The sequence below is a fragment of the Trifolium pratense genome, linkage group LG7 (genome assembly GCF_020283565.1).
Source record: "Trifolium pratense cultivar HEN17-A07 linkage group LG7, ARS_RC_1.1, whole genome shotgun sequence".
NCBI classification, from domain to species: Eukaryota; Viridiplantae; Streptophyta; class Magnoliopsida; order Fabales; family Fabaceae; genus Trifolium; species Trifolium pratense.
Window position 1 is genome coordinate 6,773,173 of NC_060065.1, and position 128,453 is coordinate 6,901,625.

General features: G+C 33.3%; 24 protein-coding genes and 2 non-coding genes across 36 annotated transcripts in view; 14 read left to right on the plus strand and 12 right to left on the minus strand.

Moving 5' to 3' along the window:
* Window positions 1-1,665: 1,665 nt before the first annotated feature.
* On the minus strand, window positions 1,666-11,584 carry LOC123894200 (copper-transporting ATPase PAA2, chloroplastic). Of its 3 annotated transcripts, none has more exons than XM_045944130.1 (17): window positions 10,823-11,584; window positions 10,651-10,728; window positions 10,018-10,115; window positions 9,863-9,916; window positions 9,526-9,612; window positions 8,795-8,959; window positions 8,454-8,564; window positions 8,243-8,311; window positions 7,331-7,440; window positions 6,574-6,679; window positions 6,032-6,098; window positions 5,362-5,441; window positions 4,646-5,097; window positions 3,764-3,938; window positions 2,869-3,000; window positions 2,095-2,245; window positions 1,666-1,928 (listed from the first exon to the last, which is right to left on the minus strand). In XM_045944130.1, exons 1-17 carry the CDS (start codon window positions 11,457-11,459, stop codon window positions 1,834-1,836), a joined length of 2,667 nt encoding a protein of 888 aa, XP_045800086.1. In that variant the 5' UTR covers window positions 11,460-11,584; the 3' UTR covers window positions 1,666-1,833. The 3 variants fall into 3 exon arrangements, with proteins under 3 accessions (XP_045800086.1, XP_045800087.1, XP_045800085.1); XM_045944131.1 differs by having other exon boundaries at window positions 10,829-11,583; XM_045944129.1 differs by having other exon boundaries at window positions 10,817-11,583.
* A 3,950-nt stretch (window positions 11,585-15,534) lies between these two features.
* Window positions 15,535-17,740, plus strand: LOC123894201 (ylmG homolog protein 2, chloroplastic). Its single transcript, XM_045944132.1, has 3 exons — window positions 15,535-15,875; window positions 15,957-16,174; window positions 17,288-17,740. Exons 1-3 carry the CDS (start codon window positions 15,627-15,629, stop codon window positions 17,550-17,552), a joined length of 732 nt encoding a protein of 243 aa, XP_045800088.1. The 5' UTR covers window positions 15,535-15,626; the 3' UTR covers window positions 17,553-17,740.
* A 555-nt stretch (window positions 17,741-18,295) lies between these two features.
* Window positions 18,296-18,637, plus strand: LOC123895751. Its single transcript, XM_045946241.1, has one exon. The coding sequence runs from the start codon at window positions 18,296-18,298 to the stop codon at window positions 18,635-18,637; it is 342 nt and encodes a 113-aa protein (XP_045802197.1).
* Window positions 18,638-19,077: 440 nt separating this feature from the next.
* On the minus strand, window positions 19,078-22,088 carry LOC123894202. The gene is made up of 2 exons (XM_045944133.1): window positions 21,678-22,088; window positions 19,078-19,918 (listed from the first exon to the last, which is right to left on the minus strand). The coding sequence occupies exons 1-2, from the start codon at window positions 21,754-21,756 to the stop codon at window positions 19,314-19,316; spliced, it is 684 nt and encodes a 227-aa protein (XP_045800089.1). The 5' UTR covers window positions 21,757-22,088; the 3' UTR covers window positions 19,078-19,313.
* Window positions 22,089-23,190: 1,102 nt separating this feature from the next.
* On the plus strand, window positions 23,191-26,963 carry LOC123894203. The gene is made up of 7 exons (XM_045944134.1): window positions 23,191-23,448; window positions 23,534-23,576; window positions 25,069-25,139; window positions 25,563-25,657; window positions 26,211-26,278; window positions 26,403-26,513; window positions 26,737-26,963. The coding sequence occupies exons 1-7, from the start codon at window positions 23,277-23,279 to the stop codon at window positions 26,867-26,869; spliced, it is 693 nt and encodes a 230-aa protein (XP_045800090.1). The 5' UTR covers window positions 23,191-23,276; the 3' UTR covers window positions 26,870-26,963.
* A 3,298-nt stretch (window positions 26,964-30,261) lies between these two features.
* On the plus strand, window positions 30,262-31,408 carry LOC123894204 (trihelix transcription factor GT-2-like). The gene is made up of 2 exons (XM_045944135.1): window positions 30,262-30,644; window positions 30,812-31,408. Exons 1-2 carry the CDS (start codon window positions 30,304-30,306, stop codon window positions 31,311-31,313), a joined length of 843 nt encoding a protein of 280 aa, XP_045800091.1. The 5' UTR covers window positions 30,262-30,303; the 3' UTR covers window positions 31,314-31,408.
* A 789-nt stretch (window positions 31,409-32,197) lies between these two features.
* Window positions 32,198-32,269, plus strand: TRNAD-GUC. The gene has a single exon. It is a non-coding gene; the product is annotated as a tRNA-Asp (tRNA).
* A 1,299-nt stretch (window positions 32,270-33,568) lies between these two features.
* Window positions 33,569-37,177, plus strand: LOC123894205 (mechanosensitive ion channel protein 10-like). The gene is made up of 5 exons (XM_045944136.1): window positions 33,569-35,375; window positions 35,714-35,834; window positions 35,919-36,212; window positions 36,291-36,493; window positions 36,664-37,177. The coding sequence occupies exons 1-5, from the start codon at window positions 34,000-34,002 to the stop codon at window positions 36,926-36,928; spliced, it is 2,259 nt and encodes a 752-aa protein (XP_045800092.1). The 5' UTR covers window positions 33,569-33,999; the 3' UTR covers window positions 36,929-37,177.
* Window positions 37,119-38,471, minus strand: LOC123894206 (NAD(P)H-quinone oxidoreductase subunit U, chloroplastic). The gene is made up of 5 exons (XM_045944137.1): window positions 38,143-38,471; window positions 37,955-38,016; window positions 37,681-37,770; window positions 37,448-37,588; window positions 37,119-37,338 (listed from the first exon to the last, which is right to left on the minus strand). The coding sequence occupies exons 1-5, from the start codon at window positions 38,390-38,392 to the stop codon at window positions 37,243-37,245; spliced, it is 639 nt and encodes a 212-aa protein (XP_045800093.1). The 5' UTR covers window positions 38,393-38,471; the 3' UTR covers window positions 37,119-37,242.
* A 113-nt stretch (window positions 38,472-38,584) lies between these two features.
* On the plus strand, window positions 38,585-38,656 carry TRNAD-GUC. The gene has a single exon. It is a non-coding gene; the product is annotated as a tRNA-Asp (tRNA).
* Window positions 38,657-40,974: 2,318 nt separating this feature from the next.
* Window positions 40,975-43,461, plus strand: LOC123894210 (thermospermine synthase ACAULIS5). Its single transcript, XM_045944141.1, has 10 exons — window positions 40,975-41,200; window positions 41,409-41,475; window positions 41,558-41,652; window positions 41,852-41,954; window positions 42,044-42,132; window positions 42,272-42,428; window positions 42,581-42,656; window positions 42,758-42,816; window positions 42,904-43,040; window positions 43,138-43,461. Exons 1-10 carry the CDS (start codon window positions 41,046-41,048, stop codon window positions 43,214-43,216), a joined length of 1,017 nt encoding a protein of 338 aa, XP_045800097.1. The 5' UTR covers window positions 40,975-41,045; the 3' UTR covers window positions 43,217-43,461.
* Window positions 43,462-43,520: 59 nt separating this feature from the next.
* On the minus strand, window positions 43,521-44,133 carry LOC123894209. Its single transcript, XM_045944140.1, has one exon. It carries the CDS (start codon window positions 44,006-44,008, stop codon window positions 43,646-43,648), a length of 363 nt encoding a protein of 120 aa, XP_045800096.1. The 5' UTR covers window positions 44,009-44,133; the 3' UTR covers window positions 43,521-43,645.
* Window positions 44,134-44,686: 553 nt separating this feature from the next.
* Window positions 44,687-48,402, minus strand: LOC123894207 (mechanosensitive ion channel protein 10-like). Of its 2 annotated transcripts, none has more exons than XM_045944138.1 (6): window positions 48,227-48,402; window positions 46,548-47,997; window positions 46,067-46,187; window positions 45,685-45,978; window positions 45,405-45,607; window positions 44,687-45,245 (listed from the first exon to the last, which is right to left on the minus strand). In XM_045944138.1, exons 2-6 carry the CDS (start codon window positions 47,984-47,986, stop codon window positions 44,984-44,986), a joined length of 2,319 nt encoding a protein of 772 aa, XP_045800094.1. In that variant the 5' UTR covers window positions 47,987-47,997; window positions 48,227-48,402; the 3' UTR covers window positions 44,687-44,983. The 2 variants fall into 2 exon arrangements, with proteins under 2 accessions (XP_045800094.1, XP_045800095.1); XM_045944139.1 differs by having other exon boundaries at window positions 48,233-48,356.
* An 8,239-nt stretch (window positions 48,403-56,641) lies between these two features.
* Window positions 56,642-57,651, minus strand: LOC123894211 (L10-interacting MYB domain-containing protein-like). The gene is made up of 2 exons (XM_045944142.1): window positions 57,304-57,651; window positions 56,642-57,214 (listed from the first exon to the last, which is right to left on the minus strand). Exons 1-2 carry the CDS (start codon window positions 57,649-57,651, stop codon window positions 56,642-56,644), a joined length of 921 nt encoding a protein of 306 aa, XP_045800098.1.
* Window positions 57,652-63,572: 5,921 nt separating this feature from the next.
* On the minus strand, window positions 63,573-67,242 carry LOC123894212 (mechanosensitive ion channel protein 10-like). 2 transcript variants are annotated; one of them, XM_045944145.1, is made up of 6 exons: window positions 67,059-67,242; window positions 65,299-66,637; window positions 64,843-64,963; window positions 64,461-64,754; window positions 64,180-64,382; window positions 63,573-64,064 (listed from the first exon to the last, which is right to left on the minus strand). In XM_045944145.1, the coding sequence occupies exons 2-6, from the start codon at window positions 66,627-66,629 to the stop codon at window positions 63,803-63,805; spliced, it is 2,211 nt and encodes a 736-aa protein (XP_045800101.1). In that variant the 5' UTR covers window positions 66,630-66,637; window positions 67,059-67,242; the 3' UTR covers window positions 63,573-63,802. The 2 variants fall into 2 exon arrangements, with proteins under 2 accessions (XP_045800101.1, XP_045800100.1); XM_045944144.1 differs by having other exon boundaries at window positions 65,299-66,642; window positions 67,059-67,218.
* A 4,779-nt stretch (window positions 67,243-72,021) lies between these two features.
* Window positions 72,022-74,625, minus strand: LOC123894213 (serine/threonine-protein kinase STY13-like). Its single transcript, XM_045944146.1, has 6 exons — window positions 74,419-74,625; window positions 73,696-73,998; window positions 72,980-73,263; window positions 72,655-72,881; window positions 72,395-72,537; window positions 72,022-72,278 (listed from the first exon to the last, which is right to left on the minus strand). Exons 1-6 carry the CDS (start codon window positions 74,623-74,625, stop codon window positions 72,087-72,089), a joined length of 1,356 nt encoding a protein of 451 aa, XP_045800102.1. The 3' UTR covers window positions 72,022-72,086.
* Window positions 74,626-86,141: 11,516 nt separating this feature from the next.
* LOC123894214 (protein BIG GRAIN 1-like B) lies at window positions 86,142-87,716 on the minus strand. Its single transcript, XM_045944147.1, has one exon. The coding sequence runs from the start codon at window positions 87,400-87,402 to the stop codon at window positions 86,260-86,262; it is 1,143 nt and encodes a 380-aa protein (XP_045800103.1). The 5' UTR covers window positions 87,403-87,716; the 3' UTR covers window positions 86,142-86,259.
* A 6,237-nt stretch (window positions 87,717-93,953) lies between these two features.
* On the minus strand, window positions 93,954-98,542 carry LOC123894215 (omega-amidase, chloroplastic). The gene is made up of 9 exons (XM_045944148.1): window positions 98,189-98,542; window positions 97,890-98,114; window positions 97,187-97,280; window positions 96,511-96,585; window positions 96,174-96,252; window positions 95,227-95,242; window positions 94,574-94,654; window positions 94,337-94,419; window positions 93,954-94,233 (listed from the first exon to the last, which is right to left on the minus strand). The coding sequence occupies exons 1-9, from the start codon at window positions 98,525-98,527 to the stop codon at window positions 94,155-94,157; spliced, it is 1,071 nt and encodes a 356-aa protein (XP_045800104.1). The 5' UTR covers window positions 98,528-98,542; the 3' UTR covers window positions 93,954-94,154.
* A 2,416-nt stretch (window positions 98,543-100,958) lies between these two features.
* Window positions 100,959-102,894, plus strand: LOC123895752 (putative uncharacterized protein DDB_G0277255). Its single transcript, XM_045946242.1, has 5 exons — window positions 100,959-101,781; window positions 101,885-101,993; window positions 102,086-102,273; window positions 102,390-102,439; window positions 102,553-102,894. Exons 1-5 carry the CDS (start codon window positions 100,959-100,961, stop codon window positions 102,892-102,894), a joined length of 1,512 nt encoding a protein of 503 aa, XP_045802198.1.
* Window positions 102,895-103,640: 746 nt separating this feature from the next.
* LOC123894216 lies at window positions 103,641-105,495 on the plus strand. The gene is made up of 4 exons (XM_045944149.1): window positions 103,641-104,019; window positions 104,476-104,735; window positions 104,855-105,016; window positions 105,154-105,495. Exons 1-4 carry the CDS (start codon window positions 103,641-103,643, stop codon window positions 105,493-105,495), a joined length of 1,143 nt encoding a protein of 380 aa, XP_045800105.1.
* Window positions 105,496-106,427: 932 nt separating this feature from the next.
* LOC123894217 (solute carrier family 25 member 44) lies at window positions 106,428-108,326 on the plus strand. The gene has a single exon (XM_045944150.1). The coding sequence runs from the start codon at window positions 106,759-106,761 to the stop codon at window positions 107,818-107,820; it is 1,062 nt and encodes a 353-aa protein (XP_045800106.1). The 5' UTR covers window positions 106,428-106,758; the 3' UTR covers window positions 107,821-108,326.
* A 2,436-nt stretch (window positions 108,327-110,762) lies between these two features.
* LOC123894219 (17.1 kDa class II heat shock protein) lies at window positions 110,763-111,474 on the plus strand. The gene has a single exon (XM_045944151.1). It carries the CDS (start codon window positions 110,839-110,841, stop codon window positions 111,310-111,312), a length of 474 nt encoding a protein of 157 aa, XP_045800107.1. The 5' UTR covers window positions 110,763-110,838; the 3' UTR covers window positions 111,313-111,474.
* A 433-nt stretch (window positions 111,475-111,907) lies between these two features.
* On the minus strand, window positions 111,908-119,399 carry LOC123894220 (25S rRNA (cytosine-C(5))-methyltransferase NSUN5). The gene is made up of 13 exons (XM_045944152.1): window positions 119,049-119,399; window positions 118,911-118,969; window positions 118,766-118,816; window positions 118,316-118,451; window positions 115,745-115,830; window positions 115,495-115,593; window positions 115,280-115,333; window positions 114,446-114,590; window positions 114,189-114,250; window positions 113,156-113,243; window positions 112,827-112,901; window positions 112,464-112,625; window positions 111,908-112,364 (listed from the first exon to the last, which is right to left on the minus strand). Exons 1-13 carry the CDS (start codon window positions 119,311-119,313, stop codon window positions 112,144-112,146), a joined length of 1,503 nt encoding a protein of 500 aa, XP_045800108.1. The 5' UTR covers window positions 119,314-119,399; the 3' UTR covers window positions 111,908-112,143.
* Window positions 119,400-119,841: 442 nt separating this feature from the next.
* LOC123894222 (probable WRKY transcription factor 50) lies at window positions 119,842-121,443 on the plus strand. Its single transcript, XM_045944155.1, has 3 exons — window positions 119,842-120,358; window positions 120,580-120,721; window positions 120,988-121,443. Exons 1-3 carry the CDS (start codon window positions 120,127-120,129, stop codon window positions 121,109-121,111), a joined length of 498 nt encoding a protein of 165 aa, XP_045800111.1. The 5' UTR covers window positions 119,842-120,126; the 3' UTR covers window positions 121,112-121,443.
* Window positions 121,444-121,551: 108 nt separating this feature from the next.
* On the plus strand, window positions 121,552-125,876 carry LOC123894221 ((S)-coclaurine N-methyltransferase-like). 2 transcript variants are annotated; one of them, XM_045944154.1, is made up of 8 exons: window positions 121,552-122,229; window positions 122,327-122,435; window positions 124,101-124,325; window positions 124,495-124,594; window positions 124,673-124,783; window positions 124,920-125,003; window positions 125,261-125,319; window positions 125,428-125,876. In XM_045944154.1, the coding sequence occupies exons 1-8, from the start codon at window positions 122,043-122,045 to the stop codon at window positions 125,618-125,620; spliced, it is 1,068 nt and encodes a 355-aa protein (XP_045800110.1). In that variant the 5' UTR covers window positions 121,552-122,042; the 3' UTR covers window positions 125,621-125,876. The 2 variants fall into 2 exon arrangements, with proteins under 2 accessions (XP_045800110.1, XP_045800109.1); XM_045944153.1 differs by having other exon boundaries at window positions 125,261-125,876.
* A 658-nt stretch (window positions 125,877-126,534) lies between these two features.
* LOC123894225 (uncharacterized protein At4g33100) overlaps window positions 126,535-128,453 on the minus strand; it is a 3,229-nt gene continuing 1,310 nt past the window's right edge. Inside the window, exons 3-7 of one of the 6 annotated variants that reach the window (XM_045944162.1) lie at window positions 128,002-128,453; window positions 127,713-127,837; window positions 127,509-127,597; window positions 127,187-127,422; window positions 126,535-127,060 (exon numbers count right to left, since the gene is read on the minus strand). The exon at window positions 128,002-128,453 is cut by the window's right edge and continues 874 nt beyond it. The gene's annotated coding sequence lies outside the window, so the exon portion shown is untranslated. Of the gene's footprint in view, window positions 127,636-127,712 lie in introns of all 6 variants that reach the window. The other 5 variants (XM_045944161.1, XM_045944160.1, XM_045944163.1 and 2 more) reach the window with 5 other exon arrangements.

Genomic DNA, 128,453 nt, shown 5'->3' on the forward strand with positions numbered 1-128,453 from the left:
CTAAATTTAATAAAATATCAATAAACAAAAAAAGAATTTGATATTAAATTAAGAAATTAATAATTAACTTATTGAAAGTATAATATTTGAAAATAAAATTACTATTAAAAAATCATACCACATGCATGTACCAAAAAATTACTATTAAAATAAAATTACTATTAAAAAATCATACCACATGCATGTACCAAAAAAATTACTATTTATAAAATAAAATTACTATTAAAAAATCTACCACATGCATGTACCCAAAAATTACTATTTAAATAAAATTACTATTGAGAAATCATACAATATACATGTACCAAAAAAATCCTATTAAAAAGTATGAATATTAATTTAATTATCTTTTAAAAATTTAAATATAATATTAATGATAAAAGATGTACATTCAAATTAAATATAATACATAACAAAAAAATATTAATGATAAAAATTAGACATAAGTATGAAGATTAAAAAATTATAATAAAAGCATAGGGGATTCACATGATGTGGCTATAGCCACACAAGCGGCCATGACCAAAAAAAAAATTTAAAATGCATCGTTTTGTAGAGTGAATAAAGACATATTCATTCGCCACAAAAATGTTTTACACTTTTTGTTTTCCTTTTTTTCACTAGTTTGCTATAAAATTAGTAACGATTCTAGTTAGAATTTATGTGGTTTTTTTGTCTTGAAACATTGAAATTTAAAATGAAATATTTTTATGAAGTCAGCGACCAAAGTGACTAACGGATTGCTAAGTCAGGGACTATTTTGTATTTTTTCTTCAGTCAGAGACTAGAATGACAGCGAGTTGTACAATGAGGGACTAAAATGACTATTTCCCCCTTTTTTTCTTTAACTTGATAAATTAGAAGGATTCATTGAAATTGAAATATTTTAAAAATTCATTATAATTTATGAAGACTAGTAATTGCATTATTGTTGTTTGTCACTTCTAAATGTACTTTTCTTAATGTTGTATTAGTATTCATCTTTATAAACTTACTTGGGTTGACTTGAGACCTTAGAGTATGTTCCTCTAAAGATTTCAAGTTCGATTCCCTTCGATGTCAATTTTGGTAGGCTAATCCATACAGAGCAAAAAAATTTGGCTTTAAATGGAGCCCCTGCAAGTGCACGATGTGATTGGTCTCGTCAAATTAATTGTTTTTAACAAATAAATGACCGGCTAATTTTATTTTTATAAATTTAGTTGCCACGACTATTTTTAATAAATTTAATATATTTTAGTTCTTGAACCAAAAATATTACCACTAAATTTAATATATTTTAGTTCTTGAACCAAAAATATTACCACAGATGATTTATGTTGAGGTTCGCCCCTGCATACAAGCACTCAAAATAAATAGCTCGGTTGTATAGTATTGTGGATGGTAAGTCTAAACAAAGTTGTGTATTAATATATCTCAATGAATTTTTTTTTTTTCAAACACAGCAAAACAAAAATGGATTTCTTGACATTACATAAAGAAACAAGATTTTACATTATACAAATCCATGTCTATTTGAATGGATGGAAGATTTTTATTACTACCTCTATCTTTAACTATATAGAATTCTATCGACTAAAATAATCACGAGAATCTAAAAAATTGATAGCAGTGTTAAATTTATCATCAACTTTTTCAAATTTATCTTTTATGCGAGAGAATTAATTTATCTTTCTATCAAAATATATATATTGCCAGCTATAAAAGAAGATATACAATAATTAGCAGTATTTTTCGTAAACATATAATTAATGCAGATGTTTTTTTACAAAAAGAAGTCCTATAAAACACTATGAGATGACTCTTGTATCTAGGGAAGAAGATACTATGTTACTAGAGTGAACCATTTCCGGAGGTCTTAGACCCATGAAGCTTTAAAAGTAGTGAGTTGCTAACCACCAAAATGGAGCTCATAGCCATTAGGCCACCTGAGATCAAATAAATATCAAAGGTAACAAACAGAAAATAACCATTTTTTCACTGACGATATGGTGGGCGCAGAAAATAAATGAACCAAAATTGCAAGTACAATATAAAAACATGGCCTTATATGCCTCACTGTTATATGAAAACGAGTGGTACAATGTTGCTCACCTGAAAGTGAAGGTGTCATAGCAAAGTCAAATTGGGGAAGCAACAAACCAGCAGCAATGGGAATGGCAACAACATTGTAAGCTACTGCCCAAGACAAATTTTGGTAAACTTTTGCCATTGTTGCCTGTGCTAGGTCTAATGCATCAATAACCTGTCCGTTAAAAAGTCAGGAAACAAGAGGATGGAAAGCCATATGGTGGTCGGTGTCACCAATATGCAATTATTAACAGAACAGCATAGATTTATGTGAAAGTGCCACACTATAAACAAAAGGATGGAAAAGCAATTTAAGTGAAACCACAAGAAGGAAAACTGCAATTTAACCATAAAATACACCATTCGTGCCAAACATATCTTATAACACTACACACTTCGCTTGAATACAGTATTACATAAGGATGAAACATGGCGTATTTACATATCTTCCAATGTAAATGATGAGGACTACCTATCATATTCCCCGCGCCCCTCAAATAAAAAACCATAACCCTTCCATTTCACCATCTATTCACTACTAGATAATAACATACATGCAACATAAAAACAGTTAGAAATGATTTCAGTCACAAAAGAAATATGCATTACATCATTGTTGCACCAGACTGATGATTGTTTAAGCAGATCACTTGTATTGCGGTGTAATCTCAAAACAATATGAAAACATATAGAGTTGCCACAGGCTCACAAGTGCCGAAAATTTCACCTTGTCACCCATTTGGCATCAAGAATGACATGAGAGCAAATTAATGAATCCCAGACATCAGAACAACATACCTGTGAAATTTTGTTGCCCAGAAGTATGATGGATGCTGCATCTGAGGCAGCATTCTCTTGAGCTTCATTCTGCAAAGCGATCCCAACATCCGCTGCAGCCAAAGAGGGTGCATCATTTATCCCATCACCTACCTTAGAGAAGGAGAGAAAAAACAGTTCTTAGCAAGACACTAATATCCATTCAATATTCATTGCTATATGCATTCTAGTAAGAAAATAAATCCAGTGATGCTTATAGCAAAAGCATTTTAGGGTGCAGCTGATCCATTGTCATGCTATTCAATGAAGAGCAAGCATTAATATCATATCATCATAACATAAAAAATAATAGAAAGAAATCTAATTATTTAGTGTAACTGATGCATGTAATTAATGTTTAAGAGCAGATTCATTATTACTTTATGATAGTGTTAGACATATATTATGGACAGAATTGAATGGAACAGTCTGTTTTGCTCTATTTGGTTCAACTTTATTCAGTGAAACCAAAATGTACAATATTTATAATGCAGGTTGGTCCAAGTAGAAAGGAGCTTGGTTTCCATTAAGCAAAGTACTGAGTTTGAGTTTTGTGAATGAAAAAATAGCCATCAGGAGAACTTTCACCCTTGTATGGGTCTACTCAGCCGAACTTGGATTAGCCGGGGTCAAATATGACTTTCAGATGCTGACGGTCTAGACCAACAAAAAAGTGTACTGTGTTTTTTTACATCATGGGCATTTATGTTCTACTTTTAATATGCACCGGCCATAGAGAAAAACTTATATGTAGTACTCTATCTTGTTCTAACCTGTCTACTAAACCCTACTTAAAACCTTTTATCATAACATGATTCTCTATTTAGCTATACAGAATTACAAAGAGAGTTTCTTTTGTGTATAGCTTTCATGATACCATAGCAACATGATGTCCAGCAGCTTTTAGAGATGAAATAAAAGCAGATTTCTGCTGCGGAGACAATGATGCTTTGACGAAATCATTTTCAATTCCAACTGTCTCTGCTATGGTTGCAACTGCCTCTTCCCTGTCTCCTGATAAGAGGACTGTTTTAATCCCCTTATTCTTGAGCCTTGCAATAAAGACAACAAAGTCAGCCAGAAAATGCACCCACCAAGCATTAGAAAACAACAGAACATACTTGATGTTAGCATGTACTTCGAATAAATGTGGTATGAAATCCAGCACAGTGTAGATTTGAATGGTCAAACTTTAGCAAATAGACTTAAGCGTTAAAGGGAAATAATGGTAGCAAGTACAAACCATTTAATACAATACACATGTCATAAGGAGAAATGTAAAACAGTTTTGCTAGGTGGCCTCATTCAACTAAAATATCTAAACAAATGTATTACAAATGAACCAGTCAGAAAAAACCAGATGCACAGATAACAAGAGGGTAGGTACAAAACAATTTATTAATAAAAATCTTTCCAATTTAGGGATAGTTAGTAGTTTATTAACACCAAGAGTACTTACTTATTAACTATATCTTGAACATCATTAACCAATAACCAGTTGGGTGGTTCCAAGATAGTCGAAATATGTTTAGCAGATTTATTTCTTACACTTTTATCAGGAATTAACAAATGGGTAAGAAAAGGGTGCATCGTTAGACATTAGTTTTGAGCTTGAAGTAAAGGCTACTAAAAAATGCACTGCCCTCTTTCTGTAAAAGTGAACCAACTTCACATCTGTCCAGAAAGAAGAAGCAGTAGTATTACTTGCCTAAAACGAGTTATAATATTATGAGGAGTATATAAACAAAAATATAAGCACCTTGTTACAGTAGATTCAGCATCTTCACGCACAATGTCAGATATGGCAATAACACCAATTACGCCTTCTCCCTCACGTCCAACATAGACAACAGTTTTTGAATACTTCGAAGAAGATGTACTCGATGAATGATTCATCAAAGAACGTTCAAGAATCATCAAATCAGATGGGTTCATTTTAGTCTTGAACCGTTCATGAACCCATTCTAAAGACCCAACTGCAACCAAACGCCCATCTACTTCTGCCAAGGTTCCAAAACCCGGTTCAACTATCGGTCCTTTTGTGAGTGGAAGGACCAACTCTAATGATTCGGCTTTATTAATGATAGCCTTTGCTATAGGATGTGATGCAGTTTTCTCCACTGCCGCAGCAATCTGAAGAATTTCCGACTCTCCATAATGAATAGAGCCTGTGGCAGAAACAACTGGTTTTCCTCTGGTAAGGGTTCCTGTCTGAAATTTTGGTGTTAGAAAATCTTCTTGCCTTTTGTTTTTGAGAAAAATGTTAGTCAATGTTCAAAGTTGGAGGAGGATTCAGATTATCTTTTAATAGTCAATGTCCAACAGTGCTTTCTTTAAGAAACCCATGCTATTAAATTCATAAAATAGATGTAAGATTGATTTTGATTATCATTCGTGTCAAACACATCTACACAGCAGCATATATATGTATGAAGGGGAGAGAACCAGATATTAGTCTATGAACATTGAATTAACCTTGTCTAGAGCAATATAATTTACACCAGCCAAGCGTTCTAGCACATCCCCTCCTCTGATAAGAAGTCCTTTTCTTGCCCCTGGTCATTGCAAAGACGGTTTATGCCTAGAGTGTGAAATAGTAAAAAAAAGGGATAGAAAATACTAAAAGCATCAAACCAGGTTGCCAAGCAGTAATATGGTATATTTTATAAAAATTAGAATAAGTTCTCAAATTCAAGTGTAAAACTTTTGGCAAACAAAAAAAAAACTTATGCCTGATTATAAGACAGCAACTTTATAATTGTAGTAGTTGTGGTTCTCTTGCAATGGGCAAATATATATTTATAGAGCCACAGACAACCAAGAATGCTATAAGTTTAGTAAAAAAAAAAATGCTATAAGTTGTAATCTAAAAAAAATACTAAAAGTAAAAGGAAAGAACTAAAAAAATGAAAGAAAGAAATAATAAAGTTAAATGGAAAATGAAATGAGAAAATATAACTTAATGTCAATCAATTATTCAAGGACGGGAAAATTGGAAAACTGTAGCATCGGATAAAATTATTCAATATTTGAGCAATGAGCAAGTTTTCACCATAAGATCAATGTGATACAGTTAATGTATGTGTTCACTGTTCAAGTAAAACTTATCTAAGTTTACTAAATGCAGAAAGAATAAATAAAGTACCAAGTGAGGTGCCAACTAGGATTGCTGTTGGTGTGGCAAGACCCAAAGCACAAGGACAGGAAACAACCTACAAATGGGAAACAATAGTTGTAAAAAAATCAACTCAAAACTAAAGTACAAACACCAAAATTCAGTTTTATCCTGCATGAACTTTCGTTTCTTCAGAAACAATGCCAAACTTGACCTTCCTTCATGCATTTATTTGTACCCTACTGTTGTTTTCCTCTTTCATTTATGCTTGTCGTGATTGAATGATAAAGTCAGTTTCAAAAGGACAATATTTCAAATACTAGTTTATAGAACAATATCTGAGATTTTACTGATTTGAAAGTCCAAATTGATAGCTGTTTGCATTAACTCAAGATTTCTAAGATAAAGGGTATGCAAAGTTTTGTCCGGTATGTCCTGAACAACAGAAGCTGAATCCAGTAAAATAGGAGTGCTCCATGTTCAAGAAATAGGGAAGGAAGGGCATGCAAGTTTTAATCACGAACTTGAAGCACAAATTACAAGTCATCGGATCCAAGTTTAGAATTACTCACCAAAACATCTACAGAGAGTTTTAAACTCAAAAGCAGAGGATCTCCTTCTGGGCCCGCAATATCATTGAGCAAAACATCAGGAAATATGTTTGTTCCAACAAAATACCTAGAGTTGAATGCAACAAGTTTGTTAAAGTTAATAGGTAAGATGAATGATCAATCCACGATGCCTGCTTCATTACATGGTTTTCTTTCATTGATTTGTACAGTTTCCTTATTTCTTCATGTTATTTTTTCGATTTCGCCGCATATCGTATTTTTATACTTCACAAATAATGATTAATAAGTATAAATGAACACCTTATTCTCCCAAGTGCTTTGATACCAACATGGAAAATGTTCTTGTATATGTCAGTTGGCAGATATATTAACTATCAACTAAGGTTCTTCCCTAAAAAGGACTTTGAGATATTATTGGTAAGAAAGGAAAGAAATTGACCAACTTGAGAAGAAATGTTGTATTATTACCTGATTTTCTAAATCTTTTATTTTTCTACTTGGGAAAATTAAATGTGCATGATAATCAGAAATTCCATAGCAACATTCTAAGAAGCATGGTCACTAACATAGGCATGGTACACAACTCATTTTCTTGTGAAGTGTCGGGGCTACGTAGGTAGGATTACATCAATGATATATGTTGTAGGAAATTAGTATTAGTTAGGACTATATCAAATAAACCACAGCATTTGGGACCAACCATATAGATCATAACCAGATCAGCAAAAAGATTTTGTATGGAAATATAAGTACTTACCAAAATGCAAATGTTGCTGCTGACAGGGTCATTATACTAAATACAAATGGCCCTGCTATTGAATCTGCAAGCCTTTGTACAGGTGCCTCGCGCGATTGAGCATCCTCGACCTATATTTACCATATAGAGCTATAATATGGTAGAAACTCTCTATAAATGTTTGATTTCATGTCTCAAAGTAATGAATTTATCAGCATTACAATCTCAAAATACCAACAGAATCGTCACCATCCTGAAAGATGCTGGTTCAGAATATAGAGAACAACATAATGAAAGTTAGGAAGTTTATTTAAATATCCTCATCTAACAATGTATCAGTTGATATCCGTAGTTATGGAGATCAAGAATGAAATACAATGATTTCTCCCAAGGAGCCACCCAAAACTGACTGACCAACTAAGTGCATGTTTGAATTGACGCTTCCAATCTCTATTTCAAGACGGACCACCTTTGTTACTTATTTGTTGAATGGCATTGGTGTTCACACTGCTGCAGTTTGCAACCTTGGTAAATGGCAACCTGTTTCCAAAAATGCCCTAACTGCCTCCACCTACCTCTCAGCCTCTATTTATAACAACCTAACTATTTAACTACTCTACTAGCTTTAAAGATCGGCTCTTAACTGACAAGTCCTAACTAACTTGGGCTGAGTTGATTTCTTGGTTCCATCCTTATTTCTCTTGTTGCCAACCTTCCTAATTTGTGGTTGGTTGCTAAGACATCCCAGAATGCATGCTTTTGAAATTAAATGAAGAAAAGAAGTTGCATGCACCACATTGTCCTATAAAACTACAACAATTAAGGATGCAAGAAATTAAATTCATAACTGGAAAAGAACATGGAAAAACTAGATTATCTTATTAACACTATATAGTCTCACCACTAAGCCATTACAGAAGATGTGATACTAACCATGCGTACAATCTTGGATATCATTGTGTTGGATCCAGTTGAAGAAGATTCGATCCTTAGAGGACCATCCTGAAATAGAAATATTTTGGCAAATGAAATAGACTAAATTTATTTCCCTCCCAATCAAACGGACTAAAATCAAAATGTCAGATGTGCCCACCAGTAAATTTAGTGAGGCAGCACAAAATTCAATATTATTTCAAAGTCTTACCCAGTTTATAGTTCCTGCTGAAACTGTGAGGCCTTCCTCCTTAAATACAGGAAGTGATTCTCCTGTAAGCATGGACTCGTCCACAACGCTTCTTCCTGCAATGACCCTTCCCTGCCCAGAAGTTTCTAATGTTAGCAAGCAATATCAAGTGAACCAACAAGATTCAGCATATATTCCATCTTAAATCAAGAAGGGATGCCTCGTGTTCAAAGTGTAAATATTTGCATAATATTATGGTCACTGGTGGAAGATTTGGGCCCACTGTAGGTACTTCAGATGCCTTTAAAATTTAAGCCTAAATTAACATAAACAGAGTTTCAACAACAATCTGAAAGGCTCACATCTATAGGAATAGTTTCTCCAGGCAACACCAACACTGAGTCTCCTACTCGAATATCATCAGTTGGAACTTCCACACAAATTGAGTCTGAGCTAAGCACACTGTCAGTAGATGGGGAACCTTCTGATGATGTAATGACAAGTCTTGACTGAGTAGATATTAGTGACTGGAAAAACATTCACCCCGATAAATACATGTCAGACAAAATAATTAAACCAACTTATAAAATACGACTCTGCAAAAAACACGGCTACTCATTAAATTCAAACTATAATGTGATGTTTATTGTTCATATATAAGCCATTTTTTCCCTTTTAACCAATGTTCCAATTCTTGGATTACTAATGTATCTACTATCTAAGAAATATCGATTATCAGAAAATGGAAGATAATGAAAGATGAAAATTGAAATGAGATAGTATTTTTAAATGGAACACCATCACAATCTCTTATTTATGCTGCGACTTCCAAAGGTCATATAACCATCAAAAGGGAACATATTATTAGATCAACAGTCTATCTCAACAATGCTGAAGCAGTTAAGCTTCCAAAGACTCAAGTCTCATTAACCAACCTAATGATGTACTATCAAACAATGCCTATGAAATGTGTATCAATTTGTTCTTGTAAACACAAAATTGGGTCCAAATCACAAGGACTAAGAATACAGAAGAGGCAACAATTTTCTTGGAATATTATCAAATGAAAGAGATGAACCACATTGCAACTTACAAGAAGTTCATTCATATCACTAGATGCCTGAATCCTTGCCTTTTCTTCCAGAGAACGTCCTAGAAGCACAAAACCAAGAAGCATGACCTGCACGCTAAAAGATAAAATCCTTATATGAGGAGCTTATTATCACCATGAATGTTAAAAATGCGAATAAAGATGGTAAAGTTGTAAGGTTATTATATCTTTTTTTTGAACAAGTGTAAGTTTATTATATCTAAAGTCTAACCAAACAAAATCCCTAGCCGTGTTGAGTAGTAGGTTGCTTTTGTTTGGCTTAAAAAAAGTAAATTCTTGAATGGAAAATATTGAGACATTTGAAAGTAAAGAAAGTCACCGGTTCATCAAAGAATGACGCATCCCATGCCAGCTCAGGGTTCAGTAGTGAAATCTATAACAGAGATGAAGTTCAAATTAACAACACATAAAACAAAAACAAAGTTTAGCTGTCTTGTAACTTAACCGAAACTCAAATCTCAGAGAGAAGCTCACCGAGCTGATAATGAAAGCAGCTATTGAACCAAATCCCACAAGAGAGTTCATATTTGGCGACCCTTTCTTAAAAGCATTCAGGCCATCAAAGAGTAATTCTGCAACATTTCCACGAATCTAATACAGTTAGAAAATCATAACAGTATGAGTATGATTAAATTCAAATTTTCAAGGAATGTATCCCATAACTGGCAAGACTACAATCCGAAACAAAATTTTCTTCAAATTTATAAATGCATTCATAATTAAAACAGATTTTGTGGTTAACTTGTGCACTAAAAAATCAAAAATAGTAACTTTCAATATCTAAAATTTAACTCTATTGAACTAATTAAAATGGTTAATGAACAGCATTACAGCAATCATTTATAAATGCTATTTTTGTCTATTCAGATCTACTACAATAAGAAACTACATTAACAAACCCCTAAAATGAAAAAGGCATTTCCAATAATACTTAACGACATGGTTGTTCAAAAGATTCTTTATTTTGGTCCAATAGTCACTATAAGTGTGGAGAACTGGGGAATCTAGGGTTCAAATCCCGGCCCCTCCAAATTCCAATCATCTCCTAAGTAGCTACCAACTGAGCTGTTCAAAAGATATACTGCAAGGGAGAGAAACAAACTTCACCTCTTCCAGGTCCCAATAGAGAGCCCAAAGCTAAACCACCTTTGACATATGAATTATGAAGAATTTCCAAAAACGTTCCTACAAAAAGAAAAGCTCAAAACAAAGTTAGATTTGAGTCTTTGAATTTGATTACAAAATCCACTCGAAATTGCATATTTGATTTGAACATTACCATGACCATGACCATGACCAATGTGAATCCCCAAAGAATGAAAAATATGCGAAGCATGAGAACCACAACACAATGCAACCAAAGTCCAAGCAAATGCGACACGGTTACGACTCTTAGCAAGAAGTTCCTCCTTCTTCTTCACTAATTCCTTCCACTTCCTCACATTTTCCGCTACTCCTAAACCTGACTCTCTCTTCTTAGTCGGAAATCCGCATTCACTCAATCTCCGAGCAAGACTCTCCGCAACACTCGTTGATTCCTCATCTAGCTGTTTAAGCTTAATAGCAGCGGTTTCAGTCAACATGTTGACTACGACTGAGTCAACTCGTTCGTCGGAGGAGAGAATGTTTTTGACTCGGGAGACGCAACCGCCGCACATCATTCCGGTGACATCGAGAAGAACCGGCGAGTCTTTGGTCTGTGGTTGGAGTTGAAGAAGAGGTGATTGTGGTGAGCGAATCTCAGTACTGAAGGAGTTTGATATGGAGAAATTTTGGCGGAGGATTTTCCGGTGGTGGTGGATGCGACGTCGTTTTGTAGGAAGTGGAAAAATGAAGTGGTGGTGATGATTGAGATTGAAATTGAAAGAGAAGTTAGGTGGAGAGAAGAGAGAAAGGTTTAGAAGATGAGTCGCCATTAGCTGGTGGTGTAAACGTGAACCACTGAAATTATCTGTTACTCCATAATAAAGGTTTGAGATATGATATTCTCTCCGTTAAGTTACTATTAGAGGTGAAAGTTAGATACCGGTAATCTGGTACAGAGCCGTGATATTCACGGGACTTGTTTTATTACACTGTAGGCGCACGTTTTCCTCCTTACAATAATCTGGCGGCTACAATCGAATAAGCCATCAAATCAATTTGGTCATCTCAAAATCATGCATCACTTGTCCCCGAGCTCCATTAACTTGGCGGGGACATTGCTTTTTACGTAAATATCGGGATTCGAATTCCGGTCATCCACTTATTTAGTTTGAATGTAAAATTTTTAATTACTAAACTACTTGGAAAAAAAAATAAATACATGACTTTATCAATATGTGAAATTAGTCTCTATATAAACCTAAAAAAATATATAGTCACTATATATAGTTTTGGGTTTATCTATCTAACATGTGCAATATGTGTAAAAAAAGAAAAACATGTGAAAAAAAAAACTTTAAAGTGATCAAAAGTAACTACTTACTCTGATATTATATATAAGAAAAATTTTGAAAAATTTTTTAGTCGTTAATATAAGAAAAAAACACAACTTTTAATGCTAGTTTAATCTAAAAATGTCAATTTTACCCTTTCCAACCAAAGGTTTTTTTTTTGGGTCATGTTAACATGTGCTCTAAAGGCACATGATAAGATACCTAAATATAAAAATTTAGCATTTAATGATATAAAATATTAAATGTTAGGCTTTAATGTAGTTTTGGTCCCCCTATTTTCAATTTCTTGAAGTTTTGATCCCCTATTTTAAAAATCAACTTTTTGGTCCCCTATTTTAATTTTTCTTGAGTTTTAATCCCCCATTTCATTTTAGGGTCAATTTTGATGACATGTCAAGGTCATTAATGACATGACATTGCACACTTGGCAAAAACATTATCCATGTCATTAATTTTTTTATTCTATTTCAATAAATATGTTTTAGAAATTAGAAAATTTCTAAGAGGAAAAATAAAAAATGATTATGAATTACTATATAATAATAATAATAATAATTTGTTTTTTTTACAAATTGTTATTAAAAAAAAAAAACTCATCTCAAATTGTTCATACCATATTATCGTTATCATGGAGAACAATCATCGATTCATCATCTTTGTCATTGCTTCTAATATTTGTTATTAAAAAAAAACCCTAATTGATTTATTCTCAAATTGATCTATTCCCAAATTGATGTTGAATCTAAGAAAAAATAAATCTGGAAAATCTTAAGAACCCGTACAACATCATCAATATCAGTATCAGCATCAGCATCGAAAATTACAGATCGCTCAACCCATTCATTCTCCCTCTAGAAGTCTTCGGCATCCCCTCATCGACATTAATGTCCTCTTTCTAATCGATACCGACAGACAACATCATCGTCATCACTCTCTTTTTTATTGTTGTTATTCAATTTGGTATTTATCTTGTTTTATGGATTAAGGTTTGTTCTTCATTTATTTTCTGCAACCCAATATTAAAAATGTGATCTTCCACTATTTGATTTTTGGGGTTTGTTGTTGTAGATGAAACTTATTTTGATGGAGTGAACGATGGTGTTGATAGAAAAATATGATGAAGGATGACGATGGTGTTGAATATGATTAAAAAGAGAGATAAAAAATATCAATCACTAATTAATATATTTAACAATTTTTTTATAATTTTTTATAATTTTCTTAATATTTAAAATATATTTATTGAAATGTAAGAAAAAGTTTATTGACATGGATATTGTTTTGGCCAAGTATGCAATGTCATGTCATTAATGACCTTGACATGTCATCAAAATTGACCATAAAATGGAGTGGGGGACTAAAACTCAAGAAAAACTAAAATAGGGGAACCAAAAAGTTGATTTTTGAAAGAGGGGGATCAAAACTTCAAGAAATTAAAAATAGGGGGACCAAAACTGTATTAAAGCCTAAATGTTAAAAGAGTTGATTACACAATTTTCAAGAGCATATTTCCACATTTATCTCATTAAAATGTGCCTTAAGGGCACAAGTTAACATTTTCCTTTTTTTTTTTTACTAAAGCCATACCAAAGGTTGTTGTTCATTTTTCTATGTGAGAACAAATCATTTGACTATATATGAGGGTATATTTGGCAATTAGGTGTAAAAATTACACCAAGTACTATGTTCCTTGTTATTGATGTTTTTTTTGTTTTTATTTCTTACTATAGTAGTATTTGGTAGCAAAGGAAGTACTACTATTTATTGAAAAAATAACAATTATTTATTAAAAAACTATACATTTAATATAAAATACACAAATTTTAATACAAACTTACTAATTTGAATTTCTTAATTTTTTTTAAGCACTGTATTTTACTACTTAATATTAATTAAGTTTTTATATTTTAATAAATTACTATTAATTTAATCTCTAAGTTTTTAACGTTATTTGTTGACTACTAATTTAATTCTTATCACATTTTTAGATTATTTGTTGACTACTAATTTAATTCTTATCACATTTTTAGAAAAAATTAATATGAATTTGATTTGACAAAATGATAAATCTTTTTGAAGTATTCATAAAGTCATTCATCTATTTGATTATAATAATAAACGCTTTTACGTATAACTATTTTTCTTTATAATAAAAATAAAATAGCTAATAGAAAAAGTTCATATCATATATCATATATAAAGATGAAGAAGATATTTTAATTTAGGCTTAATTAGTAAAATGGTCCCTTAAAGATATTTTTGGTTTCAGATTGGTCCCTTAAAGAAAAAAAGGTCCAAATAGGTCCCTTAAAGAAAAAAAAGTCCGAAAAGGTCTCTTAAAGACATCTCCGTTAATCAGTTTGGTCCCTAAAAAGAGGTCTAAATAGGACCAAACTGATTAACGGAGATGTCTTTAAGGGACCTATTCGGACTTTTTTTTCTTTAAGGGACCTATTTGGACCTTTTTTTCTTTAAGGGACCAATCTGAAACCAAAAATGTCTTTAAGGGACCATTTTACTAATTAAGCCTTTAATTTATAATAAGAAGATACTTAAGGTTTGTTTGGTTATATGGAAAAAAAGTGCAAGGAAATAAAATTACACAAACCAATGCATGAACTTTGACTAAAGTTAGTTTAAATTCATGTATGATTTGTGTAATTTTCTTTCCTTCTACTTTTTTTCATAAAACCAAACATATGATTAGAGTTGAATGAAAAGTGACACTACTTGATACCTTAATATCAAATGAAGAAGAAGATGCGTCTAAAAAGGAGTAACAATAAGAACGGAAATTGTAATAGTTGTTGGCTCTCTATAGACATGAGTGATGGTAAACATTTGGTTAATGTTTCAAGTCAGACAATGAATTGTGAAATCCAGGATTCGGATTCCATGCAGCCGGTTTGTTGGTGCAGTCAAACTATTTATATTCGGACGATCATGATTTCAAATTTGTATTAATTGACTGCATTTGTTTAAACCATTCTATAACGGCACATAATCCATTTTCGTGAAATCCATAGACTTCATGTGCTATTTGATCTTTTGGTTACTATTAATTTGCTTAAAGATGCATGAGTTGGGTAAACTAATCGAATGAAAATTGGTACGATTGAATTTACCTTATTTTTTTAGCTTATGAAAATATTTTATATTAATAAATAATTTTTTATGTTGATTCATAAATTTTCACTAACAAAAATTATATTTTTATAACTGTTTTCTCATAAACTACAGTGAAAAAATTATAATAATACATGAAAGTTTTTTTTTTTTTCCTCTTTCTGTATATAAAAAAAAAAAGCCACCAAAACACTAATTTACCCTTAGCTACTTAATTTTTTTTTTGTTCCTCTTAAAATATACTATTTATATTTTTTTCCTTATAATAATAATAATAATAATAATAATAATAATAATAATAATAATAATAATAATAAAAATTTATACTGAAATTTAGTGTCACTATACTCAAAGTTAGTTGTGTTCATTAAAAGAAGCCACGTGCATTAAGAAAACAACTCAAAGTTTTGTTATCTTGTCTTGTTTAGGTAATCTTCTTATCACAGATTGGGTTGGGTTGGGGTTATCTATCTATCTATCTTGTTTGAGCTCCGCAGAGTTGATTCCGATAGAAATAGAATGGCTATGAATAATGGTACCGACACAGAAACTAAGAACAACATCTCGTTTCATTGGGGACGAAATTCTCAATCACCATTTCTAGTCGCACTCCCCAACATCTCCAATTTCTCCCCACCCCAACTCCCCACATCCATTTCCAACGCCGTTGATCATTTTTCCACACTTCTCCAATCCCTCGCTTCTCAAAACCCCATCATTAACAAACTACTATCACTTTCCTCTCAATTCCACAACACTTGCTACCAGGTAAACTAGTAGTAACTAATTCATATTAATTTTCGCGTTTTTATGTAGTTAGTGAGAGTGTTGATTTTTGTGGTTTTTCAGATTCGGTGCAGTAACTACAGGAACAGGAACAGGAACAGGAGATTGTTGAATAATAATTATCACAATTTTGCTGCTGTTTTACCTGGGGATTCCGTCGCTGGATTAGTCGTGGCTAATGGACTTTCAAATTTCTTGAACCTTTACAACACTTTGCTTGTTTGTAGGCTTGTTCTTACTTGGTTTCCTAATGCTCCTCCTGCTATCGTTTCTCCCCTCAGGTAACTGAGTCATCCCTTTTTTCAAATATATGCAAAATTACTACACTAACTTTTATTTGCAGGATATAGGTTTTGTCCATAAAGTGGCAATTATGAAATAGATAGATGTAAATTTAATAGTAGCGTTGTTAAGTCGCAGCGCTATAGCACTGTTGCATAGCTGAATTTGAACACACGGTTATTTTCTGCGATACTTAGGTACAAAATATTGTGTGCCAGTTACATTGGCGCTATAGTTCTGTTGTGCACAATCCACAATTGACAACATTGCTTAGAGTTGTATTTATTGCAAGAGGGATATGAAGCACTGAAATACACACGGTCACAACCATGACACTGGCACATAGACACCGGTAATAATTAGAGAAAATAAAAGTGGTTGAATGTAATTGCATATGTCGGAGACCAATACGACTTTAACAATATGTAGTGTCAATCCCATATGTTTGCCGCAAGTGGTCAAGAATCTAAAATTTAAATATTGTCGCCCCATTTATACGGGGTTGGTTTCTCGGGCTAGGGCACTTGACTTGCACTTTGAGCATCACAATTGTCATTTTTGGGAGCTGTTAAGCTTACATCTCTGTAGCTATTAAGCATCAATGGTTGTAGAGAGTTCCTTATTAGAACAAAGCTAAAATAAACTCCAAAGCTAATCTTCCATGAGTAGATTAACATGCATCTAATATTTTATTCATGAAATGTAAGAATGTAGATTGAGTTCTAAAATGTGGTGCTTATGAGGTGTTTAAATGAGAAGGGTAAAAATGAGTGATCTATATGCGTAAGATGATCACTGATCTACTTAACAACCCTAGTCGTAGGTGTTGGGTTGTAGATGTATTGGAGAGTACTTGAATAGCGGCATGCCATTGGGGCTCCGGTAGAATTTAGTTAGTTATGCCATGAATTACCAAACCACTTGATTCTGTTATTTTATCCCTCATGCAAGATTAATAGATTCTCGAACTTCACGTTTCTTCACATCTTGGACATTATTATACACATCCTAGAACCAATGTAGCTAATGTATTAATGATTTATAGCATACACAATATTTAATTGGTTGAAGAATTTCTGAGCGTTCAATAAAATGATTATTGTTTGATTCAGCACTGTATGTGACCCGTATCTGAACGTATTCCGTGGACTTATCCCCCCTCTTGGAGGCCTGGATCTCTCTCCCATCCTAGCATTCCTTGTCCTGAATGCCTTTACTAGCACTGCTGCTGCACTCCCTGCTGAGCTTCCAATCCCAGAACAATCTAAACAAGGTCTTGAAGCAAGTTTACAGTCTACCGTTGTTACTTCTTCACAGAACAAATGGATGAGACGGCTTCACGGGACCGGGTCAAAGACAACCACTTCTACAAATTAGAATATCATAATGTTTTTGTTTGTACCTCGACCTGTTTATTTATTTAACTTTAAATAGGTTTCTGTTGTAACTTCACAGTTATCATAGTTCTAGGCAACACAATTTTCGAGCCTGCGATTCCTATGATTTTTTGTTCAGAAGTGATGAATTTATTAGCATCATATCAATACATTTTCTTTTCTCCTTGAGTTCTCACACTGTTCAACTACTGGTACAAAAAAGACATTTGTTCCATCCTCGTAAAAAGCTCTACAGCACGTTTCTTTTTATTTATTTGAAGCTATAAATTCTGTTTGTCCCAAGAAGTTTATAATCCCTGCAAGAATTGATTCGAATTTGTGAAGTTGTATTGTATCATAGACATTTGTGAAGATTGTGTATTTCTTTATGATAAATAAATAATCATTGTGTGCATGTCTATAGCAGAAAACAGCATCAGATTCCAAATGAAACTTAAACAGTAGAGAATATTGTGATTTGTTAGTAGAGAATCAGATTCATAATCATATCCATGCAATGTAACAAGTACAGTAACCGAAGTAGCCTTTCAGTAACATGCATGTGTTTTCAAGTCCTTACTACCTAACTTGCTTTGAAAAAGTGGGATTCCAATTACCATAGTGATATAAGAGAGGTGGCTTTTTCCAAACAGTTCCACCATATTCATTTTGGCACAAAACATTAGCTATCCCACAGGGAGAAAACCAAGTACCAACTTCACTAATAAATCATAAATACAGTGAATGGAACTTGGAGCTTCCAAAAGAGGAAGCAAATTTTCATTATATGAGAAACTAGCTACCATAGGTTTGGTGGTTCTAGCTGTGGCTTCTCCTCTTTACATGGAGCGCAAGTCGGAGTGTGACAGTGACTTGGAAGATGATGAACAACCCATAAACGTTGCTGTTTGGTTGCCTTTGCTACTCTTTCTATTGATTTTATGCATAGCTTTATCAGCTTTCTTGGACCGGAGCTTTGCCGTGTTTGATCGGTACTGGATCCATAGAGTTTGTGGCTCTTCGGGTGGTATTTTTGCGATTATTACTGTTCTTTTTCTTATTTTGAAATGGAAATCGTCTCTGTAATGCCCTGTGATGCTCAAACTGTGTTGTGAGATATTGAAGAGTATGTAAGATTTTCTTTTGTACTAGTATATCTATGTGAAGAACTCGATTGTCATCTTAAGATCCCAATGTTGATAGAAGAAAACATCTTACCAAATTTTGATAGAATTTGGCTGATGTACTCTGATTGTTAAATTAGATACAGTGCTTAGAGTTATCAACTCATCTTACAGTTAAAAATATGCTAAAGTCGTGCAAAAAATCATTCCTAGTCATTCTCTCAATAATTCTATAAAGTTTTGACAAAGTCCATATACAAGTTTTGAACTCGATTCTTTTTGTTGTCTAGTAGCATTTTTTCCCAGTGTGGTATGGTTTGAAAGTATAATCATGTTACTATTCAATAATTTTTCAAGGCATGGTCCAGAATGTCCAAATAGATGCATCTTGAATTCCAATAGTAAAACAATGAAAGAAAAACTTGTATTCCTAAATAAGAAATTTACAAGAGCCAACATCCACATATTTCATAGGTAAACATTGAAGATAGAAAAACAATTGGCATGATCTCTCAACAAATAACAAAATCAAAAATCAAGGGAAAGAAGAAAAAAAAAGAATAGCTGAGACCAAGCCTTTGTAATAATGACAAAGAAGGCCCCTAGATCAAGTGAAAATCCATACAATTCATTCATGATCACAATGGAAAAGCAAACCCCATTGCAATTAAAACTGAAGCAGTAAATAGCCACATCACACTGACTTGTGACCAATCATGAGCACCACTGCAGACATCATTAGCTCCACTATAGCAACCAGGTTTTGTTGGTTTAGCCACACCACCCTCAAAAGCAAAGGTGCTGTTAGATTTGCCATTGCTAAACAACACACACCAGAAATAAGGAGAGCCTCCATCAGTACCAGTCACAGCAGCACCTACCTCAGTGTGATTCTTACTGTAGAGTATGTCTAAGCTTTTCTGGTTTCTTATCAGGATTTCGGAAAATGCCTCCGGTGCATGGACATACTTAGTTTGGCACCCCAAGAAACGACCAGTTATACGAGCAAGAGTTGATGCTTTAACACCACAGTTTGGGGCAAATTCTTCTGCAAATTGAGACTCAGGAGGCTTCTTGGCATCAGATCCACCCACAGCACCACAATCACCTTGGTATGCCTTAATGTATTGAAGAGCGAGACATGCGAGTCCGGGATTGTCAAATAGAGATGAATCCTTGTGAGCAGTTCTGTTTTCGTTAATCGCAGCAACCAACTTGTCTGCAGGGTTATCAGTAACTTTGCCTGCAAAGTTGTTTTCAAAATGTCACACAAATGTTAATTTAGAAAACACACTAGTGGGTAAATACTAGTGAATTCAATAAAAGGAATTTAATCATATAGTAAGGAAATAAATATAACTATGAAGTGAGGATTCAGAATTATAGATAAGTTGATACTTGAGAATTTTCAGTAAGTCATATATAGAAAATCAGTGAAAATGTCCAAATATGTAACCTCAATCAACGAATAAGAAGCGAGGCAAGGCACATAAACTGAGTTTTTGCAAAATGTGTTTGAAAGAGTCACCACAAAAACAGTAGTGAGACATAAATTAAGTGCAAATATCAAATGCACACTATATATGAAAAATTCAAAGAACAACATAACTAATAAATAAACTTTAATTGATAAAATGCGAGTTTCGCAACAGATTCTCTGCAGAAGAATCCACCATCAGGGAAGCACACACACGACACATCCAAGGCAAACATAACAAAGGTTGGTAACAATTGCCACCATGATAATAGGAGTAGTTTCTTCTTTTTTATTTAAAAAAACAGAAGCTAATTCTGATATTTTTCTAGTATACAGACTAAAACCTGTTTAAAACAGCCAATTCATCTATGATACAAAAGCCATAATGAAGGCTAGATATTCATCTGTCCATAACATGTTCTCCACTCTTAACTAGCACGAAATCTCAAATTCCTAAATCCTAATGCTATCGGTGTCAATATAAAGATTTTGGCAGGGTTCTCCACTCTTTTGTTAATTAAGCGCAGAGTATCAAATGCAGACTATATACGAAAATTCAAAGAACATATCTAGTAAACTTTAATTGATAAAATGTGAGCTTCACAACAGATTCTCGCAGAAGAATCCATCATCTGGGAAGCACACGCACGACACATCCAAGACAAACATAAGCTAATTCTGTTTGAAACAGCCAATTCATCTACGATACAGAAGCCATAATGAAAGCTAGATATTTATCTGCCCACAACATGTTCTCTACTCCAAACCAGCATCAAATCTCAAATTCCTAAATCCTAATTCTATTTGTGTCAATATAAAGATCTTGTCATTTAAGGGTTCATAAATCAAGTCCTAATTAGTAATTACACTCCCATAAGATTCACTTTTGAAAAACTAGCATATCAAATAATAGAAAACAATGTATTACATTTACAGCTTTGTCTGGCATATCTAATGACTATGGAATGAAACGGAAACGTAGGCTTAAATTTTTTAAGAATTTCTAATTGAAAAGTCATAACTTTACATGGCACTCTCTTTTGTTAATTAACAACAACAAAAATCTAATTTTCAAACAAGGTACATGGTTATCAACTGCTTAATTCACAACTTCTTATTTCATAAATTTGAATACCAAATCAGATATAACGAAAATCCCAATATACTGAAAATCCGAAATCAGATATCTATATCATAAATTTGAATACCAATGAACCAAGATTCAAGAATATTGAAAAATGAAACTTGCAAGCAATTAAGATCTATCTAGTCACAAACAAGACAGCTAGCAGATTCAGTGTGAAATGCTGGCATTGTAGAAACTGGGTTTTATTTAAAATTAAAAATTTCAACAAAAAAAATGAGCTAACATTGCAACAGATCACAAAGATTAACACTAAAGAAATAAAAATCACTTTTTTTTCTTTTCTTTCTTTCAAGTGATTATATACATTACCTAAACAGTAACAACAAGATTCTAAATCTGAAAGAAAAAGAAAAAGAAGACTTTTTTAATAAGACTTACTTTGAGTAACAGCAGTAGCAGCCATAGAAGCAGGAAGAATGAAGAGCAAAAGATAGCACAATGTGAAAGATTTAGCCATTGTTAGTTAGTGTTTGAGAACACAGAGAAATTGAAGATAGATCTGTGTGTTGTTATTATGTCTGGTTCAATGTGGTGAAGAAACACTTCACCAACCTAATTTGTTTCTTTTTCTTTGGCTCAAAGTACCTTCGTAAAGATTTTGGAAGATTATTATAATGAAGTTACGTTTCAATTACAAATTCATAATCAAATTACTTCATTTTCTGTCGGTGAGGTTATATTTAGTTGCATTATTCAAAACGGGGAAAGAATTAATATTACTATGAGGGAATCAACAATTTTTCATCTTTTAAATTGTGCGAAGTAATTTTTCTTTTCTAAACCCGTTTTGGTTAATTAGTTGCAACTCTGTTCAGAGTTCTTTTAAAAAAAAAAAACTATTGTCAAAGTTTTTTTTTAAGCAACAAAGTTTTTTTTTTTAAGCCAAGTTATTCTATGTAAATATTGTCTATATTTCTATTTCTATTTTTGTGAATATTTTTTATAAGCAAACTAAATTATAAGAAGCTTCTGAACTTGGGAATGAATTCTCTCAAGTGTAAGTGTGCTTTGTTACCGTTGATTAAAAAAGAGAAACGTATAAAAATTTTAAAAAAATAAATTTAAATGGTGTTAAATTACACTTTATTCTCTCAGGTATAAATCACATGAATTCATTCCCACTAAACTTTGACTAGTTGCTATGAAAAAATGTTAAAAGATTATTACAAAGATCAACATGCATCCGACAAAAATTTAGCCCTCTTTTATTTTTCACCAAAACCATATAGGATGAAATGGCTCAACTTTCCTTCAAATCTTATAATTTACACCTGCATCCAACGAAATATTTTCCTCCACACTTATTTCGAAAAGCGGTAATTGAAAAATACATGATTAATATTTCCAGGATGTGGATTGTGTGCAGTCAGCACATGTGACTGCATGCAGTTGGAACGATCACAATCATCCGTTCTTCGATTAGATGATCTAGGTTTTAAAATCAGAATAGTTATGTTTTAAAAAATTAAAACTGTATCGTAAAAAAATAAATAAATTAAAACCGCGTTAAAATCTAAGTCATGTGATTTTGATCAAATGGTTGATAAATATTAACGGCATCTTAATTGCACAAGAACTTATTGCGCATAATTCATTTTCATATTTTCAACTTCTCTAAAGCAAAATACAAAACACATTTCATGAGGATCTGTGATCACCCCCTTACTAATGAATGTTGCTTGAGTTAGCAATTTTGCTAATAACAACAACAACAACCTCTATTATTGTTTTTTTTTTTTTTTTTTTTTTACTTTATTAATATGATTTCTTAGAAAAAAGCGGTTCAAACTTCAAAGTTAAAAAAAAAAAATTAAAAATTAATTTAGAGAACTAAAAATATATTTAAAAATAATGTATTTTATATTTTTATGGGAAGAAAAGGGTATATTTGCAAATAATGGGAGGAGAAGAGAGAGGAGTGGTTTGTGAAGTAGAACCAAAGCCAAAAGAAAGGGATAATTTGTTCTTAGCGTGGATATGGCATCAGTTGTGACCCCCGCGCATGTTAGCAGCAGCCCCTTGCAGTGTTCCAGTCGGAAGACGAAGCGTGTGAGTTGTGAACTGTCGCCACCACCGTCATCATGGAAGGAAGGCCGCCGGATGGTGTCCATCTCTCTAGTTCTCTCCCACTTCCTTCTTATTCCTAACCGTATGTACTTACACACTCTCTCTCTCTCTCTCTGTTTCACCCTCTTCTTCTTTACATTGAATTGGTCTTGTTTTCCATGTTGCAGATGCTAATGCTGAAGGAAATTTCATGGATAAATATGTTAAGAGGTATGTATGTAAATTCAGATAAACTGTTTATCCAACAAACAAGCCTATGTCTATAAACAAACGATAAAATATAAAGTCCAATTGTTTTCATATAATCTATCACTTGTTTTCATAAGCTGTCCTAGAGAGCTTATCAAAATAACTGAAAACTGCTTATGAATAAATGACTTGTTTCCATAAGCTCTCCCAAACAGTCTCGCAACTCCCAAGTGCTTATGCAAGTAGCCTACGTAAGGTCAAATAAATCCATCCAAATACACCTTAATAATTTTTCTGAGGTGTTTGCTTGAAGGGATAAGGTGATACCAAATTAGGTACTAAGTTGAAAAAAGTAAGAGTAAGTGATGTATACATTTAGGATCTACTTTAGTACAAAACAATGAGTTGCCCCTTTGAGATGCTCTTAAGCTTTTTGTGGAGCCATACATACATACTCCTTTGTTCATTCTGTGAGGATATAAAAGAACAGACATGCATGATTGTAGGATATTAGTCTAGGGGAGATGTGCGTGATTCATTTGATGATGGTCGCGGTGACCGACTTCTTGAATTGGAAGAGTTGTCTCTTGGTGAATTAGACATATAAGTTATGCTTTTTTGGATGATGGGAAGGGGGGGGGGGGGGGGGGGGGGGGATGATAATTACACTATTAGTATTAGGTGGTAAATAATCAGCAATTGAATAAATTCACCTGCAACTGAATACAGTCAAGATTTGTTTAAATAGGACTAATGGTATTTTGTGACATTGGACCCTGGTTGGGAAAAAGAAATACATTTATTTTTTTTCGCCTTAGGACCGACTAATCCAAGGGGACCAATCCCACCGCCCACTTGCAGGGGCCTCATTTAAAGCCAGAGTTTTTTGCTCTGTATGGACTTAGCCCACCGAAAAAATAAATAAATACATTTATGATGTATTAGTCAGTAAAAGAATGTATTTTTGATATGGATAAGGGAGGGATATCTTTATGATTTTTCGTTATGATCACAAGTAGTTTCCTATAAGTTGTCATCATTATCTATATATAGTTACAGTTGTATATTAAATATATCAAAGTCTGTTTACAAATACTATGTATTTGTGTCAAATATGCACAATGATCAGGGGTTACTTTTAAAACATGTCAAATAGTAGTATATCAAAGCCTTTTTTTTAATAAATTCATCTTAAAGTGTCTAGGTCATATTGTTTCTTTAGTTTTTAAGAATTTCTTGTATCCTCGCATCCATGTCGTATTGTACATTCGTACTTGTGCCATATCAAATATACAAGCATGATTGGTTACGAGTTACTTTTCATAAGGTTTTATTTATCTTTACACAATTAAGCATTCATTAATTTATTAAACTACAGTAGCTATTTCCCAGTTTTAGATTTGCTTTTTATAATTTGTACCGGGTCTTGTATTGTTGACATTTGACTTAAATCAATGTTTTGTTCGTATAAAGCATGATGTTTCTGATTCTAATTTGTTCTTAATTGCTCTAGAAAAAAGCTAGAGCCTCTGGAGACTTACGTACCAGCTGTAATTCTCACACAGTTCCAGTTCAAAGATTTGGGTAATGTCAGTTTTTCCTTAACTGCTGCATTTGTCATGCTAGATATCCAGATATTTGTAAATCTCTGTGATTTTGGACCTTTTGGTGTAATTTATTTCATACTTGGTATTATTGCACAATTTGTCAGGCATCCCGTTTCTCTCTTTTGGATTTGCTAAGATAACTATGAACAAACAAATAAGCACTCTATAAACATGAATTTAATAAGATGCACTTTTCTCCTCTGATTGGTAAATTTGGCCTCATTCTCATAAATGTATGCATTTATTCTCTTGATTCATGTTTCTGAATCTTCTTATTACTTTCCTTGTTCTATCTCTTCACAACAAGGATTGCTGTAGGTATTCATTTCACATGATCTGCAATTATCATAAACTGAAGTTGATATGAAATCTACTCATGCATTTCTTTCTACTACTATAGAAAAAACTTTAGAGGGTGCTGAACCCCAATTTGCCCTCTGTCGGTCTCTTCTTCGTTCTGGGCCTGCAGCATCTCTTCGTGTAAATATTCGAGCAGTAAGTAAAGGCTTCCTTCAACTTCTGAGTTTTTCTTCCTTTTCCCTTTCCTGGCTCTTATTCTCTTGTACCTTTGGATGTTAAAAAGTTTTATGTGTACCAATTTAATTTATTTATTTTTCAAAAACTGAATTCCCCTGTTGCAAGTTACCCCCCCCTCCGTTTTGATCGAGTCCATCTAAATTCCAAAGCAATCTGAGACTACATTTTTGTAATTGAGTTTCAAGTATTCATATACTTATGTAGGTATTATTTTCTACACAGTTCCTTAAAATTTCAAACTCCAATGGAAACTAATAACTTTTGTTATTATTGTCTCCGTTCAGGAATTAAAAAAAAAAAAAAGAAGAAGACCATTTTAAACTGCTTATATAGCCAATTTCTTCCTTATCGAGCAAATTTCAATAGCTTCATTAATTGTTTCAAATCTCAAACCATTGTTGATATCATAGCATTAGTTTAATCTATATCTCCTTCTCCGAGTTTATCATCATTGACTTCAAGGTATGTTCGCAGATATGAAAGTTAATTACAACTTCACAATCTTATATAGGTTGCGCAATATGCTTCCGACAGTGGCAATGGTAAAACTGCTTCCAACAATGTTGATGAATGTCTGAGGTAATGCAACATTATCAATTTACCGCAAAAAATATTCTGAAAATAATGTGCTTGAAATGACTATCAACATTTTTATGATTATGAAAAACTTAAACCCCCCAACCGAAGTGTTCTGTTTCTGAAGGTCACTGGAGGAACTTGATTCCCTGCTACTGCGTGCATCAAGAAATGATCCTGACGCCTCAGTCAAATCAATGAAGGCAAAAGTCAGATCCGCCTTTATCGCTCTGGACAGGTAATTTGTGGTGTAGTTTTTCTCCCTTTTTCTAGTACATAATAAGGACTTGGATCTTCTGTGGCCGACTTAATACTGTAGTCAGCTACAAGCCGTTAGATTGAGAGATTAATGTCTCTCTAAATTTAACGGTCCTGCAGCCGACTAGCTAACATTTACTCTAGTGTCATACCAATTTACACACACAAGAGTATGATGCTGTTCTTAATAAGTTCTGTTTCAGCCTCCTACAAACAGTACCATCGGATGTGCTAAGTAAGGGAAAGGTTATAGCAGATTCATACCTGGACCGGGAGGACGTGGTGGAAACAGAGAGCTCAGACCCTGATTTAAAGCAATTACAGTCAATACTATGAATAGCTAACATGCATACAGTTAACATCATGTGTATCAAAATCAAATAAAAAAAACTTTTATCGATCTTTTTTTAAACTTCAACGAGTTTCTTTATCTTTTCTCTAATTTAAGAGCAAGTAATATGAGTGTATATTAATAAATGGGAACTGCTAGTAGTAATAATATGCTTCCAATTGTTGTCAAGAATCAAGATGAAGTTTATTTGTTTCCTGGAAATTCACCCCCTAACCCTGGGTTTACTACAATGAGCCTTGACATGGATGCAAAATAAGTGATCCTTTTTTTTTTTTTTTTTCTTTTCAAGACAATATTAGTTACTTATTTTCTAATCCTACCATCTAATTAATACTACTTTCATCATTCTGAGGTAAATATATTCCAATATGCATTTATAATAATGGTGATTACACCAATATACGTCACAAATAATAATTTAGTAAAAACACCACTCTCTTATTCATTTTTTGCACTTTTCTTAATATGTGTAAAATAGTCAAATGAATCGTTCATTATAGGAGGAAGGGAGTGACATATTTATTCAACATCTCCGTGTGTGAAAGGTATTACTATGAGTCAAATGTGTTTGACAATGTAGCGAAGTTGTTTGGATTTTTGTTAAAGAAAAATGTTAAAATAGTGCATTTGTTAATAATGTAACCAAGAATATGATGCTAATGAGAAAGTACTACTACATATAATAGAGATCAGATTTATTGATTATTTGATGAATAATCAATAAATGGTGATATGTTTTTTTTTTTATTTTAACGAATTCTTCGGTAAGCATCTTATTCAGATATGTACTAATACATCTACTAAGATGATAATTTTGATATGTTTATAAACTATATTGCACGGGTACTCCGTTTTAGACAAAGTACCGGTATCGGGTACGTACCGGGTACCGGTACGCATATGGTACTCCCATGGTACGTATCCTCAAAGTACCGAATTTTTTTTTTTTCTTGCGTGTACACATGTGGTACTTCCGGGGTACGCGCGTGGTACTCTTAGGATTCACTTTAGTTTAAAATTAGAATTGATTCAGTCTCATTCCCTTTTTATTTATTTTTAAAAATAGAGCCGCATAATCTTACTACTACTCCTAATTTCCTAAACGTGTAAACCACAATATAACTACTTTTAAAGTTTCCTATTTTTTATGTTTAATTATTTGCTTTAAGAATATAATTTTATTATATTAACTATATAACTATATTAAAAAAAAAATTTATACGAGCGTACCCGTACATTAGTTTTTTTAAAAATGCCGTACCACGTACCGGTACCGTACCCGCACCTATACAACATAGTTTATAAATAATGTTTATTCATTTTTCTATATTATATATTATTTATAAATCTATCAAAATTATACACCTTACCTATATATATTATAATAAAATGTATACTACCAGATTGTTCAGCTTTAGTTTATATTTTTGTTCAAAAAAGAAAGAAAACAATGGAATGTTGTACGTTGTTGAAAATGACATTACACACCACAGCTGGCTAATGAAACACAAAGGTGCAGATGGCCCCCCGTTCATTTGGGTCCGACCCTTCTTCTCAGACCACTGAGTACCAAAACAAAAGTCCAACTCTGACGTTGAAATTTGCAATGCAGAGTATCTATGACCGTTAGATGAAGCAAACACGAAATTAATGGTGAAGACATGAGAACGACGTTATGTAGCAGTCATGTGAGCATCTATTGTATGCTTCCAAAACAATGTCTTTTTCTCGTCAGATCATAATTGTATTCACACGTGTCTTTAGATAACCATCCCCTGCAAGCAACAGCCACATTATATGCACTTGCAGGATTTTGGGATGTTGTTTTTCACAATTTTTATTATGAAAAACGTCAGCACTAATTAAGTACTACCGTAATAGTTAGTTGGACCGTAATCATTAGTTAATTTAGTGGTTATTGATGCTGAATTTGATAAGAAATATTATGGTTCGATCCGACAACTACAGTTGGGAGAGGTTGAAACCATTTGATATCAGACCTGTCATCGAACCAAGCTCCGAGCTAGATACTTGTGAATATTTTTTTTAATATGTTTAGTCTAAAATTAAACCACATATATTAATTTTTTTATGAGTAGCTGAAATATCATATCATATTTGTATTAAATTTGCCAATGAGACAAATTCCACATTTGCAATGCAATGAATCAAATTCTCTATGTGGTCTCAGGTGGGGTTTAATCTGCCAAGTCAAATACGGCTGACCATGAAGAATTATGCGGTTCTGCACATTTGTGAGTTTGGATGGAAGGATTTCGGAAAAAAAGATGTAAGTAAAGAGAATAATAAATAAAATCGTTTGTCATTATTATATTTTAAATTTTAAAATAGTATAACAACATAAATTAAATATAAAAATACTTTTCAATATCTAACAAAATAAGATAACAAATAATTTAATAAATAATAGAGAGCCAGAGAGGGAGTACTATTCAAGGAGTGTAGTACATTTATGATGCGGGTCTTATTCATGTGACATATTTTAAAATTCATAAGCATATTAGTAAATTTTTTTTTTTATATATATATATATATATATATATATATATATATATATATATATATATATATATATATATATATATATATATAAGAATAATAGTAACTGTTTTGTTTCTCTAAAAAAACATAATAATAACAGTTTCGTTTCATCCTCAAGTAGAATACACTACGTTTCAAGATATTGTTATTTTGAGTTGCGTATGAATCTTTACAGATTTATCCTTTATAAAATACTCCTTAGTGTTCGTAAAAAAAAATACTCCTTAGTGTGGATTGAGGAGCATGAATGATGCAAGATTTTTAAGATGTATGAAAACAATATAAGATTTTTTTTTTGATAAGCAAATGATAGAATTAAAAAGCACCACTAACTTAGGTCAAAACTTTTTACTGATAGAGATAATTATTTACTCCAAAAAAAAAATGAAAAAACTTCGATTTGTCCGACAATACTAAATTTTGAATTTATGATTTTGTATGATAAAAAAAATCTGTTCAATAATTATCATTTCCTTACAAACTTATAATTTATTTCAATAACTTATTATGGTATAGCTTATAAACTTGTATGACAGAAAAAAAAATCTATTCAGTAATTGCCATAAACTATAACTATAAAATAAATTATCAACTATAAACTATCATCTATCTATTATTTTTACCGAATAAAGTCCTAATAACCCGACACCTACCAAAATATTCATGACATTTGTCAATAAATATTACTACTATTCTATTGGTGCAAGTAGAACTTGAGTTCTAACTCAACCCTTTTTGCCCAAAACTCAGAGGTGTTACTATTTAGTACTTCCCATTCTTCCCTTCGTCTTTAGTTTTAGACTTTGGACCATTTCAACAAACAAACAAAGCATTGAATGTTAGTAGTAATTTGCTTATGCAGCCTCCCTATGAAATGGCCACCAATACCAATACCCTTTATGACCAAGAACAAAATCTCACCATTGATAATGGTCCTTCATCCATTCTCCACACCCCAAACCACATTCACCCTATTCTCCAACACTATCATTATTCACAATCTCCCCATAACACACAACAACAAAATCAAGGATGGAAAGAACAATGTCACCAAGAATATCAACATTTTTATCAATTCCATCAACATGATGATTACTCACATAAATTTCAACCACATCAACAAACACATTCTTTGGCTGACAATATTGTAAATCGTTACGTTGAATGCGAAGGATCCACCGCCGCAGTATCTTTTTGGTATTCGCATTTTCTATTATTATTATTTTCATTTTGAGTTTAATTTCAATATAAAGTTTTACAATGTCAACAAATAACAACTAAACTTTAAAAGTAGTTATGATTAAAGTCAAACATTTTAAATGATCAGACGATTATGATTGACTGTTGTGTTGGTATTTTCTCAGGAAAGCATTCAACAACACAATAATCTCCGATGCAACAGAAAAACAACAACATGAGAGATGTTTGGTTCCGGACAACAACTTTGGCGAGCTTGAAGCTGTGTACAAATACAAACTTGGTCGGAATCATCAAGCGCCGTTCATCGAGGAACATGATGACTCAAAGAGAAAGGCTAAAAAGAAAAGGAGAAAGAAGAGATTGAAAGAAGAAATGAGTTTGATGAATGCATTCTTTAAAAGATTAACAAAAAGTGTGGTTAATCATCAAGAGGTTTTGCAGAAAAAACTGTTGGAGGTGATAGAAAGAATGGAGAAAGAAAGAAAAGAGAGGGAAGAAAAATGGAGGCGTGAAGAAAATGAGATATATGAAAGAGAAGCTATTGTGAAAGAACGTGAGAGAGATCTTGCTAAAGAGAGAGAGTCTTCCATTGTTTCAAGCATTGAGAAAATAACTGGTAGAAGATTCAATATGTGTGTAACAATGCCTTCTTCTAGTTCTAGTTAGTCACAATAAAAATAGAAGATTGTAATTTCAATTTTATTTTAAATGCAATTTGAGTTTGTGTAAGAAAACAAATCAACAAATGCATTTGCTGAATTTTGGGTGAGATGTAAAATCAAGTGCATGTTTGAAACGATTCTTAGACCCCGTCACGTCAAATACTATTGGTGTTATTGATGCGTTGATGTAAATAAACGGCCGATAACCTAAAACTTGACTATGCTGCCATCTTATAATTGAAAGTTTGACTTAACTCAATCTTACAAACTAGTTTGTAAGGTAAAAAATGTCATTCTTTTAACTCAGTCGGACTTTATCTTTAATCAATGTGGTACTTAATTTTTCAATATTGATTGTAAATTTGTTTAAGTTATTATCCTTTGATGAGTCTGAAGTCTAAAGTAATTGAGTGAGAAGTCTATTCAATTGGTTTAAAGTTAAAGCATCCATTTTACTTTTGTTTGATAGAACATCACGTTTTAAATGAGAAATAAACATGTCTTCAGTTTAAAATGTCGATGTTAGATCATGTTTTAATCACATGAATATCACAACGTTGATTAATTAATTTTTAGATATCAAAGCTTTTGTCAAACGGGTATAAATAAAATGGTTTTGCACTTTAAGCAAATGTGTTTTTTATCATTACATCAATAATTAAAATAGTTCCATAGTTGGAGTGCTTAAAATGCTGTTATTTGGAATACATACTATAGTGGTGGAGGAGGACAAGATCATAATGATAAGTACTGGAACGTTTCTTATACTGGGTTGGGTTCTAGTTTTGTTTAATGTATATCATTATGAAATCATAAAATACAACAAGCATTATCTTGAATAAGGAGATTCTGGACAAATGTAATATGAGAGTTCAAGTTAACAATTGAGTCGTTGTAGTATAGTGGTAAGTATTCCCGCCTGTCACGCGGGTGACCCGGGTTCGATCCCCGGCAACGGCGTTTGTTTTCATTTTGCTTTCTTTTTATGATTTTCACTCAAAGCGACGTCATTTAAATTAAAAAACATTATGGAGCCCAACCAATGGACCTGGCCCAATTCTCTATGAGTCAAAAACAGCCCAATATATATTTTTTAATAAAGCCCGGTCTATTTGTCTAGTGTGATAAATTTGCAATATTTGTTTCAAAATTAAACATGAAAAATATCCCATAATTAATTGTGCATATTTAACGGTAGTTTTAAAAGAAATCAACTCCAAGTTTAAATGCTTAATTCCCCTCAAGAAGTGGAGATACGGATAATTTGATGGTTATGATGATGAATGAACTAAGATGTTAGGAAATAAATATCTCAGAATTTGCACCCTCAAGAAAATTAACGATTCTAATTAGCAATCTTGTTTATTTATTTAATGGGTCATGCTAACCGGTGCCCCCGGGGCACTGGTTAAGGAAACCAAAAAAGGAAATTTTAAAATTGAAAATAGCACATTTTAGACTTTCGAGGCGTTGACTGCACAAACTTCAATATGATATTACTATATTTGGTTCCTTAAACAGTGCCCCGGGGGCTCTGTTTAGCATTTTCCTTATTTAGTTTTTTATTAATCCTCTAGTTTCCAGAAAAAGGGACCGATTATTCAGAATTTAGCCGCGAGATGAGTAAAGTTAAAAATTATTCCACTAAAATTTGAATTCGGTTTTTTCCGAACGATCAATATTGTTTTTAGAAAGGAAGGAAATACAGATCCATGTAATTTATTTTTTATGTAGATATACCGACCATGCGAGATGATGGATAACATGGTAGTATTTTTAATAGGTGGATACATCGTGAGTTAGTTTGTGACAAGTGATGACGAGTGATTTGAGTATATTAATTATACTATGCACATCTCCACTCCAGCAAGTTTGTCTCAACTTTCTCAGCGAAAGCTATTCTTGCTGGCAATGTGAGACAATGTCTCGTGGTTTTTGTGCACCTTAATCAGCCGTGAAGAGGCATATATAGTATGTCTAAAACTATTTCTACCCCCCCCCCCCCCCCCCCCCCCAAAAAAAAGTAGCATCAAATTAATAGTATGTCTAAAACTATTTTACATTATTTAGATGTTTATAAATTAGGGTGGTAGAAGGCAGTAAGTAGCCTGACATCATTGTTTAACATTTGATATTCTGCTTTGCTGCTCTCATTAGGTTGCCTGATCCCCAAGCATCGCCGTACTTGTTGACTCACTCCACTTGCATGCATATGTAAGCACTGACTACTACTACTACTACTACTACATTTTTAAATTCTCTTAAATCTAATAAATTATATGGTAACTACTACTAGATTTCTACTCCAAAGTTTCCTTTCCTTTCCTTTTGATGATCCAAAAAAGATTCCTAGTCCAACCAAACTGAACAACTACTTCATACATATACATGTGTTTCAACCTGTGCCAGCTAACCTTATGTCAGACACAATAAGCTGTTACATCTTCACTAGATCTCTTTTCTTTCATACTCTATATATAATATATTCATATTCCTCCTGTATTTATTTTTATACTAATAGTTTAATACTATAGCTGAATCTTGTCTCATTGTGTTTCTTTTTTTATTTAACTTCTACCAATAATTGTTCAACATTACTTGTTCAAAGGCTTCATTTTCATGACCAAGTTGGCTAGTTAGTTTATTAATTTCAACAAGTTTCTATTTTTGTGATATGCTTAGAGTTGTGAATGGATGGTAATAAGCATCATCAAGGTGGTGAAGTAAGCATGATTGAGAAGAAAACAGAACAAGTGGTGGTGGCAATTTCAAATGATCATGACCATGATCATGAGTTCAAAGGGATTGAATCTTCACCTCGCTACGCTTCAAAGTCACCACCTTTTAACTGTGCTTCTCCTGAGATAAGATTCATCCCTAGCCCAAATAAACCCCCTAAAGTTCCCACTACAAATGAAAATCGTACTCCAAGAAAAAATCTTGCAAGATCAGTGTATTCCAAGCCCAAATCAAGATTTGGTGAACAACCTTACCCTATTGATGGAACCCTTTTTGAAGAGAATGTTACTTCACCACATAGGAACTCATTACATTCACCGAATAACAAATTTGGAACGGTAAATAGAACTGTTTCAATTACTTCTGTCGTCACTCCTAGAACACCTTTTTTGGCTTCTCCAGGTCCTGCTGGTGAAGATCCCGATGAAATCATTTACAAGAAAGTTGAATTTAGTAAAGGCAAGCGTAAGAGACTAACAACTAAGGTTTTGATTGAATCGTTCGTGTTTGTGTTCATCGCGGGTAGCTTGTTGGCTAGTTTAACAGTTGAGGAACTAAAAAGGACAAAAATTTGGAGTTTAGGGCTTTGGAGGTGGTGTATGCTTGTGATGGTGACCTTTTGTGGCATGTTAGTTACCAAATGGTTCATGCACATTGTTGTTTTCTTGATTGAAATGAACTTCTTGTTGAAGAAAAAGGTGCTTTATTTTGTCCATGGATTGAAGAAATGTGTCCAGGTTTTCATTTGGATTGGTTTGGTGCTTCTCACATGGGTGCTTTTTATCAATCGCGGGGTCCAACGATCTAAATTGGCAGCAAAGATTTTAGATGGTGTAACATGGACTCTTGTTTCACTTCTCATTGGAGCATTTCTGTGGCTCATAAAAACAACGTTGCTAAAGATTCTGGCGTCAAATTTCCACGTCAAATCTTTCTTTGATCGAATTCAAGAATCGATCTTCCATCAATACGTTCTGCAGACTCTCTCTGGGCCTCCACTTATGGAAGAGGCTGAGAAAGTCAATGGAACTCAAAGTATTAGCCATTTTAGTTTCAGGAGTACAACCAGTAAAGGTAGCACAAAGAAAGAGGTTATTGATATGGCAAAGCTTCATAGGATGAAGCAAGAGAAAGTTTCCTCGTGGACTATGAAGATTTTAGTAGATGCAGTGATGAATTCGAGGCTGTCCACAATCTCTAATTCACTAGATGAAACTTTTTATGATGTAGACAACGAACAAAATGATAAAGAAATTACTAATGAGATGGAAGCAACTGCTGCTGCCTATTACGTTTTCAGGAATGTTGCTGCTTCCGCTAGTTGCAAGTAAGAATATATGCATTATTAGTTGTAGAGTGTCTGTTTGAATTGATTTATTTGAGCTTATTTAATAGCATAGTCATTTGTGGGACTGTTTGTAAGATAAGCTCCCTAGGACAGCTAATGAAAACAACTTATAACTTAAATAAAAACAATTTGACATTGTTTATCTTTTGTCATAAAATTAGCTTACACATAAACACTTTTAAGTTATAACTGTTTATGCTACCAATGCTTAATTAAGTTGTTTATCGAAACAAGTTCTAAATGTATTTGCCCTTCTCCTTGTTTTGACATCTACCACTTTTGTTGCTGCTAAAAAAAGTGCTCTCATTATGAAATAGGGACATCGATGAGAATGAACTTCGTAGGTTTCTGATTAAGGAAGAAGTTCCTTTGGTATTTCCACTACTGGCACAGGCAGAAACTGGGCTAATTACCAGAAAATCTTTAGCAGATTGGGTGGTAAGTTTTATATGTTTGATAAAAATTTGTCATCATAATGATGGATTGAAATTCTGTTTGGAACCTAATGTTTCTATTTTTCAGTTAAAGGTATATCAAGAACGTAAAGCACTGGCGCATGCATTAAGCGACACCAAAACAGCTGTTAAACAATTAAACAAGCTTGTGACAGTGGTTCTAGTAGTGGTGACCATAGTAGTGTGGCTTCTTCTAATGGAGATTGCAACAACAAAAGTACTTGTGTTCCTGTCATCTCAGCTAGTACTTGCGGCTTTCATGTTTGGAAATACGTGCAAGAATATATTCGAAGCCATCATCTTCGTGTTTGTAATGCATCCATTTGATGTTGGCGATCGGTGTGTTATAGATGGCATTGAGGTAATTTATAGCAGCCTGAGTTTTGTTTAACTTTAGAGTTTGAGATTCGCATATTAATGCCTCAGAATTATCTTGCAGCTATTGGTTGAAGAAATGAATATATTGACAACAGTATTCTTGAAACTTAATAATGAAAAGGTGTACTATCCAAACTCTGTCCTAGCCGTAAAACCGATCAGCAATTATTACAGAAGCCCTAGTATGGGCGACACCGTAGAGTTCTCGGTTGATTTTATGACACCAGCAGAGAAAATTGGAGCACTGAAAGAAAAAGTAAAGAGGTAAGCTAATTGTATCTTCATGATTAAATGAGTAATCTGGATTCTACTTATTCTAATTCTGCTAATCTGCTCACCCTTAACTCGACTGTTGGCCTTATTCGGCTAACACTTCAAATATTTATTTGGGTGAAAATAGTTCTAATGTATTTTATTTTTTTCATAATTATTAGGTATTTGGAGAGAAATCCACAACATTGGTATCCTAATTTTGGTTTGGTAGTGAAGGAGATTGAAAATGTAAATAAGATTAAGATGGGTCTTTATGTTACTCACACAATAAACTTTCAAGAGTTTGGAGAGAAGACGAAGCGGAGAAGTGAACTAGTGATGGAAGTAAAGAGAATATTTGAAGAGCTCAATATAAGATACAACCTTATTCCACAAGGTGTTCATCTCAGACACTTGGAACCTGATACAAGTTATCTCAAATCATGATTCTTAATTATTGCTATGCAACTTCATGTATGTGCTTCTTTTGTTTCTTTGATCCGTCAAATACCATCAGTTCTTTTTGTTTGGTTGATTAATTCATGAATCATGATTCTTAAGAGTAGTTCTATATAGTGAAAGTAAAGGCGTTAACAGGCAATGTTAACAATATTTTCACATATGTATTCTATATCAGTTTGCATATGCTGAATTTTGGTACATAGTTTCATTGAATTCAAAACATTTTGTACATTATACATAATTGTTTTAATTAGAGGGAAGAAAAAAAGATCTATGCATTGATGCATATACACCTGTTTCTATAAATTTAGTCCAATTGATAACACAATTGCCAGCAGTATCCATCCAATTAGGAAGTATCCAACCAGTCTGGTTGGTCCAACATCCTCAGGTTCCTGCCATCAAAAGTGGAAATAAGAATCTCTCTCTTATCTCACCATCTCAAACATCTAGCTCCTAATTACTAGTTTAGGATACTGAGAAATAATTAAGAACAAGTAGTACCTGTGGTGGAGGATCTCCTTTTTGAAGCTCAGAAACATCAACCTCATAAGGCCAAATGAATTTTTCTGTGTTACCTTCTCTTGCCAAACTCCAGTCATACATTCTTCTTTCATCCGGCGATGACATGATGGTGTACGATTCCTATACAAAGATATCATGTTTTTTCAAGTCTCATCTATAACAATGCAATTATGCAAATACCAAACAATTCAAATCATATCATATATACTGACTCTGAGAAGTTCCAATTTGTTCTTGAGTACGTCTTCCTCTAAACCTTGACTCTCCAATTCTCGAACCTTGTTATTATACGCAACTGGCACCTGTTAATTGTGATACATCATAAAAAGTTTTACATTGTCAATAAAACACAATCCGTGCGAGACTTTAGAAGTCAAACAGTTTTAATGTTCTGAACACGAATATGATTGATTGACGGTATAAAAATCTTTGCACCGATAGTATATATGAATTAAATTATAAGTACATAAAATGTATGTTTCTGACCATTTCATATGGACATCCTCTTGGAATGCCGAGTCTACCATAATGATCTACATCTGTAATAGCTGCATTCTAAACCATATTTTCATTAATTTAATGCAACATCAGTGTTAATGAAAATATGATTACCGGCTTCATTCTCCCGAGAACCAGAGGGTTAATACATAAAAAAATATGACTGTGAAGCTTACGTATGCCACGGAGAGCTCTTTCAACGTTGAGAATAGAAATTAAAGAAGATGATTCTTCTGGAAGTTGGATGGAACTCTCTGACTCAAAGTCTGTAGTCCCTGCAGAGTTTTCAGCAGAGCTGCTTCTGATGCATAATCTCCGAGGTAGTTTTACAGTAAAAACAAAGTTAGTTGAGAATTTCAATTTGGTTGGAAGAATGTTGTTACATGGAATGATGCATACTGTAGTGGTAGCAGAGGACAAGGCCATTGCCTAGGCTATGTTTTCATTTATTGGAACAGTTTCTATGTTTTGTTAATGTATGATTATGAAATCAGAGAATAAAACATGGGTGAGATAATGTAACGTATCTTTGCCACAAATGTGTTATCTAGAACTTGAAGGTTCTCATGGAATTTTGTTATATTTAAATAATATATGAGAGTTCAGATTAACAACTGAGTCGTTGTAGTATAGTGGTAAGTATTCCCGCCTGTCACGCGGGTGACCCGGGTTCGATCCCCGGCAACGGCGAATTTTTACTTTATCGCTGCTTTTTATGTTTTTCACTCAAAGCGACGTCGTATTACCTTTTTCTTTTGTTAAAGCGACGTTGTGGACCTGACACAATTCTACATGAGTCCAAATCATTAATCAGCTACTTTTCATTTTTTTTTTATTATTTATTAAAATTGAAGTTGCTACACTTGAGTTCTTTGTTATTTATAAAAGAAATAGATTTTAGAAAAACTATTAAGATTAGCCTTTCATTTTAAAAATATTTTTTTTAACAAAATGATTTTCTAAAAATCTATAACAAACACTTCTATAATGATAAAAGTGATTCTTTTTTAAATATATAAATAAATTTTTACTTAAAAAATTCAAAACAAACGCGGCCTTATTCTTTAAACTTGCAATATTACGAGATAGTGAATCGATAATAATATCAATTTTGAGATAAAATAAATATTCTTTAAAACACTTGCAATTTAATTTTGATCCCTCATTTAAGAAATTCAATAAAATTAAATCGGTTTAAATTAGTTCGAATTTTTAATTCATCCAATTTCAATTGTAAAACATAAAAAGAAAATATTAATATACTAACTTTATAAAGTCAAATTCCGAAATCCATCAATGTCAAGATTGCAAAATGGGCTCTCACATTGATGGTCTTGGCTCCGCCGCGCTCTGGGAACTATATATACGATTCTCATGCAAAAGGACTGGGTAATGAATCTTTTATTTTAAATCTTTCACTTCACATAACTACTAACTTGAGTGTCAGAGTATCTACAAATATACCTCCTCTTCACCACCGCCGTAGAGGCGTTCCATCGACCACAACAGTTATGAGGTAAGATTATTATACTATCTCAGGTGCTATTGCTTGCGTCAATGTTGTGTACTACGTATATTTGTTTCAATAATAATCAGGTGCATAGATACATCCCCTCCTACACAAAGAAACACATATTAACGAATCATCATCATATCTAATTTGGAAAGATTTACTAATCACAGTATCTAGCTAGGCGTCACTATATATTAAAACCATAATGCAAATGAATTAATGCTCTGTGTCATGGAAGGCCATATTCTTCTGAATTTGGACACCTTTTTTATATTGCTAATTGCCAATATTGTAACTACTAACTAGATACGATCTATATACTATAGTCATAAATGGGATCTGATGAGACCGTTGCATTTCATAACCTTATCTAGCTGACATCAAATACAGTATATATATACTTGCTCCAAAGTAGTTATATATATGGAGAGCCATTTTTATTATTATTTTGGACAAAAATCCCACTTACCACAAAGGAAAATACTTAATAAATAATAACAGAAATAACAGTTGAGAAAGTGATGTTAATCATGGAGATTGGAGAGTATATGTTGCATTGAAAATTATTTTTAAGATTCTTGTGTCGGGCCTAAGCTCAGGTCATGGCAATATCTTATCAAAGTTTGAAGATTTTTTATTTTTTAGACAGTAGCTAAGCCCAAGTAAGAATTCCTCTTCAATGAGATGATTCGGGTCTGTTCAAATTTTTATTAGAGGTCTTGAGTTTGAATCCAACCATAGAAATGTAACAACATTTAAGCTCTATTTGGATAAACAACTTATTTGCAGCTATAATCACATTTTATGATAAACACTTATGTATAAGTTTATATAAAATATTTTTATAGCATCGAATAAAATTAAGTTTAATTGTTTTTGTATATTCTATAAGTTTTTTTTCTTAAACTTATAAAATTAAGCTAGAAAAAATCTCATGAAAATTGTCATAAGCTATCTTTATAAGTTATAGGACAATTGATCTCACAAAACTTATAACTTATGCTAATAGATAAACTCAAATAAACCCATCTAAAGAGACCCTTAGTGTTTTGAGGGAGAGTGTTGTAAGGTCAATTATAGTCCTACCTGACTTGATGGATTAATCACTAAGGGTCAGTCAGGTAAGATTATAATTTAACGTAAAACTCCACCTTACCGTCTTTTTCAACAAATATATTTCTTTTTTTTTTCGTTAAGTAACTTAGTGACTAGAAACTCCATCTTTAAGGTAAGTAAGTAGGATGTTCAGGTTTGAATCTTGACCCTTACATATATAATGTAATATTTCTACCAACTAGCTCACATTTACATGAATTTCTATTTCTAATCCCTCATGAGTGTGTCTTAATAACACATATTTGTAAGGCTAATAAAATTTTACAATAGAATACTATGTATATGGAGAAAGGTATAATTAAAGAATTTGATAAGAGACTAGGAAATGAAAACAAAAAGCTATAAAAGCAAGTAAGTGCACTCAACTATTTACATAGCCGCAAATCTCATATAACTGTATTTAGTTATCTACATCTACCAACTCTTCCCTCAGTTTTAAATTTTTCAAACATGGGTGAGGCTCCTGAGCTACTCTACGTTAATGGGTTTGGCCATGACCATGATGATCAAATAGAACAACACCTTACCAATAACTATGACCATGATTTTTCTTGGTACGAGGAAGTTATCGATGATGATCTCAAATGGTCTTTTGCTTTGAACAGGTTCACCATTTCATTCACAATCAATAGAGATATAGAATTTATAAATAAATAACAATGACACCTTATAATTGGTTTTATAATGATGAGTTAGTTAAATACTATAAAAAGCTAGTCCACACTATCATTTTCACAATTTTGACTTATGTTTTGGTTCATTACTGTATTATAGTATAAAATAAACTCAGATGTTTTCCATTGTTTTCAATAGTGTGCTTCATAAAGGGACTAGTGATTACCAAGAGATAGCTCTTTTGGATACAAAGCGTTTTGGAAAGGTATGAATGCAACTTTGCTATAGTAGTACTTCTTATTTTCCTTCTTCTAATATGTGACAATTGATTATTAATGTTGCATTAGGCCCTAGTCATTGATGGGAAGATGCAAAGTGCTGAAATCGACGAATTTATTTATCATGAATGCTTGATTCATCCCCCTCTCTTATGTCACCCCAAGTAAGTTTCTATATAAATAACTATAAAGTTCGTGCTAACAAGTGTCCTAAATAAGGACATTGTTTAAGAATTCCAAATGAAGAATTCAGTTTCAGAGAAAAGTTAAGCATTTCAATTTTCAGTGTATTGATTACGACACTGACACACACTTTGAAGTATTGTACTAACGTAAAGAAGCATATGTTACTGATTGTGGCAGCCCCAAAAGAGTGTTTATAATGGGAGGAGGTGAAGGGTCTGCTGCAAGGGAATCCCTCAAGCACAAGTCAATAGAGAAAGTTATCATGTGCGATATAGACCAGGTTGTTACCATACTCAGTTATACTATCTTAAAAGTTAACATTGATATAGATGATACTCAAAATTAACAATGTGAAATTCAACCTTGCAGGAGGTGGTAGATTTCTGCAGAAAATACTTGATTACAAATAGTGAGGCCTTTGCTCATAAGAAGCTCAACCTTGTCATCAATGATGCCAGGTATGGATCTTTCCTCCTATTATTTACTGGTTATTTTAGTTTATGTTTATAATTGAGTAAATCATCATTTTGATTCTGCCAGTTCTAAATAAGTACTTATTACTTAAGCTAAAATTTAAACACAAATTTTGCATTGTAGGGTGGAATTAGAGAAAAGGAAAGAGAAATTTGATATCATTGTTGGAGACTTGGCAGACCCAGTTGAAGGTGGACCTTGCTATCAACTTTATACAAAATCTTTCTATGAGAATATCCTCAAGCCCAAGCTCAATGAGAATGGCATTTTTGTCACTCAGGTTTGTTTGAACTCTCATTTATGTCCCCTACTCCCCTGATTCCTGACTAGATATATCAATCTTTCAATGAATCTACAAAGTAAATTTTTTCGTATATTAACGACTAAAGAGGAGTACTAGTAATTAAAAAATGTTGATGTTTTCATGCACAGGCAGGACCGGCAGGTATCTTGACGCACAAGGAAGTCTTCACTTCTATATATAACACAATCAAACAAGTCTTTAAATGTAAGAATATTTCATTAATTTAAGCAATTGGATTCAAACATGGATATTTTGTTATGTATGGTTTTACTCAAACATTTGTTCTTGTGCTTGTTTCTTTGCAGATGTGATAGCATACACAACTCATGTACCATCATTTGCTGATACTTGGGGATGGGTTATGGTAATTAAAAGAAGAAGAAAAAATTGCTTATCATCAATATTCTTTTACAAGTATTTATAGTGTATTTATATCATACTTAAAACACAGGCTTCAGACCAACCATTATTCATTGGTTCTGAGGAAATGGACAAAAGAATGAAAGAAAGAATAAATGGAGAATTGCTCTATCTAACTGGAGACTGGTTCCACTCATCTACCACCATGAACAAGACTCTTTCACAGTCGTAAGAACATTTCTTTTTTTTCTTTTCACATTTCACATCTCAATGAAGAACTCTGATTATGAAATCAACATTTTCACCAAAATCATATTTGTTTCAGGCTTCAGAATGAAACTCATGTGTACACTGAAGAAAATGCTAGATTCATTCCTGGACACGGCGTGGCTTATCGTCACTGATGTTTCCACTTTCAAGCCATAGTTTGAACATGAATTCTTGCAGGGAGACAAACTTAAGTTGTTTGGAATATCTTATTTCGAGCTTTTCATGTGATTTTAATCACTAGTTTTGGATTGTTTCATCAATTTGGTTCAATATGTCTAAGTTAGGTTCATTTGTAAGCTCCTTGTGTGTTAAAGTATTGAACTCATGACAGATTTGTTAGTACTGTAAATTAAGTTTTGAGATATATCTCTACTCAGAATTAAGCTTTATAGTTCATTGTAGTTTATAACAGACAACCTATAAGAAGAATAAGGAGAATAAAAGATAAGCAGCACCTGGAATTTAATGTTTATTAAACAAACATATAATGCAACCAGTTGCATCAACATATTACACAGAAATCAAATTAAAAGGACAAAGTTTAAAACCTTTTCAAGACATAATTAAGCTCTTTTAACCGGATCAAAGTTGGAAACACCAATAACAGCCCCAAATATAGCTGCTAGCACAGCTCCACCAGCAAAAATACTTAGTAGAAAGTTTTGGAGAGATGGTGAGAGATCAGATCCAGCTGCATGAGCCACCTCAGGTATAACCATGGAAGCTGTCAAGGATGCAGCTGTAAGTCCTGCCACTGTCTTCTCTTTCAAAGATGCATGAATTTCAAACTTGGATTTTGACTTTGTGATCCTCTTTGGTTGTGTTACTGGTAATGGCCTGAAAAAGGATTCAGAGGATGGATTTTTAAGCTTATTTTGGATACCAGAACTCAGTGGCAAAGCCGTTGCACAAGAAGCAGAAGCCATTTTTTTTGCTCTTGTGCTTTTTTGCTTGTGATGTGCTTGCTTACTTGGTCTGTGTAGACTCTGGTGAAAAGTTATGTGCTTAGATTCTCTGATAAGGTAATGGACATAACAAGATTATGATAGGTGCAAAGTGGAGATTTTCAGATGAGATGGAACATGTAGGTTTTATCCTACGTGGAACATTTTCCACCTGGTATTTGTGGGATGAGGTTATCATCTCATAAGGTTACACTTGCCATAAATCTTATACTTACCTTAATATGTTATTTAGTTATTGATTTTCTGTTTTGTTATGGATGTTGCCAATGTCACGCATTTACATAGTGTGTACATCGATGGCTGTTAGATTTATATCAGACAGTTTAGAGAGCAAACAGATTTTGAATTTTTAAGAGAAAAATCTAAAATACTGAACTTGAAATCTAGATCGTCCGATCTTGATCAATCTGCCATCGATGCACTGACTTCATGAATGCACGAGAAAAATCCAAATGCAAAGCTACCCAGTGTACATGTGTATATGTTTATTTATGTATTTTTAAAAAAAGGTTTAATCCTTGTTTCAAAAAAAAAGGTTTAATCCTAATTTTGGTCCTTGAATCTATCTCATTTACTACAACCTCTACCCAAAAAAAAAGAAGACAATCAACATCGTGTAACCACCATATACAGCAAACATCAGGAATAATGCTGAGCCAATCAAACTATAGCCAGACACAAGGGACAAAGTTCAACCATAGAACCACATTCGTTACAGCCAATCAAATTCGTTACATTTTACATTGGATCAACTTCAACGTTGGTACATAAGACGTCTTGAATACATAATCTAATAATAATATATAGAACCAATCATAACACTCATGATTTATGAATAAATGCAACCAAAGAAAAATAGCTGATGGTATTTGGCAGAGATCAAAGAAACAAAAAGAGCACATACATATGCAGTTGCATAACAGTGAGAAAGAATCGTCATCTGACATAACTCGTATCAGATTCGATGTGTCTGAGATGAACACCTTGTGGAATAAGGTTGTATCTGATATTGAGCTCTTCAAATATTTTCTTTACTTCCATCACTAGTTCACTTCTCCGCTTGTTCTTCTCCGCAAATTCTTGAAAGTTCATTGTGTGAGTCACATAAACACCCATCTTAATCTTATTTACATTTTCAATCTCCTTCACTACCAAGCCAAAATTAGGATGCCAGTATTGTGGATTCTTCTCCAAGTACCTAATTTTCAAAAAGGCATTAGAAATTAGAACTATTTACACCCAAAAAAATATTTGAAGTGTTAGCCAAATATGGCCGAAAGTCGAGTTAGGGGTAAGCAGAACTAGAATCAGCCTAATCAAGACTACTCATTAATTCATGAAGATACAATTAGCTTACCTCTTTACTTTTTCTTTTAGTGCTCCAATTTTCTCTACTGGTGTCGTAAAATCAACCGAGAACTCTACACTGTCACCCATATTTGGGCTTCTGTAATAATTGCTAATTGGTTTTGTGGCGAGGACAGAGTTTGGATAATACAGCTTTTCATTGCTAAGCTTCAAGAATACTGTTGTCAGTATATTCATTTCTTCAACCAGTAGCTGCCAAAAATATCAGAAGCCATAATGAATAAGCAAATCTCAAACAATGGAAATTAAATTTGGCTGCTATAAATTACCTCAACACCATCTATAACACATCGATCACCGACATCAAATGGGTGCATTACAAAAACAAAGATGATGGCTTCGAATATATTCTTGCATGTGTTTCCAAACATGAAAGCTGCAAGTACCAGCTGTGATGAGAGGAATACAAGTACTTTTGTTGTTGCAATCTCCATCAGAAGAAGCCATACTACTATGGTCACCAGTGCTAGGACTCCTGTCACGAGCTTGTTTAATTGTTTAACAGCTGTTTTAGTATCGCATAAGGCGTGTGCGAGTGCTCTACGTTCTTGATATACCTTCAACTGAAAAATACAAACATTATAGTCCAAACAGAATTTTAATCCTTCATTATGATGATAACAAATTTTTAACAAACATATAAAACCTTACCACCCAATTTGCTAGAGACTTTCTGGTGATTACCCCTGTCTCTGGCTGTGCCAGTAGGGGAAATACGAAAGGAACTTCTTCCTTAATCATGAATCGACGTAGTTCATCCTCATCGATGTCCCTATTCATAATGAGATCACTTTTTAGCAGCAACAAATGTGGTATATATCAAAACAAGGAGAAGGGCAAATACATTTATGCCTTTTTGGATAAACAACTTAATTAAATGCTTGTAGCATAAACATTTATCTTATAAGTTCTTATGTATACACTTTTTCTATAATGAAAGATAAAATAAAGTCAATCTATAAGCTATCCTTTGAACTTAAGGACATGACATAAACTATTTCTATAAGGTCTCACAAACAGTATCATAAATGTATATGCTAGTAGATAAGTTCGGATAACTCAATCCAAACAGACCCTAACAAGCTACAACCATTGTACACAGTAAAAGTAATAAGGCATGTTATATTCTTACTTGCAACTAGGGGAAGCAGCAACATTCCTGAAAATGTAATAGGCAGCAGCAGTTGCTTCCATCTCATTAGTAATTTCTTTATCAGTTTGTTCATTGTCTACATCATAAAAAGTTTCATCTAGTGAATTAGAGATTGTGGACAGCCTTGAATTCATCACTGCATCTACCAAAATCTTCATAGTCCACGAGGAAACTTTCTCTTGCTTCATCCTGTGAAGCTTTGCCATATCAATAACCTCTTTCTTTGTGCCACCTTTACCAATTGTACTCCTGAAACTAAAATGGCCTATACTTTGAGATCCACCGACTTTCTCAGCCTCTTCCATAAGTGGAGGCCCGGAGAGAGTCTGCAGAACATACTGATGGAAGATTGATTCTTGAATTCGATCAAAGAAAGATTTGACATGGAAATTCGATGCCAAAATCTTAAGCAACAATGTCTTTATAACCCACAAAAATGCTCCTATGAGAAGGGAAACAAGAGTCCATGTTACACCATCCAAAATCTTTGCTGCCAATTTAGATCTTTCAACCCCGCGATTGATAAAAAGCACCCATGTGAGAAGAACCAAACCGATCCAAATGAAAACCTGAACACATTTCTTCAGTCCATGGACAAAATAAAGCACCTTTTTCTTCAACAAGAAGTTCATTTCAATCAAGAAAACAACAATGTGCATGAACCATTTGGTAACTAACATGCCACAAAAGGTCACCATCGCAAGCATACACCACCTCCAAAGCGCTAAACTCCAAATCTGTGTCCTTCTCAGTTCCTCAATAGTTAAGCTAGCCACCAAGCTACCCGCAATGCACACAAACACGAACAATTCAATCAAAACCTTAGTCGTTAGTCTCTTTCGCTTGCCTTTACTTAATTCAACTTTCCTGTAAATGATTTCATCAAAATCATCCTCACCAGCAGGACCTGGAGATGCCATCAAAGGCGTCCTAGGAGTGACGACAGACGTAATCGAAATGCTTCTATTAACCGTTCCAGATTTGTTATTAGGTGACTGTGCTGCTTTATTGAATGAGTTCCTATAAGGTGAACTAACAGCTAATTGTTCTTGGAAAGTTGAAGTAACATTCTCTTCTAAAAGGGTCTCATCAATAGGGTAAGGTTGTTCACCAAATCTTGATTTGGGCTTGGAATACACTGATCTTGCAAGATTTTTTCTTGGAGTAAGGTTTTCATTTGTAGTTGGAATTTTTGGGGGCTTATTTGGGCTTGGGATGAACCTTATCTCAGGGGAAGCACAGTTTAAAGGTGGTGACTTTGAAGCGTAACGAGGCGAATATTCAACCCCTTTCAACTCATGATCATGGTCATTGTAATGGGTTTCTCCACCCACATTTGAAATTGCCACCACCACCTCTTCTCTTTTCTTCTCAGTCATGCTTACTTCACCACCTTGATGATGCTTATTACCATCCATTCATAACAACCCTAAGCATATCACAAAAATAGAAACTTGTTGAAATTAATAAACTAACTAACCAACTAACTTGGTCATCAAAATCAAACCTTTTGAGTCATAAAAATCAAACCTTTGAGTAAAGTTTCAACTTTTAGTTGTAGTATTAGTATATACTATTATAATTATAAATACAAGATCAAAAGAGAATATAGTGACCCTTTTGAATAAGATTTAAGTTGAAAAAAATGCAGTACTTACTTATACATAGACAAAATGGGTCAACAAGAACGGCGATGCTTGGGGGTAGACAGCACAAATTGTAAGACCCAAATCTTAGAGCAGAAAAGAAAAATGTTAAACTAGGATTTAGAACTCCAATGGTACCACTACTTCTAAATTTTGTTCAAAAAAATAACCAACAATATCACTTCTGCTAATTAAGATTTACGTATACTAATTTAACCTATTATAATCTTATTTCAATAAAATATTAATATATTTATTTTTCTCAATCAATATAGTTGCGTCATGTACCCCACCATTTGAGTGTCAAATATAGTTTTGGAAATATGTTAATATGTAGTATTTTGTGTTGTGTTTGGAGTGAGATTCTCTAGCTTTCAGCTTCATTGTATAGTAAACAAAAATAAAAAGTTATGAGTACTGATACTTGATACTTTATCATCAATTTTAATATCACATGTTATGAAACTTTAATAATAAAAGAAAAACATAGACTTAAGTTAAGTATCATACATCTTTTTGATTTCGTTCTTCACTTAAAAATTACTCCCTCCGTCCCAAAAAGAATGACCCAGTTGACCGAAACACGCATGTCAATGCATAACTTTGGCGACTAATATCTTTAATTGTATAATAGTAAAAATTATAAAAAATTGATATTTTGAAAATACTCATCGAGACGAATCTAACAACATCTTATATGTTAATATTTATTTTTATTTATTAGTAGAAAAATATGGTCAAAACAATATATATGAATAGTGCATATATTCAAAATGGGTCATTCTTTTTGGGACGGAGGGAGTAACACATCAACAATTTTTTTCATGTTATCCACTTAAATAAGATCTTGATGTGTCAAATGTTAAGTGGAGAACATGACCAAAAGAATGTATGATACTTAACTTAAATTTTTTTATAAAAAAAATAAAATATGGATTATTAGTCTATAAAACCTTCTTTAATACTCTTATCAGAGAAGTTCTTACAAACTAATTTGATAGTTATCAATTATATTTTTTCAAACAAAACTTTACATGGAACTTTGGATTCTTCATTCCAAGAAAAGCCACAAGCAGAGCAAAGAAGATTGGATGTACTAATTTGGCATTATTCACAGTAGTACTACCGGTACTTCTTTCCCAAAATAAATATAACTCTTATTGAAGAAAAAGATAATATCCAAAATAATGTGTACTTTTACTAATTAATGCACCTCTATCTAGTGTCAATTTGTCATGATAAAAGGAACACAGCGCAGCAAGACAAAAGGTTCTAAAAAGTACAACAAAGCCAGCGTACATTCGGTGGAGAATGATCATGAGACAGATTTCAAGTCCATCTATGTAAAAAATATCTAAAAAAATTAATTGACCAAAAAAAAAAGCATCTAAAATATTTACAATTACATTAATTTTTAACTATTGTGTTTGGCTCGTCAGGTAAGTTTCGCCTTTGGTCTCATGTTCTAATCTTTTTGTATCAATTTATCTAATTTTATGTTAGGTTGTTTCATTCCACCAAAAAATGTTAGGCTTTTCATACAGATAATTGCTCTTTAATTAGACCCATTAATGGATCGTATTAGTCGCACATAACAAAAAATTGTATATAGATAAAACGGTAAAGTTATCATGAACTTACATACAAGTGACAGAGTCGAGATTTGAACTTCAGTCATGACGCATGACCTAACTATTTTTCCATATTTTGTCGTTGAGCTAGAGTTTATGGACGTATTATATTAATCAATCTTTTAGTCGGATATCAAATTTTTTAAAAAAATGTGAAATTAGTATTTTTAAAATGATTTTAGATGAAGAGAGAATAATTTTTTTTAATGTGAAATAAAAGGTTTAAACAAAAGAATTAAAAGAAAAGAGAGAAGAAAAAAGTGTATATATAAAAAGAATTAAGCTTAAATGCACTTTTAGCCCTCCAAGTTTTTCAATTGTGCAATTTTGACCCCTAGTTTCAAATGTGCAATTTTAACCCCTCATTTTTATCCCCTTTTGCACTTTGTAGCCCCTCATTCTAATTTTAACTTATTTTGACAAAAAAGTTGACGTGACACTATTTTTACATATGGATGTTTGTAATTGGCCAAAATAGAAATTAATAAATTGACAAAAGTGATACGTAAATCTAGTGCTTATCAGATGCTTAGAGGCAATCAGGAGATGGACCAGAATCTTGTTTGGCGGCGTTTTTGGCGGTTGGATGTGCCGGAGAGAATTCGGTGCTTCACTTGGTTACTTATTCATGGTAAATTATTAACAAATAAAGTATGTTCTCGTTGGGGCCATGGCTCTTCCAACTGTGATCACTGTAATGGGGAGGAGGAAACAAATATTCATGTAATGAGAGATTGCCAACTTGCAAGATTTGTATGGCAGCATCTTGTTCCCATACATGGTAGGTTGGCTTTTTTTTGCTGGTAGTTATAATGAGTGGATTGCTAATAACATGGAGATTAGCGTGAAGATTGATGGTGGGTTGGAGTGGAGAGATGTTTGGGCTACAACTTGTTACTATCTTTGGTTTTGGAGGAACAAGTTAAAATTTCATCCAAATTTTGTGAGACCAGCATTTCCTTCAAGGTGTATCTTGTTAGAACATTTGTTGGGGGACCGCTGCAAATACTCGAACTAGAAGAAGATGATGAACGACATGATGAACATATTGCACAAATTCCAAAGCGTGTGTATCACACTAAACTTTAGGTTCGATTCGCCCCCACCATAAACTGGATGCAAAAGGGTTAACCGGGGAATCCCCTTCATGATACTTTGGAAACCTTGACATGCATTGCATACACATATCAAGCATATCGATCAATGATATTTTACAGAATAAAGTTTCTTCAAATACTCTCGTGCACTAGAGAAATGAAGAAATGATTTAGATATTACAGGCATAACTTCTTACTCGTGGAAACATGATTTTCTGATGTGTTTTATGCCTCCTAAGTGTCTCTATTTATAGAGAAACTTATGTCAAATGATTAAGGGACACAACCCTTGAAAGGTTTTCAAAATTGTAAATTTGAATTTCAAATTAACCATTGCAACCTTTCAAATATATTTTGGAAAATCTCCAACAATCCCCCACCATTTTCAAAATATATCTAAATCCATTATTCCGGAAATCTCATGGTTTCAATAAAGGTATCTCACGATTTGAACCATTATTTAGTAAGTTAAGTTTCCACTCATCCCCGAATAGATTGGTAGACAAGCTTTGAACCAATTATCCATTAGAACAAGTGTTCATAACTCACACATGAAATCTCGGTATCATTGATCGAATTATCAAAATGACACATTTGTTAAGGACTTGTGTCTCATATCCTTTTCATGAGAATTTAAGAGTCAAGCCCTTGAACTCTATGAAGCGGCCTCACTTCATTCTCATATAGGTAGACTATATCATAAATGCACCCATAATTATGCATTCAAGCAAATATATGCTATATGTCTATTAAGAGAAAAATCTCATCCTACCACTTTTTCTTATGGTCCAAGTACTTTTATCTCTTGGGATGTATTTATTTTTGTCAAAGTACTTCAATCACTTTAATAGTGTACTTTCATCATTGAACTCAAGACTTGATGTTATTCAAGTGTGAGTTGAGTTTCCACCATTAGTGATCAATTAGATATGGGCTTGTACCACATCCCTAATGATGTCTTCAATGACTTAACCATCATTATTCGAAAACAGCATATCCTTGTCAATCCTTTCGTCAAAGAATTGCAATATTTTCCAACTTTATAACCTTTGAATATTCAATCAACCACATAGCTATGCTTTTTAGAAACTTTGAATATTCCTTTATTTGATAGTTTTAACCGCTATCACAAAACCATGACTTTTTGTCATTCTATTGTCATTGTGTCATATACTCATATGCACAAACTTTATGTCATTATTCTCTTGTTATAACATATTTAATAATCATTTCAATTTGAAGTTTAACTTCCACTTGAATGTATCCTACATTCAATATATTAAATATGTATAACATCAACAAACATGATCATAAAGATTTGTCATGACCAACTTTTATTTCATAAGATGGATCGCACCATATAAATCATATACCCCACATGAACTTAAAATATTACTTTAGAATTTATTTCAATTTCATTTAAGAAACCTTTTCATATTATTAGTTATCAAATAACTAATACATGTATCATAAATTCTAAATGTCAAAATCAAGTTTCATGTATAAATATGTTCTATGGTAAATTCAAGTAATCATCATAATAGAAAGATAAACAATGACTCAAAATCATTAACATTTTCTATAACTTAATTTCCTCCATGAACAATTACCAACTTGCAATAATTTCAAAATACTCAATCAATCTTATAAGCAAGATAAGCAAGAAATTAACAATAACTTTCATATTTATCATACACATATAATATGAGATCATCACTTTTAAATTTAATAACTTCTTGCACAAAATAATAATAATAATAACACTAAAATATGCATTTCATATTTTGACAATTCATATACCCTACTTTTATATTAAAAGAAGATCATATAAAAACATGTCTATAAACCAAACTTATTCAAACTTATCAAAATTCACAATTCACATACTTTGAGTAGTTTCTGAATCATGCATATAATAATCATATTGTTATGATTAAGGGATCTTTCTCATTGATTACTAATGATCACCACACATACTTTATATAGGCAATGTGCCATATACAAGCATTGGGCTTAAAGTACAAACACTTTGATATTGGGCTTGCATAATTCTAGGCCCAATATACAATATCCAACATATCCTCCCCTAATTGTATAACCCTACAATTACAAAAAACAAACAGCAAACTATACAAAAAACTAGAAGAAATTTGCTAGGCCAAGCTAAGGCAAACACACTAGCAAGCCAAAACAAGAAAACTGCGCGCGCGCCTAGGCCAACAGGCAGGCCTGCAAGCTGGTTAGGCCAGTCAAGCACACAGCCAACAGCTGCAGGCTACACAGACAACCTGACCAATCTACAAGCACACTTCACACTATCATTTCACTGCATTCTTCATCCCTAAACCAGCCTTCAATTTGTAGAATGCATCAATCTTCAATGGTTTAGTCATTATATCTGCAAGCTGCTCCTGAGATGGACAGTGCTTGAGCTCAATTGTGCCTTCCTTTGCAAGATTCCTCAAGAAGTGAAATCTAACATCAATATGTTTGCATCTACCATGCATAATTGGATTCTTGGACAACTTTATGGATGAACTATTATCACAGTAGACAACAGTTACCTCTTTTTGTTCAACCTTCAAATGACTCATGACATTTCTTAACCATAATCCTTGGCAAGCACATAGTGAAGCTGCAACATACTCAGCCTCAGTGGTGGACAAAGTTACAATGGGCTGCTTCTTTGAAGACCAAGAGACTGCACCAGTTCCAATCATGAACACATATCCAGAAGTACTCTTCCTATCATCTAAATCTCCAGCATAATCAGAGTCAGACCATCCAACCAATTTGACTTCATCTGAGTTATGACTGTACATTATTCCATCAGCAAGAGTACCCTTCAAATACCTCATTATTCTTTTAACAGCTGTGACATGAAGCTCAGTAGGTCTATCCATAAATCTAGCAACCAAGCACACAGAGAAAGCTAAGTCAGGCCTGGTAGCTAGCAGATACATCAAGCTACCCACCATCTGCTTGTATTCTCTAGCATCTGCAGCACTTTCATTTTCATTTTTGACAAGCTTAGATCCAGGCACTATAGGACTGCAAACCTCATTACAATGTTCCATGCCAAACCTCTTCAATATCTCAACTGCATATTTGTGCTGATTTATGAATATTCCTTCCTTAGATTGAATAACTTCCACTCCAAGAAAGTACTTCATCTTTCCTAAGTCAGTCATTGCAAACCTCTTTTTCATAGATTCTTTGAATGCTTGTATCATGTGCAAGTCATTTCCAGTGCATATCAAATCATCAACATATAAGCTAACAATCAGAATCTTACCAGTTCTATCATACTTCACAAATAAAGTATGTTCATGAGGACATTTTTCAAACTTCTCATCATTGAAGTACCCTTCAATTTTGCTGTACCATGCTCTTGGAGCCTGTTTCAAACCATAGAGGGCCTTCTTCAATTTATACACACTATTCTTATTTCCCATCTGATATCCTAGAGGTTGCTCAACATAGATGTCTTCAGCTAAATCACCATGTAAAAAAGCACTTTTTACATCCAATTGAAACACATTCCAGCTCTCTTTTGCAGCAAGAGCAAGAATTGTTCTTATAGTATCCCATCTAGCTACAGGAGCAAAAACCTCATTGTAATCTATTCCATGTTTCTGAGTATATCCCTTAGCAACCAGTCTAGCTTTATGCTTCTCAATTTCACCCTTTTCATTGTACTTAGGTACCGTTTGGCCGGACTTTTTTACGGTCTAAAAGTCACTTTTAAAACAAAAGTAGAAGTAAGAGCTTATAAAAAAAAGTTAAAGTTGTTTGGTAATTTTTATTTTTAAAACTCATAAAGTTATTTTTAAGTTAAAAGTTGTTTGGGAAATGATTTTTACAAAACTTTCAAATTATTATGTATTGATATAATAAATACATAAAATAAATAAAAAAATTACAATATAAAAGCAGATAAATGCATTACGAAACTCTATTTCTACGTTAAAAAAAAATTTGTTGAAACATTTTGTGATGAAAGATTGTTTGAGGAGGCTTTAATAATATGATAATAATAGTATCAATAGAGGTTAGCAAATAATGCATTATTAAACACATAAATAATCTTATATAAAAAGAAAAACATAAATCATCACAAACTCAATCATTTCTAATTTCCATCAATGCAGTGCCTATTTGATTTCTAACTGCATTCATGTAGCCTCCATATATCTTGTGCTCTTCTTGGATTGTATGAACCCATTTCTTCATTTATATTTCTTTCTTCTTCGGGTTCATTCATATGTTCAGAGATATCATCGCATTTGTTAAATTCCTTATCTTCAACACCACACATACGGATAAAGTTATGAAGTGTTGTTGTTGCAACTACGATCTTCTGTTGTTTGATTAATGAAAATGGTCTCATATCAGATAGGATATGCCACCTTTTCTTCCAAACTCCAATTGTTCTTTCAATGACATTTCTCAATGAAGAATGTGCATGGTTGAACACTTCATGCATTCCTTCAGGTTGACTGCCATCTCTAAAATCTGGAATGTGATATCTTTCACCTTTGTAAGGTGATAGGTACCCTTTCATATTTGGATATCCGGCATCAACCATATAGTATTTTCCTAAAAATTATAAAACTTTATTATTACTTTATATGTATAAATAATTTTATAGATACGTGTGTGTGCGCGCGCACGCGCGTGTGTTAAAATTTATTATATAATGAAGTTATGCATACCTTCGGGGGGATGAGGGAAAACACTTTTCATTTCTTCAATCACAGATGAAAGAATACGAGTGTCATGTGCAGTACCAGGCCAACCAACAACAACAAAAGTAAATAACATGTCTAAGTTGCACACTAACATGACATTTTGTGTTGGGTATCCTTTTCTACCAATATAACGAATTTGATCTTTAGTGGGAACAATGGCAGGAATATGTGTTCCATCAATTGCACCAATGCACCCTTTAAAATGGGGCCAATACCTACGATCATTTTTAATCTTGGATGGAATTTCTGCAAAGTTGAAATCTGGAGGTCTTACAATTTCCTTTGCTAATAAACATAAACTTTCCAAAACTTCCCCAAACTTTCTACTTACAGTCTCACCTGATTTTCCAAATTTATTCTGAACGTTTCGATTAGTCTCGCTATGTGCACAACTCCAAAGAAACATAGCAAGTGCCTCCAATGACGTCATTTCTTTAGATGGATGCAACCATCCTTTACTCACCAATAACTTTTCAAGCTTCAATATGGCATGAGTTTCCATCCTAAACATGTTATAACTTTCACCTGGAGTGTTAAGAGTTTCTCGAACCCAAGTCCATCCATGAGAATAAAGAAATCTATTACCTTCCTTCATTAAGTACTTCATATGATAGTCAAAAGCAATTACTGCTGCAGCATAACATATTTTATAAAACCCACATTTTCTTTTTTTAACTTTTCTCGAATGCTCATTGATTTGATTAGAAGTCATCTGAAAGAAAAATAGAAAATACGGAAATAAATACGAATACATAATCGTTAAAGTAGTTGAAATGCATAAGCATAAATACTAATACAAAATTCTCAATTTAATATTAAAAAACAAATAAGAGATGATACTAGCAAAATCTCAACCAAAAGCATAAAAGTAAATCTAAATGGAAATTAAAAAACAAAAAAGTTAAATCTTAACCCAATACTAGATAGTTTTTGTTACTCATGCTCCTCTCACTTATATTTATATAAAAGCCAGTCTACCAAAGCATTCATAGAATCTTTTAAGGACATCAATAGGATTCTATTACTTTCATCTTTAAGCATCTCTAAAGCATAACTAAATTGTTGACCATCCAAAAGTCCTTCCTCCTTTAAACTTTTCAATATGTTAACACAATCAGGAATTGAGTATTGTCCATGAACATGAGATGTAGCCGCAATTTCAGCTTTCTCAACTTCATTGTGACTTTCCGCTGCTTGAACTAATCGCTCAAATGTGCTTCTCATAGTTGTTGCAGTCGCAACCTTTGTCTTAACCTTTGTCCCTTTCTCACCCATATCTGGGGAAACCTTTCTTTTCTTTTTTGATTGGGTATTTTCCACAAGAATAACGTCATCATCATCGGATTCAATATTTTCTAGTGACACATCATCAATAGTATTTTTGCCATTAGATTCTAATGGTACCCCCAAAGCCGGTGTCCATTGGTATTGACTTGTTGCCACAGTCTCCCCAAATATAATTTCCAATTCGTCACGAAATTCCAATCCTTGGCATCGAAATTTTGCATATTTTGCATTCTCCTGCACAACCAGTTAAGGATACTATTTAGACAAACCATTCTCTTACTTAATTTTCACAAAAAGTAAATAAAAATAATTGTAATACTCACCCTGATTTTAGCTTCCCACCATGTAGGATCAGCTACAATAGTTCCTGTTTGAGAACTCCATCCTAAGCCTGTTTCTTTACCCTTTAGTTGCTTCCAGGTGGTCCAATCAATTTTCAAATTATCCATTCTATTTTTCAACTGTTTTTGACTATATTTTTTATCAGCACCTTTATTGAATGCTTCACGTATCTCTGCCCATATCTTATTCCTAAAACCAGTTCCCGGTTTCCCACACTTTCGAATCTCATCAATACAAATGTCAAGTAGCAGTTTGGTATCATTTGGATTGTTCCACTTTGCTTTTTCTAAATTTTCAGATTTACATGAAAGGTTTTCTTTGATAGTCATAGCTGCATTATGTTAGAAAATCATAAATACTTAAAAGAGAAAGAAAGAAACGATCATAAATTTTTACTTTTTAGATTCATCCGATAACTGTTAACTCATAAATTTTATATAGGAAAACTCATTATAGTCAAATCGACACTCCGTCATATGTTTTATCTAACCTATATAAATAGTCAAAATTATATACTAGTAACAGGATTCGTATAACTAGTATGTGAAACAATATAAATGAAATGAAATTATCTACTCCTATCACATATCACATCTTTATAAAACAATATAAAATGAAATGAAAAATCAATGGAGATAATTATAAAATACATAGTTACTCAATAAGTAAATGAAGGAGAAAAATAGAAAAGTACCTGATGATGATTCTATGGCAGATTGACAACGACGGCGCAGTGCATAGGTAGAGTAGCATATATATATATATAGGATGAATAGGGTTAAAGGTTTAGCGGGAGATGCTAAATAAAGAGTGGGAACAGAAAAAAAATAAGGCCCGCGAAAGTTAATACTGAAATAATATTGGAAAATTAGAAAAATGGCTGCGGCGGGATTCGATGGTGGGTAAGCTCCGTAAAAGTTGTTGTAAAGTTCCTTTCAACAACTTTTGGTCAAAGCTCCTTCTATTCAATATTTTTCATTTCAAAATAAGTTCTTAATTTTATTAAGTACTTGATTTATATTGTGTTTGGCCTACCTTCTACTTAAAAATATAAAAAAGTAGAAAATAAGTTCGGCCAAACGGTACCTTAGTCTTGAAAATCCATTTGACTCCAATTGCATTGGATCCTGCAGGTAGGGTTGTCAATTCCCAAGTGTTATTACTTTTAATGGACTCCATCTCCTGATCCATTGCAGTTCTCCACACACCTTGTTTCTCAGCTTCTGCATATGTCTTTGGATCTTCAGCTTGTGTATAAGTAGCCAAGTTGTGCAGATCATCATTATCTAACTCACTACCAGATACATAGTCATTGTGACTAACTGGTGGTCTTCTATTTCTTGGACCCAATGAAGTTGAGGCTTGCACATCAAGATCATCATCTTCAGAGTCATTTGGAGTTTGAATAGGGTTTGAAGGAAGACTTGCATCTGAATCACTTCCACCATCTTCTACATTGTTGTCTAAATCATTGACTGATTCACTATTCTCTTCTTCAGGCTCATCAACAAACTCACTATGCCTCTTGTCTTCTAATTTGTTCCAATCCCACCCTTTCTTTTCTTCAAAAATTACATCTCTGCTGACTATAATTTTCTTTTTCTCTGGATCATACAGTTTGTAGGCTTTGGATTCATCACTTATTCCAAGATGTATGCATTTAACACTCTTGTTATCTAGCTTAATCCTCTGACTGTCTGGTACATGAACAAATGCCAAGCATCCAAAAACCCTAAAGTGCTGCACATTAGGCTTCTTCCCACTCCAAGCTTCCTGAGGAGTCATGTTTTTAACAGATAGGGTAGGGCTTCTATTCATGACATAGGTAGCCTATTTCACAGCTTCAGGCCAAAAAACTTTAGGTACTTTCTTACCAGCTAGCATGCTTCTAACCATATTCATCAATGTTCTATTTTTTCTTTCAGAAACTCCATTTTGCTGTGGAGTGTAAGCAGCAGTTAATTGTCTTTTGATGCCTTGATTGCTACAAAAATCATTGAAAGCAGTGGAGACATATTCACCACCTCTATCAGTTCTCAAACATTGGATAGCACAACCTGATTCTTTTTCAACTAGCACTTTAAATGTTTTGAAAGTATCTAATGCACTAGATTTTTCTTTCAAAAAATAAATCCAAGTCTTCCTTGAGAAATCATCTGTGAAAGTAATGAAGTACCTGTTGCCTCATTTGCTTGTAGGGTTTATAGGACCACATATGTCAGAGTGAACCAGCTCCAACCTCTCATTTGCCCTCCACACAGCTTGCTTAGGAATGACTTCTCTGTGTTGCTTGCCAGTCAAGCAATCTTCACACTTGTACTCAATTTCTTTCAATACTGGTAATCCATCTACCATATTCTTTTTAGCTAGCACATTTAGGCCTTTAACACTCAAATGTGCATATCTATCATGCCATAATTGTGACCAATCCTCTTTTGAAACTGTTAAGCATTTGGGTGAGATAACTGCAGCAGTCAAAGTGTACATCCTGTTACCTGACATCTGTGAGGTGAACAGCAAACCCTTGTCATCATGAAAGATCTTGCAGGTATCATTCTTGAAGATGATTGTGACATTCTTCTGTTGGATTTGACCAATGCTTAGAAGGTTGGTCTTTAGGCCTGGAATATAGTACACTTCAGTTATAACCTGTACCCTACCATTCTTCATAGTCTGCTTCAGCATACTTTGCTTCCTCCCAAGTAGGACATTCATTCTTGTAGTGGCCTAACTGATGACACTTGTAACATTCAACAGTTTCTTTGCTTATTCTTCCTCTGCCACGCCCTCTTGATGAACCATTCCTTCCTCTCCCTCTCCCTGCACCAGAGACTGTGAGAGCTTGTTCATCATGGTTCACCACTTTCTTGCTTTGCATCTTTTGCTCATGCACTATCAGGCTGGATTGAAGTGCATCTAGAGACATTGTAGTCACATCATTGGATTCTTCTATTGAACAAGTGACATAGTTGAATTTCTCTGGCATAGACCTCAAGATTTTATCAACAATGGTTGCTTGCTCCATTCTTTCACCTTGAGAAGTCATCTTGTTCGCAATTGCCATGATTCTTGCAAAATACTCAGTCACAGTTTCACTTTCACCCATCTCAATTACCTCAAATTCTCTGCGAGAAACTTGAAGCTGAGCTCTCTTCACCTTTGTTGATCCCTTATACTTCAATCTCATTGACTCCCAAATATCCTTTGCAGTTTCTTTGGCAAGAATTGTGTCTAAAATGGCACGATCAATAGATTGAAACAGGTAATTCTTTACCTTCATATCAGTAATCTTGCTTGCAGCTGCAGCTTTGACTTGCTCTTCTGTTGCATTTGCAGGCGCAATTGTAACTCCATCCTCTATCAATGACCAATACTCCTTTGATCTCAGCAGGTTTTCCATCAACATTGCCCAGTGATCGTAAAATCCATCAAACCTAGGGATTGAAGGTTTCAGAAAATCTGAATTCTCTGTCATGCTTGATACGCAAGAAAGATAAAGAACTGATGAATTTGCAGAAAGATGCAGATTAAGGCTGCAAGATTGGTGAAAAACTGAAGAAGAAGAAGGTTGTTGAAGAAGAAACACTTTGAAAAACGGTTGTAACAAACTTTTTGATGGTGGTTTTGCAAAACCACCACTAGGTCCTTGGATCTTTGGTGATGATACCACTTGTTATGATTAAGGGATCTTTCTCATTGATTACTAATGATCACCACACATACTTTATATAGGCAATGTGCCATATACAAGCATTGGGCTTAAAGTACAAACACTTTGATATTGGGCTTGCATAATTCTAGGCCCAATATACAATATCCAACACATATATCCATACAATTTAAATGTGTACCTTTCATCATAGTCATTACTATGTGTATTAATTTCTTCTTCAATATTACTTGTTAAAATCAACACCAAAACTGAATATGGAGTAGTTTTAGTCACAATTCTTCATGAACCAATGTGATTCTTCATCGATACACCGTTTCGGCCAATAATTCATTTATTAACCCATCGGTTGGAAATAATTTAATAACAGAAAAATCATGTCAATTTTAAATCAATCAATAATCCAATGCATAAGAATGAAATGATGATTTATTTCTTCTTAAACAAAACTTCCATATACACACATATCCTTTGCCTGTAAAAACTTCGAATTTCAAATATGCCATTGATTGCAACATACATGCATAAAGCAAATTTCATTTCATAAATTATACACATAATTTCTATATCTTAAAACTTATTAAACATATACAAACATACATATGCCTACGTGATTTAATCTCTGGCATGGTTTCAAAACATGAAAATTAAACATCATGAATCTGTGTATGTGTATGCATGAAATTGACCTTTCATATTTAAATTGCAATCAAATATGAAATAAGAAGGGTATCGATACTTATCTCTTCAACTTTTGCGACAAAGGCGGTAGTCATCCTCTTCAAATTTGCAGTCATCAATTAATCACAAACAAATCATAAATCGAACCTAAAGATTGTTAGAACATTTGTTGGGGGACTGCTGCAAATACTCGAACTAGAAGAAGATGATGAACGACATGATGAACATATTGCACAAATTTCAAAGCGTGTGTATCACACTAAACTTTAGGTTCGATTCGCCCCCACCATAAACTGGATGCAAAAGTGTTAACCGGCGAATCCCCTTCAGGATACTTTGGAAACCTTGACATGCATTGCATACACATATCAAGCATATCGATCAATGATATCTTACAGAATAAAGTTTCTTCAAATACTCTCGTGCACTAGAGAAATGAAGAAATGATTTAGATATTACATGCATAACTTCTTACTCATGGAAACATGATTTTCTGATGTGTTTTATGCCTCCTAAGTGTTTCTATTTATAGAGAAACTTATGTCAAATGATTAAGGGACACAACCCTTGAAAGGTTTTCAAAATTGTAAATTTGAATTTCAAATTGTTGGAAATTTTGGGTATATTTCAAAAGTTTATATTATGTTGTGTCTAATAATTTTTAAATGAGAAAAGTAGAAATATATTTTATCAAGGAAATTATTTTATTTGTGGTTATATTCATTTAGTCTTATTTATCTAAATGAAAAAACTTTGAATTAGTCTATACATAGGATACCCACTTGTTCCTATTATTTCTCTCACGTTTTCCTTTCATATATTAACTCCAAATTAATTTTGCTATTTACTTGAGATACACCTTTAGTTAATTGCTAATGAATAGGGACTACGGTTTTGTTTTAGACAAAAAGTTTTGTTGTGTAAAATCATAATTATTACTATTAAGTAACGGTTTTTATATAGATATTATATGAGAAGGTGTATCCAAGAATCAGAAGATGCAATTGAGTTTTGTTTAGTTTTTCCAGTTTTCTTTGTAATGCCTGAGTTACCTACCTTGTTAATATTCTCGTGTCTTGATAGCCTCGGTATGTTTATCACCGAGAAGAATCGGTTGTATTATGGGGGAGTTGCGCAATATTTGCGGATAATTCCTTAGTTTAGTGATTACACGCCTCCGGTTATTAGTTTTCCAGCCATCCGCGCCAACACAAATTAACCATTGCAACCTTTCAAATATATTTTGGAAAATCTCCAACATATCTTGCAATATGTGGAAAATTATTTGAGAACAAAAAATAGCAATGATATTGCTATGAGCAGAACTCAGATCCAAATTGACGTTAAATGGTGCCCTCCGGACGAGAATTGGATTTGTATTAATACGGATGGTGCAGTGAAGCAAGGTGTGGCTGGATGTGGTGGTGTGATCAGGGATCAAACAGGTAGATGGATAGCAGGATTCGTAAAAAAGGTGGGGTTTGCTAATGCTTATATTGCGGAACTGTGGGGCGCTTATGAAGGACTGTAATTAGCTAGAAGCAAAGGATTTACGATGGTAGAATTGCGGATGAAGGTAGGTAGTAATGAAGGTAGAAGATTGCTCACTCGCATTAGAAGTTTGCTTAATGAGGAATGGCATGTCCAAATTTATCATGTGTATCAGGAAGCTAATCGAGTTGCTGATGCTTTGGCTGCGCGGGGATGTGTTGTGGATGAATGTAGAGTTTTAGATAAACCTTCTTTTGATATTGAGCAATTGTGTTCACATGATATTTTGGGAGTCTCTGCTCCTCGTATTATCTCCGTGTAATTTTTCTTTGGCTTAGGCCCTTTCTTATGCAAAAAAAATAAAAAATACATGTGAGCCAATCAAACAATAGCCAGACTCAAGGGATGTGATGATGTTCAACAATAGGACACAATTTTATATTGGATTAAATTAGGTTGGTATATAAGATTTAAGAGTCCTGAAGTGAATACATAATTTAATAGGTAAAACTATTTCAATATTGTCTATTAAGGCCTTTATTTTTGTTGGTACAAGTTTATTAAGGCCCTTACCTTCACTATATATGGCCACCTTGTGAGATAACTTGGGCCATATATGATTCATTGAGTAACAATCATCATTTGAGATAACTTGTATCAGGTTCCATGTGTCTGAGATGAACACCTTGTGGAAGAAGGTTGTATTTGATATTGAGCTCTTCAAATATTCTCTTTATTTCCATCACTAGTTCACTTTTTCGCTTAACCTTCTCCCCAAAATCTTGAAAGTTTATTGTGTGAGTAACATAAAGACCCATCTTAATCTTATTTACATTTTCAATCTCTATCACTATCATGGTGAAATTAGGATGCCAGTATTGTGGATTCCTCTCCAAGTACCTAATTTTTTTTTAACAAAACATTAGAACAAAGAAATGCATATAAGTTCTAAGTTTGTAGCAGTTGCAGTTTTAGACTTTAGTTCCAAATTGGTGATAAAACTTCAGTAGCTTACCTCTGCACTTTTTCTTTCAATGCTCCAATTTTCTCTGCTGGTGTCATAAAATCAATTGAAAACTCTACACCATCAACCATATTTGGACTTCTGTAATAATTGCTAATCGGTTTTGTGGCGAGGATAGAGTTTGGATAATAGACCTTCTCATTATTAAGCTTCAAGAATACTGTTGTCAATATATTCATTTCTTCAACCAATAGCTGCCGGATAATTTGAAGTCATTAATAAGTGAATCTCGATTCTCAAACAACAAAATTAAATTGGCTGCTATGAATTACCTCAACACCATCTACAACACACCGATCGCCAACATCGAATGGATGCATTACAAACACGAAGATGATGGCTTCAAATATATTCTTGCATGTGTTTCCAAACATGAAACCTGCAAGGACTAGCTGCGATGAGAGGAATACAAGTACTTTTGTGGTTGCAATCTCCATTAGAAGAAGCCACACTACTATGGTCACCAGCACTAGGACTCCTGTCACGAGCTTGTTTAATTGTTTAACAGCTGTTCTAGTATCGCATAAGGCGTGTGCGAGTGCTCTACGTTCTTGATATACCTTCAACTGAAAAATGCAAACATTATAGTCCAAACAGAATTTCAATCTTTCAATATGAAGATGACAAATTTTGAACAAACATATGAAACCTTACCACCCAATCTGCTAAAGACTTTCTGGTAATTAACCCTGTCTCTGCATGAGCCAGTAGGGGAAATACCAAAGGAATTTCCTCTTTAATCATAAATCGACGTAGTTCATTTTCATCAATGTCCCTATTCATAATGAGAGCACTTTTTAGCAGTAAAAAGAGTCGCAGATATCAAAACAAGGAGAAAGGTAGATACATTTAGGCCATGTTTGGATAAACAACTTAGTTAAGCTTTTGTAGCATAAATGCTTATCATAAGCTATTTCTATAACAAAAGATGAAAAAAAGTCAAATTTTCATTTAAATTATAAGTTGTTACCATAAGGTCTCCCAAACAGTCGCACAGATGTTTATACTAGTAGATAAGCTTAAATAAGTCTATTCAAAGAGGCCCTTCTGAGCAATAACAACTCTAACTCTACAAAGTAATAATAAATGCATACTATAGTATATTCTTACTTGCAACAAGGGGTAGCAGCAACATTCCTGAAAACATAATAGGCCGCAGCGGTTGCTTCCATCTCATTAGTAATTTCTTTATCAGTTTTCTCATTTTTTACATCATAAAAACTTTCATCTAGTGAATTAGAGATTGTGGACAGCCTTGAGTTCATCACTGCATCTACCAAAATCTTCATGGTCCACGCGGAAACTTTCTCTTGCTTCATCTTGTGAAGCTTTGCCATATCGATAACCTCTTTCTTTATGCCACCTTTACCAGTTGTACTCCTGAAACTAAAATGGCCTATACTCTGTGATCCCCCAACCTTCTCAGCCTCATCCATAAGTGGAGGCCCAGAAAGTGTCTGCAGAACATATTGATGGAAGATCGATTCTTGAATTCGATCAAAGAAAGCCTTCACATGGAAATTCAATGCCAAAGTCTTCAGCAAGAATTTCTTTATGACCCATAAAAATGATCCAATGAGAAGGGATACAAGAGTCCATGTTACATCATTCAAAAATTTTGCGGCCAATTCAGATCGCTGGACCTCGTGCTTGATAAAAAATGTCCATGTGAGGAGAACCAAACTGATCCAAATGAAAACCTGGACATATTTCTTCACTCCATGGACAAAATAAAGCACTTTTTTCCTCAACAAGAAGTTCATTTCAATCATGAAAATAACAACGTGCATGAACCATTTGGTAAACAACATGCCACAAAATGTCACCATCACAAGCATACACCACCTCCAAAGTCCTAAACTCCAAATCTCTATCCTTCTCAGTTCCTCAACTGTTAAGCTAGCTAACAAGCTACCCGCGATGCAGACAAACATGGACAATTCGATCAAAACCTTAGTCGTTAGTAGTATCCTGTGCTTGCCTTTACTAAATTCAACTTTCCTGTAAATGATTTCATCAGGATCCTCACCAGAAGAACTTTGAGATGCCGTCGAAGGTGAATGCGATTCTTTATCAAATGAGTTGCTAAAAGCTAATTGTTCTTGCAAATTTAAAGAAGTAACATTCTCTTCTAAAAGGGTTTCATCAAAAGGGTAAGGTTGTTCACCAAACCTTGATTTGGGCTTAGAATACACTGATCTTACAAAAGTTTTTCTTGTGGTAAGATTTTCATTTGTAGCAGTAGCTTTTGGGGACTTATTTGGGCTTGGGATGAACCTTATTTCAGGAGAATTTGAAGCAAGTTCATTTTCACATTGAGGCAAAGATTCAAACACTTTCAAGCCATGATCATCATGATCATTTGAAATTGTCACCACCTCTTCTGTTTTCTTCTTCATCATGCTTACTTCACCACCTTGATGCTTATTACCACCATCCATTCATTACCCTAAGCTTCTCACAAAGATAGAAACTTGTGGAGATTAATAACATACATAACAAATTTGGTCCTCAAAATCAAACCTATTTTTGAGTAAGTAATGCTGAACAAGTATTACTAGAAATGGAAAAAGAAAGAAAAAAAACACAATAGAGCAAAGTTTCAGTTATAGTATTATGGTATAGTATTATTATTTATAAATAAATAAATTCAAAAGGTTGAAAGACATGAAATAAAATAGATCAAGTGGTTGTGTTTGACAAAAAGTCAACTGGCAAAGGTTGAATGAAACACATGTATATGGGGAAAAAGATGAATGAATGTGTTTCACTTGTACTAGGAATCTTTTTAATTTTTGTTGGTATAATTATACTAGGAATCTAATAGTGACACTTTAGATTGTATGAGTTAAAGGGTAAGCTATACTTACATATAAGCATAAACATAGTGGGCACGACGATGCTTGCACTTAGAGCAGAAAAGCAGAACTTGAAATGTTAATGACAATGGATTAGCTCTCAAGTACGATATTTATTTCAATTAATCTTGCAACCTAGACCATTCTAGTGTGTATGAATTCAAAATTAAAATTTTATGGTATTTCATCGGATAATAAAGCATATTAGTGTGTAACATATTAAGTAGTTTTTTCTTTTTTTTTTTTGCTGGACACACTTCAGAGTCACTTTCAATTTACACTAAAGTAGAGTATGAAATTGGTTATTACTCCCTCCGATCCTTATTATAAGGAACACTTTGAAAAAATCACACAGACCAATGAAGCACATTTAACATAGTTATTTTCATTTAATACTCTTATAAAGTTTAATTTATTCCATGTATACTCTTATTTAATTACTCTTTATTCAACTAACTTACTTATTTTTAAATTCTCTCTCATAATAAATAAAGGCATAAGTGAAATTGAACATTTAAAACATTTAAAAATTGGTCAAAGTTTCTTATAAAAAGGACCAAATTTTTTGCGCTAAGTGTTCCTTATAAAAAGGACTGGAGGGAGTATAAAATAAATATCATTAAAATTTCACCTAGCCGACATAGATTTTTAGTATTAAAGAAAGATGGTAAAGATAATGCGAAGTGAATTTACTTACACTTAGATTTTAGTATTAAAAAATATGGTTAAGATATTGTAATGAAAAAACCACAAGCAGAGGAAAGTAAGGTTTGCAAAGTGTCATATAATAACCATGATTGCAATATTGTATAAAATTTCACCTAAGCTGAATTTGATTTTACTACTAAATAAAAAACCTTACAGTGGTAACAAAAAAAAAAAACTTACAGTTTTTATTGCAAAGTAGGTCTGGAAAGTGTAGGATTAATTAAGAGAATAAACAGAGAAAATAATTGATTATTTTCTTTTGCAATTATTTTTATTTTAACAAAAAAGTAATAAATAGTTTAGTGGTGATTGATACTACTAGACATGGTAGGGATGACCAAAGTTTGATCATCCGCAACTACAATCAGAAAGAGACTGAAACCACTTGGAACTAAAATTGACTCCTAAATTAGATTAGACGGTTCAGTGAATAAAATACTAATAATTAAAAAAAAGAACAAAACAAAAAGTGACTTAAAAAACATAAATTTGATTTTGACTTGTTTGAATAATAATGTCAATTGAAATTATTTCCGCTCTAAAAATGATTACAATTTGAAACTAGACGTGTGTTTATTGTTCACTGAGTATATTATATGCGTGTCCACTTTTATAGGTTCACATTATCATGGTCAAAATAGTACATTTGGACATGAGAAATAAACTTGCACAACTACAATATTTAGGGATTGGGTTCAGCTTATTTATGAGTTTATAAAAATATCTTATATAAATAAATAAGTTTTATGTTAATTTATAAGTTTTCATTAATAAAAATTATATTTTTATAAACTATTTTCTCATAAACTATCTTAAAAAGTTTATAATAATACATAAAAACTTATTTTAGAGAATCCAAACGGACTCCTAAGCAGTAAGAGTTTTACCTTCTTAAATAGATGATTAGGAGTTTAAGAGAATAATTTATATTGTGTATTCTAAAGATTTTTTATGAGTGTCAATAATAACCATAATTATATTGTTAATGTTATGTAGGCTAGTAAAGAGGGAAGAAATTGATGTGTGTGGTGTGTGTGGGTAAGAGTGAGATTAGAAATGTGAGTGAGGTGGAGAGATGGAGAGATGTGAGAGAGATAAGAGAAAGAAGGTGAATGAATAGAGAGGAGAGAAAAAGTAGAATTCAATGGAATAAGAAGAGGGAGTGTGTGAGTTGAAGGAGATAAAGTGCAAATGGTGGGTTTGAAATTTTAGGAGGAGTTGGTTTATATAGGGTTGATGGATTCATCTATGGAAAACACTTGTTCATTGAGATACATGCATGATGCCACTTATTTTTTCACTTCTATACACATGTCACATGAAGCAAGTGATAGAAGGAAGGGAGATTAATCAATCATAGTTAATTTATATATATGGCAAAAAAAAAAGTTGACACAACAACTAGTAAGATATATAATTTTGATAGATGATTAGGAGTTTAAGAGAATAATTTATATTGTATATTCTAAAGATTTTTTTGACAGAGATTAATTAATCATAGCTAATCTATATATATGGTAAAAAAAAATTGACACAACAACTAGTAAGATATATAATTTTGACTTCAAATGTAATTTTTACAATTAATTTTTTTCCAACTCATTGAACACCTAAGACAGTAGATTTTCTAAAAAAATGTTTAAAAAGTCATGTATAGTAATAAATCTATAATTGGATATAATTTTTTTTAAAAGCGACTTATAATTTAATATGAAGAAAGTACATTCGAGAAACTTAGCATGAATTTTTTTTTTTTTTTTTGGATGAATTGTTAGCATGAATATTTGTTTAATTAAAGAGGAGTATTATTCTTTACCAAAAAAAAAAAACTTTACCAAAAAAAAAAAAAAAAAAAAAGAGGAGTATTATTAATGCACCTTAATGCTTAATGTCATGAATGAATGATGATAAAAGGGAAAATAGCGCGACAAGACTTAACAAACGATGGCGATAAAAATGAATCGTGCACATTTAATGGAGAATGATTACTACTAAGACAAATATTGTGCATTAATGGATAGTTGAGATTTTCTATTCACTGCATTATTGGTACTATGAAGAAGTAGTAGTAAATGGATTATGGATCCTAGGAATTATGGTTGTTGTGGGTCAGGCGGCACACGGTTGCTTGCTGCATTTCTGGACACACAATATCAATAACAGAGTTATTACCTACAGCTCCTTCCATTTTCTCTCTTAGGATTGTCTATTCTCAATTTTTTCCTCACAAAGATTCACAATCATCATTGCCGTGTTGATAGAGATATTACATGTAAAATGCAGGTATCGAGGTTCGAGCTCTGTTACTCCTACTATTTCACGTTAAAAAAGTGAAATTTTGGACACTATAGGTTACTCGACAAAAAAAATTCACAACAATCTCCAATTTTTATTTTTTTTATGTAGAACATAAGTTTCTAAGGAAAATGCTAAACAGTGCTCGGGGCATTGGTTAAGCATATTAATATAGAGATTTTGTCTTGAAAATTATGCATTAATTTTGTTTTTTATTTCCTTTTGGGTATGTTTAACAAGTGCCCCGATGACACTGTTTAGCATGACCTAGTTTGTAGATCTAAAATGCCCCTTTACAATTTCTTGAATGGTGTTTACTTACCACAATAAATAATAGATATCAATCTTTTTAATTTTAATGGTACCATATTTTTTTAATTTTAATTGGGCATTTATTTTGGGACGGAGGGAGTAATATTTTCTATATATATTCTTTTTATATTGTGTATATAGATAAAACATAATTCTCATTATTTATTCATAGTCTATGAAATAGTCATATCGCTATTTCATAGACGTAGTTAGGTAAAATTTCATGTTATTTTGTAAAATAAAAAGAACATAAATTTCATTATTATTGCTAAATCTCTTCATGTGATTCGATGAAGAACGAGAGCAAATCATGAGATATTTTCTAGAATATATATTAATTAGATATAATAATAATAATACGAGAAACGAAAAACTTTTACTTTTAGTAATCCGTTTTCTTTTACTGGTTATTTGATACCTAATTCGTTTCTTTTTCGATTTGATTTTATAAAAATCATCCAATTGTTGATAAGATAGGTGAAAATAATGAATAGATGGATCTACCTATTCATTATTTCCACCTATTTATTATACTCTATTTTCTTTTTCAATAATTCAAAGGGGTTGTTATGTTAGTGTTTTTAAACATTGTCAGAACTTGAACTCGGGACTACAACTCTTTAACCTTTAATTCAACTAGTTTAATCAGTTGAGTTACTCATCTCACCCCATCAATGTTACCATATTAGTATTACCGAGAGAAATGGTGAAATTAAGAGTAGGGGAATGAAAGAGTTGGAAGAAGAAAAAAATAAACAAGAGAAAATGTCTAAACAAAAAACACTAACAGCTTATAAAACCACAATTTTTTATAAACATTCAAAAGTGCTAGACAACAAAAAATTATGTTTGTCTCCTTTATTTTGAATTTAAACTCAGAATAATTGAACCAAACATGTTAAGGAACCGGAGATTGGTGGTGAAAAAAGTCTACAGATATATGGACTCAAAGAAGGAATGGATATTGAAAAAGCAGATAGATAAGAGATGAAGGGAAGAGAGTGAAAAAATATGTGTAAGATGTCGACGGTGCATTATAAATCTACGGCTTACACAACTCACCCACAGTGGGGAACCTATATCTCTCACCTTAGATCGAGCCTAAGAAAAAAGAACACATTTTTCATCCGTTTGATATGTGTTGGGATATGAGGGAGATTTTTATTGAGTTAGATTAACATATTTTTGGTTTTAAATATATATATTTTTTTTAAAATTAATGAATTTGATCATTATTATAAATCAAATTTATTAATTATTGAATGAATTTTAAAAATAGTTTTGTTGGTTTATATTTAAATCTAAAGAGAGTAATGGATTAAGAGTATTCAGACAAAAGTTTTTTTTTTTGACAAACAGACAAAAAACTTTTAACATCACATCTTCACTCAACATGATTAGTTGCATTAGTTTTAATGAAAAAAAAATCAATTATTAAAATAGTAGTTGCAATAATTAAGTGTATTTTATTTTACGGAAATGTTTCATAGACACAGATTTGAAACACAAACCCAACAAATATATGATTGGTATACCATTTTCATTTTTTAAATACTTATCGATCAGAATTGTGTTCAAAACTTCAAATAGCATGCATCTTTATTTTAAGGAAAGTCATCACTTCATCTAAGCATAGTAAAAGTATCCAATGACATGTAAATGTATGTTTGATTATTTTCCCTTCCAATAAATAAATAGTTTATTTGATTTCACTTCTCTAACACACTACTTTGAAAATTGAAGGACCCTATTGGTATAGCTTTTGAGAAGACGACTAATTGTATCAAAGGATGGTCTAGTGGAGGGGTTTCCATCCCAACAAAGACGTATAAGGTCAATCAACTCTGCCAGTGGCTCACCATCGTCCCGCGAAGGAAGCGTAGGCCGCAGCTTGCCCTCTACAACCTCCATAGCAATCTAAAATATTCATATAAAAAATATGTTACAAAAAGAATAAGACCTTTGTTTCTACAAAATTAATAAACTAATTAACGAAAATTCTAATATGGACCACGACTACAAGTGATCCATACCTTGGCAGGACCATATTCTGTCTCAATGTAGGGGTGTTTTCCTGTGAGAAGCTCGTTCAATATGACTCCAAAACTGTATACATCACATTTTTCATTGTAAGGCTCACATCGTATCACCTCTGGCGCCATATACACATATGTTCCTGAAAATTTGATCATATTTTACCATTTGTAATTCATCAATCAGTACATATACAAATTTAGTAAAACAAAAATATACATCTACAAGTTAATTTATATTTGTTGTTAATTAAGCTTGCCTGTTTCTCCAGTGAGAGCCATTTCCCCATCCCCTAAGAAACGAGCATGTCCAAAATCAGCAACTCTAACATGCAACTCGAAGTCTAAGAAAATGTTGCTCGGCTTCAAGTCGCGGTGAATGATTTTGGGCTTTTGTTCGTGAAGATATTGCATAGCTTGGGCTATCTCATAGGCCCTTATTACTCTGTCTTTTAGAGGAGGAAGTGACACAATTCTGTCTCTACGCCTTTTTCAACAAAATATATATCAACGCAACTAATTATTTTCTTAAAAATCGCGCACAATTCAAATATGACACTAAACGGAAGGAGTATATTATAATACCTTTTTCCGGGACCATGAAGCCACTCCTTTAGTGTGGTGTTTAGATACTCAGTAACAACCCATGCATGATTAGGAGGGTTAAGACAAGCACCCATCAGATTAAGCACAAACCTATGGCGTTGCTTTGAGAGAGTTTCAACTTCTTGAGCAAAGAATTCAACACCGTTTGCATTTGTGCGGAAGAATTCAGGTGAAATGCACTTCACTGCTACATCAAATCCGCGCCATGCTCCTCTGTAGATGTCTGCTGTGGTTCCTTGTCCTATTTTCTCATCCAATTGAATCTGTTCAAGTTGTGCTATAGTTAGATTAATGACATACTTCTTTGATTGTAACCAAACATATTTGATTTCATGTTAATCATTAATTTTAGTTAATTGTAACTAACTCTTAGAATATCGAGTTAGGCCTAACTCATCCTTATAAAACCGGCTTGTAAAGTGACGATTGCCTCTACTTTATAAACACATATTCAGACACATATTCAGGTCATCTCGCAACCGATGTGAGACTTCTTAACACACTCCCTCGCGCCCAGCATTATGGGCTTGAGGCGCATATATGAAAGGTTGATGCCCGATCAGAACTTGATAGCAGGCGGCACAACAGATCGTGGAGGAGGCTGTGAAACACGTGTTATTGTTTGGTTTTCTTACTATATTGATGGAAATGTGACATGTTGAGAAAATGAGTAGTAGTAGTAGTAGTAAACTAACCTCGGTTGGGTTAATGTACCATCCATTGATTTGGGCTTGATCAATGATGGCCTCTAGATTGGGGTGGTGCTGGTGCATTGTTGGAGTGAGAATAAGAGGACTATTGGTAACGGAGCTGACATTGTTGACAGAAAGAGGAGAATGTTGAAGTTCACCTTTGGATTGGACAATGTGTTCCAAGATTCCATTCTCCTGTGCTATTTGGAGACAGTACCTTAAATAGTCTTGTGTCCTTTCCATTCTTTTTCTATACATCACTCTGAGTTCTGTTTGCTTTTGCACCTCCTTTTCCAAATCTCCTACCTACTTGTGCCACACAAATATTGGTGAGTTAATTAAACTTTTAAACTCCCTCTTTCACTTTTTATATAAACCATAAATAAAATACTTAGTTTTCAAATACTATATATTAAGAAAATGTAAATATAGAACAACATATATGTGACCACCTTAAAATATATAGGACCCCACGTCATTCACTTTCTAACTCATTCATAACGTTATTAAAGTGATCATGTATATCTTTCAATATATACTCTTTCATGGATTGAACTTCATATAGTTATATTACATGATATATAGGTGCTAAAAATCAAAGTGTGATAGATGAGCATAAAAAAAAAATGTAATATATAGATTGAATCCCATATAACCTTAGCCCCAACCCCATTCAAAAATATATTTTTTAGTTTGACATACATTAATACAAGAATTATTATATACCTTCACTTCCAAACTCTCATAACGCTGTTGGAGCTGATGTTGTTGCAAGGTTGATGTGGTGGATGCCACAGTCTTCACGCTGGTGAAACCTCGACAACATCCACCACCAGAAAACGGGCTAAGTGGCTCTTGCTTTGCCCTCGTATTCGACTTCGATGACTGCCGAGATAGACTCTTTTGAGTTTGAGGACTATTTCTTGTGTTCATGATTATTATTTTTCTCGTTGAAATTAATGTTATGTTCAAATTCTCGTACAATATATTATTGAGTTGTTTAGTGCAGCTGCAAACTAAATGGAGTGTGAGTGCCTTAACCTTTGCACTTTTTTTATTGGTGTAAAAAAATGCTTGCCGGAGAGTAGCACACGACAATTTCTAGACGGACATTGTGATGAACATTGAAGAAATCAACATGTTGATTGGTATCAAAATTCCCTTAGGTCGTTTTCACATTCAAATAGTGATGCTTTATCATGGGAAAAAAACGACAATCTTGTTTACTAGTGTATAAAAATATTGTTTCTACTATACACCAAAAACTTATGTCAAAACAAACCGTGTGTTAGTTGGTTCAGTGTGATTGATGTTGTAATTGATATGAAGGACTACAGTTTAATCCTCCCACAACTGTGATCGAGAGGGACTAAAATCACTTAATGTCAAAACTGACCCCAAACTAAATTAGGCGGTCCAGTGAGCCGAATACATATGATGAAAAAAAAATTATGTCAAAACAATAAGAACCAAACTAAATTGGTGACTAAATAAATTAAAGTTTTAATTAAAAAAATACGAGGTTATTATCTGATTTCTGATATCCAATTCAAATTGTTATTTTTTATTATTATTAATATCTTTTATTTTACACTATATTGGCAGTGTTATTTAAATAACATCAAAATTTACCAAGTAATTAGTTAGGCTCGAATGAGCTTACACTATAATGAATCATTTGAGAGAATTTGAATTCGATTTTTGATAAAAATAAGTCTTGACTAAATTTTACTTATATCGCAGTCCTACTTTGTATTATCAGAGCTCCCTTTTTCGAGAATTAGATGGTTAATAAAAAAAATATTACATCAAAATTTAACACAAATACTCCTTCCGGTACTAAATATAAGAAAATGTTTACTTTTTAGATTCATTAAGAATCTAATGTATATGGTACATAATATGAACCAGATGTATTAGATTCTCAATGCATTTAAAAAGTAATTTGCTTCTTATATTTATGATCGGGTGGAGTAATATATAAAGTGAATTGCACAACCATAAGGGTTTTTTTTTTTGGTAGATGCACAATCATAAGGGTTTAATTCTAATTTTTGAGTATAAAAATTATGTTTTGTGTTAAAGACTACACATTCTTGAGTAATATTAATGATATAGATGATCGCCAACTAGCCCCAACCCTCAATGATGAGGCGTGTCACTTTCTCTCTAAACAGGTTACTAAAGATGAAGTTACTCAGGCTTTGAATCAAATGCACCCTTTCAAGGCTCCTGGCCCTGATGGTTTCCAGGGCATTTTCTTTAAACAGTACTGGCATATTGTCGGAGATGATGTCACCCATTTGGTTTCAGTGGCCTTTGAAACAGGTGAATTTCCCCAGTCCCTTTCTGAAACTCTTATTGCATTAATTCCCAAGGTAGATTGTCCTAAAAATTTTAAGGAATTCCGGCCCATTAGCTTGTGCAATACCATCTACAAGCTTATTACAAAAATCTTAGTCAACCGCCTGCGGCCTTTTCTGAATCAGATTGTCGGCCCTTTCCAGAGTAGCTTCCTGCCAGGGAAAGGAACTACCGACAATGCTATCATCCTTCAAGAAGTTATACACTCTATGAGAAAATCCAAGAGAAAGAAGGGTGATATGGTGTTTAAAATTGATCTGGAGAAGGCTTACGATAATGTCAGCTGGGAATTCCTTCAATTCTGCCTACAACAGAACGGCTTTCCTCCTATAACGATCAAATTGATTATGTATTGTGTCTCAAGCTCCTCTCTGTCTATCATTTGGAATGGGTGTCGCCTTCCTTGCTTTACCCCTACCAGAGGGCTCAGGCAAGGCGATCCTTTATCACCTTATTTATTTGTTCTGTGTATGGAAGTTCTGTCGCAAAGTATAATTAAAAATATTGACGATGGTCGTTGGAAACCTGTGAGGCTCTCTAGGAATGGTCCTCCGCTATCGCACTTATTCTTTGCAGATGATGTTCTCTTCTTGGCTAAGGCTACCAAATCTCAAGCTCTGAATATTTCTAATTTGCTAACAAGGTTTGCATCTTATTCTGGGTTGAAAGTCAATGTTGTTAAATCCAGGGTTTTCTTCTCTTCTTCCACTAAGAGGGGCAAAATCTCCGCTATTGTTACTAGCACAGGTATCAACCGTACCCTCTCTTTAGAGAAATACTTAGGCTTCCCTATGATGCATGGTCGGCTCCAAAGAAAGGATTATGAATTCTTAGAGGAGAAAATTAGCAAGAAACTTGCTAGTTGGCAGCACTGTCTTCTTAATAAGGCCGGCAGGATGACTTTGGTAAAATCTGTTTTGAATTCCATTCTGAATTATTATATGCAGGTGGCCTGGTTACCTCAATCTACTTGTGATTCGATTGACAAAATGGCTCGCAACTTCTTATGGAAAGGCACGTCTAACATGGGTATTCATCTTGTGGGCTGGGATAAGATTACGAAACCTAAAAAGCTTGGTGGTCTTGGTATTAGAAAGGCTCGGGAGGCTAATACTTCTCTTCTCGGCAAGCTGGTTTGGAATATCCACAAGAATAGTGATACTTTATGGGTTCAAGTGATAAAACATAAGTATCTCAAAGAGGAGCTACTTCTTACTATTAAAAAAAAAACGGGATCGATCACTTGGAATGCCATCATGAAAGCTTTGTTGGCCCTTAAAGATGGTTTCCAATTTCGACTAGGAGATGGGAAGTCATCCTTCTGGTATACTGACTGGTCTGGGATTGGTAATTTAGCCAACCATGTGTTATATGTTGATATTCATAACATTGAAATTAGAGTTAGGGTGTCTTCATTGATGGTAATTGGAATTTCAACTTGCTTTATACAACTATGCCCAATGAAGTTAAGGAGCACCTGAGTAACCTCCCCATAATTCTTAACTTAAATGTAACAGACTGTCATACTTGGAAAGGCAACCTTAACGGGCTCTATACCGCTCGGGACGGTTACCACTGGTTAAACCGCAACGACTTCTTTGACAACTCCACAACTACTATCACTTGGTCTTGGTTGTGGCACATCCCAGCACCAGAAAAAATTAAATTCTTCCTCTGGACTGCGCTTCATAAAGCCCTCCCAACTAAAGAGATGCTTTCTCATCGAGGTATGCTTCAAGATAATTCTTGTCCTAGGTGCAATAATAACATTGAAACAACAATACACTGCCTGAGAGATTGTGATGTTGTGAAAAATGTTTGGAAATCTGTGGGCTATACTAATAATATGTTCTACCAAGGCGTAGATATTTATGTGTGGTTGCGGAGTGGTTTGGATAGTCCCTCTACTTTTCTCTTCATGGCGGCGATTTGGCTAATCTGGTGTACTAGAAACAAACTTTGTTTCAATAATGAAATTGTTTCGCAATTCTCCCTTAGATTGCAAATTGAGAATTTCGCCCTTTTGCTTAGAGCTTGTTTCCTTACCCAACAGATGGTGACAACAACAAAGTTAGTGAAGTGGAATGCTCTTGGCAGCACCGACATGATCTTGAATGTAGATGGGAGCAGCATCGGCAACCCGGGTGCCTCCGGATTTGGGGGTTTAATTCGTAACTCAGATGGAGCTTGGGTCCATGGCTTCTCGGGGAACATTGGTTTTTCTAACATCTTGCATGCCGAACTCATGGCTCTTTACCATGGTCTACTCCTAGCTTGGGAGCTAAACATCAAAGACTTGCAGTGTTATTCCGACTCCGCGACTGCTATCAAATTGATTACCGAACCTGTTGACAAGTGGCATGACTATGCAGCTATTATCCTTACTATCAAGGACATCATCGCCAGAGATTGGAGAGTCAGAATTTCCCACACTTTGAGAGAGGGTAATGCTTGTGCAGACTACCTAGCTAAGCTTAGAGCTCGTAACAACGAAGTCTTGTCCATCATAGCCAGTCCACCTGTTGGATTAAATTTGCTCCTTCTTGCTGATGCAAGTGGGACTTGTTTTTGTAGATAGTTGTTTCTTGGCTAAATTGTAGTTTTGGCCCCCCACGTTTCATAATTGTGCGATTTTGGCCCCCCACGTTTCAAATGTGCGATTTTGGCCCCCCACGTTTCATAATTGTGCGATTTTGGCCCCCCACGTTGACTATTTTGACCAAAAAATTGATGACATGAAATATTTTTTACACGTGTCTTAATTGTATTGGCCAACCAAAATTTATTATTTATTTTTTTTTTAAAAAAAAGGATAGGTTTCAAGAATTGATTATGCTATATTGGTTTCACGTGACCTATCCTTTTTTTTAAAAAAAATAATAATAATAAATTTTGGTTGGCCAATACAATTAAGACACGTGTAATAAATATTTCATGTCATCAATTTTTTTGTCAAAATAGTCAACGGGGACCAAGAAATGCAAAAGGGGGCAAACGTGGGGGACCAAAATCGCACATTTGAAACGTGGGGGGCCAAAATCGCACAATTATGAAATGTGGGAGGCCAAAATCGCACATTTGAAACGTGGGGGGCCAAAATCGCACAATTATAAAACGTGGGGGGCCAAAACTACAATTTAGCCTTGTTTCTTTCCTTTTTGTTTTTTTTTTCCCATTGTACCAAAAAAAAAAGACTACACATTCTAACTTCCAAATGAAAATTAACTCTAGACAAAATCAATTTTATAACACAAACATGTTAATCAAAATCAATTATACACTTTTAAAGTTATTTTAACTCCAATAAAAGTGAAAATTTATAAAAATCAATTTTGCCGTGTGGATGTTATTATGGGCTTTTTGGGTTTTGATTTTTGAAAGAGAGCAAAAGCGGCAGAGAAAGAGATTGTTCTATAGAATAGAGGGTAGACATGAAAAATATCATAACGATGATCCCTCTAATCACTTTTTCTTTTTTTGGCACAATCCCTCTAAACACTTTATTCTTTTTTTTTTTGAGGTTCTCTAAACACTTTATTCTTACTTTGAGTAGGATGAAGAGAAAGCGATTATTTATAAATTTAACGGTGGAGTATTAGAAACTCACATCGGGATCACCATCAATATAGTAGTATGTGTTTGTCTTTTGCAATAATATGACAAACGTACCCTACAACATCTTAATACACCTTCATTGCCACTTTTCACACCCCCAAATTCAAGATGCACCACAAATTATATTTCTAAAATAAATTGTCCTCTGATTCAAAAAAAAATAAAAAAAAATTGTCCTCTATAGAGTGAGTTCTTCAAATAAAAAATAAGGATGTATTTTTAATTGATTTTCCCAATTGTACTATATAATTAATATTATGTGCATCTTAAATTGTATTTTTTACATAATGAAAACACATCAATGAAAGTAATCTTTTTTATTATCTATCTTAATATTTTTTAAATATGTTTGGAATGATTAAATATGTTGAGTGTCATGAGAGAGAGTGAGTTGGGATGTATGGAAGATGATGAGTGTAGATGCAAATATGAATAATTATATTATCGCAGACGAATTATGAATTACCAGCCATTTTTCTAGAAAGAGGATTTCGAACACAAAATAATAATTACTTCCTCCGAACCTATATATAAGAAACATTTCATTTTTTAGATTAATTGTAAAATGGATGTATTTAGACTATATTATTGTCTAGATACATGAATTCTACGATGATTTTTTCTTATATATAAGACCGGAGGGAGTAATATATTAATGTTGAGGTTAAGTAACAACTAGTCCAACCTCTCTATGCGACATGTCGCAGCAGTTGGATTCGATTTTCTCTAGCTACATGTAAAAATTTAATGAAAATGTTTAGTGTATAATGCATAGTTGCAACTTGCAAGGTCTCTTTTTTGAAGGAAATAAAAGGATTTTGGATGAGACAGCGAACATTGATTCCTCTCATCATTGCTCCCTACTTCTACAACTCACCCACCGTACGGAATAGCAACTATCTTTGATCAAAATTTTAAGCTTTGTTTAATTTCCTCTACTTTGGCACCTGCATTAGAAAATTACATAATCACTTCCCTACATGCATTTCTTAAATTATTGATCAAGTCATAGATCTACTACCATCAACTAATTAAATTGTATTATACACTAAGCTTATATTAAATTGTGTATATGATCATGCTATATAGTACTTTAATTTCACTAAAGAGAGTTTCTTTTAAGTAGGACTTCATTCATTTCCACACCTTATGCATGTTCATCACGTAGTGTGATCTTATAAATTATACACTTAATTTATTTGAGTAGGCTATTATCAGGTCTATCGTATACTAATTAACAATGACCCCTATCAAATTTATCAAGGAAAAGAATGAACCGTACAATGGGGTGGTTCTCATTTTGATCAATATACTAGTTGTTGTTTATGACGAATTTGAAATACTATAGTTTTCGTTAGAATGATAACCCATAACTTTACAATATTAGACTATTAGTAGCTTATATATTGATAATTTTCATTAGAATGATGACACCCTAACTTTATAATATTAAGTAGACCACTCATTTTAAAAATATAATGACATTTATAGCCATGGTTGCGGCCATGAGGTGTACATATTTTCATTAATCAAGAAATTAACCTCAAGTGGTTAAGCAACACAGATTCTAGGCATGGCAGGCAAGCCCAAGGCCTTGCAGCGCGCACGCTCATAAGCAGGTCTAGACACAGACTAGCACAAGCACACTAACATACTCCAGAATAATTTTACTAACCGCACAACCGAACTCTGATTTATCGAAGCCTTATTCCTCAACTTTAATTTGATGATACGCCTCTTTAGCAAACTTCAATAGTTAGCATGCGGAATGGACCAAACCAAGCTCCGGACGGTATAAATGTAACATTGATGCTTCGTTTTCGCAGTCCCTTAACAAGGTAGGTATTGGCATTTGTATCAGGGATGACCGAGAAAGGTTTGTTATTGCTCGAACCGAGTGGATAACACCTATTATGGAGGTGGAGGTAGGTGAAGCTATTGGTTTGTTACATGCTTTAAAATGGGTTGACGAGCTTCAGATTCGTGACATGGATTTTGAGGTCGACTGTAAACGGGTAGTGGATAGTATTCATAGTAATAAAACCTATGCTTCTGATCTTGGTGCTATTGTTACCGATTGTCAAAGAATCCTAGTCACTTCTCTTGTGAACTCACATGTTAAGTTCATCCGGAGACAATCAAATGAAGCTGCTCACAGTCTTGTTAGGGCGGTTCCATATTTTGCTAGTTTCCATAATTTTATCGATATTCCAACATGTATTTATTCAACTATATTATTAATGAAATGAGATAAGTCTTTTGCCCTAAAAAGAAGTAGTTAGCATGCGAGACGTATGGAGATCGATAACCCTCCATTTGATACCATATGATCTTTCTCACTTTTTTAAAAAATAAAATGAATAAATTTTGTTAATGAACACAAACATGTCTCCCTTTTTTTTTATTACAAAATCATCTCTCCATGTATCCAAAAAAAAAATCATCTCTCCTAATTTTAATAAATTAAATTTATTTTAGTTGATGAAAGATTAATATAGTCACATCTATACACAAAATAATTTAGGGTTGTATTTTTTTTTGACTAAATCTAGGGTTGTCGTTGATACACAAATTATATACTACGTATTAATTAAAGGATCATGTTAAACAATGTTTATGGGTGTTGGATATAAATTTAGTATTTATCAATCAAATATAATTGGTGGGTCCAACATTTATTTGAAGGTTATATTGTTAAAATAAAACTTTCAAATATTGTGTCGAAGTCTAATTATGTCGAAGCAGAGGAGCGTCTCGAAAGCTTTGAAAGGCACATTTGGGTTTAGTTTTGTCAAGAACCTGTCGAAAGCACAGATCAAGTCGAAGGGCTAGTTGGGTCAGGCCCAAAAAAGAGAAACAACAACGGCCCAATAAGCATTGGTGCGCGCTGAAGGAATGAAAGACGAAAGTGGAGAACGTGGGTCGACGTGGCAAAGTGAAGAGCGTCCAGATGATCAAGAAGCAGTTACCACTTTGTTGTAGTATTTATAGCAGTTTTTCATTCAGAACAAAGGTCACAAAATTTTACACAAAACTCTCTCTGAAATTTTGAGTACTCAGCGTTCGAACGAAAGGAATATCTGAGGAGAAATGTATGTTTTGTGAACCATTTACTTGTAATTGCTTTACTTTCAATGCAATTTACTTTTCAGCAATGTTCTTTAGTTTAATTTAAGTGTTTTCTTAAGAAACTGCTGTTTTCAAGGCGATTCGAACTAGCACTTTCTCTGATTATTTGACAACGATTTAATTCTTAAGTGTTTGTTTTTATCTGAAAACGAACATTCAAACATTTTTCTAAGTAAACAAAACACAAAATTGTCCTGAGATTTCTAGTTGGTCTCGCGAGTTTAAACACTCAAACTAGCGGTTATTTACCAAATTTCCACGTAAATAATGGGACACTAGTTAAACATATATAAAAAAAAAAAATAAAACACAAAATTAATGTTGGGATGATAATTTTTACATTTTTAAAATATAAAATACACAAATTTCAAGAAAAAATATGCTTAACTAAGCCTCGGGACACTGTTTATTATTTTTCTTAATTAAATTATTAATTTTTAAAATGTAATATATATGGGAGATATGGTCATGTGAATTCAATTCAATTTATAGAAACATCGCATTATATAAGTAGAGATCGCGGTTGAAACCTCAACACTTAATTTGGACACATCATATGCTTTAAACACCATCATTTTAAAGAAAGTTTGCACTTTGCAATTGTACTTAGCACTAGTGTTCAAATCAAAACAAAGGACAAAACTAACTGCAGTGTTACCCGTGCCTGCATCATTCAACATTATTACGCATTTCGATCGTTAACTTTTTCTCCAACCATTAAACAACAACTCATTAATTACAATCAACCCAAGACCAACACCCCAATTAAAGCATACAACTAGTAACGTTTTTAAATTCAAAAAGGAAAATAAAGCCTTCAATCATTCTTGGACGTTGGGGATGCCAGTAAGTAGATACTATAGAAAACGGTGGCGCAACCTGCAAGTAATAGTGTGGCAATTAAATAGAACTCTCGCAATCTCTTTTTAATCACTCCCTCTAATTCTATATATAAGAAAACTTTTACCTTTTAGATTAATTGTGAAATGGATGTATCTATTTCACAATGAATCTAAAAATTAGAAGTTTTCTTATACATAGAACTGGGGGAAGTATGTAAATAAAGTGAAAAATAATTCACATAAATTCGGTCCTTAAATATAAAACACTATTAAGAAAATTATTGTAGAGATTAAGAAAGTGAGTCGTGATATTAAACCATGTTTGTTTCAGCTTTTTATAAAATAGATTCTTATAGTGTAATATAATTTTGTGTAAAAAAAATTTACAAAGAAACTTTTTATAAAAGCATCAAATGAAAATTTCGTTTAAATAGCTATTCTTAAAATGCTATTTTAGGTATTTCATCATTTTATTGAAACTTTTTTTGGATATCAAAATTTCAAAAAATCACTTAATTTTGAAGCTATTTCAAATAGATTTTCGTAAAAATCATTTTTGAAATACAACTTTTTGAAAAAATTGCGATTTTGACTATGTTTTGAACTTCAATAATGTAGATTTATGCTATATGATGTCAAAATTAGTGTTTCAATTTAGAAAAAATGAATATAAAAATACTTGTAATATTTTAAAAAACGGTTTTAGAAAATCTATTTTAAAAAATACAAAGAAAAAATCCATTTTTTTCAAGCTGAAACAAACAAACCCAAATTTGTTGACAATTAGTTTTTTTTTTCATCATCAGTATCAGGCCCACTTGACCGTCTAATCTGGTCCAAGGACGGTGCTGACATCAATTGGTTTCAGCCTCATCCCAATCGCAGTTGTGGGGAATCATCACTGAACAACTAACGCGATTGGTTGTTGGCCATTAATGTTGTTTTTACAATTTGATTCTTCAAAAGAGAGAATAAGTTATCGATCGTTGGTTGGTTCAGTGGTGATTGACGCTGAACTTATAGCGAGGATCACAATTCGATTCCCCGCAACTATGATCGGAAGGAGTCTTGTATCATTTGATGCCAGAACGGACCGAAAAAATTGATGTTAAGTCCGCATGGACTGTGGATTAAACAGATCGGCCGGCGGATCTTAGCCATATACCCAGCTCTAAATGTGAGTCACTCATCTTAGTTTACGGAACTATACATATGATATGAGTGAGATAGAGATTTCACAAAATAGGAATTGGATCGAGAGAGAAAGCAGTAGCTTTAGGTGGCTGGCAGCAGTAATATTGATCACTTTCTCTATTCCCATGGGCGAAGATCTGCCTTTCCCTTTTACCATCTCTCATTTTGCTTGTGATTACGATCACGAATCTTTCGTTTTTTCTCTTTTCTTTATTCTTCTTTTTTAAATGCATGTCTTACTTTTATTTTCTTCCTCATTCAGCTAACTATTGTGTCACAGTATGAATGTGAATATTTGATCACGATCGGAAGAGAAAAAGAATCAACACATCCCCACACACCTCTCTCTCTCTCTTTCTTTTTAGAAAACCAAGTACTTACACGAGATTACTTTTATAAATAAAATAAATCACCTAGCTACTGTGCTTTTTATCCTATTTGGTCTGGTCTCCTAAAACATTCTATGTCAGTCACATGCACACTGCTCCATCTGTTACATGTATTTTAAATTGGCTAAATTACCATGGTTCAGCGATGATTGATGTTGGACTCGATAAGAAAGATTACGATTCGATCTTCGAAACTACTTGATGATAGAACTGACCTACAAATAAAATTAGACAGTTTAGTCCACTAGGCCGGATAATGTTGGTGAAAACAAAAAAATAGGCTAAATGACCATTTAGTTCTTTGAAATGTAATTAGCTGTTTTATTGGTCCTAAATATATTGTAATTGTATACTTTAAGAATTAAATTAGCAAACAAAAAATATACTTGAAGATTAAATCGATTATCTATAAGCAAATATGAGACCAAAATAACTAATAAAAAAGACTTTTTTTTTTGTAAGGAATAAAAAAGACATTTCTAAATATCCGTAGGGTTAAAGTTCGAACTTTAAACAGTTCATTTATTCGTCTTAAAATTGCAATTAAGAGTGTTAGTGTGATTCCATTGAAGCTCCAAATGTAAATTTTGCAAAATTGTGGTATCTAGCCTTCAGCAGATCCAATCATGCACTGTATAGTACAATCATACCCACTTTGTTCTGTAACATATAACTCCAAACATCAAAATTGTCCTCTACTCCTAAAAATGACAAAATCGGTTTAGATAGTGACTACTACTTTCATACAGTAATTCTCGTGTTATCATTTAGTAAAGTCTTCACATATAAAAGCTTTTTATGTACTTACTTGTTATACTGTTATTTTTATTATATATAATAACATAATACATTTATTATATAAATTTACAACTTAATCAAATAAGAGTTCTTGCTATCAAGAACAACACTGGAGAAATCAACAAAATGATTATATAACCTGTATAGTTAATTATCATATGTTTCTACACTTGTACAAAATAAATAAAATTAAAATTACATTATTCGTAGCGACCAGACTACTTAACCAAAAAAAATTACATTATGCGAATGGCACGATTAGTACTAACATGAGTAGTTTCAAACACAGGCAAATCCTCACAATACCTATTATCATTTCCCATCACAGATAAATGATCAAGCTCAAAAAGATCTGAACTTGAACAACTTGCAACATCATCATCTTCATCATCATCATCATCAACATGTTCATTCTTTCTCATAGAAAAATCTCTCAAAATCTTCTTATTAAGATGATACTCTCTTAAAAATTCTCTAGCAACCTTTTCCACTCTTTTGCTCTTTTCCAAAACCTTTTCTTGTTCTTCCTTCTTCTTTTTACTAACTTCTCCATACAAACATTTATGACCACAAGGTTGATTATCTTCATCAACAATCACACTTACCGGATAAAATCGTACCGTTCTTTTAACACCATTGTGCAATTTCTCTCTTGATGTAGATGAATTTTTACTCAAACAAGAACGCGAAAAGGACGATGCTGAAGAACAAGTTGAAGCTAGTCCTGATTTAGCTTTTCTCTCTGCATTTGTGTCTTCATAAGAAGAGGGAGCAGTTTTTGTTTTCTTTGTGTTTATGAAGAGAGAGTTGAGAAAACTAGTGAGTTTTCCACCTGGTGAGATTGGTTGTTTCACTTTTTTGAGATTGTTGTAAATCTTCGACGCTCTTGATTTCGATTTGATCATCATATCTTCATCGTTTGAGATGATTCTCTCCGGAGGAACGGTTGTTTTCACCGGCTTAGGCCTCGAAGGAGCAAAACACGAACCTCGTGATTTTGCTCTGTACATTGATTCTGTTTCTGAAGATGATGATAATAGACCAGAACTTGAATCTGAAGAACTTGAAGTTGAGCTAAAAAACAGAACATCTTCATCATGAAGCAATTTTCTGTCAATTTGTTTTGTCCTTTGTGTTCCGACATTTAGGCGAAGATTTGGTTGTTCTCCAACAACTCTGTTACTTTTGACATTGGTTTTGCTGTGTTTGTTGATAGTTGTTTCTGTGTAGAACTTCATATCAGAACAACCTTTTGTGTCTCCTTCGTCGATGGAACGATAAATCTTGTCGAGAAGAGTGGAAGAGAAGGAAGGGTTCTCAGGTTCGAGGTGAAAATTGAGAACTCTTCCTTCTCTTCGCGTATTCTCTGACTTATACATGTTTAATAAAATGGAAGTGTGAAATGAAATGATGAAGTAAAAAACAGGGGGAAAAAGAAGGTATAATTAGGTTGTGTGGAAATGGGGAAGAAAGGAAACGTGAAGAGAGAAAATGATTAGTTGTGTAAAGAGAAAAAGAGTATAATGAGAAGCGAGTGGCACGCTTTGGAAGATGAAGGAATGAATGAGGAAGGGAACAGAGGAAAACAGAGAGGTTTTATAAAGGTGTGTCATGTCATCACGCGCGTGCATCTGTCTCTTCTTCTTCTTCTCACTGGCATCTGCTGATGTGGCATTCCTTTCTTACCAAATTGCTTGCATTTGATGACTTTTTCTTCTTTCAGTTATTTGGTTTTTATTAGCCTCAAATTTTGAATTTGTAACCGTTCATCAAAGTATATCTGTCTTAATTACTCCCTCCGTCCCAAAAAGAATGACTCAGTTGACCGAAACACGCATGCCAATGCATAACTTTGGCGACTAATATCTTTAATTGTATAATAGTAAAAATTATAAAAAATTGATATTTTGAAAATACTCATCGAGACGAATCTAACAACATCTTATATGTTAATATTTATTTTTATTTATTAGTAGAAAAATATGGTCAAAACAATATATATGAATAGTGCATATATTCAAAATGGGTCATTCTTTTTGGGACGGAGGGAGTATAAGGAAAGGATTATTTTTCAAATGCATAGAAAATATCTAGTGTATTGTTGATCCTAAATAACTAGTGTATTAGTATTACTCCCTCCGTCCTAATTATAAGAAGAAAAGATTCACTTTTTAGATATATTAAAATTTAAAATTTGATGTATCTAATCTATATTATTGTCAAATATCTCTGCACTTTTATTTATTTTGGTCGAGAATAATACATTTTTCTTGTGTTTTTTTCTATGTACAACTGTATAGATGAATTCTTCGAACCTTATGAGACTCAAATAAGTGACATACTCTCTTTAATACTTTTAATGTTGTGGTATGCTCAAATAAAAAATCAAACAATTTTTTTTTTTTTTACATAGACAAAATTGTAAGTCATTAAAAACTAACATACACAAAATAAAGAGATCGAAATTTAAATCCCAATTATAACGTTCAACCTAATAATTTCAACATTTATTTGAGATCCTTATTTACCTTCTTTAAAGTAGAAGATATATGCTCTACTAAAAAAAAATATATGCATCATCTTATCTAAAACTCTTAAATTTTTCAACTAAACACGTAAATTTTTTCTTGTTTCTTTCTGTTTATGGACCGATAAAATTTAGATATTTAAATATGTTTTTTTTTTGAAGGAGATATTTAAATATGTTGATGGATGAAAATTAGGTGAGTGTATATGGCAGGTAAATTTAAAACGATAACGGATACATCATAAAAGAGAAACGTTACCTAGTAAGTTTTTTAGATACTTTTTAAAAATCTTAAGTAGTACCTCCGTTTCAATTTTTTTAAAAAGATTTACACGTAGATTAAAAAATAATAAACATTGATGAGTTAAATTATTTTTGCCCTTATTTTATTAAAAAATAGAAAAATTAATTTAATGGATACTTTTGGTTTATTTTTTTTGGTAATGATGAGGGTCTAAACTCGAAAAAGAGAATATTACAACGGAATTAAACGAGGGTAGCTATTTCCAAAACATATATTAAATATACATGATTAATATCACTCGGAAATGCATAAAAAAAAAAAAATCACATGCATCCTCCATGTTACAATCCCGATCATATATATTGGCTAGAACCTCCGCACATTAATGAGTCACAACCTTCCAATCTAAAGCTATTATTAAGCGTCGAATCTTATCAACGGGAGACTTTCCACTACTAATTGAAGTAATAGCTTTCACAACCACCATTGAATCTGCTTCACAAAACAAAAACAAAAAAATCACCGTAGAATCCACATGTAGCTCCACACAATGAAAATTTAACCTTTTAGCATACTTAAGCTCTTCAAACACTCCCCACAATTCCGCTATACACGCATTATCATGCCCAATGAATTTAGCAAAACTGCCCAACCATTCTCCATCACTTCCTCTAATAATACCTCCGCAACCAATATGTTCGTCCTCCCTACACGACCCATCCATATTAAAGGTTCTTGGAAATATTTAAATGTTAGCCAAACATTTTTTTTTAACTAAAAAAAATTCATCTTTTTCGAAAATAAATTTAGTAAACTTAAAACAAGAATAACATAGAAAGGAAAACACCATGATTGACTATACTGAAAAGGAAAGATAGGAGTTAGACCAAGAACTCATACAGCAAATCCCACATCCCCACCACTACTATTAGGGCCCGTTTGGTGCGCAGGATAAGGAGACAGGATATGATAAAACTATCCTATCCTGCTCAAATCTCATGTTTGGTGCATCAATAGGAAATGATAAATTAAACCTATTACTAATCCTATCCTATTGACTCTTTGTTTTTCTTATCCTTAATTTTAGTTGGGTTAGTGACAGGATAACAAGGCGAGAGTGCATGAACTTCTTCGATTCCCACTGCCTGCTACTTCATCCATTTATCGGTGGATTTTGTCTTTCATGTTTTATACAGTATTTTTCGTTACATTTTCTTCTTTTTTCTAATATTACTGTAAGTTTTGACTTTTGAGTTTTGATTACCAACATTGCAGCAAAATAGTCTTGCCACCTTTTTTATTTTTATTTTTTATTTTTTATTTCTAACCTATAAATTATTTACATTTGTGTTGGAAAAATAGTCTTTTTTTTCTAGTTTGAATTTTTTTTTGACACAGTTTGATTTTTGTTTGAAATTGTATACTTGTGTGTTATTTTAATTTGATAGTTATTTTAGTACGACAATTTTAATTATTTTTACAATTATATGAAATTAAGTCATTAATTATTTTTAATCGGGAATGGATTCTCTCAAGTGTGATTTACACTTGAGAGAATAAAGTGTAATCTAACACCATCTAAATTCATTTTCTCTAAATATTTATATGTTTCTCTCTCTTGATCAATGGTAACAAACCACACTTTATTCCTTCAAGTGTAAATTACACTTGAGAGAATCCATTCCCTTTTTAATGTCAGTTAAAAATGTGATATTTTTAAAAAACAATGCTATCATCTTTTTTATCATGTGTGCACCAAACACATGATATGATAAACATATCCATATCACTATCATATCCTATCCTTATGCTGCTCATTATCCTATCCTGTCTCTATCCTATCCTGTGCACCAAACAGGCCCTTAGTGTTATGGACACCAAGGATTTGTCCCCAAATACATGTCAATATCACATGACTTTCAATATTTGGTTTTCTATGTATAGTTCCCTCAAGACATATACTTTGTTAGACATAAGTAACATATATGACCCACATGCCCTTAATTTGTGCACCCTATCTTGAAGATAAAGGTCAATTGATTCACAAAAATTCTTTCATTTGGTCTCTTAATTCAGCTTCCACGAACGTGATGACCAATTTGAAGAAAATCTGTTAACTGTTAGAATATAGTTATGGCTGAATAACAAAAACACAATAAGACAATGATCCTTCTAGGTTTGATGCAATGCATGTTTTTAAGCGATTTAATACTTAGTAGGGACAGTGTGCTGAAGATATCGTGATGATTGTTTTTCTTTGTATCAAAGATATTGATGAATTTAATAGCTATGAGAGATATTCAATAAGTGATTAATAATCAAGCAAAGAAAGAATTTGTCATGCTAAAAGGAAAACATATTGTTGTTTCTCAGAAGTCAGCAATGGAATTTCAATCATACTTTCCGGATCTGATCAAAAGCTAAAATTCAATTGTGTTTGGGTGCGGTGGTTTGAATTGGCGGCAGTCAAGGCTTTCCACACTTTTCATGCTAGTTGCCTTTAGATTATTAAAAAAATAAATTGTCTTGCAACATAAACTGGAAAAAAATAGTTGATTTTTAAGACAATTTTTTTAACAAGTGATTGAACTCAAATGATTAATGAATTTACTTAAAGACATTAAATATACATAAGTCTCATAGTCGAGATTAAAACCTCACTTCACAATCTTGTAGAAGCTTAATTTCTTCTGACAGACTGACCTTTGATTACTAATTGGGTTGTGTCCTCTTCTTGTAACAAAGCACAATGTTCTTTTCACGCCCTTGTTCTTCTCGCGGCCTCAGCGTTTCCAATTTTATCTCTTCTACTACTTAAATAGCGGACATTGTAAAATGAAAAAAGAACTGGTAATAAATTGTCTGCAACCTATAATGCGAACCTGGTCGGTGGTCAAACTTTTATGTTCTTTGGTCACTCAACGTGATGTCGACGGAGTTCCTTGGTGTTTTAGTTGTGTGTTGGAAACAAGATTTTTTGTGAAAATGGGGTGGATTTTTGGAAGAGTTTGAAGTGGAGGGAAAAAAGCTGGTGGAAGAATATTGTCTGTGTCTGAAAGTCACTGCATATATATAACTACGCTTTGCATGCTTGCGAACCATTTCCAACGGTTGGTAATTCATTCGCATGTTAACTAGCGGATGGTGTATTTCCAATAATTTGAATGGGATTGATGTGAGGGTGAAGGAATGAAAGTGGGACAAAACGATGAGATTTCTAGACGTCCGCATATTAAATAGCGAATCGTACAAGTTAAGCAACAAAATAAGCATTTTAGTAATTTCAAGGGATGCGCGAGAAAATGGAGATGAAAAAAAAAAAATAGTCATGTGCGTTTATTGAGAGAAGGATTGAGGCTTGGAAGACAATAAATGAGAAGGAGCCCACAGCATGCATGCGTGTGGACAAAGGTCTATTGTACCACGTGACAGGGTATGGCTACATGACATCGCTTTCCAGTTGAGTGAGATACCCCCCGCTCGTGTGCACATGGCTGGCACGGCACACGTACGTTTATATCATCCACTCTCAGACTAGCTGTTCATATATATGATTCCTTATATTATCCCTTTATCAATTACTCCTACCAAACACAACTGAGTCATAGAGTAAACTGTTTGGTTGTTTGAGATAAATGGGTTATAAGAATGATGATTGCAATTGCAAAGGTGGGACTCCCCTGCTTTTTTGAACAAGTAAAACTTCATTTGAACTACGTACATAGTCATAGAAGCATAATAAGGTTACATCACCAAATGCCTTAACAGCATACCAACAGCATGCTTACAACGATGGACATCAAATTAATTACCAATATACATAATTCATTAGCATTCTTTAGTTCAGCCTCCAACTTTTATTGCTAGAAACCACATCCAAAAATTACCCTTCATATTTGAGAGTGAGATTACAATTTGATGGAGAAAGAGTTGTATTATCTATATATATAATTCCTAAATAGTTTTCCTAACCCTAATCCACTTAGACCAATTAAATTATTTCATTTAGCCACATCATCCATTTAAATCCAATTAAACCACTCTACAATGCCACATCATTTCTACTTATATTATTATTATTATTATTATTATTATTATTATTATTATTTCATCTCTATGCTTTTCATATTCTACATTTATAAAATTATGACTTTTTAATATACACTCACTCAAGCCTTTACTTAGCCTTTTAGTTTTTTTTGATGAATATAATAACTTTTGCTTACTATATATATTATAATAAGAAGAATAAAAAAATACACACTAATTAACTTTGTAACTCCTGGTAATATATTTTTTATCTCTTAAGTCACCATTCAATTTTCATCCCTTGAACTCTTCTACCAATATTTTAATATATAGGTTACAATTGTTTTAATTTGTATCATATTCATATTTTCCTAAGTAACTATTACGAATATTAGAAACAAATATTTTCATTCCCGGATGCTCAATCATGTACTCAACAAGATTACTATTTGTTTTTTCGGTTGAATGTGAGAATAGTTTTTTTTCTTCGTATCTTATATGTGCAATTTCTCTTTCCATTATATTGCCTCTTCATCTTTTGTGCATAGGTATAAATACTTATGTTATTTTCTAAAACCATGATTTGTTGTAGTTATTTTATTTTTTGCAAAAATTAAATTTTTGCATAACAAATAAAATTAAGCAATTGTAAAATAAAAACAATCGCATCACACCCGGTTAAAATCCTCCCGTGGGGGCATCAAATGGTTGTTCAGCCTATTGAGACCACTTGAGCTCATCCCTGAACGATGCAACCTGCATGACTCTACTTACTGAGCAGTGTGATACATATTTAGTTCAATTAAATTATGGGTTATTTAATCAGATTCATCCCATCTATTTGGGTAATGCATTTATTCACAGCCGGTGCAAGTTCTCTATTAAGGATGCACTTGCAAATTGTAGGTTTAGAACCATGAATCCACTGGTCTGTCAATCCGACAGCTGCTGCCTGTACATATAATCAGTTCCTCAGAGCCTAATTCTGTGATCTGCGCTACACTGGAACCGATCAGATAATATAGACGACACGATTCACATCACATAACTCACAAGTCACAACATACAACATTTGTACTGTATATACTTCCAAGTTCATTTATTTCCTCACAGGCCAAATTATAGAGAAATGCCGGTAACCATGATCACAATTAACACACCAAATTATAGAGAAAGCACAAATTCCTTTATTTATTTCTTCAGTTCTGGGTTTGGGTTCCATATCATACATAATAATACAGCATACAACAACCACAAAAGATGGCATGCTCATACTTCTTACAAGGTAACATAATTATGCCGATGTCTCAATTGTAGAAGTCCCGCTCCATTCAGTGAGAATTCAGCCTCTGCAAATCCACCAATTGGTAAAGATCACCTCGCCGTTGCTTAGTCACGGGGAGATTTGTCCTGAGTAATCAAATCACGATAATATTTCATAATGATTAATTGATATCACTGGCAACCACAAGTTAAACATGTGCAAGATATTGTAGTTTGAAGGAAAGTAAACCTTCTCTGCTCCAATATGGAATAATCAATTTCTGCTATAATGATTGCCTCCTCATGTTCTGTAGTAGCCAGAACTTCTCCAAACTGCCACATTGATATGGTCAACAGTAAGTTTGTGTGACTTAGAAAATTTTCCTTCTATTTGTCATTAAAAATAGAACATACAATACCAACTTACATAATCAGCACATTTAAATGGCGCTACCAAAGGAAAACTAGACATAAAGGATATACTTACTGGACCAACAAGAGTGGAGTGACCCCAAGCCACATAACCAGAACCAGTATCCCGAGCAGGTGAACAGGTTGCCACATATAACTGTTGGAAATGAATTTTTGTAAGCATCCACTTGTCTCCTCAGCATAAAATTTTGCAATTCACAATTTATTGTGGTTATAATATACAGAGAGACACCTAACTACAACTCTTCATTAATCACACAATCAACTGAACCAATCATCAACTGTAAAATACTGTGGCTAATTCTTTTTCTCGATTCCAATTCTTTATTTCCCTTCAAGATGTGTAGGAGACATGCAGTCTCTCCAACATATATGGCTAATCTGTAAATACATCAATCTGAATGGCACAATCAGACCACAAATGTAGAATAGCATCTGCTTTCTAGAACTTATCACACATTCATGCCAAATTCCATAGGAATTTTTGGTTTGGTAGTTTCTTTTCTTGATTTATTATTCGTGGTGCAAATAACTCCCGCAATTCAAAATTACTTTTTTAAAGATCATTACTTGGCTCAAAGATCATGAACTCCACCAAATAAATAAATAAACAAAAGGCTTTGGATGATTTTTTGATTTGATGTGCTTTAACAAAAGATATGCATCCAGTAAAAATCCACAGAAGTTGCAATAATAAGGGGTAGTTACCTGATTATCTGTAGCCCTGCATGTGAAGAAGCAAAACACATATTAGAAATGGAATGTAGATTGCCATTATTCTTAAATCAATATCTTTAAAAAAATTTGACATGTTTCTAGCACCAAAGGTAAGGGGGGAAAGTAATGGGAGCAAAACAAAGAGAAACGTGACACCAGTATATATTGGGACTATAAATTATGATCATAAGGTTTCTCATTGTTCCTACAACCAAGATTGTGTTTTCCCATAAATTCCCATTCTAAAATATAAATATGGTTTGGTGAACTATCAGTCTGATTTGATGGACGTAACTAGGGCAAAATTTCATCAGAAAAGTCGTGTATAGTGGTTATTTATGGACAGTGCCTGGCATGCTGATGTGATGTGCCTTACACACACACACATTTACCAAAGAAGAAAAACAAAACGAAATGGGCTTGTTTGTGGTGAATGAGAGGAAGAGGAGGAGGATTAGTCAGTTTTTTTGGAGGCAGAAGGAGCAGGATAAATGCTGTAGTGTGAAAAGAGGTGGAGGAAAAGTGCGACAGATTCAGAGTAACAAAAAAAGAAGCAGAAAATAGGAAGGGAAATTCTACAATGATGATAGCAAGAAATAAGTGAATAAGGAAGCGATGGAATGGAACGAGGGAGGCTAGGTTTGGTGGTTCGGGCCCAATATGACAGTCTATTCTTTCAGCTCTGATTGCTCTAGGTGTTGCAGCATTTCATTTCTTTTCTGCTTTGAGTATTCTGTATTGCTGAGAAGAATTTGCTTACATTACATACAGGAGAGTTTATATCAAGAGGACCTTAAAATTCAATACAGTTTATCACAAGAAAATAGCATCCTAGAAACCTAAAGCAATCATATCAGGATATTATAAATTTCAAAGAATCAGTAGTATAATATTTGTTTTGGGTTCTCAAATGTCTATTACGTTGTATTTGTTATTACCTTGCCCTCTGCAATAACTCCCAATGCAATGGTCCAGTTGTCATGTTAAAAGCCCCAGGATAGCAGAGCAAGTGAGCCCCTGAAGTCAAAAGCTCAATTCTGTAAGTTCCCCAACACTAAAGATTATTACATGTTAAAGGGAATGCATTATCATAACAAAAAATAATTTTAGGTTTCTTAGAATAACCCAAAAATAAGGTTTCTTTTAGGTTCTCCATCATGCGGAAAGGACTTAGGAGACATGAATGAAATACCTTGCAAAACTCAAATCATTCCCAACCAAATAGAAGTGGAACAAGATTAATTGTTTCTGAGAAAATTAATGGAAAAGACAAACCTCTTGCAGCATATATCATCGCTAGTTCTGGAAACCTAATGTCATAACAGATGCCTATGCCAATGCGTCCAACTTCTGTATGAACCATCCCAGAATTTCTATTAGTTTACTAAGACACAACAAATTCATTGCAAGAAAACAAAAATCATAGAGAATTACAAGTTAGACCACTATCGTCGCACATGCTAGTCAGGAAAATATGTTTTCTTCTACAAATACATTTCTGCAAAAATGTTCCGTCCCAGAACTACATAAAAACACGCAGTCCTAACTAAGTGAACAAAATCATCAAAATCTACAGAGAAACCTAGTTTTCAACAAAATTGTCCCTTACAGAGACAGTCAATCACTAATTGTTCATAGGTAATATCATCCAGCAATTAAGTTCAATCAAACCTATGCATGAGTGTAAGAAGCTACGCATTATGATCAAGGGATTAATTAAATGGTATAAGTGTATAACCATACGAATAACAATTTTCATTTTAATTTTTGCATCCTTATTTGCAGCGATTCAATATTAGTATCATTTTTTCTGTAGTTTGGCTATACATTACTCATACATGACTACAAACACAGTGGCAGAATAAAGGACAAGTGCATCTATACAGAAACAGATATAAAATTATAAATAGGAAACAAATGCTTATAAGGGTGTTGAAAGAGCATGTTAGACCTGTGTCAACAATTGTTGGAGTCTCCCCAGCAGTAAGAGTCTCTGATTCAATAAAGGTAATCTTCCCAGGGATGTCAATATCAAAAAGATGTATCTGTAGTAACACCACTAGCCCATCAGAAATTACATAATAAAAAATCAGAAAATGCTATACTGATTCACGTATGACTCACAATCAAAATTCTATTTGGGTATGACCAAATTTAAATTCCAATAAGAAACTAGCATATAGACTAAAACAATTTAGTAAACAGTCATTTTGATCCCTCAAGGTATGCCTGGATTGTTCGTTCGTATAGGATAAAATTGAGTGGAATCGTATAGAATGATATAAAATCAGTTTTTCTAAAACTATCTTATTCCATTCCACTCCACTCTATACTATACCTCCACTCCACTCAATACTATACCGCCAATGCCGTTGTAGTCTTGAATGTATTGAAATTACAAAAACATTGCTAGATGTAAGTAATTTTATGGATCAAATAGATTGACAAAAGACACATTCAACGACCAAACTAACTAATGAAATACAAGTTCAAGGACCCAACTCACTAACATAAGATGCATTTATATATGTTTTTGAAATTATGATACATTCTGATACTATACTATTGTGACAATGCCTCACACATTTAATGATCAAAACAAGTGTTCTACTAGGACGCATAAAACATGAAAACAACATAACCACAAATATTACCTTACGGTGTTTGGCTTTGAGTTTTCCATCAGTACCAAAAACACAACAAGTATTATACAAACGATCACCAGAACGTTCAGGAATAGAACCACCAACAATAGTGATATTCAATAAACGAGAGAGTTCAGAAAGCATAGCAGTAGAAGGTGAAGCATCACCACCAGCATCAATATCCTCAGCATAAACAGGAAAACTAGCATTTGAATAAGGACTATTCCAAATTTCCTAACAAAAAAAAACAGTAATTAAATTCAGAAGAATCAAATTCGGAAATAGGATGATTAAGAAAAGAAGCTTACGGGTAAAAGAACGAGTTTAGCACCCTTAGCAGCAGCGTCTTGAATAGCAGTACGAGCGTGAGCGATGTTTTTGGTTTTATCGGAAGTGACAGAGAGTTGACAGAGACCGATTTTGAAGTTGGTGAGAGGTGGAGTTGGCATGGGAATCGCGGGTGGTGAACGTGCGAGTTCGGAATTGATGAGTGATGAAGATGAAGAAGAAGCCATGATTGGAGATTGGGAATTGCGGCGAGAGAAGAAGAGAAAGGGATTGGAGATTCGATTTGGAATGTAGCAGTAATGGTTGAAATTCAAAGATTTCAAGGATAATAGTGACGATGATATTGCTAACGCTTTCATATTTTAATTTCACTTTTTATGTTTTGGATAATAAATATTAGTAGTAGTAAGTAGTAACCATTTTGCTTATTACATTCATTGAATTCAATTCAACCTTCCGGTCATCTCATCGGAAGTCACCGGTAGGGGTCAGCGCGTGCACTTCTACTGTACTCCCACCCTCCTTCCCTTTGACAAAAATCACTGTATTAAAAAAGAGCTAAATATGTTTTTGTCATTTAAATTTCTCAGAATTTTCATTTCAGTATTTTTTCCACATTTTTTAGTCTCGAAGTTTTTTCCAACAATATTTTTAGTTCTACTTTTTATTCAACTCGCGTATATTTTTACTTTTTTAAATGATTTTTTTTATTTATGTTTATAATGTTATAAGAACATCTCCAATAAAAATTTAAAATTTTTTAACATATGATGAATTATTTATGAACTTTTATGTAAAAAAAATCATATTTAATTTATCTTTTGTTAAAAAAATTTAAACTTTGTAACAAAAATTTATATAATGTATTAAACATGACTGCATAAAAAAATTGCTTAAATGCAGTTTTACCCCATGTTTTGAAAAATCCGGAATTTTACTCCATATTTTAATTTGGACAGACCTTCACTAAAACAGTAATTAATCTCTCTCTGTAACTCCAAATTTAGTGAGATTTGATTATGTGAAAAGTTAACTCGATTACGGTCATTTCGGTATTCATTTTGTGAATTATTGATCCAAATTGAGTTCTGTGCGAATCTTTGAACTTGAAGCTCAGAAGCAGATTTTGTGCAGAATTTTGGTGGGGGGCAAAATCCAACAAATTATAAAATAGGGGGGGTAAAATTCCGCATTTTAAAATAGGGGGGATAAAATTCCATATTTTTCAAAACAGGAGGGGTAAAACTGCATTTAAGCCAAAAAAACATTTAAAATTTCAAATGGTATGCACTAGTTGAATGAAAAGTATGGAATAAAAATATTGACAGAAAAATTTCAAGGACTAAAAAGTGTGAAAAACATAGTTGATCGAGTAATTTTTTTATTTCTTCATTAGTATTTGGTCTATTTGATCGTCTAATTACAGTTAGATGTGTAAATAGATCAGAAAAATTCAACCGATTTTTATTGTTCGGATAAAAACCAACTTACATTGTTGTGTTGGATACCATATTACCAATATTCACTGGTCAAAATTTATATAAAATTTAAATTTATTTAATAAAAATTAATATGAAAATATCACATGAAATTTAATTCATGAAAAAATTTAATTCAGACCGAAAATTATTTCCACAAAAAATCAAACTCGAGTTTTTTCTAAATAATATTTCATATGAGGAACTCATTAACATACTTAAGGTTAATGTTTATAGAAACAAATATTTTACTCTACGTTGTTACATAAAATTAAATTATATTTGTTTTGGTAGTTGAAAGCCCACAATGTTAATTTTGGTTTAAACACCCACATGTGGTGATCGAGTGTTTTTGTTTGTATGGATGTCGACTAAGTTTTTTGTTTCGGTGGATACTCAATGTTTGTAAATTTTTGAGGTTTTTCTGACACACCTTTGGTTTCATTCAATTTTTTGTCAAGAACATTCAATTAATTTATACTACTATTATTTCTTTGGTTGTTTTTTTTAACCAATTATGTGTTATTTCCATTTCCCCGAACTATTTTTATTTTGTATCCAGTCATGATTTTTATATGTATATATTTTGGCTTATGGCCGCTTATTTATTTGAATATTTCCCCAATCATATTTTTTCTTCAACGGCTAAATATCAAAGCACAAGGTGTATGCCAACAGGCTATATATAAAAGGAGAATGTTAACTTGTGCCCTTAAGACACATGTTAAGAAGATAAATGTGGAAAATATTTATTGAACTTGTGTTGTATTCAATTCTCTAAGCATTAAATTCTTTGTATCATTAAATGCTATATATTTCTATTTTTAGCTAGCTTAACATGTGCCCTTAGGGCACAAGTTAACATGACCCTATATAAAAACCATGAGATCCCCAACAGCCTCTCTGTTACAAACAAACGCATAAAAAAGGAAGAGGGAATACTTATGAATTTTCACCAGATCTTTTTTTTAACACACAACAATGGTTATAATTCAATTTGAAAAGTCACAATGTTTCTCCCAAATAATCACGTTTTTTCAAAACTACCAACTGAAACATTACCAACGGTAATTAACCTTCACTCACACCTCTTTCACCCTTATATATTTTCCATCCCAATCACACTAAACTTTCCACATATTTTCTTATTTTTTTTTTTCATCAATCCAACCATAATTTTATCTTACTTTCATCAGTAGTAGCGGCGCTTTCTTTTATCTTTTAGCGCCGCTACTGCCATCACAATTCCACAACTTTTCTCAAAGTTTTGTTTCCACCACCATAAACTAAAACAAAATTTAATCCAATAATCATGGAAGAAATGTTTCATTTTGATGATGATGATGATGACTACTCCTTTGAAAATTCCATTGACCCAAGTTTTTTCAATATGACTAATCCCACACTAGCAGATTTATCCATGGACAATAATAGAAACAATGTGGGTCCCACTCCATCCCAACAAAATCATCACTTCAATTTTAGTACTAATATCAACAACAATGGATCCCACATAAATTTCCATGAACTTGGCATACTTCAAAGGTCACAAACACAAAGTAATAGTAATTTTAATGGTCAATTTTCCACTCTACTATCCCAACAAAATCACCATGATATTCAAATGTCACAACAAAATCAACATGGTATATTTCATAATACTAATAGTGACACATTTAATTCCAATTCCAATGCAATGTTGTCACAACAAAATCATCACCAACAAGGGCAAGGTGGAAATAATGATCCATTTCATTACAATTTAATATCACCAGAAGATCATCATCAACAAGTGCAGGGTGATAATAATAATAATAATAATAATGATTCATTGTTTACCAATGAAATGTCACAACAAAATCACCATGGTGGTAATAATCAAAGTTTTTCTGATCCAATGGTTCAAGAACAATATGTTCAGAACAATAATAATAATTTTTCACTTGGAGGAAATAATTTTGAAGTGGGTGGTACATCACAAATGCATGAAGATCAACAATTGATTCAACCTTCAATTCAAACTCCAGATTTGCCAAACCAAAATGAAGTGTTAGCAATTGATCAATGGCCACCCACACAAGTTCCATTTTTTTGCACTTGTTGTCAAGTTCTTAGAGAAATCATTCATGCTAATGGTTAGTTTTTAAATTTTAATCACTTCTATGACCAAAATTAATCAATACACATTCTATTCTATTATCTATTATTTGATACATATTTTTTTTGATACATGGATAGGTTTTCAATTTGAAAAGCTTGAGATTCATGGAAGAATAGGGTTGATTACACATGCAATTCATCATAAGTTACCTACTAATGGGAACACTCCAAATTATCAAATGATTGAGTATGTTCCAAGTCTTAGTGTTTTTATATATTTTATTTGCATGTTAATGTTGAAGTAAATTAAATTGACACATTTAAATGATTATGCATCAGTTTTTGCAAAAGTAGCCTTGATGAAATAAAGAAATATTTGGCGAAATACTGCGTGGATCGTAATACATCAGGGTATTTTATTCTGCAAGATCCAATGTCTGCATTTTATGAGACTCTTTGCACTGGGTTGGATTGGATTGATGATATTAATATGGAAGGTCCTATGGATAATAATCAAAATAATTCAGGTTTGTCGTCGAATTCAAGAAGGAAAAAAAAAAAGTACTTTCATATGATTTGTCTCTTCAACAATATAATTACTTTTTATGTTATTATTATGCTGAGTTTAATTTTATGTTTATAGATGATATGGGTGAGAATGCAACGTCTGATAAAAAGGATCTCTCAGCACAGGTATACATGTTCCTCTTTTGTTTTCTTGTACTATAAGTAATAAATTAGTGTAATTAATTGCATGTTATTAATTTGATATTATATCCTTATGATGATGTATTGTATGGAAACAGAGGAAAAAATCTGCAAGTTTGACATTGAGTGATTTACGCGATTACTTTCATCTACCGATTGAGGAAGCATCAGATCATCCGAATGTGAAGTTATGTCCAACAGTTCTGAAGAAAACATGTCGTAAAGCCGGATTACAAAGATGGCCTCACAGAAAGGTGAAAAGTCTTTTGAAGCAGATAGCCATAATGGGAGCACAATTGGATGGACAAGATTCCGCGACAAGGGCAAGGACTGAACATGAAATTAACAGGCTTAAACAAGAAATGATTGCACATTGTGGTGGATACATACCAACCGCGATGCATAACATTGCTGCCTTCTTGCCGCAGCAGCAGCAGTAGTGTCCAAATGTTAGAGGAGTGACTAACCTGATTGATTCTTAACTTGTACAGTACAGTGTGTATATGATTGCTTGGTGGATTTTTTATTTGTTATTGTTTTGTTGATTCTTTTCGACTTTCTTGATTGGTTTGGTGGTGGTGACAAACTGACAATAATATGTAGATAGTAAATTGGTTGGTGGTGATAATAGTGTGGATATTTGTACTTATTCTTTTGGTTGTATTGACTGAATAATATTGTACAGTATTTGTTATTTTTTTGGCATTTTTAAAGTTACTTGATGTAAATTCTTAATTACTTGTGAAGAAGATCTTATGAAGCAAAGGTGACACAGACACCGGACACAAGACAGACATTGTGACACACTAACACCGATAATAATTGTCACACTAACACCGATAATAATTTTAAAAATGACATAATTCAATGTGTTGGTGTTGTGTCGGACACCGATACACGTCTAATCCGAGAAGTCTTTGTAGAATAAGATAAATAAAAGATGTAAAAGCTTATGTTTGATACAAGTGTTATGTCATAATAAAATGTACATATCAAACAGAAAAAGAATTTGCAGTCTGTAAATATACTCTGTGCCGGCCATAGCTTTGGCCTCTTGGTATTTGTCTTATTAGAAGGATATTATGAGGATATTTTATAAGCCAAAAGGAGAGAACATGCTGAAAGCATATACACACATTACTATCTTAACTAGGTCACAATTTCCAGTTTCATATCCTAGGAGGAAATGGCTTCTTCTGATCAAACACTTGTTTGTGTGAAACAAGTGAAGCAGGAAGTAACTAATGAATGGGATGAGACCATGCCATTACCTGGAGACATCATTGAAGGATTCTCTATACATGATGTCGACGATGTTGATGAGTCCTTTTTGCCAGTCAAGACAAGTTCAGAGTTTAGTTCTCAGCTTGGTAAGATCAATCCGAGTGTGGATTCCATATGGATAAAGGTTAGAAGAGGTGATAGTTTACTGAAACTGCAGACATGTGTTGTGCAACAGAAAGGTTATGTTCTTAGAAGGAAGTATACTGTCCAAGCCACAACAGATCATAGACATATTGTAGATTTAGCAGATCTAACATTAAAGCAATGCATTGAACTGCAAGGTATAAATTAACTCTTGTGTTTATCATTATTATTCACTAAGATTTGACTCGTTTTAATTGTATTTTTAGTCTCTAAATATTATGATCGAGTAATTTTGATCCTTTATATTTCAATGGTACAAATTAGGTACTCCAAATATTTCTCTAGTCAAAATAGTCCTTCTATCACTTGATTGTTGCGGTACCTTTTTTTTTTAACGCTAGTAACTTATGCGTCGTTAAAAATTAGACAGTCCAATGATAGAGGAACTTGATTGTAATTAGAGAGAGATATATATAGAGATCAAAAGTACAATTATTGAGTCTCAGGATTGTCCATATGCTATTTAGCCCATGTTTGGTATCACGGTGAATATTTCAGAATCACGATGATCCATTGTGATTTTGGCATACTCACCGTGATACCAAACATACACAATGTGTAAAGACATGTAAATTCTTTATCAATTTTTGCAGTAATGACAAGGAGAGTAGACATGCAAGACAAAGGATTCCACAAAGATGCAATAAAGTATGATTGGAAGATGAAAGTAGGCACTTATTTGCCTCACCAAAGCTCTTCAGTTGTAAGCTCCATTCTATTCATGCCACTAATTAGTGAAAACTGCATCAATACCACCACAGCTAGGTGCATGGCCTGGTTTAGTGCAGCAATTTCCTCAGGAGTCCCTCTTGTTTTTGTCAATATTCAAACTGAACTCATTCCACCTACAATAGTATGTATACTTTTACTTCATATATTTCCTTGTGATATGAATTATTATTGTTTTTATCTAGTTATTGAAAAATCAATAGAATGAACTAATGAGTCAATTTAAACCACACTACAATGCAGGAAAATACTAATCTCTCTAGCAACCAACAAATCCATTGCACTGCTCAAATAATTCATGGTATAAGATTATGGTTTCTACCTGGACTAGAAGAAATTCCGATAGAATTGATTCCTCAACGTAATGAAGCACGCTTTGGAATGGAAATTAAACGAACTGAAGAGGTACGTATTTGAGCAAATCAGTATTTTGTATACTAAAATTGTAAGATTAGGAGTATCTATAGTGCTCATTCACTCTAATCCTTGGCAACTTCTAAAGAACTAAATTTTGCTTACAAAAACACACATTCATGATGCAGGGCTTTGTGTGCATCTATTCAGTGATGAAGGACACATCAGCGGATCGCGGTGGGTTAAGAGAGCTTCATGAAGAGGCAACTGCAAACGGTTTCCTTCTCGTGATTTCACGGTTGGATGACAAGAACACAATACCAACAAGTGTTTGTTCTGATGGTCTTATACATTGTTGTGACCATGCTGAAATTAAGAACCTTCTTATTTCTGCATTAGGCCAATATGAGACGATTCAGCTTCATGTCATGGCTTGGCCAAACCAAACTCGTTCTTCTCAAAATCATGTTGTTGGCTTTTCAGCACTTCTACCACCAGAAAGTTCATTTCCCATTCATCAGTATGATTAAATGGTTAATACCAAAAAGTTATAAAATGTTACACTTTATAATACATGATATGTAGAAGAAATTACTTATGAAACTAGTAATGAATTTCATGTATGTTGTTATTAATTATAATTGTCTAATTCATTTACATGTATACTCCCTCCGGTCATTTTTATAAGGAACACTTTGAAAAAATCACACAGACCAATGAAGCACATTTAACATAGTTATTTTCATTTAATACTCTTATAAATTTAAATTTATTCCATGTATACCCTTATTTAATTACTCTTTATTCAACTAACTTACTTATTTTTAAATTCTCTCTCATAATAAATAAGGGCACAAGTGAAATTGGACATTTAAAACATTTGAAAATTGGTCAAAGTTTCTTATAAAAAGGACCAAATTTTTTGCCCTAAATGTTCCTTATAAAAAGGACGGAGGAAATTAAAAAAGAAGTGTGTTATTCAAACACAAATTTGAGACATAAAATTGACACATCTCTCTTTTCACTTACAAAGCACACAAAACGAGAAATACAAAAAATATTAAAAAAACAAAAAAAGTATATTTATTGTATTTTTATCAAATAAATGTGTTTACTAACATTTTCCATTAAAAAATCAGAAGGGTTGATGAGTTTAATTGCATCTTCTATATCTTGGAAGGACTACTTTTCATTTCATTTTTTTAAACAAGTTGTAAAAATATCTTAAAAACAAATTGTCATGATGGTGTAGTGTAGTACTCAATAATTTAATTGGATAATGTGTGAAAAATGTTTTACCTAGTTTACCTAGTACCGGAGTACTACTCCGTCCCAAAATATAAGCAAAACGAGGTCAATAAAAGTGAATGTATCTGGACTAAATTTTAAACCAAATACATCAACTTTCATTGACCAATTTTTTCTTATATTTTGGGACGGAGGGAGTACAGTACATACAAATAAATCTGAAAATAAAAAGCATAAGAAGACAAAAACCTCAAAGCCACCGAAATATGAACTGACACGTGCCCATTTGTTTTCCTTGTTGATCCACAAAAAACCTTATTTGTTTGTCACATCATCCATTTCTCTCCCATCTTCTGCCCTTTTCCTCACGCGAGCTGCCTTTCCTTTCTGTTTTTGTACTCTGCACTGCCTTTCAATATTATCATCTTTGATTGTGATCCATCATCATGACATGAACTTTGTCCTGTAGCATAGTAGCAGCAAAAGGGTTTCTCTCAAATTCTTAAAGTTTTCATTTTTCACAAAAAGGGTTGTTGTTGTCTAAGATGAGTTTAAGAACAAAAAAAGATGTTTCATCTTCTGAAATTCATATACCAGCTGAGATTGATTGGCATATGTTAGACAAATCAAAGTTTTTCTTCCTTGGCGCCGCCTTATTCTCTGGTGTTTCAGCAGCACTTTATCCAATGGTTGTGTTGAAAACTCGTCAACAGGTTTCTTCTTCACACTATTCTTGTATCAACATGTCTTGTGCTATTATGCGTTATGAAGGTTTTAGAGGTTTTTATAAAGGTTTTGGTACTTCTTTAATGGGAACTATTCCTGCTAGAGCACTTTATATGACAGCACTTGAAGTTACTAAGAGTAACGTTGGTACTGCTTTTGTTGAATTGGGTTTTTCTGATAATACTGCTACTGCTATTGCTAGTGCTGCTGCTGGTGTTACTTCTGCTATGTCTGCACAATTAGTTTGGACCCCAATTGATGTTGTGAGTCAAAGACTCATGGTACAAGGTTGTACTAGTAGTAGTAGTGGTAGTAGTGTTGGTGGTGGAAAGAGTATTTTGGCTAATCTTAACTCTGAGAATTATAGAAATGGTTTTGATGTTTTTAGGAAAATTCTATATGCTGATGGACCAAGAGGGTTCTATAGAGGATTTGGGATTTCAATTCTGACTTATGCACCTTCTAATGCTGTTTGGTGGACTTCATATTCTATGGTTCATAGGTTCATTTGGGGTAATTTTGGTTCATGTTTGTGTAAGAGTGATAATTTGAGTGATGGTTGTGTTGGTTTTAGGCCTGATTCTAAGGCAATGGTGGGTGTACAAGGTTTAAGTGCTGTTGTGGCTAGTGGAGTTTCTGCAATTGTGACAATGCCTTTTGATACAATTAAGACTAGGTTGCAGGTTTTGGATACAGAAGAGAATGGTAGAAGAAGGCCATTAACTTTTGTGCAAACTGTTAGGAGTTTGGTGAATGAAGGTGGTTTGTTTGCTTGTTACAGAGGATTAGGACCAAGGTGGGTTTCTATGTCTATGTCTGCCACAACTATGATTACTACTTACGAGTTTTTGAAACGCTTGTCTACCAAGAGGCAAGATTGATTCAATTGAGTTTTATGATATACTTCAATCAGTAAAAGATCTGTAAATAAGATCATGGTTTTAAATTGCGTTGGCAATTGTGGTTACGTTGTTAAACTTGCAATTGCAATGTCGTTGCAGAGACATCAAAATCTTTTGTACGAAGACATATCAAATTTTGTATTTTGCGGCGGTATTTGCAGTTGCAGGTCACAATTTAGAACTATGCATAGGATTATAGGTATTAGGATTAGGAATTTAGGATTGGTTTGTTTTTTTGTTCTTTGGAATGTTCTTTCTAAATTTTAGTTTGTTAGGTTCTGATGCTCATGTCATGTATGATGAATGAGCTTGTAAATTTAACTCTTTTGCTTTTCTAATCTAAAAAGTTACAAAATATGTTTCCTATAATTGTTAGTACTAACTCGTATTTTTGAAGTTTTTTTGTCTTTCATATTTAGAAGTAATGCTCCTTAGATTACTCTATGAATTCATGTCTTGAGTGTGAGGGTTAGATGGATAGGACTCTGGCTTTTGCGGTTTTCAAAGGACGTAGTCATGTAGACAATGTGGCATGAATGAATCCCAAGGTCATTTAGGCCTTCCAAAATCTGACCTTATGTAATTATTAATTTGTTTTAATTTTATTGTTTTCTTGTTTTGTAGTTAAATTGCTGAATTTGGTGATTGTATTAAAATTATAATATTATGTCGTCTTAGAATAAATCGTTTGGAAAAATCCGAGCTCAATTCCTGATGAGAACAACTTGCTTTCCGTTCGAATTCTAAATTATCATATCCTCTTTCCTTGAAATTTTACTGAAGAATTTTGGTTGCCTAAAAACCTTTTGGATGATGTGATAGTTTAGTTTTTAAATGTTATATTTATATTGTTTAGTAAAAATGTACTAGGTTATTTCATTGAGTGGAGTAGTTATGAGTTTTCTAATTTTGGCTCAAGCTTTCTCTATTTTCTAACTTTGTAAAAGAAAGTAGATTGAGTTTATGCAAAAGGTAAAAATGTACTTCTTAGAATTTTATTTAGGTTTTAATTTGGTTCTTATGTTTAAAAAGTTTTAAGTTTGTCTCTTATGTTATTGATGTCAACATAAGTTTGTCTTTTTCATTAAATTTTGAATTAATTTTTTCTAAAATTTTCATACAGTACCTCATAAGTTGTCCACGTACGCAAATCTATTAGCCACATAGACGATTTAAACAAAAATTGGATTAAAAGAATCAACTTAAAGTTTTTTAAAGGTAAAGCATCAAATTAAAACATAAAATAAACATTATTTGTTTTGACAGTAGAAAAAGAAACTTAGTTTAGTATATGCAAAAAAACTGCTGGCAAGAAAGACAAATTTAAAATAAGATTCTGATGATATATTTTCTCTATAAAAAATGTAGAAATACATGTATTTGGACATTATGAGTTATTGAAGCTATGGAAATGGTGGCGGTGGAAGGAGACAACTGAAATACCGTCCCTTCAAATAATTTCATTCATCAACCATGGGCTAGCTTTCCTAAAACCAGGGGCTCATCAGAGAAAAACCATTTCGATCAACCAAATAATATGGTACCAATCGCCCTATTTCTTTTCTATGGATACAGTTAGCATGTAAAATAACAATGGTTTCACTATTTTAATACTCCCTCTGCTCTTATACGTAAAGAGAAAGATTACTTTCTAGATTCATGAAGAATCTAATGTATTTAGACTATATTATGAATCAAATAAATTAGATTTATTATATTTTTAATGAATCTAAAAAATAAACTTTTGCTTATACATAAGACAGGAGGGAGTATCATGATATCATAAGTATGAAATATCCACCGTCGCCATGTCAGTTGGATATATAAAAAATGTGTTCTCTTCTCTCACTAATATTATTTTTTCATACACAATAATTAGAGATTTATTGTCTAACGAATTATTTAAGGTGTCTGAGTCTCTTACTACTTGAATCAATTATACATTGTTACAATTAATTTGATTTTGTATGGAACATTGTGCTGCAAAAACAGTGTGCTAACCTTCCATCTGCCTTCCCTGTCCAATTTATCTGCTAGATTGATTGATCCCTTGCAGAGATTAGTAATTTATCTCCAAAGCCGAAATTTTGGCAACTTGAAAAAGCTTTTGCCGTATAGAAACGGATATACTTTTTTTGAAGGAACAAACGGATATACTGGCATGCCGCATGCAGAACAAATAACAACAAATGTGAAGAAAAAAAATGTGAAATTTGAAAAGAAAAAAAAAAAAAAAAAACACTCCTCCAAACATGAAATTTTCAATTTTTTATAACATTCTCAAGTAGCAAATCGGTAAAAATGAGATTTTTGAGAAAAAAAAAAACCCTCTTACCGTAAAATTATAATTTAAACATAAAATCTGCTACTTAAAGTAACAGATTGATGTATTTTGGTAATTTTGTAGGACGCGCGAATAATTGAGTATGGTGGCAAAAGTAAATCTCATATTTAAAATAATTGAAAATCTTGAACTTGGGAGTAACCTTGCAGAAAAATTCGATACGTGAAAATTGAATTTTTTCTTAGTGCAAATTCAGAAAAAATAAAATAAAATAAAATCGGTAAACATAACCCGAATTTTGTTTTTCAAGGCAAAAAAATATTGGTAAACAAAAACCAATTTTTTTATACATGGGCAAAAACAAAAATCCAAGGGATAAAAAAGAAACATGAGTTGGGAAGAGAATTTATCGTAACCGTGACCATAGATGGGGCAAAGGGCTTGGACGTGAACCGTTTATTTACTTGGGCCTTTGAGGCCCAATAATCGATGACAGAGTCATCATAAAAACATCATTCTCTTCTCTTATGGATCCTACTAGAAACATTGAGTTTACAATCGAAACTCCTAGAATTTCTCATACACTTGTCTTCCTCCAGAACCTCCCACAATCTTCTTACCACCTTATAAAAACCAAACATTCTTCACTCTCAAAACACAACAAAAACAATCAAAAAACAAAACGTGCAATAAACAAACATCACAAAACAAGAATGGATTTCAGGCTAATGGGTTTGGATTCACCACTCTTCAACACACTTCACCACATAATGGACCTCACAGAAGACACAACAGAGAAGAATCTAAACGCGCCAACACGAACCTATGTTCGCGACGCAAAAGCAATGGCAGCAACACCAGCAGATGTGAAGGAATATCCAAATTCATACGTGTTTGTTGTCGACATGCCAGGGCTGAAATCTGGTGACATTAAGGTTCAGGTTGAAGATGACAATGTGCTTCTGATAAGTGGTGAGAGGAAAAGAGAAGAAGAGAAAGAAGGTGCTAAGTATTTGAAAATGGAGAGAAGAGTTGGTAAGTTTATGAGGAAATTTGTTTTACCTGAGAATGCTAATGTTGAAGGTGTTTCTGCTGTTTGTCAAGATGGTGTTTTAACTGTTACTGTTAACAAATTACCTCCTCCTGAACCTAAGAAGCCTAAGACTATTGAGGTTAAGATTGCTTGAGCTGTGTTGGATTCAATGTGTTTGCAAATTAAGAACTATGTCTGTTCTTTTTTTGTAGTTTTTGTTTGTGTGGCAATGGTTTGTGTCTTTTTGTAGTTGCCTCATGTGATGATCCCGTCATGTAATAATATGAATATGAATGGATTTTAATTACCTTTGTTATTCTCTTTTTAAATGCCAAGTTTACTTCTCATATTAGATGAATTTCAAATTTTCAATGTTTAAAAGTGGGTTGAAGAATAAATTTGAGTCTAAACACCACATTTAGATTTAAAAAACTATAAATTGTTTAAAATTAATTTGAGAGAAAAAAAATTCTATATAAGCAACCAAACACATCAAATAAATCTCATAACAATGTATGCCCAAATACCATAACAATCGCTACTTAGAACGGAGTTCGTATCCTTGGTTTGGTAATTTCAGTGGTGCGTTTCGAAAAGTAAATCTCTATTAATTATGGGCAAAAAAAATCTAAAGACTGTTAGGGACATGCAAGAACCTGCTAACAAATTTTGGGACATGCAAGAACCTGCTCACAAGAAATTTTATGGCTGGGGAAAGGAGTGCATGTTATGTTATTTGGAACTTCATATCAAAGCTTGGGGGTAATCTTTGCTAGCAATAAATATTCAATGCATGATAAAGAGAGGTTCAGTCTTTGTAATTTCTTTCATCAGTAAGAAAACAAAGAATACAATTTTCTCCTTTTTCATTTCTATATATGGGAAAAAAACTGTAAAAATGCTGCAACAAAACTGCTTTAATCTACTTTTATGAATTGGTTCTATTATCTATCGGGATTTCAACCCTATAGGACTTGTCTAGTATTCAATGCCGGTTCAGTTGACCATAAAACCACATTTTGAACAGATTAGTGTGAATGAACATTGGTTTCTTCCTTCGCAAGTTTCTAGTTTTGGTAGAACCGTGGAGAGTCCTATTATCATTTTTATTTGACCTCACTGAAAGGTTAGCATCTTTCTTGGCAAACAACGCAATGAAGAAACCCTCACCATGCTTGGCCGGATCTGTCCGAACAAAATTTTCAGCTGCAGGATAAGAAAACAAGCATGAAAATCCACCAAAGTGATATGATAAAAATAGACCAGTAACTGCTGCTGCTGCCTGAGAATAACAATTATACTTACAGCCTTCAAACACTGGAAGACCGCGACACTGCCACTCGGGGAAGGGTTTCGCCAGTTGGAATCCATGTGACTCAGCTATGGGCAGAACTGATTTCACAACATCTTCATTCTCAATTTGGTTTATTGAACATGTACTGTACACAACTCTTTCCAAAGCTGGAACTGCCAAAGAAACAATACTTTTAAGTACTATATAAGAACATCTAAACTTTCGGGGATAAAAAAAATGTTAGGACCCTACATTCATAACTTGCTCATTCGTAGTAATTGAATAAAAAATAAGGTTCTTACAAGCCCGCCGACTTATTAAACCTATAGACAAATCTAAAAACATACATGAAATATAATTATGAACTAACTCACAATTGAAGGCATGCTGAAGAGCTTTTCTCTGAAAAGCTGCAAGCTTGTTCAGTCTTTCCATGTCAATATCCTGACCTACACAATAAAATTTGACAATTAAAAAACTGATAATATTTAATTTCCATTTAGATTGAAAAAGATTGTTCAAGTTTAATCAGTTTCAAGTTGTTTGTCTGAATTCGATTTGCGTACTATAATGTCAAGTGTGATTTCTTAGATACTATAGACCAATCATTTTTTAAATGCCACAGTAAATTTCATCTCATTTAGAAGTAAGTTGCTAGCCAGATCGATAGATATACGATGTAGAAGGTAGAATTAAATATAACCTGCTACTTTAGATGGGAGAAGATGGTCTAGCCTAGAAGCGGCAGTACCAGAACCTGAGCAGGAAGGATCCAAAAGAATAGCTTTTACCTGCAATGTTAAATCTGAAAACAATTAGACACAAAAATGAGAAAAGCAAGACAGACTACAACTGGTAGACAAAGTCCCAAGTAGCCACTGGATAAGTCATACTTAAAAAGATAAAAAAAATAATAATAATAGCTACAGGACAAAAGGAATTAAAGGAATCATTGATCAATCATGAGGTGGTGGGACCCAAAGTGTGGCAGGTGTATTCTAGAAGGGGCAGTACGGTCAGAAAGGGATAGGTGGACACCTGTGACGTGGTGAGAGAGATATTGGGCTTGTACCCGTTTCCTTAGTATAAGGAGTAAGAGTTGGGTTGAGAGAGAGGTATCTTGGATATTGTTGAGCTGATAGAATGATGAAGCAGCTTTGAGCTAGCCTTTAGGAGCCATTGCTCTGGTCAGATTTAGGGTTACCTTGTTTTCCCCTTCGTCTGTAATATCTCCATTGTTTTCATTAATAAAAGCTAAATACTTTTCCCCTGTTTTGCATTTTCTTTTCAGATATTGCTTTATTCTGTTTTGGTTCCTAACACCTTACAATAATGGCGATTTGCCATTCAGTAAAAAGAGGTAACTACTAACTACTCCTACTTCAGCTAGATATAACTTGTAACTTGAATAGAAATCAATATTTCCTTCTTAAGACTGTTGTGTGCACAACTCTCAACACATACAAAGTCACTCAAACACATTTGGAAGATTACATCATACGGTGACCAACAAAAAATGCTAGAATCTACCACCCCCATATCATGTCTCAATGCAAAAATACATTCATTAAGTGGCTCCAGCAAGTATATGAATGATAAGAAATGGGAATTGCAGGGAAAAAATTGGATGTATTTAATCCTAAAGTCTGATAACTCTGCAGCCTATGACCAGTCAAACTGTTACTAACCCCAGGAAATGTAAAACATACAGCTAGAGATCAGGAAATATACTTTACCTTAGAGTATGAAGGATCCTTGGGATTTATGTTCAAGAAATCCTCGTTGAGAACCTGTATGTCTGAACTTAGCGTTAAGTTTGAAGCATGGCGACACAAACTGAAAATTAACTAAAGAGTGGAATCAAAATTTACAGTGTGCTACTCTGCTCCAGATGCATCATGCTACAGTATATGCAGAAAAGAGAGCTAAACAACTACATAAGACCCTAGTTGATTATTGTATTATTATAAACGGTAATTGTATTGATGGATACTGGAAGCCCCAGATAGCTTTATACTGTCGTTCAAGCGCTTAATCCTTTCTTTTTTCAGCTCACATGCAATAATCCTACCCTTTCTCTTCATAAGGGCTGCAAGGTGGACAGTTTTGTTGCCTGGTGCTGCGCATGCATCAAGAACCTTGAAATACATTTAAAGTGAATACCAGTTAGGAACAGAAGAAGTAAAACACAATCTCAATCCATTTGATTTCCAACTATGATATTTTATAGTTTAATTTATAAATTGAGCATTTATATCGCAACAGTTAACGATTAAAATAAATCAGGCCACAGACAGATGCCACACAAGTATACAGTAGTTGCTTGTTTGTTTTCTAGCAAATAAACTAGACACGGAAACATTAACCATTTCTTGCATTCTTTCAAAGATACATGGTAAAACATCCTAAATTGTCAATAGCATGATTATTGATTAGTTATCTCAGAAGGAACAGATCCATATCAACAGAACGATATATTTAACAAAGAATAAAATACACTTGTGGCACCAATCATTTGGTCTCAACGGTAAGTGCTCTTACCAAACGACTGAAGAATTTGAAAAACATAAAGAAATTAATCGTCAATGTATCCATTAACAGGCAAACATTTTTAAGGTTTTTTTTTGGGGAAAAAAAAAGGTACATGGAGCAGGCCGCAACGTAAAGCTCTAGACACAGAAGAATAAAGAAATCATAGATGAGATGGCAAAAGATGATGTTTAAGAGGGTAATGAGGAGCTAAAGTGGAGAATACCTATGAAATAGATATCTATCTTAAATCAGAACACTATATATCATCATATGTAATAAAGCAGCAATAACTCACCTCCCATCCTGGTTCAGGGCTAAGAGCCGGTGCCACCATGGAACTCGCCTTGCCCTAAATTTGTATCAGTGTTAATGAAAGATTACTAAGAATGAATAACAAGCACAAAGAATGGCCTTGTCAGTAAGAAAGTAACGAGGGTTTAGAAAAATTTCAGTTTCTAATTCCCAGAGATCTATATATATATAAAGAAAGTAGGGAGGGTTGATTCTTACTTGGAGAAATATGCTTCCGTTCTTGACAAGAGGATGATCATGTAAATCAGTTCCTGGAGGGAGTATCAGCAAATCAGGCAGTAAATCATCCTTTTGAACCTATTTGACACACCAAAGATATCATCTCATCAACCAAAATGTAAATTCAAGGATGTATACTATTATAAGCTTTTATAAACTTACTTCCATAAAGAAAATTGACATTGCAATGTATGATATTGATAATCAGAAATATTTTAACAAAAAATACCGAGTAATCTTTCCGAAGTTCAACTAAGGCTGAATCAACATCCAGTTTAAGTGTATTCACACGAACATTTCGAGGTACAGAAACATCTGCACAAGAAAATTTTGAACAACTTTATGAGAGTAGGCAGTAAGTCAGAAACTCGCACGATTAAAAGAATAAAAGCATCGAAAAAACATCATTTATTTATAAATTATATGCATATGCCATGAAATCACAGCATAACTAAGCTGTAATGAATCAAATAAATTGGACGGGCCCAAATAAGAGTGTGTTAACTAAGGCCCAAGAAATGAAAAATCAAGGCATGAGTTAGGCATATGTAATGTAAGGAAGACATAGAATGAGGGCATGAAATATGTAATTGGTGATTTAGTCACATCTCTCTCTGATATTTCTCTTCTTCTCTCTGTATTTCCCCTCTTCTATGTACTTCAATTTCTCTTTACTATCAATTCCACATTATTTCACAATAGTTATCATCTCAATTGTTACTATCATTACATAAGCATCGACGGTAAAGAGTTTGAAAGCTGTTATGGTTCATCTTCCCAATCCATTAATTATGAAATCGTCTTCAGTGTTTGATCCACCGCTACCTAAACCACAAGATTTGACTCAAAATGCCATAACAAATCCTGCACCGCCACCAGAACCACCGGACAATGATACACTTTCGACATTGATTGCTCTTATGACTGAGGTATTTCCTTCCTTTTCCACTACTCTTGCTACACAGAAGCTGTTTGTTTATTTGCCTCACAGAAACAAGATTAATTGGTCTCACGTTGATTCTATGTATGTTCAACATAGTTTCAACATATTAGCCTTGGTGTTGTTTTTTCATTTTCTGAGAAGTTACAGTATGAATCCAATAGAATTCAGTCTTGACCATGACATTAAAATTGGTATCAAAGGGGGTGGTATGAACCATTTTCTTCATTTATATGGTATGGCATGGAAGAGTGTCTCTGTACAACATGTTTGTGGGGGCACCTTTTTGATAGATATTTGTGAAAATTATGGTTGTAGTATTGAACCCAATTTGCCTCTTGTTGTTGGTCATGTAACCAAAATTATTGTCATGGGGGCTACAAATTCATCACAAGGGAAGCTTAGGCATGGTCGTGTAGTATGGTTAGCAATTGACATAGTTGTTTCAATGGTGGATGCTTATATAGCCTATTATTGTGAAATGGCATTGGAAAGGGACTTGTTCTTTGTTAAGCAGTGGATTCTTGATAAGAGTGCCAACACTTACTATAACTTCATTGCTGCAAATTGGTGTGCTACTCATTTCATAGCTCATATACATTTTATCCAAGATTTTCATTTTATCAAGTCTATTTTCTCAAAAATTCTGAACTGGAGGTTTGTCAATGGCCTCTCCTTTGAATCTTTTGTTGTTACTTTTGGCCTGACTAATCTAGCTAAGGTTTGTGATTATAATTGCTCTTCCACTCTAATTGCTCATTCCTTTGGTTATCTGATAAATGGTTATTTGCTGCAAATTCATGCCAAGAGTGTCATAATTTTGCTAGAAGTGTTGATTGGTAAGCATTCAATGGAAAGCAATAAGTGCTTCGTGTTTCTATAAAAGGTGACAAAAGCGACATTTTCTAAAGATGCTCATATCCCCCTATGGTTTCCATGAAAGCTTTTCTTTAATATTACAAGTGCATAATTCACACAACTCCATAAATGCTCATCTTCTATTTCACCAAGCTTTAGTTTGTGGTAATAAACTTAATGATGTTCAGGATATTCTAAGCTTGTAGTTGCCAAGATCATGTTCTGAGTATGCTAATTCTCTTTGGCACCAAATTGTCGAACGTGTTGAATTTTCTGTGTGGATGGCAGCAGTGCTTGATTCATTCACCAAAGTTGCCAATTGTTTTTCTACTACTTGTAGTGCTTACAGAATGGTACCACCAAAGGCTGAATATTTGCAGATGACACCAAAAGGAAGACACTCTAAGAAATGGGATCCAGGTGGTAACGATTATTTTTTCTATATCAAAGGGTCTCTACAATTCCAACAATGGGATCTGGGTGAATGTTAACTTGTCCATGGGGAAGGTCAACATGACTTGGAGGCCACTCCGGAAGACACAAGTATCACTCTACAATATTGTGTCAACTTCAACCTTGACGACAAGGTTGATTTTAAAGGGGAAGGTATTGTAATGAATCAAATAAATTGGACGGGCCCAAATAAGAGTGTGTTAACTAAGGCCCAAGAAATGAAAAATCAAGGCATGAGTTAGGCATATATAATGTAAGGAATACATAGAATGAGGGCATGAAATATGTAATTGGGGATTTAGTCACATCTTCTCTCTCTGATATTTCTCTTCTTCTCTCTGTATTTCCCCTCTTCTATGTACTTCAATTTCTCTTTACTATCAATTCCACATTATTTCACAATAGTTATCATCTCAATTGTTACTATCATTACATAAGCATCGACGGTAAAGACTAAAGAATGCATAATCCACAAAACAATAGTATAATATATAAAGAAATCTAACAAGGGGATTTTGTTTTTGTGGGATTGGAGATGGGAAGACTGACCAGGAACTTCATGTAGAGCAAACAACTCTTTAACAGTCGTCACATTTCTCCGTGACAGAATCTTTTTCAGATGTAAATGTAGTGCATCCTTGTGGCGCATGAGATACTTCTCAGCATCACCAACCAGTGGAACTGCCTACAAATTTTAACCTAGTCGAGTTAGATAACCACTCCATATGCATGCAGTGTTGTTAAATTTGTTAAATAGCGCTACAGGTAAGAGGAATTTCAACACGAAGCTATTTGGTACAAAATGTGGCACCATTGCACTGTCCATCTATGTTCTTCTTTTGTGACCTAAGTGACAGATATTTTCCTCAATTGACAACTCTGTCCATCTATGTTCTTCTTTTGTGACCTCAGTGACCGGTACCAAATTCACTAATGCTATTGCTAAGTAACACAGTTCAATTCACTAATGCTAGTATAAAATAAATTGAATTCACCGACCTGGCCGAAAAGGATATCATAGACAATTATATAGACCAATTCTTGTTGCCTCTGCAAAAGGGTGGTATACAAGATTGTTAGTGTTGTGTTATAAAACAATCATAACAACATGCCAACAAACATCAAAGTTAGTTAAGTTGACAACCTTCCACTTGGTGTTGAGTATAGAAGCAGATTTCAAAACATCATTGATAATGGGAAGATCTGAAAATGCAAAGAAATTAATAAAAAAACATAATAATCATAGAGAAAAGAAAGAGATTGGTGGTAATTAAGTAATTACGTTTGAGGGTTTGACATATGAGAGCAAAAGTGGCTTTTTTGTTTCTAACAGAAGGATGATAAACTAGGGTTTTAATAGAAGCAAGTGCACGACGTTTAGCGTCTCCTTCAAGAACACTTCTCAATATCTTCGCTGCTTCTCTCCTTGCGAAATACGCTGATCTTTCTGCTCCTTTCAACTTCGCCGCTTTCAGTTCATTTTCTTCGCCGCCGCCACCACCAGTGGCACCACCCTTCTTCTTCTTCCTCATACTTTTCATTCTCATCCTTGGGTTTAGGGGTTTTGGGTTAGCTTAGCTAAAGGAACAAACACTCACTTGTTATGTTAATAGTTTTTTTTGTTTCTAGTGATACATTCCCTTTTTTACCAAAATAAGTCTCGTAGTAAATTATAAGTCATAAATAACTTGTTTTTTACTTTGTATATTATTCATATGATATATTTGATATAAATGCAAATATTAATAAATGATTGTTTGATTTGTTTCGATGAGTATCTTCAAAATATATAAATTTTTATAATTTTTAATAAAATAAAATGTAAGATAGCATGCCATGATATTGGTACGAAGTTTCTACCGCTTAACGATGTGGGACGAACAAGGTGAGTTCTCCTCTCCCACCGAATTTTTTCCATATTTATGAGGCAGAAATCGAACACCTGACCATATGCTTAAGAGAACCAAGTTCCTTATCACTTGGATCAATTCATTATTGGTGCGTAAGATTTGACCTATGCATTTGTAAAAAAATTGGACTAACAATATATACCAACTAAAATTTAATTTAATACAATATTTAAATCACTTGAAAGTCTTCCATTAGTCATTCCATTCCATGGCATACCCCACCCTCAGGCTAATCAGTTCCATGACTTGTATCTATATCATACTTTTTTCCCCACTAATTTTGTATATGTATATATCAGTGCTGAAGACTCATCGAAGTTTCCTATCATAGTTCCTAGGAAGATTACCATGAAGCTGCATATTAAACAAAACCTATATTTATGTATGTACCATGATGATGCTTTCTCTTTTCATTATGGTAGTACCAAATACCAATAGCAAAAATAAAACATGACAGAAAAAAATCCCATACAACCAAATTCACCTGACACCGATTTCATCAACCAGTGGCCTATGGACCTCTCTGAGTACTTGAGATTTGATGATGATGATCAATGGCCTGATGATGATCCAGAGCCATTTGTTTCTGAACATGTCATCAACCAAGATAATCAACAAGCCAATGAATTATTAGTAGGTGACTTTGGAGGAATTGAAAGCCATCTTGAGGGGTCTTCTAGCAGTAAGTAGAGTTCCTAAATGAAATTGTCCTTGTCGGCTTGTCGGTTTATATAAATGAATTATAATCGTCAGATCATTAAAAATATTTGACTTCAATCGTAACTACTTCTACTATCAGTCGATCACGGTTTGTTGTACTTTATTGACGATATGTTGAAGTTTTTACACTAACAATTAACGTATAATTAAATCAATCTTCTACCATTGATTGGTGCCATATAGGAGGTTTCATCAGTGAAGGTGAGAGGAAGGAAATTAGAGATAAAGTTGCATTCAAAACCAAGTCAGAGGTTGAAATTCTTGATGATGGATTCAAGTGGAGGAAATATGGAAAGAAGATGGTGAAAAACAGCCCCAATCCAAGGTAATTAACATGGACCGCGAAGAGTGCCCAATTTTATTTTTCTCTAATAAATTTTGATATTATTTTAAAATTTGAGTTTAGCGTTGCTTAAAGTTAAAAGTCCGACTTGTAAAATGAGTGTTATATTTCACTTGTAACATTTTTTGAGATTATATGGTATTTTAATTGGGACTCTCAATGCATGCATTAAAAAATACAAAACATTAGGAATTTTCATTTTATATATACATATTTATGTTAATTAAGAAATTTTAATTTGATTACAGGAACTACTATAGATGTTCCGTGGATGGATGTCAAGTGAAAAAGAGAGTTGAGAGAGATGTGGATGATCCGAGTTATGTAATAACAACCTACGAAGGCACACATACTCATCCAAGTTTTCACTAGATCAAGTGTATGATTGGTATCACGGTGAGTATGTCGAAATTACAGTGATCCATCGTAATTTTGCAGAAGCTACATAGTATCACCGGAATCACGACGACCCACCATGATACCAAACATTAGCCAAGTTTTGGCATATTCATGGGCCATAGGCCATAGCTAGCTACATGCCTACAACTAGTTCTCTTAACTGTGTGTGCTCTATTGCCTAGTGTTATGAAGCATTCAATAGTCACAAAGTTGGTGAATTCTCATGTACAATATGAAGATGTCAATGATGAGAAAATAAATTTTCAACAATATGTACAATATGAAGAACTTTTTTTTATCTCCAACAACAAAAACAAAAGATAGGACTTTGGTTGGTTTATGATGATTATTGATTAGTAAGAGTCAAACTTGTTATCAGAGAGTTTAAAACATTCCCACACGATGCACATGAATTACTTGTATTAAACTCTGAGAGTATTTCTAAATAATAATTCAATACATAAATTGAAGAAAACATTTCTACATTTATTTCTTTAACATGTTTCTCTACTTAAAACAGAGTCATCATAGTCAATTTGGAGGTCTTACCATAATTTTAAAGTGAGACAATTAATAAAAAGAAGCTAATTTCTTTGTTTTATCAAATATTTAATATCTAGTGGCAAAAATTTCACATTTTAAAGTAAAAATAGTGAAAGTATCGGAGTTTGAACCAGTTTCAACATATTGCATATAATGTCTTTGTCAATTGTGCTATGATTACGGGACCCTACCGAAATGTTTCCAAAATGGAAAAATAAAATGTAAAAAGATAAGGTATACTTACTATGTATAAACAAAGTGTAGCAAGCACCACCACCACCACGTGGCTGTGTAGTGTTATTCTTACCATATTATCATCTGGCAAGCAAACAGAAGAAGTTTGGTGTGGTGGTTGGAAAAGATGGAAGGGATGATGCAGCTACCATACAACACAACGGTGAAGCTCATGCTTGGTTCATTGGAACGCAATCTTCTCCCTGATGCTGTCATTAGGAGACTCACGCGCTTGCTTTTGGCCACTCGCCTTCGCTCTTCTTACAAGTCTTCTTCTGAACTTCAGCTCTCTGATCTTCTCCAATTTGCACATTGTATCTATCTCTTCTTCTCTGTTTCTTATCCATTTTAGTAATTTCTTATAAAACATCATCTTGTTTCAATGGTTGATATGATATTATACTGTTTCAGCTTTACAAGAGATGCCTATTGCTGTCAATACTGATATTCCAAAATCTCAACATTATGAATTACCAACCTCTTTCTTTAAGCTTGTTCTTGGAAAGAATCTCAAGTACAGGTAATTTTCACCTGTTTTTACTGTGAAGCATTTAAGTACAGATTCATAAAGGGTGTGTGGGATGAATGGTGGTGGTTAGGTTAGTATAGCCTTCATATAGCTAATTCCATATTTATTAGTATAAGCTCTTATCATTAGAGCTTTTGTATGTTAATTGTTTTCATATAAGTTATTAATTGTTTTCATAAGCTATCCTATAAAGCTTACAGAAATAAGCTGAAATCAGTTTATGGACCTGTAATAAGTTTTTTTCATAAGCTCTCTCAAATAGTCTCACAGGTGTTTATACTATAGTAAATGGATCATGCTAACAGGGTTCCACGGACACTAGTTAAGGAAATATTTTTTTAAAAAAAATTAGAAGTTTTGCATTGGAAATCATATTTTTTTAACTTTTAAAAAGTTGATTACCCCACTTTTAAACATATTATTTTTATATTTATTTTCTTAACCAAAGTCCTAATGGCACTCATTAGTATTTTCCTTAGTAAATAAGTTGAAATAAATTAATCCAAAAAACCACAATTAAGGGAAATAGGGTCAGGGGTAAAGACTAAAATAGACAGGAGTGTAAAGACTCTTTGTAAAGGAATCCTAATCATGATGTAAAATGAATGTATTGGCCATTTTACCACCGTCCTTGAGGGATGAATGGTAATTGAGAGCTGTTTTTTAAGTACAGATTCATAAAGGGTATGTGGGACTGGGATGAATGGTTGTTAGTTAGTAGCCTGGCTTATAGCCCATTCCATTGGTTAAAGTAGACATAGGCTAAGGTCTGTTTGGATAAACAACTTAAGTACAGATAGGCTGAGCTCTTATCATAAGAGCGTAGTATATGGAAATGGATTCAATGCGGTCGCTCCTGACTCTGAAATTTGAACTGTCTGTTCTCGATCAAACGGTCTTGATCTTGCTGACTACATGCAGGCATAGGGCGCCGACTGCACCCAATCCCGATCCCTTAGTATATACATAAGCTAATTTTTTAAAGATATAATAAAGTCAAACTACTTTCATATAAGTTATCAATTATTTTCCTAATTAAGCTATCCTATAGAGCTTATAGAAATAAGTTGAAAACAATGTATGGAGGTGTCATAAGTTGTTTCGATAAGTTCTCTCAAATAGTCTCACAAATGTTTATATTAGAAAATGAATGATGCTAAAATGTGCTCTAAGGGCACTAGTTAATGAATACAAAAATAGAAGCTTTGCATTGGAAATTATAATTTTTAAGCTTCTGAAAAGTTTATTACACCACTTTTTAACATGATATCTCTATATTTGTTTTCTTAACCAATGCCCCAAGGGCACTCATTAGTATTTTTCGTTTGTAAGTTCGAATAATCCAATCCAAACAAACCACAATTAACGTAAATAGGGGTCAGGGGCAAAAGCTAAAGTAGACAGGAGTGTAAAGATTCTTTATAAAAAATCCTAATCAAAGTGAAACTAATAGTCATTTTACAACTGTTGACGGGGAAATTTGAACTCAGCAGTACCTTGAGATTACAATGCTAAACTCGGTACAATCGAACTAACACTTCAATTGTACGGATGAAATTTGTTGGCAATATCAAATACTTGCATAAAGATAAATAGTAAATTATACACATAACTTTATGATTTACGTAACATTCTTATATGTATGAACTGGTGCAGTTCTTGTTATTTCTCTTCTGCCTCAAAGACATTGGAAGATGCTGAAGAAGAAATGTTGAAACTGTACTGTGAGAGATCAAACCTGAAAAATGGTCATACTGTTCTTGATGTCGGATGCGGTTGGGGATCACTGACTTTATACATTGCCAAGAATTTCAGTAATTCCAGGGTTACAGGAATCTGCAATTCCACCACTCAAAAAGCTTTTATCGAGGAGAAATGCCTGTATATTTCTTGATACTTGTCATTTGCTTCAAGTATTGTGCATGCCATATAGTTTACAATTATCTCATTAACCAAACGAGTCTTGCATGACATTGACACCGTTATTTAGCTTGCAAAACACATATTGTATGATGATCAAAATCACTTTCTTCCACTGCCCTCTTGTCAGGGAGCTGCAGCTGCAAAATGTGGATATCATTGTTGCAGACATTAGCACATTTGAAATGGAAGCTTCTTATGACAGAATATTTTCTATAGAAATGTTTGAGGTTCGATTTTTTTGTGGTAAATAATCTGCATTGAAGCTGTGTTTTATTAAATTTGATTCAAATTTAACCTTGGCACAGCATATGAAGAACTACAAAGATCTTCTCAAGAAGATATCCAAATGGATGAAAGAGGATGGTCTTTTATTTGTTCATTACTTCTGCCACAAAACATTTGCCTACCACTTTGAGGTGAACTTCATATAATGCCTTAGATATCTCAGTTTGCTAGCTGTTTCCGCTTGTGATATTGTTCGAAAAATCAGACTAATTGAGTTCTTCTCAAAGATACTAACCATTTATTTATTGTTACTACTTATACATGAAGGACAAAAATGAAGATGATTGGATCACAAGATACTTCTTCACTGGAGGAACTATGCCTGCTGCAAATCTACTTCTTTATTTTCAAGTAAGCTCATTACATAGTTTGTACTAGTTTTATATTTGTCAAAATGATGTTGCAGAATTGCATAAACTTTTGCTGTGTTTTCCTCTAAGATAAAGACGAAGGAAAATTCAAAAGAAAAAAATGTTCACCTTTTCTTTTAGAAAACAAAAAATGAATAAAAGAACAGAAGCACCTACAATTTTGTTGTGTAACGCCTTAATATATGGTCATGATTTTGCTAACTAACTTGTAACTGAATTGTTTGTTGATGTGTGAAGGATGATGTTACTGTCATCAACCATTGGCTGGTAAACGGGAAACACTACGCACAGACCAGGTTTGAATATGCTAATTTGCTCAATAAGTTATATTTCATCCATAGGTTATTTGTTTACAAAGCAAGTTTGAACCTTATCATTGAAGCAAACATGAATTTATGTTGCAGTGAAGAGTGGCTGAAAAGAATGGATAAGAACATGAAATCCATCAAGCCAATTATGGAATCAACATATGGCAAAGATTCAGCTACTAAATGGACTGTCTATTGGAGAACATTTTTCATAGCTGTAGCAGAACTTTTTGGATACAATAATGGCGAAGAATGGATGGTTGCACACTTTCTTTTCAAAAAGAAATAAACAAAACCGAAACGTTATTTTCTTGATTTGCAGCAAACTGAGTAAGGATTTAAAAGGAGGAAAAAGAAATTGTTCAATCGAAGCCGTCTTTAATCAATTAATCGATTGTCGTCTTTACTGAATTGTAACCCCAACGAACATCTATTTCATTGTCAACACACCACACACAGTCTTGTCATGAATTACATGTCTATTTCAAATTGGCATTCAGTTTGTAAACTCAGAATTCATCGTGTTCTGTTATTTCCTTTTTAAACTTCTTGTGTCTAGTTCTTTAATCCAATTCTTGTGACATGTGAATTGTTGATATCTAAACTTCCATAGATGCTTATGGCAATAAGGAAAATGAATTTCAACTCTCAGATGTAATATAACCCATAGTATTTTGGGAGGAAATCTGCAGCACAATTAAGGAGACAAAAAATACTGGTGATCAGCACTCATTTCAACCCTTTGATGCATAACTAGTTTTTAAGCACGAAGTAAAAGTTTCAACTTTTGAGACTAATATTCTATATAAAGTATCTTAAAATGTGCCTTTAGGACACATGTTAGCTTTTTCCTTTTTATCACCATGTTTATCTTCCGACTCTTATTTCTACATGCTCACGAAACATGGTAGGAACCAACCCAACCGACTAAGATGAATACTTTTTCTTACCAACACCCCCTTTCTAATAGAAAACTAAAGCATACATTGCAAAATCATGCAAATCAACGAACAGATGACAACTGATTTTTAAACTAAAAATAACATTGTAACCAAAATATATCATAAGTGTCCAAGAGCCATCATTATATGCTATAGATACCGAAAAGAACTTCTAGAAAATATTTTTCAATATATATTTTTAAAATAGTATTTGATTTTATAAAATATTGCAAAACAATTAAAGAATTCATCAAAACAACCCTTTATAAAATAAATAATTAGGTCCTCAAGGCCTCAAGCATTATATGATATAGAAACTGAGATACATCCAAGCTTTGTTCTTATGTATTTTTCCTTTTTTCAGTTAGTCGTGTGCATTGGGGCTAATTGTGGTAACTAAATACAATCTGAAGCTAAAGTAGCCCCAAACCAACTCCATGACAGCAACAATGAAAAAAAAAAACATTTCTACAAGCAATCAACCGAGTGAAAAAGACCACCAACCATAACCACTTAAAACCAACTGGATTTGCACACAAACAAACTGTATGCATGCTATACAAAGCATTGGATCAACAGTCCTATATATGGGACATCTAAAAACGAATTAAGGAAAGCAGACGGGTCTACAGTGTAAAGTACATCTGCAAAGATCAATTCGGTATTTTGTCATCCGTGACCTCAGCCTCCTCCAACCCTTGCTTCAACCGTTGCTTCGCCCTATATCTCTTAGAAACTTCAGCCACCAATTCCATTTCTTTGGCAATGATTGCTTCTGCCAAGGCCCGCTGCAGGTTTAGAGATTGATATGAAAGAATTGATATATGCACAAAGAAACTAAATTTTTTGAAACTTGAATAAAAAGCATTGCCAAAGGCCCCATAAACTTTGTTAAGAATTTCAGAAAAACTTGCCTCGCCTCCTTGATTGTAAGCCTAATCAGACATGTAACAACGACGCGTCTTAAGACGAAATATGTTGCACCAACTCCATAACTAAATACAATATACTTCACACCATTATTAGAAAACAGATACAAAAATCACTCCTTTTCAATCTTCACTTGTTTCAAACGCTTATTGCCTTGAAGCTTAGCAACTCCATCAAAAACTTTGGATCAATTCCTCTTAACAGTGCTACCAACATCATTCTGTCCTTCAGATAAGTTAAGTTGTTCAACCCCATAGGTGATGATGATTTATGAAGGAACATAAAGCTTAACAATTAAAACAATACCTTATTTTTGCTTCCAGCACTTCCAATAACATAACATCCAGTCAGTTTAGTGAATTGCCCGATAGATTGACCAACTGCACCAGATGCAGCTGAAACAAAAACATTCTCTTTTGAAAGCCTCAACACCCTAAATTCATTCACTCAGTCAGTATTCAAATTCAATATAAAATCATTTGAATCCAAAAGTGGTAAAAAAACACTGACCTTCTCATCAACTAAAACCATCTCAAGAGAGCTATTTTGACGAACGTTTTCTTTACCGGGCATTATATCAGCAACATCATCAAACTTGACACCGACCTTCCCCTTCTGGTTAAGAACGATTCTATCTAATACAAGATATATTTTGTTGATATCAATTTTTGCATTCTCAATATTTTTCAACCTCAATTTTTAGGCAGGTAGATACTAACATAAATCTATTAAAAATATTACAGAAATCGAAATTCAAAATCCAAGCAACTCTGTTTAGGAGGAAAATAATTAAACCTACATGAGATAGAACCAAACCCAGATATAACCTACACGAGAAGAAATTACTTGAAGAATCAGTAACAGCAAACATGGAAATCGACCTGCACCAGATGAAACTACACCAGATGAAGCTATTGGACGAATCAAGAACAAAACGACGCAATTCGACCAGATTCATTGGATTTTCTGAGTAGCAACTCTAGCAGCCACCAGTCTATGGACAATAGCTTCCTCTAGACACAGCGCATAAAAAAAATTAACAGGAAAAAAAAACAGTCAAAATAGAAGAAGCTGGCCCGCCAATTTACATCCTACCTGGCATGAACGAATGCAACCTACAGTGCTCAAAATCTGTTTTCTATGTGTCAAGTGTATAGATTTATTGCATTTGTTTGGAGCAAAATGCCACAACTTTGAGGGTGCAGGGCTGTTTTCAAATGAACTGCGATTTCTGACTTTTCTCCATTATTG

What these genes read in the sequence shown, in the direction of transcription:
- LOC123894200 (XM_045944129.1), bottom strand. Translation starts at nt 11,459, where the DNA reads ATGGCGACTCATCTTCTAAACCTTTCTCTCTTCTCTCCACCTAACTTC. An exon ending in CAGCAGGAACTATAAACTGG is followed by an intron (nt 8,312 to 8,453) that starts GTAAGACTTTGA and finishes TTTCTATTTCAG; the next exon opens with GATGGTCCTCTAAGGATCGA. An exon ending in GCTGAATCTACTGTAACAAG is followed by an intron (nt 3,939 to 4,645) that starts GTGCTTATATTT and finishes CTTTATTGCAAG; the next exon opens with GCTCAAGAATAAGGGGATTA.
- LOC123894201 (XM_045944132.1), top strand. Translation starts at nt 15,627, where the DNA reads ATGGCTATGAATAATGGTACCGACACAGAAACTAAGAACAACATCTCG. An exon ending in TCCACAACACTTGCTACCAG is followed by an intron (nt 15,876 to 15,956) that starts GTAAACTAGTAG and finishes GTGGTTTTTCAG; the next exon opens with ATTCGGTGCAGTAACTACAG. An exon ending in GCTATCGTTTCTCCCCTCAG is followed by an intron (nt 16,175 to 17,287) that starts GTAACTGAGTCA and finishes TGTTTGATTCAG; the next exon opens with CACTGTATGTGACCCGTATC.
- LOC123895751 (XM_045946241.1), top strand. Translation starts at nt 18,296, where the DNA reads ATGGAACTTGGAGCTTCCAAAAGAGGAAGCAAATTTTCATTATATGAG.
- LOC123894202 (XM_045944133.1), bottom strand. Translation starts at nt 21,756, where the DNA reads ATGGCTAAATCTTTCACATTGTGCTATCTTTTGCTCTTCATTCTTCCT. An exon ending in TGCTACTGCTGTTACTCAAA is followed by an intron (nt 19,919 to 21,677) that starts GTAAGTCTTATT and finishes ACAACTTTGCAG; the next exon opens with GCAAAGTTACTGATAACCCT.
- LOC123894203 (XM_045944134.1), top strand. Translation starts at nt 23,277, where the DNA reads ATGGCATCAGTTGTGACCCCCGCGCATGTTAGCAGCAGCCCCTTGCAG. An exon ending in GTTCCAGTTCAAAGATTTGG is followed by an intron (nt 25,140 to 25,562) that starts GTAATGTCAGTT and finishes CTACTACTATAG; the next exon opens with AAAAAACTTTAGAGGGTGCT. An exon ending in TTCGTGTAAATATTCGAGCA is followed by an intron (nt 25,658 to 26,210) that starts GTAAGTAAAGGC and finishes AATCTTATATAG; the next exon opens with GTTGCGCAATATGCTTCCGA.
- LOC123894204 (XM_045944135.1), top strand. Translation starts at nt 30,304, where the DNA reads ATGCAGCCTCCCTATGAAATGGCCACCAATACCAATACCCTTTATGAC. An exon ending in ACCGCCGCAGTATCTTTTTG is followed by an intron (nt 30,645 to 30,811) that starts GTATTCGCATTT and finishes GTATTTTCTCAG; the next exon opens with GAAAGCATTCAACAACACAA.
- LOC123894205 (XM_045944136.1), top strand. Translation starts at nt 34,000, where the DNA reads ATGGATGGTAATAAGCATCATCAAGGTGGTGAAGTAAGCATGATTGAG. An exon ending in AATCTTTAGCAGATTGGGTG is followed by an intron (nt 35,835 to 35,918) that starts GTAAGTTTTATA and finishes TCTATTTTTCAG; the next exon opens with TTAAAGGTATATCAAGAACG. An exon ending in GTGTTATAGATGGCATTGAG is followed by an intron (nt 36,213 to 36,290) that starts GTAATTTATAGC and finishes ATTATCTTGCAG; the next exon opens with CTATTGGTTGAAGAAATGAA.
- LOC123894206 (XM_045944137.1), bottom strand. Translation starts at nt 38,392, where the DNA reads ATGGCCTTGTCCTCTGCTACCACTACAGTATGCATCATTCCATGTAAC. An exon ending in AAGAGCTCTCCGTGGCATAC is followed by an intron (nt 38,017 to 38,142) that starts GTAAGCTTCACA and finishes TTTAGAATGCAG; the next exon opens with CTATTACAGATGTAGATCAT. An exon ending in ACAAATTGGAACTTCTCAGA is followed by an intron (nt 37,589 to 37,680) that starts GTCAGTATATAT and finishes ATCTTTGTATAG; the next exon opens with GAATCGTACACCATCATGTC.
- LOC123894210 (XM_045944141.1), top strand. Translation starts at nt 41,046, where the DNA reads ATGGGTGAGGCTCCTGAGCTACTCTACGTTAATGGGTTTGGCCATGAC. An exon ending in ATGGCATTTTTGTCACTCAG is followed by an intron (nt 42,429 to 42,580) that starts GTTTGTTTGAAC and finishes TTTCATGCACAG; the next exon opens with GCAGGACCGGCAGGTATCTT. An exon ending in AACAAGACTCTTTCACAGTC is followed by an intron (nt 43,041 to 43,137) that starts GTAAGAACATTT and finishes TATTTGTTTCAG; the next exon opens with GCTTCAGAATGAAACTCATG.
- LOC123894209 (XM_045944140.1), bottom strand. Translation starts at nt 44,008, where the DNA reads ATGGCTTCTGCTTCTTGTGCAACGGCTTTGCCACTGAGTTCTGGTATC.
- LOC123894207 (XM_045944138.1), bottom strand. Translation starts at nt 47,986, where the DNA reads ATGGATGGTAATAAGCATCATCAAGGTGGTGAAGTAAGCATGACTGAG. An exon ending in GCTGCTTCCCCTAGTTGCAA is followed by an intron (nt 46,188 to 46,547) that starts GTAAGAATATAA and finishes CATTATGAATAG; the next exon opens with GGACATCGATGAGGATGAAC. An exon ending in GTGTTATAGATGGTGTTGAG is followed by an intron (nt 45,608 to 45,684) that starts GTAATTTATAGC and finishes TATTTTTGGCAG; the next exon opens with CTACTGGTTGAAGAAATGAA.
- LOC123894211 (XM_045944142.1), bottom strand. Translation starts at nt 57,651, where the DNA reads ATGACTATCAAAGAAAACCTTTCATGTAAATCTGAAAATTTAGAAAAA. An exon ending in GGTGGGAAGCTAAAATCAGG is followed by an intron (nt 57,215 to 57,303) that starts GTGAGTATTACA and finishes CTGGTTGTGCAG; the next exon opens with GAGAATGCAAAATATGCAAA.
- LOC123894212 (XM_045944145.1), bottom strand. Translation starts at nt 66,629, where the DNA reads ATGGATGGTGGTAATAAGCATCAAGGTGGTGAAGTAAGCATGATGAAG. An exon ending in AGTCTTTAGCAGATTGGGTG is followed by an intron (nt 64,755 to 64,842) that starts GTAAGGTTTCAT and finishes TGCATTTTTCAG; the next exon opens with TTGAAGGTATATCAAGAACG. An exon ending in GTGTTGTAGATGGTGTTGAG is followed by an intron (nt 64,383 to 64,460) that starts GTAATTCATAGC and finishes ATTATCCGGCAG; the next exon opens with CTATTGGTTGAAGAAATGAA.
- LOC123894213 (XM_045944146.1), bottom strand. Translation starts at nt 74,625, where the DNA reads ATGAACACAAGAAATAGTCCTCAAACTCAAAAGAGTCTATCTCGGCAG. An exon ending in CTTCATGGTCCCGGAAAAAG is followed by an intron (nt 72,882 to 72,979) that starts GTATTATAATAT and finishes TTGTTGAAAAAG; the next exon opens with GCGTAGAGACAGAATTGTGT. An exon ending in GGCTCTCACTGGAGAAACAG is followed by an intron (nt 72,538 to 72,654) that starts GCAAGCTTAATT and finishes TCAAATTTTCAG; the next exon opens with GAACATATGTGTATATGGCG.
- LOC123894214 (XM_045944147.1), bottom strand. Translation starts at nt 87,402, where the DNA reads ATGTATAAGTCAGAGAATACGCGAAGAGAAGGAAGAGTTCTCAATTTT.
- LOC123894215 (XM_045944148.1), bottom strand. Translation starts at nt 98,527, where the DNA reads ATGAAAGCGTTAGCAATATCATCGTCACTATTATCCTTGAAATCTTTG. An exon ending in GATGATATATGCTGCAAGAG is followed by an intron (nt 96,253 to 96,510) that starts GTTTGTCTTTTC and finishes TTTTGACTTCAG; the next exon opens with GGGCTCACTTGCTCTGCTAT. An exon ending in TCCATATTGGAGCAGAGAAG is followed by an intron (nt 94,234 to 94,336) that starts GTTTACTTTCCT and finishes TTGATTACTCAG; the next exon opens with GACAAATCTCCCCGTGACTA.
- LOC123895752 (XM_045946242.1), top strand. Translation starts at nt 100,959, where the DNA reads ATGGAAGAAATGTTTCATTTTGATGATGATGATGATGACTACTCCTTT. An exon ending in AGAAATCATTCATGCTAATG is followed by an intron (nt 101,782 to 101,884) that starts GTTAGTTTTTAA and finishes ATACATGGATAG; the next exon opens with GTTTTCAATTTGAAAAGCTT. An exon ending in AAAAGGATCTCTCAGCACAG is followed by an intron (nt 102,440 to 102,552) that starts GTATACATGTTC and finishes GTATGGAAACAG; the next exon opens with AGGAAAAAATCTGCAAGTTT.
- LOC123894216 (XM_045944149.1), top strand. Translation starts at nt 103,641, where the DNA reads ATGGCTTCTTCTGATCAAACACTTGTTTGTGTGAAACAAGTGAAGCAG. An exon ending in GCAATGCATTGAACTGCAAG is followed by an intron (nt 104,020 to 104,475) that starts GTATAAATTAAC and finishes CAATTTTTGCAG; the next exon opens with TAATGACAAGGAGAGTAGAC. An exon ending in AAATTAAACGAACTGAAGAG is followed by an intron (nt 105,017 to 105,153) that starts GTACGTATTTGA and finishes TTCATGATGCAG; the next exon opens with GGCTTTGTGTGCATCTATTC.
- LOC123894217 (XM_045944150.1), top strand. Translation starts at nt 106,759, where the DNA reads ATGAGTTTAAGAACAAAAAAAGATGTTTCATCTTCTGAAATTCATATA.
- LOC123894219 (XM_045944151.1), top strand. Translation starts at nt 110,839, where the DNA reads ATGGATTTCAGGCTAATGGGTTTGGATTCACCACTCTTCAACACACTT.
- LOC123894220 (XM_045944152.1), bottom strand. Translation starts at nt 119,313, where the DNA reads ATGAGAATGAAAAGTATGAGGAAGAAGAAGAAGGGTGGTGCCACTGGT. An exon ending in ACGGAAGCATATTTCTCCAA is followed by an intron (nt 115,334 to 115,494) that starts GTAAGAATCAAC and finishes ATACAAATTTAG; the next exon opens with GGCAAGGCGAGTTCCATGGT. An exon ending in AGGATCCTTCATACTCTAAG is followed by an intron (nt 113,244 to 114,188) that starts GTAAAGTATATT and finishes TTAACATTGCAG; the next exon opens with GTAAAAGCTATTCTTTTGGA.
- LOC123894222 (XM_045944155.1), top strand. Translation starts at nt 120,127, where the DNA reads ATGACAGAAAAAAATCCCATACAACCAAATTCACCTGACACCGATTTC. An exon ending in TCTTGAGGGGTCTTCTAGCA is followed by an intron (nt 120,359 to 120,579) that starts GTAAGTAGAGTT and finishes GGTGCCATATAG; the next exon opens with GAGGTTTCATCAGTGAAGGT. An exon ending in AAAAACAGCCCCAATCCAAG is followed by an intron (nt 120,722 to 120,987) that starts GTAATTAACATG and finishes ATTTGATTACAG; the next exon opens with GAACTACTATAGATGTTCCG.
- LOC123894221 (XM_045944153.1), top strand. Translation starts at nt 122,043, where the DNA reads ATGGAAGGGATGATGCAGCTACCATACAACACAACGGTGAAGCTCATG. An exon ending in TTTCTATAGAAATGTTTGAG is followed by an intron (nt 124,595 to 124,672) that starts GTTCGATTTTTT and finishes ACCTTGGCACAG; the next exon opens with CATATGAAGAACTACAAAGA. An exon ending in CATTTGCCTACCACTTTGAG is followed by an intron (nt 124,784 to 124,919) that starts GTGAACTTCATA and finishes TTATACATGAAG; the next exon opens with GACAAAAATGAAGATGATTG.